Here is a 144,179-nt window from a genome sequence, read left to right as displayed (position 1 = left end):
ACCGATTACGCCACAGACGCCATTATCTAAACCACTGTATTAAAATATATATAAACCTAGTTTCAAATATTTTACACTTCAAGAAAAACAAGAGGCCCAGGGGCCACATCACTCACCTGAGCACTCTGGCTAGGAAAAAGCAGAAATCAGTTCAGTCTTGAAAAGTTTAAATATAAAACTGGTTCAGGGGGGGGGGGAGGGTCATGATTGGTACAAATTTCAATCTACATTACCTGATGATGCTTCCATTTAAATATGACTAATCATGGCTTTGCTGTTCTTGAAAAGAAGATTTTTAAAGATGTTCCCAATATATTCCTATGTAAAACTTTGATCACCCATTGTGGCCCCACCCTACCCCTGGGGGTCATGTCATGATTTGAACAAATTTGAATCTACACTACCTGAGGATGCTTCCATATAAATATGACCCATCATGGCTTTGCTGTTCTTGAGAAGAAGATTTTTTTAAAGATTTTTCCTACGTATTCCTATGTAAAACTTTGACCCCCCATTGTGGTCCCACCCTACCCCCGGGGGTCATGATTTGAACAAACTTGAATCTACACTACCTGAGGATGCTTCCATATAAGTTTCATATTTTCAAGCACAGTGGTTTTAGAAGATTTTTAAATGATGCCATTAATTTTTCATGAATTCATAATTATCTCCCCTTGGAAGAAGGAGTGGCCCTTCATTTGAACAAACTTGATTTCCCTTTACCCAAGGATACTTTGTGGCAAGTTTGGTTGAAATTGGCTCAGTGGTTCTTGAGAAGAAGATGAAAATGTGAAAAGTTTACAATGACAACATCGCCGACGATGACAACGACGACAGACAAGGGACAAATTTCAATCAGAAAAGACACTTGAGCCTTCGGCTCAGGTGAGCTAAATATAAACAAAATAATATTTCTAAAATAGTTTCTTGCAATTTTTTCCCCTTCACTCAACTAATATTCTCTGAAACTATCTGTACATGGAACATTCAAAATTAAAGAAAAAAGATTATGACGTACATATGTAGCACAACGTGGCGTCATAATAGGGGTGTACTAACATGAATGTAAGAGGTGATGAAACATTGGAAATGGAGAAAATATTGTCGTTTTTATACAACAGTCAACATAATAATAATAATAATAGTGTTGAACTTTGCATGCACTATGCCTAAATAGTAGTCAGGGTTTAATTGACACATAGTGCACTCGCCTCTGGCTCGTGCACCATGTGTCAAACCCTGACTTCTATTTAGGCATAGTGCATGCAAAGTACAACACTATTATATAAATGTTTGAGTGACATTTTTTTACCGTTATCAACAGGCACTTGCAGACCAAAAGCTCCCATCTCCTTTAATCCCTCCATAACAGGCTCTTCCACTTTCTCCAGGCTGTCATTTTTCTGAGGATCATTAACCTCCTATAAATAATGGAAGCATTTCTCTTTATCATCACAATTATAAGAAAACAAAACATTCGTTTCATTATCAAAATTTGAAACTTGAAATAGGATCTAAATCAGATGTTAATAGAGAGACTAATTCATCATGTAATACTTCAAAGAACTTGGCACATGGATCCACAAGCATCTTCAAGGTTTCACTTTGTTCATTATCCAACACTACAAACAATGGCAACTTTACATGTACATATATGTTTCACAACTAGAAAAGTACATACCACTTTTTGTTAGTTTTACATTAAAAAATTATCAATATGACATTGGAAATTGATAGATTTTATTTCAATACATTTTACTCATAACATGAACATACCTTCTGGGAAAGGAAAAACTTGGTCTGTTTTTACAATCCCTCTGAAAATGTTCATGGCAAATGACTTTGACTCCTAAAATAAAAAAAAACATAGTCTATAAAAAAGAGCTTAAAATATCTGAATACTTAGATCATATGGTCAACTTACATAAAGATAAATATGTATTTAACACACATGTCTATGTTTTCAATAATACAATTTTTCAGAGCAGCACTTTATATGGTAAAAAAAAAGATATGCCATATGAAGTAGCGAACAACAAGCATACATGTTAGGGTAGATCTATATCTATACTTGACACTAAATGTTTAAAAAAATTGTTTTTATATACTAATTAAGATAGACATATATCAAAGTAATGGATAGACATGAAAAATAAATGCTAACATGGTAATTCTTTCCAATTTCTTCTCAACAGTATACAACTCCTACCATCAATTACTGACATATGAAAATGTACAAGTCCTCATTTTTTTCTTTCAATAATCATTAATCTTTAAATGCTCAAACAGGACTTTCAAAAAGATTAGCACAGGTGGTATTTTTACAAAAAAATAATAGGAGGTACCTTGTGGAAGTGATTTTAATCAAATATGTTATCATTTTTCTCCAACAAATAATTTTGGAGGTAAATGTACAATCATGATTTCAGCCAGGTAAAAGTATCAGGTGCAATCAGATTTTGAAAGGCCTGCTCAAACTTTAATTCACAAAACAGAGTATAAACATTTTATTAAATCATATAATCATTCTTTTTGTGTGAATTACTATACATTTGTAAATATGTGCACTTATTTCCTCTTGACTATCATATTGAAATATAACACAAAACTTTGGTCCCCGTTTATGGTGTTTCATTGATTCATAAAGATGTATATAGAGAATAAACTTACAATCTAACTCTCAAATGGACAGTTAAACATAATATAAGACATCAATAATGTCACACTTTGCCTCTTTTTCAATTCGAAATTCCCAATTACAAGGGTAAAAGACCCTGTACCAAAAAGGGTCAATTAAGCTCTGTGGAGGCAAAAATTATAGCATATTTGGAAAGGTCACGGGTAATGTACAAAAGAAAAAATAACAATCTTTTCTTATTCAAAAAATATGACTAAGGTTAAAGTTTCTGTTATATGCACAGAGACTGACAGACAGACAGATAAGATTTAATCCCCCCCCCCTCCCTTCAAGAAAGTGGGAGACCAAAAAAAAAAAAAATCACCTTTTCCAAATTTTTCTATACATTTGTAGTTTGAGTGTATTTACAATGTTGAACATGTTAAAAATAATAATTAAACACCCAAAACCTATTGTCCCTAACATTTACATTGTTTTAGATCAAAAACATATCACCTGTTAATCTAACAAACTACAGAAAAGGAATTGGACCTTGATTGACAGATTCAACCTATCTTCATAAACTGGGTATCAAAAATTAGTTTATAATAACTAAGTGTATCAAACACTTTCATCTACCCTTTGAAAATATGATATAAAATATTTCAATGATTGAAATGCATGTAATTAAACCTTATTAAATTTGTCACTGTCAAATTGTATCCCCAAACCTCCTCTTGCAAGCTATAAGAAAATGACTTTCAAACTTTTGCATTGGAGTTGATAGCCATACTCTTTATACTTATTACACTCATCTACAACAATGTTGTTTGTATTATTTCTTTACCATCTCATCATGTCTCTGTTAACCTAAATTTTTTCTATCTTTCCCATTTTTACTAAATTTTCCTTTAAACTTATATCCTTCTCTGAGCCATAAGGCTCATAAAACCTCTGCTTATACCTAAATATTGTGCTAAGTAAATGAGAGTCATTGACTCCCTCAAGGTTGGGACACTAATCCATCACAGGTTAATCCCAAGCATAAGTTGGTACCCATTGCAGCTGAGTGTACCAATACAATGCAGATAAAGTGCCCTGTCTAAGGACATAACACACAACATCTAGTGCCCACACTTGGGCTTGAATCATTCAGCAACCTTTGGGTTACTGGCCAAACACCTATGACCAGCTATATTCTCCTTAATCGTTGATAAGGGATGGACAAAATCATTATCAAATATTTTACATGTCATGAAAACTCCAACAAATACGAAAAAATACCACATATTGGTTCTACAATTACTTTCAGTTGTGATGTCAGTATAGTACTTCTTTAACTGTTTAATGCCATTTTCAAATCTGCATGTGTACATACGTACTATACATAACAGACATAAAAACCCAAAGAAACTTTACCTGGGCTTTGCTTGGTGAAGCCTTTTGCTCATCTGTCTTCTTCTGAGCTGCTGCTGAACTTGCATATCTAATAAAACAAACATAACTTTCAGTAAAATATATGTTGCATAATTGGATATTTTTATTAGCTTTTGTCTATTATTAAAAATTGTATATTGAAAACCCATTTAGTATAAAAGTTTGATATCAAACTCTCCTAATCAAACAAGAAAAAATCTTATATTGCTTCAATCTTAATAGCTGTATAATGTAAATTTATGGTAATGTGCAATTTCGAGTCCAAAGTCCAGAAGATGTCAAACTACGTTTTTAGCCAAATCATTGTTAAATCAAATCAAATGGGTTTCCAAGAGTTACTCTTATTACCTGAAGTTTCCAACAATTGATCTTCTACCAAGAGAAGAAAAAAATGCAGAAGTTCTCAACATTTTCCCGTCTAGCGTTCACTTCAACAACACTTGGCTAGCAGTAGTCAATGTTTACGAAAGAGGTACATCAACGTCCGGTTCGTAGGACAATGAACGCGCATGCGTTATATTGAAAAGGGGGGGGGGGTAAATGAAAAATGAAAAAGCTATCCCTGCATCAAAAATGTAATAATAATAATAATAATAATAATAATAATAATAATAAAGAAATAAAAACAAACATAGTGAACAATTATTTTAATATTATAATCGGGATCGGTATACAAATCAAAATAAGTGCAAAAATGGCTGGAAGTTCATCGGCACCATCGTCGACTGTTGAAAGATTGAAGCAACTCGAGGCGGTTGAGGGTGATATAGTCAATGCTATTCAGAGTGCAGGTGCAATAAAAATTAATGTTTAATGCGAATTCGTGGAACCTTTTCAGAGAGAAAAATATTTCAGAGAAAATTCGGGAAAACAGTCACATTTCACTTTCAGTAGCTCTAGGTACTGCATATATACATACAGTTATAATTGTTACCATATTTTTATTTGTTATATTTCATCAATTTATATTCAGGATCTGCTCTTCAAGAATTATCGAAAGACAAACCAGTGATGAAAAATGTTGAATCCCACACCACCACCTTTATTAAAACTCTGGTAGATGTAGAAAAGAAGTTAACAGGACATATCAACTACCTTACACAAGTTTCTACGGGTAAATTTACTTCAATTTTAGTAAACAAATAGCAGAGAGAGGCTGATGGCACGGGAATGTGTGGGCAATCACATGAGGGAGCAAGAGCATGAGTGTAAACAAATTGTATGAAGGGAATTTTAAAAAAAATGCAAGCAAATGAAGTTGAGACTTGAGAGGGCATAGGATGGTATCAAGTCAACTCCTAACCTGACTGACTTGTAAACTCAAACCCAGCTGGTCAATTCATAACTAGACAGCAAAGTCAACTTGTAACTAAATGGCAAAGTCAACTCATAACCAAGACTTGGGTTACAAGTTTCACACTAGGTTTTTGAGGGGAGACCTGAGACCCCCTTTCAAAATATGTGTTCTGAGTTTTGATTTTTCATGTATTTTGAATTACCACATTTACACTGTATATTTCAGTGTAAAACCAATTTTTATACAAAATTATTGTGAGTCAATTTTTGCCCAATTTCAATGATTTTTTCACTTAATTATGGAGAGTTGTTCAAGTTTTCTTGTCTTAAGACCGCGGAACATTAACTGGCAAAATTGGAAATATGCAGCTTACGTCATTTCCATCTGTCGCAGTCAAACACTTGATGATATACAATGAAGTGGGCGGGTACAATTTGACACGGACGTCTGCGAAAACATTGGATTGAAATTGCAATTCGAAATTCATTTTCAATCCACCTGAGCTATTTTTCGCAAAGTTATAATGTATGATCGAAACGACAAATAATTTCAGTTCCCAAATGCGTATAGTTTCAAATTAATGTATAACAATTTCCTATTTTGAGGACAAACAAAAGTTATAGGAGATATAGCTATATGTATATTCTTTTAGGGGAAGACCATTTGATTCCAGAAGTTGGGGGGGGGGGGGGGGGCTGGCAAATTTTGTCGAATCAGATTATTTATGGTTATGTCTCACATGAAAGAATATATTAAATATTTGTAGGATGACAAAAGACATTATTTATTTTCTTCTTCACTGAAAAAAATTTGAAATTCAATTTCAATCCATCTGAGCTGTTTTCAAACCTTAAGTGTGAATGTATGATTCAAAAGACAAATAAATTCAATTCCCAAATACATATTGTTTGAAATTCATAATTATTTATTTGAGTTTTTTAGCCTATAATTTTAAGGACACGTCAAAGTCCTAGAATACAGAGATTATTTTTTCAAGGGATGGCCATTTGATTCTAGAAGGCGGGGGGGGGGGGGGGGGGGGGGGGGGGGGGAGTCAAAAATTGTCGAGTCGGATCATGCCTTTACATGAAGAATATATTAATTTCTAGGATGACAAGAGCTTTTATTTTTTAGTTTTTTCTTCTCTGAAAAATGTTTGACAAACAAAAACAGGGAGGGGTTGTCCAAACTAAAATAAAACATTCTTATTCATTTCAAAGATCGTTCAGCCCCCCCCCCTTCCAACCCCCCAACACACACATACCAAACAGAAATCAAATATTTGTCCCTTTATATTTCTTTAAAAACATGGGATAGAAAATTCTGATTTATATATATTTCAAATTATTTGTCTTCTGTGTCAATCAGTAACACCGTGCGTTCTAGCCTAGCTGAGGTGGATTGAAAATGAATTTCGAATTGCAATTTCAATCCAATGTTTTCGCAGACGTCCATGCCGAATTGTACCCGCCCATTTCATTGTCTATCATTAAATGTTTTGACTGTAACAGACGAAAATGACATAAGCTGCATATTTCCAATTTTGCCAGTTAATGTTCCGCGGTCTTAAGCTACTAAAATGATACACTAATCATTCAGGATAATTTATGAAATCATCAAGGCAAAGTTTTTAACCTCAAATTACAATGATTTATTAACAAATTTGAGTCCTTATATTTCAATATCACAATGACCTGTGATGTGACACCTACTGATGAAATTATTTTGCAATTTTGTATATTATGAAGAAACTAATAGAAATTTGGCATTTAATGTAGCAATGGTCATAATAAATGAGCCACCAATAATACAATATTTTTTTTTTCAAAGAAAAGTATAGTGAAAGAATAAAATTATGATTCATTTACTGCCAGGCACTGTATATCCCTGCAGAAATGTCACACCATGGTGAACAATGGGAGATGATTATAATTCTGCATTCTTCAAGTTTTTCTGTTATTCAGCATCTTCATACAAATACGAAATCTATATATCTGTGATAATGTCTACATATTATAAGTGAAATATTATCTAGTTAAATGAAGGAGTTAGCTCATAATTAGACTCTTGGTTACAAGTCAACTTTTTCCTTTAGGTTACAAGTTGATATATGGAGTTCAAGTTGACTTGGGTAGGGTAGGGTGGGGCCACTATGGGTGATCAAAGTTGGGAATATATAGGAAAAATATTTAGAATTCTTTTTCTCAAGAACAGCAAAGTCTTGATTAATCATATTTATATGGAAGCATCTACAGATAGTGTAGTTTCAAGGTTTTTTAAACCATGACTGCTTGTGGTCGGGTAAGGCCACTATGGACAATCAACTCACCTGAAATTTGGCCGAGGACTAGCCAAGTCAAAAAAATATATCCAGAAGAATCCATACTTTGCAAGTCCTGCTACATATGAGTGCGAATTTTGAGAGCATGCAGTTGATAATGATTGATGATAAAGTTTTGCTTAAGAATACATAGGAAAAATCTTTAAAATTCTTCTTCTCAAGAACAGCAAAGTCATGAATAGTCATATTTATATGGAAGCATTCTCAGGTATTGTAGATTCAAGTTTGCTCAAGTCACCCAGGGGGTAGGGTTGGTCCATGATGGGCACTCAGAGTTTTAAATAGGAATACATAGGAAAAAAATGTCTTCTAGGGAACAGCAAAGCCTTGATTAGTCACATTTATATGGAAGCATTCTCAGGTATTGTAGTTTCAAGTTTGTTCAAATCATGACCCATGGGGAGTAGGGTGGGGCCACTCTGGATGATCAAAGGTTAACCTAGGAAAAAATCTTTAAATTTTACTTCTCAAGAACAGCAAAGCCATGATTAGTCATATTTATATGGAAGCATTCTCAGATAGTATAGATTCAAGTTTGTTCAAATCATGACCCCTGGGGATAGGGTGGAGCCACTCTGAGCAATCAAAATAACCTTCAATCATCTTCACTAGCCAATGGTTTCTGATCCCCTACTCTCCAGAATAGTGAACCAGAAACCCTTGGCTAGCAAAGACGACTTTCAATTAATTTGCAAGCATCCTCATGTCGTGTTTCTGTTCATATTGTGACCTCACTGAAGGTGAACAGGTTAAAATGATCTTTTACAGGGATTTATAGAAAAAATATTTTCAAAAAAATCTTCAGCAGAACACAAAGTGATTAAATTGAATGAAATAAAAGTAGATCAATGTGATAAGTTTTATTGCTTCTATATTACAATAATTCTTGTTATAGCCAAAGAAAATATTTTGGTGTTATGTTTTGAAATTGATTCTGGGTTCTTTTATTCAAGTACCATGCATACATGTAATAATATTATTACAATTCATTAAACAGGACAGCCTCATGAAGGTTCTTCATACGCCCCACAAAAAGATCTATTACTGGCCTACCATCGCATTGACCACATCAGAAGTCGTCTTAACGATCTGGAGAGAGTGACAGCAGAACCTGTGGTTCATCGACAGCAACTCACACAGTCGGACTTGTTACAGATGAGTGAACAACACTGACAGGGTCTAGACTTTATAGTATTTGACCCTTTATGTTGTATTGCAGCAATGCAAGTTGCATCTGTAAATAAGTGCAATTTACTGTAATACAGAGTATCTAACATGTATTCATATGGCAGCTAAATCATTGTTAAAAAATTCAGAAGATGGAAAATTTTGAGAAATGGAAAGTAAATGCCTAGGTATAGGATGGACTCCTAGATCCCAAGTTGTAAAAGAATCATGTTTTGTGCATGGAATCCACTAATCTGTTTTTGCATGTGATTATGGATTTGTTAACAACATCTATAGGATAATGTGCATTATAGTAATAAACATTTTAGGTAATTAAATGTACTCTTTAGGATAGTGAAGCAGTGTTCAAGTGTACATAAATATTAATTATTATGATGTTAATTTTACATGTACGTTATTTTCATTAAAAGAAGAAAAAAATGGTTGTATGCACGTTTTTAAAGGCTCTTTGTATAATGACTTAAAAATGTAGATCAGAACAACGTGCTTCAGAAGCTACCCCTGATCTATAAAATCTGGACAAGTAACTGTGTTGAAATACACTAACAGTCAAACCTTGTTATCTCAAACTCCATGGGACCGAGAAAAACTTTGAGATATCCAAGGATTCAAGATATCAAGGGTAAAATACTAAAGGAATAAGTGGTAAGGACTTCCAAGTTACTTTGACATATCCATTATATTCGAGATACCGAAGTTCAACTGTATTTGGAGCAGGTTCATCCCCAAGTAACTCTAAGCCCTATAGTGAGTTAACTTCATTGATGATGATGTTATGGATTCACCTACATTTTACCTGACTTGCCTCATATGCTGGATCTGACCTACATATTTTGAATGAGTGACCAGATTAAAGTATTTGGAGCAGGTCCATTTCCAAGTAACTTTAAGTAACTTATGGTGACTTAACTTGCGTGGATGATGCATCTAGTGATGAATTAACCAGACTCGCTTCTAATGCTGGATCTGACATAAATTTTCTGGACAAGTGAATAGGTTTAAGTTTTTGGAGTAGGTCCATTCCCAAGTAACTACATGTATTAGCTCTATGGTGACTTAACTTGCATGGATGATATATATAGGGGTGTACACTAACAGGCATGCATGGAATTGAGTGTAATTAAGAAATAAGTGTATGGAGCACTCAATTACATAAGATAAACTTTCTTTGATGATTCAGGAAGGGTACGTGCATGCAAATGCATTCATCGTAATCCAACTCTGTCATTTTGACTTGAGTACTGATATTTGTTTACAAATGTATGTATTGTTTGTTTCAAAGCATTTCATACAAAACAATAAGGTTAACAATCGTACGCATGTGTGTGCAAAATTACTTTTGTTCTGCACATCTACACAACATGCCTCTTGTCCCTTAAAAGGTTTCGTCTCCATGGGTAGTTCCTGAAAACACTTGTGGGAAAAAAGTAGAGGAGAAGAAATAAGAAATGAAGTAAAAACAATATGCTTCCAAACCTTGATTTTAGGAACATAAACATCTGAGCAAGATGTTTGCACATGGGTACACAAGAATGAATATTTTTAAAAAAAATTTGGGTGGCCTAAAACTACCTAATTATTATTGTTGGAAAAACATTTTCATATGAAATCTTGGAGCTGGGGTTTGGGAGGTCATAAGTGTGAAGTAAGGAAGGAATAATTGGAGAATTCCATTAAGAAGGGTCCACCAAACTCCTGCATTATTAGGCCTTCTGTCAGAGCTAAAGGCGTAAAGAGCTAATACTATGGCCAATTGTGTGGCGTGTATCAACTTTTTGAATATGGGCCATATCTCAAGAATACCTTGTCCAATTTTTGTAAAATTTGTCAGAGTGTCCTTGGCCCAAGGGCTCTCATTTATACTAAAAGTAGGGATGTGACCCTCAAACAAAGGGAGATAAAAACAAAAGCAGTGGTTGCTAAACAACCTTCTAATCAAGAACCACCAAACTTACGCACAAGGATGAGGATATGTTGAAGATTAAAAATGTTCAATGCATCACCCTGGGGCATAGGGCATGGTCTCAAGGTCGCTTCAAAGTTGACCTAAAATTATGTTTTGTTAAACATTGATATTTTGATTACCATAAGGACTAGGATCATCAAATCTTGTCAGTTGATGCATCTTTAGATTTTTTGACGACTCAAAAGTAGGTCATGTTGACCTACTATTTGAAATTTGCAGGTATTCATTTTCAATTTAGTTTTGATGTATATCTCGGATACTTTGAAGCCTATGATCATCAAAACTTGTCCATTTATGCATCATGGGGCCTTAATAGTTGCATCTCAATATTTAGGGTGATAAGAGGCATAAAATATTAAACTTTATTAGTTGACTATTTTGGGTCCTTGTGTCATCCAAAAAATAGGTCACTGCATCCTATTTCTTGATTTCCATGGATATATCTGAATTTTCAAAATAATCTTAAATCAAACATTGTCAGTTGAGGCACCTTCGGTTCTCAGGGTGTGTTAACCAAAAAGTATGTCACAGTGTAAATGAAAAAGAAGGACACAGTGACCTACTTTCGGAATTTCACGGCTTTATCTAAATATATAAGATACTACGAGGCTTAGAAGTGATACCTGGGTTGTACAATTTATCAGAAGAGTGATTCTGGCCCTTGGACCACAGTTATGACCCCAAGATTCAAATTGTAAGACCAGTTGATGCTGCTTCATAAAACTGCATTTAGGGAATAACTGTCTTCTCATTTGTTATTTGTATCCAATAATGCCGATTTAACACTTGCAAACTGAGTTTTACCAGCCACACATAAGGGGAGCCAGTAAAAGGTATGTTTGCAACCCTTAAATCAACATTAACGGTCACAAATAACAAATGGAAAGATAGTTATTCCCATTCTAATGCAATTTATGCATCTTGTTTGATGTGTAAGTCTCATTTTGTTGAGTTTTGTTTCATGAAATATGTCGCGAAGCATTGTTTTTGTGTCGTTCTATTATGATGTCATAGTCAAAAGCTTTCACTCTCATTAAAGCTTATTTAACTGCATATTCCAATCATCGGCAAATTCAATAAACAAAATGCATTTTACAAAACAATTGCATTAGAACTGCAGTTTTATACTCTTAAAAAGCCAAACACAAATATTACAATCAAAGCTCCTTTAATATCCAACACCAAAACATTGGACCCTCCATTTAAAGCTCTCACGAGTGCTCAATATAATGACCTGTTTCAGATTAGAAACCCTTTTTTGATGTAAAATGTCTGAAACTCAAATGGCCATAATTATATTTTTTAGAAGCTCATTATACATGCACATGTTAAATGGCATTTAATTCATAATGTATATGTATTACAAAGCACTTACAATACACACTTTATACGTTAAAAAGACATATGTTTGCTTGACAAAATTGCTTGGTATTATTACAAATATTTTTTCTTGAAAAGTCAGTCATCAAAGTTTTAATGTGACCAATACATACTGTTTCATGAAAAAAACACACTATCGTGACAGTCACTGATGTAGAGTCATGTAAAAAAAAAACCCACTTAACAAAGAAAACAAAGCATTAATAAAAAAACAATGCTGGGTTTCTATAAGGTAGATATTATGTGACATCTTGTATAGCAGAACAGTTCAGATCGCTTCTTCATACAGTAAATGTAGACCTGGAACAGATACATGTAAGCATTCACAAACATACATATATTTTATATAAAAATTATGCTAACATTCTCAAATTATACATCTAACTAAAATGTACAGGGACCATGCAGAAGGTAAGATATATACACACCATAAAAATAATAATGAGTTTCACAAGAAATCATTTCATATTTATGATACAATGATGATATCGACAGATACTTTGCAATAATAATATAAAAAAAAATGGCACAATTTTATATAATAAAAAAAAAAACCCAAGCACTATTAATGCTAATGTTTATTGATGTGAAAGCATTTTTTTAATGCTTAATAGCATCTCTCCATGTTTCCATGGCATATATTATATACGTGGACATCAGTTTTAAATTTATTTCCTCATCACAAAAGTCATGGCACTAAATGTTTTAATGTATATGTATAAAAAATACATGTGTGTATATGCTTCACAAAGAAGATTAAATAATCAGTATAAACAAATTATCTTTTTTTAAGAAAACACAAACAAAAATACATGTATGTATTTGTCTAAATTAAAATAATTCAAAAGGTCAAACTATTTCCAAGTAAAGTTCATGTATTTTCATAACATATATGCAATTACATGTAGGTGATTTATTTACAAGACAAGTCCTACTCAATGTGGGATTACTTTATAATGATGGACTAGCATAGGTTGTGTTCCAAATTTGAACTCTTTCATTAAAATACAAAGTTTAATGAATTTTTGAAGAACTATACAATGTATAATAATTTCTTTACCATTGATATTTATTATGTGGCACCCCAAGTAAATGAGTGTTAATTGTCAACCCAGATTGATTCCCATCTTGTGTGTTTACTTATAATAATTATCTGGTACAAGTTCAGTAAAAAACCAAGTAAAAGAAAATGTCGAAAATTTATAAGCCTTATGGGTATTATTTATATTCTTCAATAGTGTGAATGTACAATAAAGAGCTTGGTGACTTTGCATTTTTTTAATCTGAGTTATGCTGGAACTTTTTAAAAACTGACAAAGCTATAAGAACAAAAAGTCTCAATGGAAATATTTCTAACAGATAAATCCATTAAAGCACCTTCTACAAAATGTTTACTAGAAATACCTTATGTCTACTCGGCAAGACATTTTAGAGTGTGTACCACAAGTCAGTTTATATGATATACAAAACATAATATACTTTGTACAACAATTTGTTTTTTATACTGTGAGTAAAAATAATTTTATGTATTGTACAAGTTAAGTTAACATCTACTGTACCAGGTAAATGCTAGTCAATCAGCTTAAAAATAAAATGAGAAAAGATAAATACAACAAGCATTCTGAGAGTATTGCATTAGCAATACTAGTCCCCTACCGGCAAGTGTAATCTGGTTCCGTTCCCGTTTAAAATTGAAAATGCCATAATTCCGTCAAAAATTAATGAAGCGGGACGAAATGCAAACTTGATCTTTAACTAATCAAGGTAAAGCCACATACCAAAAATCAGCTGAATATCTACAAGCGTTTAGAAGAAAATTGCGGAAAACCCGTAAAAATTGAAAAGGCCGTAATTCCGTCAAAAATCAATGAAGCGGAACGAAATGCAAACTTGATCTGTAACTCATCAAGATACACTCACATACCAAAAATCAGCTCAATATCTGCAAGCGTTTAGGAAAAAAGTGCGGAAAACCAAGTGGGACAGACTGACAGACAGACAGAGGGACAGACAGACAGACAGACGGACAGACAGACAGACGGACGGACAGACTCAGAGGAAACCTATAGTCCCCTCCGGTTTCACCGGTAGGGGACTAAAAAACCAAAAAAATAAAGCACATCATACCATGTTTCTCACAACAGCTACTAAAAAGCACTAAGCATGCATTTACAAATTTACTGACCTTTATGTACACTTCTAAATTCCCAAAAATTTATAACATTGAAAAAAACAAAAATGTGTCTAAATTCCTGAATTCATTTGAAAAACTTAATATAAAAGAGAGATTAACATAAGGAAAATAACTATCACTAAAAATTAAAAGAGGTAAAACTACAAGTGTATGAAAGTACAACACAGGGACTTTTTACTAACCTACATGTACAATAACGTATCCCAAATCCCATGTAAAGCACATGTAAATATTAACAGATATGACAGAATGCTTGTATCCAGAAGTGACAGATGGCACAAATTGATATAATTCTACTTTTTATACATTTCTTCAATATCTTCCTTAAAATGTTCTTCAAAACTTTTGCGTTTTACTTTGAAGGAATCGGTGACCAGTCCTGACTCGGGCGTCCAGGGCTCAGGGCAGATTTTCAATTTCTTAGGTAGGGCAAATCTCTCCAGGTCTCCTGTAATACAAATAATATAAATACAGTGAATCTTGTCTATTCTGGGTGTTGTGTAATCCAAAATCTTGTCTAAAATGGTGTAAACTTTAAGTCCCTTGCAGTAAATTCAATAGTATACACTTATTTCATGACTACAAGGGGAACAGTCAAACTGTTGTCCCGAGGTAATGAGGAAGACCTGGGAAACTGTTGCCTAATCCGGCCAATTTCTTTGGAAACAGTGGTGTGATGTCACTGTAGCTCAAGTTTCTCTGTGTATATTTCTAGGCATGAGTATGTACGAAAATGGCATTCAAATCAATTTCACAGTTAGCTTAGGAAAACACAGCAAATGTAAATACACCTTGTATATTGAAATAATCAATTTTAGCTTCATGACACGCATTTTACCTTTTAATCCACTCTTTGTAAGCTTTTTGATACTTTTGTATTTTACCTTTAATTCCACTCTCTGTAAGCTTTATGATACTTTTGTATTTACCTTTAATTCCACTCTCTGTAAGCTTTATGATACTTTGGTATTTTACCTTTAATTCCACTCTCTGTGAGCTTTATGATACTTTTGTATTTACCTTTAATTCCACTCTCTGTAAGCTTTATGATACTTGTGTATTTTACCTTTAATTCCACTCTCTGTAAGCTTTATGATACTTTTGTATTTACCTTTAATTCCACTCTCTGTAAGCTTTATGATACTTTTGTATTTACCTTTAATTCCACTCTCTGTAAGCTTTATGATACTTTTGTATTTACCTTTAATTCCACTCTCTGTAAGCTTTATGATACTTTGGTATTTTACCTTTAATTCCACTCTCTGTGAGCTTTATGATACTTTTGTATTTACCTTTAATTCCACTCTCTGTAAGCTTTATGATACTTGTGCATTTTACCTTTAATTCCACTCTCTGTAAGCTTTATGATACTTTTGTATTTTACCTTTAATTCCACTCTCTGTAAGCTTTATGATACTTTTGTATTTACCTTTAATTCCACTCTCTGTAAGCTTTATGATACTTTTGTATTTACCTTTAATTCCACTCTCTGTAAGCTTAATGATACTTGTGCATTTTACCTTTTATTCCACTCTCTGTAAGCTTTATGATACTTGTGTATTTTACCTTTAATTCCACTCTCTGTAAGCTTTATGATACTTTTGTATTTACCTTTAATTCCACTCTCTGTAAGCTTTATGATACTTTTGTATTTACCTTTAATTCCACTCTCTGTAAGCTTTATGATACTTTTGTATTTACCTTTAATTCCACTCTCTGTAAGCTTTATGATACTTTTGTATTTACCTTTAATTCCACTCTCTGTAAGCTTTATGATACTTTTGTATTTACCTTTAATTCCACTCTCTGTAAGCTTTATGATACTTTTGTATTTACCTTTAATTCCACTCTCTGTAAGCTTTATGATACTTTGGTATTTTACCTTTTATTCCACTCTCTGTAAGTTTTTTCAAAACTTCACTCTCCACCTTCTTATCCTTACAGATGTCTTCAAACTCTCCACTGACACCGAGTTTCTCCGCTAAATCCTCTAAATTCTTGTTATTGGGGACAATAAACACCAGTGTAAATTCGTGATTACTGTCAGCATGAACATAAATCTGTTCTACGCCTGGAACCATTTTCAGGACAGTTTCTACTTGACCAACAGCCACATATTCTCCCACCTGAAGTTTCACAAGGTCTTTCTTACGATCTGTCAGGGAAAATAAAAAAAAATATTGTAATGGTCAGATACTTCTCATTTCTCTAAAATTCATAAATTACATGTTTATACAATCTTTTTTGAGGTTTTTATAAAAAGTTTATTTTACATTTCTAAGATGAGGTCAATTTTATAGTCAAATAAATGTACAATACCTGTCATAAGATTTCAATGGGATGTAATTTGCAAAATTTAGACACAAATGAGTAATATGAATTCAAAACATTATTAAAATGTTTTTTTTCTTTTTAAATTTCTTCTTTAACAATATGATTTTACAAAGGATTCAAAGAAATATATACTTCCTGGTCTTATTGACCATCAAAATCCATGTACATGTAAGTCTTAGCCTATAGATCCAACTAAGAATGTAATATATAATAATTATTTTTATCTGATACATACCAATGACCCTAAGACAACCATCAGGGTCCATCTGTCCAATGTCCCCTGAACAGAAATACCAGGTTCCATTAATATCTGTGAAATCCTCCTTTGTCTTCTCTGGCATCTTGTGATAACCTTGAACTATATTACCCCCACCTACCAATATTTCTCCTCGGGGGTGAGGCTTGTCTTTTGAGGTATAGTTTCCTGGAAAATCAAGAATTTTGTTAATAACTGTGGACATACTTTTTCTGCTTGGGATTAATTTACACTCTGTATGCAGTCACAATTTTTCTGTGGAAATTTGTCAGAAACAGTGTACGTAAAAGTGCATTTAGGACATATGATGACAATTCAAGAAATCTGCTTAATTTTCTACCTGGGATTAAATCTCTAGCAAAAATATTGAAAGGAAATATATTCATGCATTACATAGTCAACCTGATGTTTTTCCAGTTCTAATTCTTCATAGGTACAGTATATAAAAATAATAAATAAATAATATATACTCTTAAATGATAAATGATATTGAAAATTAAAGTACTTTAATTAAATAATTAATCTGGTAATTAGCATAATAGTTGACAAAGTTACATTTTAGACAATATCTCTGACAATTAAAAGACTTTTTCCTTAGTTTGAATTTTATTTTTTTTTTTGTCTGTGTGGTGGTATTAAAAAAGAAATTGATGGCTAAATGAAGATTTGAGAGATTCATGTATCTTACAGTAAGTTTGCTGCAGCAAAATAATAAAAGCTTAAGTCAAAGAGATCCAGCAGGACTATTACCTTCAGGCCAATCTCGTAGACGAATTTCACAACATATCAGAGGAGCACCTACTCTTCCAGTGGACAAATCATCAACTTAAAATAAAAACATACATGTATTAATATCATAAGAAGTCATCAAACATTAATATGAAAAATTCACATGTACAATATTCAAAACATCATATACTTTTGAATCACTGATGGAAAACATGGAAATATTTGTTATCAAACTTTCTTGTTTTATTCAAATCTCAAAATAAGTGACTGGTTTGTGAGAACTGCATATTAAGTGAAGAATATTTTCACTCATAATAATTGGTTTACAATGCACCTGAAAACAAGTGCAGATCTTACATAGAATTTTGGCTTTCTTAAAATGAAAAACATAATTGTGTGCAGTAGTAAGATGTAGGCAAAGGAAAAAAAACATGTGCATACTGCTAAAAATAGCTTATCATTAAGTTTTACATACTGTAGTCAAAATTTTTCATTCATTTTTTGAGTAGTGCATTCCATCTTAATCATCGATTAATATTGCAAATTTTAAGGGGATGAAGGGCACATGGTCACATGACTTTGTTAAACTACGTCATAGTCTCCATTTATATAAGTGCAAAACGTGTAAAGCATCAGTTCTTGTAAAAAATTTTGACAATTTTTTTTCTTTAATTACCATTTATATTAAAAAATTAAAAAGTTTAACATTCTTGTAAATATTATTAAATTATGAAAAAAGATTGATCCACTCCTCTGTTTCTCTAAACTGCGCGTCCAACAAGTCGGTGACGTCATACACGATCTGCTAGTACAGCAAGATCATACTCGGTGAATACAAGGGCGGTATTATTATGTATAAACAGGTCATAATCAGTATACGATGAAGTATTTTGAGAAATGGGGAACACAAAAATTATTTTTGCATGGCTGATGACGGAAATCTTATGTAGGTATATCTTATTTCGCTTATTTAGCTTACGTGTGACGTCATAGTTGGTTTTTCCCGTACTCGAGAAATGTAAACATGACAAGTTTTTGTCCTGCTTATGTCGTCTTCAACGATGTCCTGTGCAATATTGAGGTCAGCTTCACCATTCGAAATTTTTACAGTTAATCAATAATTTGAAGGACTTGCATTTCAACGTAAATTTAAAGATATTGAATGATAGGATTTTTTGTAAATTACGTTTTCCGTTGTTTAAGTTGTCTTAAAAAGTTCGTAATTTTCCCCATCCAGATGCAGTGTGATAGATGAAACTTGCCTTTTCGAATTTTAAACCCAATTCATACTCTGAAATATTTTAAAAGATACATGTTCACTTACAAATTTTTATATATGCTTTAAAAATCCAATTATGGACAGAGTAATGAGCCCAGCAACATGGAGAATCAAAACTCCACTTAGATACTGTAGGGCATAATATTTGTCAATCAATATCTCTAAAATAAGGTAAGAAACCTAATGATATAACTGCTTTAAGATATATGGGACATACTTAATAAGAAATATACAAAATATAAAAAAAAATTGAATGACAAGTATTTTTTCAGCTAAAGGTCCTTCTTCCCCTTAAGTCCAAAGCTCAAATACTGGTAGTCCACAAGTTATGGCATGGATATTTCAAAGGATTCTCAAGCTATGACATGAAAATGTTTTCTGTAATTTGACCTTGATTAATGAACTGGGTCAAGGTCAAAAAGTTTGGTGCACTGCATCTCATCTTAATCTCATCTGTCCATGTTCAAAGTTTGAAGTCTGATATTAGAGGGTTCTCAAGTTAACGCCCACAGAAAATTTGGTTGAAGAAGAATATGTAGTAGAAAAGTAACAAAAAGAATAGTCTCCCCTTTGAAGGAGAGGCATAACTATCAACCAAGGGGCTTGTTGATAAAATCAACATGCAGTATATATACTTTCAATCCTGAATCCTTTTGCCATGACATTAAGCACTGTATGTGCTATTTAACTGAATTTACACTTCATCTTACCTTCTTGTATAGTCCCTGCCCCACAGGTTTCTGTCAGGCCGTAACCCTGAAGAACTGGGCAGCAAAAGCAGATGTTCATAAATCTCTGGGTTTTCTCTGACAGTGGGGCACCCCCACTCAGCATCATCCTTACTCTCCCTCCCAGGACTGAATATATCTTGGAGAAAACATATCTGTACAGAAAGCAATAGTAATTATACGTAATATTTAAATCGTGTAGCAAAACTCTAAACTTCATATACTGTATGTGTACTTAAAAAAGCGTGCTTTATATTTTAGCGGCTTTGGCGCAGACAACGATGCGCTAATTCATGAATACTGCAAAGAAATCATTTATAAATACAATATACGGCACAGACATGTATAGCGCTAATTCATTATTTTGCCAACAACTACATACCCAGTGATTGTGCTAAATTTTGAATACGCCATTTTATGTACACGTACAGTATATTTTTGAAAGTTGGTCTACACAGTTCTAAGACAATCGTATTTAATTGCACTTTTAACATCTTACAATATCTCCACATATTAAATCTATGAATAAGATGAAAATTTATCAAATCAGAAATTTGGTGAATTTTTTGTTTGTTTTAAAATTACACTGAATACAAAGTAAGGATATACTTGCTAAACTTCCATCCTCTCAAGGAAAAGTATCGAAATACATGGTACAGTGCATTTATACAGCTATTTATTTTTACAAGATGATATTTCCAAGCACTCCATCCACAAAAATGAAGAAGACAGAGGAGACTTACTTGTCCAGTATAGGTGTGGTGTAACATTAATGAAGAAGACAGAGGATGAGACTTAACTGTTCAGTATAGGTGTGGTGTAACAAAAATGAAGTAGACAGAGACGACTTACTTGTCCAGTATAGGTATGGTGTAACATTAATGAAGAACACAGAGGACACATACTTGTCCCGTATAGGTGTGGTGTAACATTAATGAAGAAGACAGAGGAGACTTACTTGTCCAGTATAGGTGTGGTGTAACATTAATGAAGAAGACAGAGGAGACATACTTGTCCAGTATAGGTGTGGTGTAACATAAATGAAGAAGACAGAGGAGACATACTTGTCCAGTATAGGTATGGTGTAACATTAATGAAGAAGACAAAGGAGACATACTTGTCCAGTATAGGTGTGATGTAACATAAATAAAGTAGACAGAGGAGACTTACTTGTCCAGTAGAGGTGTGGTGTATCCCTTCTCTATCCTCTTTTTCTTGTAGTCATAGCCCCACTCAAACAAAGCTTTACTAAAAGATCCTCCCATGTTCACCTTCTCCCACACCCCTTTGTACAATCTGTCCATTATCATCTGAAAGCATTTCCACTCAAAATGGTTTATGACTATAAATTTAACATTAAAAAAAATCTGTTTTATTAGAATTAATTGATATACAGGCAAACCTTGTTATCTCAAACTCTATGGGACCAAGAAAAAACTTCGAGATATCAGAGGATTTGAGATATGGAGGGTAAATTACTTAAAGAATAAGAGTTGGGACTTCCAAATCACTTCAACATATCCATGGTATTCAACATATCAGTGTTCGACAGTTCGAGATACAGAAGTTCTACTGTATTAGAAAAAATATGTCCTTGCAATACTGTTTTTTAAAATTTTTGTGTATAAATTACATCTTCTGTATTATTTTTTTTATCTTTAACCATATGAGAACTGTACATTCTATATATATACAACTGCTATATCAATATTTTTTATCTTTAACCATTTGACAAAATTGTACATTCTACTGTAAATCACCTTTATTTGCAAGAACTTTATTTTTTGCGTAATTAGGCAAGACCATGTGCTAGCAAAAATTTCATTCTCATGTATATTTTTATCATTAAGGATTATATTCAACAATAACCAGATTTCATGAAAATTTTCTCTCACTTATAAACACCATATGACTTTCTCACAAAAATAAGGTGTCACCAAAATTTGATGATCTATAGTTTATAAATACAATTACTGAATTCTTGGATCACTCACCGGGACAGCTGCCATTAGGGTAGGTTTCAGTACAGAAAGGTCACCCTTACTGCCTTTCTTTATTTTACTGGACTAGATATGAAAAGAAAATTCAAAGTCAAACATAAAGAAGTAAATAAAAGACTAAAATCATCTAATACATGTATTATTATTGGTGCTTAAAATTTAAATTTATGGATCAGTCTGCCAAAATGTTTAGTACTTACATTATCTGTTAGGGTCAAAGGTGAGGAAAACCCAATGCAGGCACCATGAGCCAGACAGCTTATCTCTACAAGAAATTTTAGTTTTATATGACACACTAGGCAATCTCAAGAAAATCTCATAAAAATTCTTCATTTTTTCATCCTTCAAAAGAAATAAGTTTCCAATGAAATACAGAATTCTTACCTGCACTTAGTTCTAAGACATGAGCCAAAGGGAGATAACCAACATATGTATCTTTAGGTCTGAAATGTTATTTTTGAACATATAGTCAGTACACATTTGAAAACAATTATTACCAGAATTATATATAATGATATCTAATATTTCATCTTTAAGTTATCAATTTAAGTATGCACCCTATTTAACATAATATATCCTGATACCTACCCAAGACCTACAATCTTCTGACACTGTCCTGCCATTCCAGACATGAGGTTTCTATGTGATATTAGCACACCTGAAAAAAACCTCAAAAACTTGACCCAGTTATAAACTACATAAAGGTATTGAAGTTTGTATTTGTCACTCTGGTACATACCATGGAAATAAATTTTTCTGAAGAGTAAAGTGCTTCTATTAGAGATTCAATCAAGTTATTGACATTCAGATTTCTTTTTTATATTCCTGCAATTTCTAGGGGGTACATTAGATACACTTGTTTGTTTGTCTGTGTGTCTGCCTAGGCTAGTTATCTATGCAATCGTATCTGGTCCATAACTTTGTAACTACATGAGAAACATATTGCCTATAACCTGAATGCAGGCCATAACTTCAACAAAGTGATATAGATAAGTTCAAGATCACTAGCAAAAATGTGTCTACTAGGTCACTCGTTCATCCTTGATTATTTTAAACTGGACAATAACTAGCATCGAATAATTGTGTCTTAACAAATACAAACAGACTAATGGTTAACATACATTCTACTACTCCAAATTAAAGCTCCTCTAATCCTTGACAGATAAAGCTAATAAATGAGCAGCAAAAATCAATATGTAGAATGTCATTCCAATATTCTCCACCAGAAATAGGCTCTTTTCCAGGTTACAGTTGCAAAGCCAATAATACATATCTTCTGTTGATTCTGTGCAGCTTCTGAATTCTGTATACATTTACCCATTCATTTAAATTGAATTTTCTATTTCTTTCTTTTTGTATATAGGACACTCCATTCTCATGCTTAAGACAATGAAAGTGATAGTGAGTTTGACAATGGACGCTTAATGTTTAGTACCTATACTTATTACAGTGGTTTTAACAATTAAATGCACATGAAAAACAACTCAGCTGCAAAGTACAATATTTATACATGTATGTTTATATGTATATGCTTAATATTTAGATGTGATGTACTGTATATACGTTTTGCATTTTTTTTTTCAAAACAGGAAGTTCTAAAAGTACAAATGTAATCTGCCCTATACCTTTGGGAACACCTGTAGATCCACTGGTGTACATAATTACAGCTAGATCATCTGGTTTGGGCTTTGTCACAGGAACACGTACTATAAAAATAATGAACATAACAAGACTTCATAACACAGTTGTGTCTTTTAGTTAACCAGAAACCAAGATTACATGGACATCTAATTATATCTCCTACAGTATCTCAAGCAATGTATAAATAATACACAGAAATTTGTTTTTCGTGAAAAGGACTGATGTTATAATCTGACATTAACTTTAATATCCATAGTGTTGCCCTTAATGGATTAGAGACATTTAGAGAGTATAAGTTTAGAAGAAGGAACTTCCTGTTATTCTGAAAATTATTCTAACAATAGAATTTCCTCGTACAGTTATCAATCTGAGCTCCTACGACTTCCACCTCCTCCATAGACTTCAGCTGTATAGACTCTGGGAAATCCGACTTTTTGGGGGATTTCCCATCACCTATATATATAATGTGGGTGACATTAGGCATCTTCTGTATGATATCCTACAAAATGAACCAAGAAGACTTTTAATAAAACCTTCATTGCAGACTGCATAAAAAACAATAAACAGTCATTAATATTCTACGGTGAATTTCCATTGATTGTTTAACATTTAGTGATCTTGTAGTCAGTTAAATGAGACTGAGGAGTTAAACATGAACTTAGATTAGAAATCATGGTCATGCCAATAAATCTAAAGAACAGTTTCATGTATTGGTGACTTTGAATTTTTTCTAAATGCCATGGAGACAGGTTTATGTATACCTATATAATGGGTTATTTTAGTGGGGTGCTAATTTTGGCTTATTTTAGCATTTTGGTAGTAGCCCGCTAAAATTTTAATCCCTAAAATAATCAATATTCTTCCTAGTTTTCTATTGTAACGTGTAAAACCATGTGTCGGCTAAAATAAATTACGCCAAAATTATTAGCATACCTTTGCTATACAATATATCATGAGTCATGGACATGTCAAAACTTCAAGGGTTCCCTTATTTCACTTAGATAAGTCAGACTTACACAATAACTTGACAAGTTTTATCCTAATCTTGTCCATATGGCTCCGAGTCAGATTCAGAGAACATTCACTTCTCATCAGTATGATCATAGATGTTTCTCCAGTAGGAAGATATGACACAGATATTAGAATCATACACTTTTCCTCAAAGTAACCTTGACATGATTTTAATGACCTTGACACCCTCTGGTAAAAAATTATTGTACAAATTATGAACTTCTGACATTTCTCTGTTATGAATTAAGATACAGTACCTGATTATTTCAAATTGAATTTGTATGTGTGTGTGTTTGTGTGTGTGCTAAGGAAGGGGATAAATGAAGAATTATTCCAGAAAAAAATGCTTTATTATTCATATGCATTAAATTTGTTATGCAAGATACAATACAAGCAGAAGACTTACTTTGAGTTTAGATGTTAGTGCTGTGCTGACGATGATATGGGAAACTTCAGATTCGTTTACGCCGTGTAGCACAGCTTCCTTCCCAAGTGTGGAATACAGCGTAACAACTGTAATATATAGATCCATAGTTTAACATGAACATTTTCTAACAGCTGTATATGTATGAAGTTTGCCTTCGCTAAGAAGGGCAAAGAAATGGATCTATGCTTTGTGTTTCAAAGCTTGTAACTCTATTTCTTTCTGCCTGCCAGAAAAATCTTTTTACACTTGCCATCAGTTATAGTCACATGATCTAATTAAACTCCTCGATCAGTCACAAATTTGAATACATTATTATGTTTTTAACTGAAAGGTTTTGCAATTGTAATTATTGACTTAATTTCTCAAATATTAATATGTTTTACAAACAATGCTTGTTTTACCTTATTTTATCAAATCTTAATCATGATTCTTACTTAAGAAAATAAAATTAGTGATGTAATATTTGTATTACCATGATTACAGACATTCTAATTCACATGTAAAATTAATTCACTTAATGAAATACATTCTTCACCACTCTCAGTACATGATATGTATTTACAATAATTTCAGACTAATTGCATGATTTATGTACAACAAACCTGGAAAATTAAACTTGAAGCAGGCCTGAGCTGCGATCATCCACTCTGCTTTTGTTTCACAGAATATCAAGATGTTTTTCTTTGGTTTCTGTCCCATGGCCAGCAAACCACTTCCAAAATGGGTCACTCTAGTGAACATTTCTTCAAAAGTGATCCATCTATACTCTCCCATTATTACCTGTAAAAAGGTATTACTGATTGTATTATCCACTACAAGCTAAAATCCTAACCTCATAAAAGGTACCCACAACAATCTAAAATCCTAACCCTATAAAATGTACCCCCTATATGCTAAAATCTTAAACCTACATTGATACATACAACATGCTAAAATCCTAATGCATATGTATTCACTGCAAGCAAAAATCCCAGCCCCTTGAAAATTAGCACCCCACTACAAGCTAAAATCCTAAACAATATCTTCTACATGCTAAAATCTTTAATGTGTAAAAGGTATCCACTACATGCTGAAATCCTAAACCTATACCCACTACATGCTAAAATCTTAAACCTATACCCACTATATGCTAAAATCATAATCCCATACCTTTTACACGCAAAAAGGTTATGACATACCCTCAGCTCACAAATAATCTTTGCTTGAAGTATCAACTCTCAATATTTATAAAACAATTACATGTGCTTTGCATGGACACAAATTTGGGAAAAAATGCCTATGTCCTTGAACTTATGGGATTGACCTTGGGTCAAGGTCATGCTATTTTCAGGACATACTAGCAATATTTTTGTGAAGTATAAATTCCCAAAGTTTCTCCATAAGAAACTTACGGACTGACATGAATTGTAGTTTTCTCCCAGTGACCCTGAACTTGCTCAAATGATCTTGGGTTAAGACTATGACACACCCTTAGGTCATAAATTTTTTTTGTGTGTCAAGTATCAACTTCCAATTTTTTTCCAGTGAGAGTTATATACAAGATTTTTTTTCTGTCAGTGACCTTGAACTTTCTCAGATGACCTTTAGTCAAGGTCATGACAGATCTACAGGTCATAAACAATCTTCATGCTAAGTATGAACTTTAAATATTTCTCCTTCACACATGGTCCAGACAGGAATTCTACATTTTTCTGAAAGTGACCTTGAACTTGACTAGATGACCTTGGATTAAGTTCTTGACAAACTTTTATTTGATAAACAATCTTTTAATACAGTATGGTTTTCAATGTTTCTCCATTAGAAAGTTATGGACTGGACACAAAGAGCAAAGTTCACCTTTTTTGGCCCTGTGAATTTCTTAACATTAGGACTGCTAAATTTTAGTTGACAATGAATTAAATATCACTTGGACCCTTGGTGACTACATATCTATTAAAATGAATGAAGTAATTTTCTCGCTAGTCAATGCATTATGACACCGTAAATTGCATCATTAAGCCCATATGCTGAAAATTTCCTCAAAAATGGGGAAAAATTTAGTTGTTTTTCAATATTTCATATAGAACACAAATTTTGATTCAAAATCTGCAATTATATAATGATTGAACTGTTTCTGCAGATTATGAAACACTTTATTTTTTTTTATCAAAGGATGTGCTCATATTTTAATTCTTTGTTGGTGATTCTCAAATATCGGTACATGTTTTCTACAAAATTCAAGAACAATGCAATTTCGAGTCCGTTTTCTAAGACCTAGACTCTCAAAGGAAACTTTGTTATAGGAATTAAAAGCATCAAGTCTCTACATTATACTCATGTTTGAAATGGGACATAGAGTATTAGTCTATAAATTGGTATATTGCAGGGCCATTTTATGCAAAAAGTATACCTTGCTCTTTGGTATTTTTTTCTACCCCTGACCTTGACTTTAGAATGACCCTGGGTCAAGCTCAGGACACCCTCATGTAATAAGCAACCTTTGTGTCAAGTAAAACTTCAAATGTATCTCCATTACAGAGCTCTGGACACAAATTTGACAGTTACAGCTATGTATAGTCCTAAACCTACCTGCATGTACCACAACCTATGAAAATACCTACTACATGTTAAAATCCTGTAAATCCAAACCTACTCATCCTAAATCTTAAGCCAGTAAAAGGCATCATGCATTTCATGCTAAAATCTTAAGTTGAACCTGTTTGATCATGCAAATTCAGAAACTCATTACAGTGTTATCAATCCCCCCCCCCCCCCCCCCCCCCACTTTTCCACATACACACCAACCACAATCCTGCAAACAGATTTCTTAGAGTAGCAAGACATGTTCTGTAGTAATTGTTAAATGTCTTGTATGTTCCCATTCTTAATAGAAACAGGAATGGGTAATATGACCATTCACTTCATCATCAACAAACTGTATAAAGACTTAAGTTACACATACATAGTAACAATGTACACACAGGAGTGAAAATCAAACAAAATTCATATGCAGCTCTTATGTTTTGTTATGATTATCTCGGGATTCAGACAAGTGTTTTAAAAACTTCCTCATTTACACTAAATATTTCATGTAAGAGCACTGTACCTTCTTAAATATCTTGCCATTGGACTGCATCTCGTCTTCCTCGCTGAGTAGATCCCTTGTTCCTAGACATCTGTAGGAGCTGTACATCTGTACGGAACGGATCAGGAGATCGTCCACTGTAATACAGTCCTCAAACAGCGTGGTGGCCAGTTTCTGGTTCCCTCCCACTTCTACAGCTCGGTATGGCCCCGCTGGGTCTCCCGATATTGACTTACTCTGAATAAAATTTTTATTCATTATTGGGGTACAGTGTCTGTATTGTTTAAACTGAGATTCCTGATCATTGAAACATAATTTGAATTTAAACTTGAATAACTGTAGGGAGAGGGCATAATAAGTTTTTAGAACTTGTGCCCGATCCCTTTGTAATTAGAAATAACAAACCATAATTTAAGTTTAAAGTTAAATCTCATCATAATAATTTTTTACCAAGATAATTAAAACTGGTATACCTCTCATTAATAATATTTACATGATGATGGTTAAAACACATATACTATCTTTTAGACTTGTAAATACACATATACCCCTAGCATGAAAAATGTGCATATTAGTGAGATACCAAAAAAAATTCTTGAAAGTATTCATGCTATTGAACATGTGGGTCTAAATATTTATCTGATTATATAGTGACACCATTTCAAAGCAGAATATAAAACATATTTTTATAAACACTCAAATAAGTGACACAATTACAAGTTTACATAATAAACAAACCTTTATGCGTTGAGAGTTTTCCATCTTCTTGTATGGTTTACAAAGGAAGTAGTATGGCACAAACACAACCAGCTCATACACACAGCCTATTAAGTCTAGTAAGCCAATCATCGACTTCTCCAGCAGATTAGCCATTGTATACTCCTTAAATAAGGGAAAGCGAAGGATGAAACAGTTTGTAAGTATGTTACTTTGTATTTTAAATGAAAATTCTGGAAAATAAATTATCTAACTCTTCTTCTTAAAAAAAAGTTGGAACCTCAGTGACAGGAACTTTACGAGATAAAAGATAAGTTATCTATTTTCCTTTAAAGAATTGTCATGAATATAACGAATATAAAATGTATTTCAGAGAAACAATGAAATGAATTAACAATTTCCTCAATTTACAATTTGTTCAATACTTATCACTAACTTTTTACTAGTTGATGGTTATTTAAGCTTTGATATTAATCATTAACTTCACACTAATCGACAGATTATAAGCTTTGATATTTACCACTAACTTTACTATAGTTGACAGACATAAGGATTCACAAGTAAGGTACAAAGCTTACTTTACACGAAAATAACTTCATATAGGACTTAATAATGAGGTCAAGGTCAAGAGCAGATACAGAAAACAGCATTGATAGCTATTGTGTACTTGGAAAGACACATTCCTTTATATCACAGCACGGAAACGAAACTTGACTTAATATAGAACAACCATCTTATATTTAGTTATTTGTTTACAACCTTATTATACAAACATCATAAAACAAAATTGTCCTAACAAGTCTTTATACCCCTAAAGAGAGGATTTACCTTAAAATAGCTTATAAAAGAACTCTGCCATTTTGCAACATAATTATCATGATTATAACTGTCAATTCCTGTGGCTTAAATCTTGTTGAAATGTAAAGGTTGAAAGTACTAAGTTACATTTCTGTTTATGAGCAACCCTTGTATTAAATATGAAAATATGATCTCTATCAGGCCTAGCGGCCATGTGACCTTGACCTTATGCATTCAACCATGGAATACAGACCTAAAGGCCATGATCAAACTCTTTCTTCAATATGACCTCCTGATGCTAATCCAACACAAAGTTTTGACATTTCAAATTTTACATTTCTGTGACTTTTAAAATTTGACACTACTGATCAGCCCTGTGACCTTGACCTAGTCTAAATGACTTTTGTTCAGGATCATAACATATAACCATAACCCATCCTCAGGCCAAATATGATCCATTACAAAAAACATGGTTGTTACATACTCTCTGTGTTACTAACACCTTTTGTGGGAAATATAATCTGATGTTTCCCTGCTTCAGTTATAGCAGCCAAGGGCAGAATTTTTACACTTCTGAAATCTTGACCTTGACTTTGTCTAGATTACCCAAAGTTAGGGTCAGGACATATCATAGAGATAAAAACAACATTTTTATCATGTATAAGCTCAATTTTAATCTTTATTTCAAAATTTGAGGCTTGAACAATAATTTAATATTTTTGAACCATGTGACCTTAATCTTGTCTTTGGTATAAGGTGAAAAAAAAACACCCTCATCACACGCTATTCCTTTTATCAAGTGAAAGTCTACTATCTACCAAAGTTTCTTTTATAGTTGTGTACAGACAAGATTTTGTAACAGAAGTTGCGTTCATTACAACGAAACATTACACATACAATTTCTTAAAAAAAAAAAATTGACAAATCAATCTGAAAATACTAGGTGCAAAAGATTCCCAAAAGATCCAATGATCTCCTATTATAGAGGCACAGTTGGAAGAGTATTCAAATTGCCTAATTTTTCCAAATCTGATCTAAAGTCCATACGGCACAACCTTTAGATTTAGTCATTCTTTTGTTTTCCAGATTAGTTTTGTTGCTGCTTACTGTAAACCAACTTTTATTCGCATGCGAAAAATATTTGTGAGTTTCAAGACCTACTTTAACTCGGGAATATTAATTGCGCGAACCAATTATTTTGCTTTGTATTTATAGAGAATGTTTCCTCAGTCGCAAAATTAATCGTCATGGATTGATTTCAAACTGACGAATCATAAATAAATGATGATGCGAATAATATTTGGTTTACATTATTTATAATAGAAATAAACAGACAAAACCTTGAAAGTAGTGACCTTGACCTGACCTTAAAAATTAGTATACATCCTCTAGCTCACTGATTGTCCATTGAATTACAATTAAAAAAGATTGGAGAAAAAAATCAGAGAGTCTTTTCTCCATATTAAAGTGCACAGGCTGACATACAGAATCAGTATTATTATTCCATATTTGACAAGTGGGAGATAAGAATAATCTACTACATGTAGTAACCTCAGACATCCAATCAAAATTGACAAAACACTCTTTTTTAAAGATTCATCACTTCCTATACATTGTAAACAAAGAACATTGCATGCAGAAGTAATAACTGCTAGGTAATATCAATAGAAGTTACCTTTCAGAAGATCAGCCTGAGTAAAGTTTTAAATATCACAACTATAAATCCCTCACTTCCTTCCAATGGTGCCGTCTTAGAAAACATTGAACACAACTATCAATTCCATGTAGCTTTGTTTATTCAATGCTCAGTGGTACAAAGTCCTGAAATTATAGGAATTAAAAACATGTCAAAATGTCATTTACCAGTCTTTCATAATAATTCCAATCCAATGTAGTCACTAAGTTCACTGACCTTGATAAGAACTGAAATTTAAGTCTGAAAGTGTTTGACCTGAAATACAGGTCAACAGATTTTACTGACAATGTTAACAACCTTATCAGTTATGTGTGGCAAATATATAGGTGAAATAACCTGAATGGTCGATAAACTTATGTAAGTTTTCAATAAACATTGTAAAATTCGGTTAAATACATGTATTGACATGTATGTGAGAGACAACTCGTATACTTCACCTCATTTTGTCTCTAAGAAACCATGAACAATTTTGGGGCATATGTTACTCTGACATATCAATTTAAACATATGTACTAATGTGCATGTAGTAATCATAATACTGTATAGCGGGTTTCTTTAGCGAGTGTAAAATTTGGCGTTTTGCTTGCTCAAAGGTATGCCATAATTTTGGTGGAACTGCAATGTTACCAGTGATGTTACATGCACATGTAAAGGTCTGGGCCATGGATTCGGGAACTTAGTTGTAGAGCACCTGACTAATGGTCCCTTACATTTTCCTCTTTCCTGTTACAGATTTGGTGCTGTTGACCACCCCTGAATTTGCAAGTGAAAGTCCTGCTATGGACAAATAAGAACTTATGTTGTGTCTCTCTGAGGGTGAAGACAACTTCCCTCCTTAAGTTGTCTTCTCTTTTCAGCATGGGGAAATATTTTGATAAGAAAAAGTTATCTATGCTAAATCATGCCATAAGAATTTATTTTCCTTTTTCTGATTTACTGGCAAACAATCTGAATCAAATAATATGGCACTTTATTGAATGGAAATTGATGAGTTTCTCCATCAAACTTTGGGCAATGTTCTTAACTTGAGCCTTAGAAAGGATGATCCAGTTAATAGGGTGAAAGTCCAGATCACTCTTATTTTTTAGGACAAGTACTTATTAGTCAAGAAATTACATTTTCTTTCCTCTCTGAATTTGAATCTTCTCTTCAATTGAAATGTCCAATGCCCAAAAATAGACTTTACACAGATGATTTTTATATGAACCTCTTAAGGTCAAATAGGGGAATATGGATATATTAAACTGCCATTTTCTAAATAGTACACTGTAGCTCATTTTTATTTATTTGGTGTACACTAAGCTTATATATAAGAACACTAGCATGTAGCTCCTAAGATACAGCTCTGACATTGATATAAAAGATCTGTGGTGACAAAGTGTTCATTTTTTAAAATCATTTTTATTATTCCCTGCTGGAAAAATAAAACACAATTAACAGTGATTAATGAAAGAACATATAGTTATAACACAGGAACCCATATTTTTATCAAAAACTTGCAAAAAAAAAACCTCTGGTTGCAAAATTCCACCCTCCTTGTATAAAGGCAGTGACCTCTATGCTATGTATGGAACGACTTTATTTTAACGGTCCCTAGAAAAATGTGCTAAAATATAGTGTCGCTGTAGGCAATTCAATATATATGAGATCATGTGAGCGATCGAAAAATAAAAATTATGAGGTTATTTTGCCTTTTGCTCCAAAATCGAATTCTACACTTAAAAAGATAGTTTAAAACTTCGTTTTTAAATGTATATACAGGTAACTCTTGATGGCTTGAACTTCGATCTCTCGAAGTTCTTGATCGCTCGAAGTGTGTCTCTGGTCCCGAATTTTTCCACTATATAACTAAGCAAATTTACTCTTGATTTCTCGAACTCTTGATCTCTCGAAACCCTTGATCCCTCGAAGTCAAAATGCAGTCCCGCTATGCATATTCTATTAGAATTTACTCTCGATACCTCGAAGTGGCTATGTGTATACAAGATTATATAATTAGCACCTTTACCTGGACATTTAAATGACCCCAGGCAGAAGACGCGGGTCTTCAGGAACGGGATGTTTATTCAGGTGACACTTATGTTGCAAGGTGATAATTGATTTATAATTAATCATATGTTGCCTATATGCTATTAAAATAATTATCATCGACTGTCTTACAATAATTTAGAGACGCGGTGTCATTGAAAAGTAGTTACTGATTAAAAGACAAAGCATTAATTTAATTTTTGTTTCAAGTCAGTATCAAAGTTAAACGAAATATGAAAAAAACCAGAAACAGCCTTAATGTCAATATGACGACTATTGTTGGACAAATACTTAGAGAACTGCATTCAATGATCATTTTTGGAATAGTCAAAGCTATGTACGACGCTGTAAAATGTCATTTTCATGTAACGAATGCGTAGTATGATGTCCGTGTTACAAAGAATCAATAAACATACATGAAATGATGATATACATTATTTGCTTTACTCATTTTAATGAAATATTCATCTGAATTACGATAAAATATCGTTGTTTTATAAAAACCATGTGTAAAAGGTTAGCACTGCATGAAAATAAGTACATCCAGTAAGACTAATTTTAAAACCTGTCAACAAACCCGAAAAATTCCGGACTCTTGAAAACTCGAACTCTTGATCTCTCGAAGTTTTTCCTCGGTCCCGCGGACTTCGAGGTATCGAGAGTTACCTGTAGTTTTTAGCCTTGTTCTCTGAAAAAATTAAAAAATATTGTTTCTTCAGTGAAAAATCAACGAACAGATTGCAAACAAAGTGCATGAGCGCATGCTTAGTGACATTTCTTTTGTACTAACTTAGTCATTTTTTCATGTAAATATAAACCAATGAGATGCCGTTGAAGCTGAACTAAGATTTTGCAAAAAATACAGATGCAATTGAATTTCTTTATTAAGACACTTATAACCCTAATCTCTCAGATGGTAAGCTAGGACTATAACCCAAAGTCGAGGACTAATCCTAATCTCTTGAATGGATGCAAGACTAACCCTTCAATCAGTTGAATACTTGAGCATTTAAGAACTAACCCTAATCTCTCAGGTGAGTGCATTAGTCTCTAACCCTACCCAATCGAGTAGTGTGCAAGACTTACCCTTATCAGTAACTGTTGAGTGACATAAATCTTACCTCATAGTGCAATGAGCATGTGGATCTGGGGACCGTTAAAGTCAAGTCTCCTAAGTATATAGGTCCCTGATAAAAGGTAGGGTAAGATTTTTTTCGATCAAGGGCTATATTCGCAACAGTAACAGGAAGGGAGAAATATTGTGACCAGAAATGAATTCAATCCCCCCTCCAAACTCTAGACAGGTATTTTACCAACTGAGCCATCTGGCCACTGGCTATCAAATCTATCAAACTGCCATACAACTTACTGATGAAATTCCACATGCCTGTGGTTCTAACCAGACCAGACATGAATTCAACCCCCCCCTCCCCCACCTCCAAACTCTACACAGGTATATATTTTACCAACTGAGCCATCTGGCCACTGGCTATCAAATCTATCCGACTGCCATATTACTGATGAAATTCCACATGCCTGTGGTTCTAACCATAAATTTATAGAGTAAGGTTGATCTCTTCAGTGGGATAAAATTTTATGAAACAATTTTTTATATGCAACTGTATAGAAAAAATAAACATTTATTTACATGTAAAAATACAAACTTTCAATTATGATGATCAATTACTGGAAATACGCAGTATTTCCATCGATTAACCTTCAACTCATGAATGCAATGGCAGTAGGCAAAAATAGCCAAAGTTTCAATAGCAGATCACGGGCGATACTGTGATGTCATATATAGAAATTTACTATCAATTCATGGTTAAAAATCATCTATGCCAAAACATACTAACCGGAAAGATAACTCAGTGAATGAATGACACACCGACACTCTGACTCTTGCTCGTGACTTGTGGTCGGGATCAATTCAGCTATTTCCATATTTATTGTATTTTGATCCCGACATAGAGCACAACAACTTTGATTATTCCAACCACAGACGTTTAGTTTTTTGTAACAAAATTTTTAACCCGATTCTGGGGAGGAGGTACTCCATGTTACTTGGAGTTATATACCTTGTTTTAATATCTTAATATGGGTTTAAAACAAGAGGCCTAAGAGCCGCATCGCTCACATGAGCACTGTGGCTAGGAAAAAACAAACAAAACTGAATATGTTCAGTATTGAAAAGCTTAAATGCATGAGTGGTTTCGACCTATCTCTAAAAGAGGGGGGAGGCGGTGATTTGAACAAAACTGAATCGACACTAAGGATGCTTACATATTTCTTTGACCAGTTGTGGGTTTATTTCGTACAAGTTGGAACTTTCATTGTGGCCCCACCTTATCCCCGGGGGGGGGGGGGGGGTCATGATTTGAACAAACTTGAGTCAACACTATCTGAGGATGCTTCCATTTAAATATGACCAATCATGACTTTGCTGTTCTTGAGAAGAAGATTTTTCCTACATATTCCTATGTAAAAATTTGATCGTCCATAGTGGCCCCACCTTACCCCCCGGGGTCATGATTTGAACAAACTTGAATCTACACCAACTAAGAATGTTTCCATATAAATTTGACCAATCATGGCTTTGCTGTTCTTGAGAAGAAGATTTTAAAAAAAAATTCCTATATACTCCTATGTAAAACCTTGATCGTCCATTGTGGCCCCACCCTACCCCCGTGGGTAATGATTTGAACAAACTTGAATCTACACCAACTAAGGATGCTTTCACAAAATATGACCAGTCATGGCCTTTCTGTTCTTGAGAAGAAGACTTTTGAAGATTTTTCCTATATACTCCTATGTAAAAATTTGATCGTCCATCGTGGCCCCATCCTATCCCCCATTGTCATGATTTGAACAAACTTGAATCTACACCACCTGAGGATGCTGCAATATAAATATGACCAATCATGGCTTTACTGTTCTTGAGGAGAAGATTTTTTAAAGATTTTTTCCTATATATTCCTATGTAAAACTTTGATCGTCCATTGAAGCCCCGCCGTACCCCCGGGGGTCATGATTTGAACAAACTTGAATCTAAACTACCTGAAAATGATTCAACATGATCGAGTTTCATCTTTCCTGGTCCATTGGTTCTTGAGAAGAAGATTTTTAAAAGATGCCATTAATTTTTCACTATTTTGTAATTAACTCCCCTAGGAAGAGAGCGTGGCCCTTCATTTGAACAAACCTGAATTCCCTTCACCTAAGGATACTCTGTGCCAAGTTTGGTTGAAATTGGCCCAGTGGTTCTTGAGAAGAAGATGAAATTGTGACTGAAAAGTTAACGACGACAGACAACGGACAAATTTCGATCAGAAAAGCTCACTTGAGCAGGTGAGCTAAAAATATTACAGAAACAAGTGTCTGTACGTGATTCCAACAAAAATTTACATATATTGTCAATAAATTTAGTTTCTGAAATGTAAAACATTGTTCTTTTTTGTGAATGCAAAGCCTTATAAAGCCGTCACACGTGTGAAAAAAAGATTAAGCCTTTAACTGTATTTTATAGGTATTAAATATTATAGATTAAATAATGTCGTTAACCATACTTTTACCCCAGTCCTTAAACTATGGCTTTCGATGCATAAACATATGGTTTACCATACACCTTAAACTTTAGGTCTAGAAGTCATCACATTTATTGTAAAGTTTTGTTATTTGGTTACCAATAACGTCTTTTTCTGGTAACATATCCAAATATGAGAAAGGTTGGTCAGATTTTGTGATATCTTTAATTTCAAGTTCAGTTGGATATATCGAGTCGACATGTAAATGTCGATATTTCTAAATGTCGAGTTGAAGGCCACAACAAGTGTTTTCTTCTCACCACAAACACCACAAAAACAAATATAAAACCGATCTGGCGTACTTACAGCTACAACCAATCTTAAATAATACATTTTGTTTGGAATTCAATCATGATCACACAGAAAAAAAGGGATTGAACTTTCGTCACTGGCCTCAAAATCAACAAGGATCAAGTTAAAGAAAGTTATTACCATAATATAAGATTAATTGCAAAATCTCAAAGAGAACTAAAAGTTCTGGCAAGGTCTTAGACCGTTTCTCTTCAAAATCAATGGGATACTTTTTTAGCCATAAGGAATTATGATATAAAATTTTATTACAAAAGCTATTTAAAGGACTCTGATATCAACCAGAATCTAAGTGTTTCACACAGACAGAAGGACGGACTGTCCAAGGTCAATATCCAACTTTTAGCAGAAGTAGGTGACCAAAAAAATCAGCTAATTCATGTGAGCTTGATGTAAACCGTTCCACAAAAAATAAATGATTGTAAATTTGTTTGTAAAAACTTTTTCGAAAATATTTCTTTGTATAAGGTGAAGGGTATTTATTTACAAACATTAATTACAATTCAGGTTTGACATGAGTAATTAAGGTTGTCGACTGGGGTTTTTATTGTGCTATATTTTGCGCATTATAGTGAAAGCTTATTTCCACTTTATAAGAAATTTTTTCAACGTCTTTTGATGCTTTATCAATTTAACAGAATTGTTGTGCCCCACACTACCCATCTCTTGAAGAGGAGGGCATATTGGTTTGAAATACTGTTGGTTGGATGGTATGTCGGGCGGTATAGACCAAGCGTTGGCTAATCAATAACTTAAGGTATTCCATCCCTAATAACCTCAAATTCAATGAATTTGAATACAGATGTGTACGGGTGGAATACTCAGACATTATTCCCATTTATTACTATTAGCTTGTAAGAATGGAACGTGTCCTAATTTATGACCTTGACCTTTGTTGAAGAGTTATCTCCTTCTTTTTTAAGTAATAAAAATCAATTTTAAAAAAAATCTATACGGTAAAAATTGTTTTCAATTGTCATTCTATTTCTAATGATTTAAAGAGGCTGGGGGGTTGTGGCCATTTTTAGACTATATTGATCTCCTTTAGAAGAAGAGCTCCATATGAAGATATAGAAAATGATCAAATTTTAAAACTAAAATTTTTGAAATTTTTCTTTGCCAAATGATAGTTGACAGCTTAAGATATCATATCTAAAAAATTAAGTTAAATCTGGTGGTTAATTTGTGGTTAATTTGTTGACCCCCCAGCCTCCTTAATGCATCTTTCCACCACAGTATTTATTGATATTCTTATTATTTGAATTTTATTTTTAAAAATCGCTTGTCTCCATAGACTTCAATGCAATTTCGGTTAATTACTGCTTAGTTAATTACATTTTTGAAACTTTCTCTTGGTAAATCCTTTTCTACTGTAAAATGCTTTGAATTAATATCAGAGTATTATATACGTGATGGATATTTAAGGATAGAGAATTAGGTCCTATTAGAGATGGAAAACCTTAAGAACCCTTTGCTTGCATGACAGACAATCTTGATACACTGGTTCCCCTTAAGGAGGAGATGACACTTATTATACCCCCTTTTGAAAAGCGGGGTTGGGGGGGGGGGGTATAGTGATGTGGGTGTTCGTCCGTCCGTTACGCTTTGGGGTACTCATCTCTTATCCGCAACGCCTCTTGTACCACTAAATGAAATTTAATGAGACTTTCACAGAATCTTTGTTACTTAGTGCCATTGTACATCTCTTATTTTATATTTTGATTGAACATATATTTCGGGTTTCTAATAACAAAACATAGACACTGCCATTTTTTCTATAATATTGGGGGTACCTATCTCTTATCAGCAACTCCTCCTATACCACTGAATAAAATTTAATGAGACTTTCACGAAATCTTTATTACACGGCGCCATTGTCGACCTCCTATTTTACTTTCTGATCAGACACATATTTAGGGTTTCCCATAGCAGAACATTGACACTGCCATTCTTTTTATAAAATCGGGGGTGCCCATCTTTTATCTGCAACTCCTCAAATACCACTGAATAAAATTTAATGAGACTTTTATAGAATCTTTATTACACGGTGTTTTCGCAAAACACGCCGTCGCGCTAACACACAACTCGCCGTCGCGCTATCACAAAGTTGTGTTAGCGAGTTGTGTGACAGCGCGATACGGCGTCGTGCGCCGTGCTTTAACATTTGAACATTTTTAGCTTCTTCTCTGAAACCGCCTAACCAATTTCAACCAAATTTGGCATAAAGCATCTATGGGTGAGGGGGAACAAAAAATGTGAATTTCATGGTCCCTGCCCCCCTGTGGCCTGAGGGGTGGGGGCTAAAACCACCAAAATTAATGCAATCTTTAAAAATCTTCTTCTTTACTCCTGGACATCAAGCAGTCAAACTGTTGGCATGATTGTAATAAGCATTGAGCCATCTACCAAAATTGTGAAATTCATGGCCCCAGGGTCAGGGGTTCTGGTGCTAGGGCGGGGCTATATAGATCATATGGTGAAAGTGCATTATTTCTTTGAAAATCTTCTCTGCTCCTGGGTATCAAATAAATTAATTAAGTACATAGTTCTGATGAGCAAGAGTGCCTCTTCCAAAATTGTGAATTTCATGGCCCCAGGGTCAGGGTTGCTGGCCATTGCCCCAGGGTCAGGGGTTCTGGTGTTAGGGCGAGGCTCTATTGATTATATAGTGAAAATGCATTAATTCTTTGAAAATCTTCTTATCTGCTCCTGGGTATTAGATAAACTAACTAAGTACATAGTTCTGATGAGCAAGAGTGCCTCTTCCAAAATTGTGAATTTCATGGCCCCAGGGTCAGGGGTTCTGGTGTTAGGGCGGGGCTCTGTTGATTATTTAGTGAAAATGTATTAATTCTTTGAAAATCTTCTTTTCTGTTCTTGGGTATTAAATAAACTACCCAAGTATATAGTTATAATAATCAAGAGCGCCTCTTCCAAAATTGTGAATTTCATGGCCCCAGGGTCAGGGGTTCTGGTGTTAGGGCGGGGCTCTATTGATTATATAGTGAAAATGCATTAATTCTTTGAAAATCTTCTTATCTGCTCCTGGGTATTAAATAAACTAACTAAGTACATAGTTCTGATGAGCAAGAGTGCCTCTTCCAAAATTGTGAATTTCATGGCCCCAGGCTCCGGGGTTCTTGTGATAGGGCGGGGCTCTATTGATTATATAGTGAAAATGCATTAATTCTTTGAAAATCTTCTCTGTTCTTGGGTATTAAACAAACTAAGAACATAGTTATGGTGAGCATGGCTGCCTTTTCAGAAATTGTGAAATTGATGGCCCCAGGGTCAGGGGTTCAGGTGTTAGGGTGGGGCTTTTTTGATTATATAGTAAAATTGCATTAATTCTTTGAAAATCTTCTTCTCTGCTCCTGGATAATAAATAAACTAAGTACATAGGTATGATGAGCATGGCTGCCTCATCACGAAATTATGAATTTCATGGCCCCAGGGTCAGGGCTTCTTGTGTTAGGGCGGGGCTCTATTGATTATATAGGGAAAATGCACAAATATTTTCAAAATCTTCTTCTCTGCTCCTCGGTATTTTTCAAATAAAGGAAGTTCATGGTTATGATAAGGAAGAATGCCTCTTCCGAAATTGTGAAACTTATGGCACCTGGGTCAGGGGTTCTGGTGAAGAGGGGGGGGGGCTCTATTGATTATATAGGGAAACATAATTTCTTTCAAAATATTTTTTCTACTACTGGTTATAAAGCAAAGAAACAAGCGTATATTTATGATGAGCAAGGGTGCTTCTTTCAGAATTGTGAGTTCATGGCCAATGGGTCAGATGTCTGGTGTAAGGATGGTGCTTTATTTATTTAATAATATAGTGAGAATGCATTTCTTTGAAAATCTTCTATGTTTCTGGGCACATTCGAGGCAAACAGAGTAAAGGTTTTAATATGCAAGGGTATTTTTACCAGAATTTTGAACACCTGGACCATTTAGTCAAGTGTTCTGGTCCTGGCCAGGGCTCTATTAACTATAAAGTTATTTCCCTTTGCCATTCACCTTTGATAATTAATCACTGTAAATAATGTATTTGAAAGGTTAATAGAATAAGAGAATTATGCAAGAATATTTATTGTATAATACAAAAAGTACTTTCATGGTTTTAATGATCAGGTAGACTTGGAAATAATAGATGAATAAAAATGAGACAATAATAACTTATCTTTATAAATGTTCTTCAAAGGACAAGAGAGGCCAATGTGAGAAGTAATGATATGGGGTTAAAAAATAAGCATTTTATTAATAGTTTGCATGGTAATAGTGATAAATGGGGGACAGATTATATACTAGACCAAATATTTTTATGATGCTAATCATACTATATTTCTTCTTTTTGGACAATAAAGCTTCATTTATCAGTTTATGGATCCTCTAAATTGTTGTATTATACTCAGGTGACCATTAAGGCCCTTGGGCCTCTTGTTAAACTAAGGCAGGCTACCAACAAAATAATTGATGTTACACGGTATTCTACAATCTCGTTTATAGTAAACGTTTCGTAAATTCCATGGTCGTTATCATGACATTATTTGTAAATACAATCTTTGGGTCATACTTGGCCGTCATTGTTAGTAATTATTTATTTCCTAAATTTGCTCCGTTTATCTAATGAATACAAAGGGCTCACGGCGGGTGTTACCGGTTACAGGGGATGTATACTCCTTCTAGGCACCCGACCCTATACCTCTAATGTTTACAGGGTTCAGTGCTTTTGCCCTGTTCATGTTTCGTATTATTTACAGGATTTATGAAATCAATCACAGATCGCACTTTTTATCCTTTTCATTTCTGTTAAGAAGTGATCCAAAACAAATTCAAATGTATATTCCAAAAAATTAAGAAGCAAACTATATACTACTCAAAATTTGATAAGGATCACTAGGTTATATGTGTGTAATTTACCACTAACATAACAACAGACATAAATTTGTTTACTCAGGTTATGAATAAAAAATCATGAACGGCATGAACTTTTATCAATACGGAATGCTTGAAATCTGATAACAACACTATTAAAGGTATTTCATTACAAGAAGTGAACAGCAAACCAGAGAAAGAATTACATAGTTTTTGGGGATAGTCCATCATACACCTAGTCAAAGAAGTGTCAATACCGGGTATGGCCTCCCCTTGCATCAATGACGGCTTGACAACGTCGAGCCATGCTGTCAATAAGCACCCGGATGTTTCCATTGGGAAGGTTGTTCCACTCTTCCACGAGGGCGTTTCCGAGCTCTGCCAAAGTCGTGGGTTGTGCTCTACGGCGTGAAAGGGCAACCTGCAGCATGTTCCATACATGTACATGCTCAATCGGGTTCAAGTCCGGCGAGCGTGCTGACCAGTCCATACGGACAATTGTCTCCTGCTGAAGGTACCTGCTCCACCACACTGGCGCGATGAGGACGGGCGTTATCATCCATCAGGATGAACTCAGGGCCAACAGCACCAGCGTAGGGTCTGACGTAAACATCGAGGATCTCATCCCGGTACCGCACCCCCGTCATTGTTCCTCTCTCCAGGACATGAAGATCTGTTCTTCCATCCCTGCTGATTCCACCCCAGACAATGATGGAACCATCACCATAACGGTCATGTTCACTGATGTTGGTATCATGGAAACGTTCACGTTGTCGTCGCCACACTCGGTGCCTCCTGTCTGTAAAGTCCAAACAATACCTGGACTCATCTGTAAACAGAACTGGAACCCAATCGTTCTGTGTCCAAGTGACATAATCTTCAGCCCAGTCCAGTCGCTCCCGCCTGTGTCGAACAGTCAGAGGGACTCGTACACATGCCCTTCTCGAGTTGAGACCTGCATTGTGAAGCCGATTCCGTATAGTCTGAGTGGACACATTCACCACCGAGGCGTTCAGGAGGTCGTTACGTAGGCTGGTTGCTGTCCAGAAGGGATGGCTTCGTGCCTGAAGAGCCACAAAATGGTCTTGGCGTTGGGTTGTCAACCTCTGACGACCACCCCCATGTCGGTGTGCTGCTGTACCAAAAGTTTGCTGTCGGTTCCAGGCCCTGTTTACAACGCTCTGGCTGACGTTTAGTGCATTTGCAACGTCACGTTGTGAATAGCCAGCGTCAAGCATTCCAATACATCTGCCCAGTCGTTCTGTCGTCAGGCGACGCCTTACACGTTGAGGGGTCATTGTGTTGCTAAACGTAGTGTAAACACTCAAGTGAGTTTGAAATTTTAGAAAGAATCAGACACCAATACCTGAGTGAAAATCGTGCAATGGTAGCAAAAGCATAAAATGTGATGAGAAACGCATTTCCCATGGCATGAAATGCACGTGCAAGTTTGTTGAAGACGTTTTTGATTTCACTGGGACACAGTATTGCCAGTTTTGCAGTTATCATTTTTTAAACAGAAAAATATCTATGATCCTTATCAAATTTTGAGTAGTATATATTAAACCGATATTAACCATATATCATCCATACATCTTCTCTAAACACAAACATCCTGTACATTGAACAAATAAATCTTTTAATTATATTAATCAAAAGTAATAAAACTTTCATACTGTATAAAATAAAGAATGGAGGCAAAAACAAGGAGGACATGGTGAGAATAGACATTTCTAATTTCTCAAAATTCATAAAAAGTTATAATTTTCATAAACTGTATTGTCAATATCATCTTATACACATTCGCTTCATTTATCGTACTGAATAACATTAATTAAAAAAATATATTTTCACTTACGTTTTTAAGGTATGTGAAAAGAAAATAAAAGAGCTTTGACACATGATTCGAGCTCTTCCAAAGGCTAACGGTTGGCCGTAAGACTGGGTCCATTTTTTTTGAAACAAAATAGATTTTGCATTTACTTTTCCGTCATTCAACGTTAATATAGAATGGAGACTTCACCCATTCCGTGTCAAAAATCATTTTTTTTTATGGCTCCAATATACATATTTTCGACAAAATATGCTTAAGAGAGAATGTCACGAATCATCAAGCTTACTCAGTGTATATTGATGGAAACTATAAAATTTAAAAATTTCGGGATTTTTGCGTTAATAAACTTCTTTAACAGTTTTATCATTTGTGGTAAAATTTTACAATGATTAGCCAACTCGTTTCCATAGTAACCATATATCAAAGTAAGTAAAATACACGCTTTAGAAAAATTTTGATTCAGTCAATTTGCAGTACTTTTGCATAGTAAAACAAATAAAAAATCAATAAATATTAATAAAACTAATTAAAACTATTTTTAAGAAACTAGTATTTTTATATTTTGTCTGCATGTGAACAAAAACTTTTAAATTTCTATTAGTTTTTATACATGCACTTAGCCTATTTTTGACCCTGTTTCGGTGACTGAATTCTCAAATCTACAATAAGAAAATAAATAACTGATGCTATTCTTAAAAAGGTGAACATTATTACTGTATATATCAAAATTAAAATTGAGAAGCATTCTTAAGTGGGCTTAAATTGAAAGGATTTTTTTATCATACTGATGGGTATTTTCCCATCTTTTATTCTCATGAATTACCTCCCTTGGAAGCTCTTCTGTGATAGAAACAAAAAATGTCGGCAACCTTTGGATGTTCTGGAGCACTGACACAAGGAAAATTCATGTTGTTTCAAGAGGGAAAAAGATTCATAATCTTGTCAACAACAAAACCCTTTCACAAATCAGGTAATACAATTAAAAAAAATTATTTCTAAAAGCAGAGACATATGTCTCTGCTAAAAGCGATCACTTTCTCCCTCATCCGAATTTTCTCCATTCATCTGTTCACAGAAAACTGGTAACTAAATGCATGTAAAATCCAAATGAATTAGTTTCCTTTGTTTATTATCCAAAAAACGCCTCTCACATTACTTCAATTTATAAATATTTTTCCTTTTTGCAGAAGTATGCAGAAACATTTATATTCTCTGAATATTTTAATAACATGAATAATGCACAGCTGATGCAGTGACAATCAAAACCGACACCTATCGAACTGGTACATGTATGTATTTTCTCTATATCTATTTGTTATTTAAATGCTTAATATATCTGTGTACATGTTATAATCAAAGATTTTTTAATCATGATTTAAATTTATTTAACAGTTTAAAATGTTCTTAAAGTGAAACATTAATTTGTATAAATGCATTTTAAAAAAAAACCAAACATTGAAATTCAGATTGCGGATCAAAGATTTCTCTCTTTTTTGCGGTGGATGGAGTGGGAGTTGGGTGTTTTACATTAACTTTAACAGATTCCAAACATAAAAAGTTTGACATGCAAGAAAAAAGAAATTTAAAAATCCCTGAAAAACCTTTTCAATTTCAGGAGGGGGGGGGGTATGAAAAAAACTTTCTTAAGTCAATTCCTTCAGATATATTACTATACTCGTACTTATCAATATAAGAGGGATCCTTATTTCCTCGGCAAAGGTCATTTTACTGTTACTTTTATTATGAAAGTCTGTAGATCAGATTTGCACATGGAAATTGCAAATTGTAATACATTAATTAATTTTGCAAGGTGACAGTGTCAAACTGATTTGTTTTCAGATAAAAGATAATGCATGAATGTATTATAAATCTATTTCTATTTTTCTTTCCTTTTTTACTCTACAAAAGCCAAGAAAAACTCTTGTTAGCAGCAGTACAGAATTTCATGTAAATTATACAGGGTAGCTCTACATGCAGATACATGTACTATACGCTTTACAGATTCAACAGAATATTTAAAAAATGCTGCTAGCATCTAGAAAAAAGACAATTAAGCCTTTTGCAGTAATTCACTGGTATTAGCAGTCATTTATGTTTAAATAGCAAGACTTATTGAATAAGAACAGAAATATAAATCACTATTTATTTATTTGTTGTTTACATGTATGTCTCTGATCAGAAGAAAAGAAATACTGTAAAATATATATTTTTTAATTTTGAGGGGTCAAATTTTCAAGATTTGAGAAAAAATATTTAATTTCATGGTTGAAGAAGTGTGGCATTGTTAAAATTTATAAAACTCCATAAAATTAATGTTTCCACAGTACAATACTGCATCATAATGTACATATCCATGCATGTAAAACCTTCCAATAGTGATCACTGACTTTTAATTCCCACCATCCATTAAAAAAAAAACGTTGCTTAAATGTATTTTATTTCCTCCAATATTTCTCAATTTTCAAGTTAAATGGATGTGTGTCATAACATTTTGACATTCACAGAAAAGTCGGTATAATAACAGGCATATTTTCAAGATCAATCCTATAATTATTATAATTTTTTTTTATACTTTCATAGAGAGAATGAAGAAATTATCTATTGAAACCAGTATCAGTTATATTAGGCAAAGATGGATCATAAGATAATGTAAGTATATTATTGTTTTTTTTTCATTTGCGCCTTTTAGCTCACCTGAGCTGTTAGCTTGAGTGGTCACATTTGTTCAGTGTTCGTCTGTCTGTCCAATTGTAAACTTTTTGACTTCCTCTCCAGAACCACTAGGCCAATTTCAACCAAAAGTGTTACATAGCATCCCTGGGTAAAGGAAATCCAAGTTTATTCATAGAAAGGCCACACAATCTTTCAAGAGGGAGAAAACCTAGTGAAAATTTAGTGGCATGTTTAAAAAAAAACAGAACCACTTGGCCAGATGAGTTGAAACTTATGTAAAACTTTCATTACATAGTGTAGATCCAGTTCTGTTCAAATCTTGACCTTTTTGGGATAGGATGGGGCCAAAATGGGCAATCAAAGTCTTACATAGGGATTTATAGGAAAAAATCTGCTTCTCTAAAACAGCAAGGCCTTGATCAGTCATATTGATATGGAATCATCCTCAGGTATGTATATTGATAATGCAAGAGTATAATAGCAAATATATATTAACAATTATCAATTTGGAAGAAATTGAAAGTTTTCCTTAAAATTTGCTGTGTATTTTTAACATTTTTTAAGAGGAAAAACATAAAATTTAACCGTTTTTTTCCACAAAAACAATAAAAATGCTTCTCAATTTTATATGCCCTTCTTGAAGATCAACCTGTATTGTCTAAGAATCAAATTCATTTTAATGTTCAGCTTGTTGTAGATTTTATATATATAAGTTTAAACTTGAGAGGTAATTTTCAATTTTTCAAACTGTAAAACTGTACAATATTTGTGTTGCCATGGCAACAGATGCCTAGGTATTTAGATTTGCTTTTAAACTTTTTTGTATACTATACATCTTTAATAATTAGCATAAAGTCTGTTGTAGGTGATATCTGTATTCTTTTTGTAAAAATATTCTTTTAAAAAAGTTAAAATTGAAGCTGTTTTTCTTAACTTACGATGGTTTCCATGGCAACACATAATAAGGGGAAAAAATAATAGTTTTGTTGGTCAAACATCATTTTCATATATGTAAAAGTTGTGTACTATAAACACTTTTTACAACCAATAAAAGAAAACAGGGGGTTAAAATTTTAAGTTTCCATCTGAAGCTTGATGATTCGTGACATTCTTGTCATCTTTAAAAAACAATTTAAATAAGCATTCAATGAAATAAATGAATAAAATGTGTTGTAAATGAAGGTGACATTACTGACAACATAATTGTAGCAAAAATATAGCTTTTCCATGGGCTTTGAAAATTGTGAAATATATTGTCTCAGAGCGGGCGATTGTCCTCGCCTTGTACGCCCTCTTTCTCGCATGATATATGTTACTCAAATTATATCAAAAGTAAATGATATAATTATTTATTTTCATATTTGGTACATAATTTATTATAGATTTTATTTTACTTAAACATGTCCGTCTGATATACATGTAATATTTTTTCTCCGTTTTGTTAGTTCTTTTTGTGGTTCCTTTTCTGTATTCTGATGTGGATTTTTCTCAGTTAATGACCGCGGCACCTAGAAATTAAAAAACTCGTTGTATACTTTTTAACCACGAGATTGCTACATGAAATATTTTAATCTATAACAACTGATATATATGATGATTAATAGAGAAGTTTAAGACTTACCCGATGCAATCCATCGGTTTTGTTTTCTGTCGTTCTAGAATAGCTGAGTCTCGAAGACAGGTTCTAATTATGAACAAGAAAACCATTGGACTCAACGCCCACTTGACTCATTTTGACATTCTTCACCAGAATGTTATATTTTTTCTGCTTTTCTCCCATGAAAAGTCTTCACCTTATATTGGATCATGACTTAATCAAACTTGAATCATAAATACATGGGAATACTGAATCTTAAAATGAGTAACATGGCCTTGTTGTTCAGAAGAGGATTCTTCTAAAGATTTTTCTCTATATACAATTTATTTTATAAAATTTGATCCTCGATTTTAGTCAAAGCTAAACCCAAGAGACCAAAATTTGAAATTAAAAAAAATGAATCCACATGACTGGGGAATTTTTGCATATCAATATATTTTAGTGTCTTAAAAAGATTTTTTTATTATCACTAAATCTCTATGAAAAACTAGACAATCCCAAATAACCTTAGGGGTCATGCTTTGCAGGGCACCGCTCTTCATTGGAAAAAATTTGAATCCCTTCTTCTCAGGAAGCGTTGTACATAGCAAGTTTGGTTAAAATTGGTCCTCTGGTTCTCGAAAATGTAAAAATTAAAATACGCTAGAATAGAGACGGACGCCGACGGGCAAGTTTATATCGATCAAAAAAGCTTAATGGAGCTTTGACATTCTTGTTAAGCTAAAAATCTTTAATACGTCAAATCAAAACAGAGATTATTAGCTATGTAACTCATTCTTAATTGGACAATACCGTTATTTGAGTCGTACCTGCTGTCCCCTGCGCCTTAGAATTGCTGAGAATGTGTAGATGATTGGATTCAGAGCCGAGTTTATAGGAAGAACTACGACAACAACCCAGGCGTACACCTTAGGCGTGACATCAATACCCATAAATGTTAGCAAACCTAAATACCATAGGTGTGACATAAATACCTATAAACCTCAGTAAGCCTAAATACAGTATCAAAGGCATGATATCAATATAAACTTAAATGTAACTATCATAAACGTAACTTGATTATGCAATTATTTGTTATTTGTCTTACATGCATTGCATGGTTTTCCAAAGTAATGTCAGTCCAGCAATGAGCATTGGAAAAAAAAATGTGTGTGTAATATATCAGTCCCGTATGATATTACAACTCAAGAATAAAAAAAAATTAAAATTAAATGCTCTAAAACGGAATGAATTTCATTGACTAGAACATTTGTCTTACCGATTACTCCGATGGGAATCCAGCAAAACATGTCTGTCATTGCAACCGCAATTAAAGTTTTGGCTAAATTGGTTTCTCTTCTTCTTTGCATATTGCGTTGAGAGCTCACTTCTTTTCCCATTCGAACCACATCGACGAAAATTACAATTTGTCCAAGTAAAATGGCAATGAAAATAAGAAAATTGGCGCCGACAAATATACTCATAGAGTATTCCCATCCCGATTTACGTACAGTAGATAATGGCAAAGTAATACATATACCAGAACTGGAATAATAATCGCTAAAGTATTCACTTTCGGTTAAAGGTAACAATGCCAACAGGAGAGAAAGAATCCAAACAAAAGAGGAAACTATTTTAGGAACCCAGTGGTTGTTTCTTAATCCTGAGAAAGGGAAACGAATGATAAGAATTCTGTCAATGGTGATCGAAAGGACGAACAAAGCTGACGCTTCACTGGAGAGAGTAGCCGCAACACCAGCGAATACACATAAAGGACTATGTCTCCAAAAGTCGTCCTCAAAACCATATCTACCACTAAACACTAAGTTAGCACCAGCAATGATATAAAGATACACTCCCATTAGGAAGTCAGCAATTCCAAGATTTATAGAATAAATGACAAAAGGTGAAATAGTCTTCTCCTTCAAGACCAAAAATCTATAAATCAGTCCCAATAAATTTCCAAACACAGCTAAAATGGCTATATACCATATTATGATTGTCAGAAGGGGGGTGTCGATTAAGTTATAACAAGAAGAGATCTCGTTGATCGGTGCTGAACAATTTATTTTGTTCACAGCCTTTGGTTGAGCACAGCAAAACGTAAAGGAATCTACCTGAAGTAACTGAATATTTATAAGACCATCAAACATTCCTTCTACAACCTTTATATTATTGTTTTTAAGGTAAAGATACTGTAAATTTGACAAATAAATGAAATGACTTCGTTTTAAATAACGGAGGTAATTACTTGACAGATCTAAATGTAAAAGTTTTGAAACGGTTTTAAAAGCGCTTTCATGAACATGAACTAACCGATTATTTTGAATTTTTAAATATAAAAGATTTGGCAGTTCGTCGAGATCTTTTTTGTTAATTTTTTCAATAATATTATAGGATAAATCTAGGTACATCAAACGAGCCTGAGAATGCCAAAGATCCCCTGTGAAATTTACGGTTTCAATCAAATTATGCTGAAGATGTAAAATTCTAACAAAAGGTGAAATTTCCCAGGTTTTCAGAAGATTGTGACTTAGATCAAGTGTGATGATATTTTGCCTTGAATAAGGTGGATCAAGCATATCACAAAACGATAAATTGACTACTTTATTAAAAAATCGATGGACCATGTACGGAAAACCAATGGCCTTCGACATGTGCACATGCACGCCAGTCAACTTGGGATATTGTGTCGAAACTATTTTTCTCAGCAAACTTTTGTGAACATAAAATTCGAATCCTAAAATTTTAAACCCGTGCAACAAATCAAATTTTAGTTCCCCAAAATCACTGTTAACTATATTTAAATATTGAAGGTAATTATTAGCATCTTCAATGTAAACTTCCTCGATTGTGCTGTTGCTAATAGTTAATATTTGTATCGGAACTAACCCAACAATTATTAAGTTTTGCAATTCACAATCAATTATCTTAAGTTCTATAAGATTCCGATAGATTTTGTCATAGTTATAGGTACTGAATTCCAGTTTCTCTTGTTTTAGACCCATTAGCGTAACAGAAGTGGCGAAGACTGGAGCGATGTTAGAGGTACAAATAAAAGATAAGCCAAAACAGGAGCAACCAGTGGGACACGATAGATAACAAGTATTAGAGAAGCCACCTGAACAAAGCTGTCCATTGTAACAGGGATTCAAACGGGTATCGAGGGCGTTTACGTCTGTTTCAATGCTGTCTTTCATGTTGTGTTGCAAAGATATATTGGGAGAAGGTGACGTTAAGCCCTGGCTGCAAAGGTCATTCAGAGTTTTGAAATCTGGAATAAAATCAGAGATCCATTAGAATGTGATACTTCGTATGGCTTTGCTTATTGCCAATCTTGATGGGGGGATATGCAATGAAAACATTTTCTATCTAAAATTACATGTATATATGTTTCAATATATACTGAGTTGTACTTACCACAGAGCTGTTCGTCCTCCTTGTAAAGACAGTCGGTTTTGAAATCACAAACTTTGGTTAAGGGTATACATTCATTTCGTGCACGACTACAACGAAATTCATCCGGACCACAATACTCTAATAAAATGAATGTCATAGACATTTCATATACATGTATTTCTTCTCTGTGGGATAATTTGCAGAAAAAAAGATTTGAGCACATACTTAATCATTTAACATATAATGTAAAAATTACAAATTAAGGAATAGCAGCTAACAAAAAATACAGATGCTCAAATAAAAAAAAATGAATCTTGATATTACAGTTTATTTGCAAACGAAGGATAAAATCTGAGATGAATACAGTATTTTCAGTTCTTTGAACAATATTAAGATGCATGTTTATGTACTCATACAGTGTAGTTGCAATGCACGTAATTTATGAATGAAAATAAAGGCCACTTTACCTTTAGTTAATTAATATGTATTGGAATATAAATTATATGTCATTCACTAATTCTTTAAAAAAAAATGAAAATAAAGTCATACTTACTACAAATTCCTTCACTGATGGTGACTTTTTCGACAAAAACTAGTCCATAAATTGAATCATCATACAATGATCGAAACACAAGCTTTAAAATGAAAACCATTTGTTAAAGAAAACGAAGGAAACGATGGAAAATTCTTTTAAAATTGACGCAAAATATATCCAATCAAAAAATACTTTCTATTAAAGCTATTATTTTGAAAAAAAATAGTAAGTGTTCGTAAATTTTCATTGTACAAATTAGGAATGTAAAATTCTAGTATTCTTTAATTATCCTACTTTTAACTCCAGGAAAACGATACCTTAAATTTGACTCCAACCGGAAGAATGACCGAGTGGCTGCTAAATCCGATCACGGGTGATGCTCCATGTGTCCAGAGTGTGTTCGTAAGATCGAATGGTTGAAAATAATCAGTGATATATGCCACAATTAAAGCTGCGTTACCTATAACAAGGTGATGGTATTGGAGACAGTGGTGATCGGTTGAAAGAGGAATTTCTACACTGACAATATCACTCATTTGTTGCCTTATTTCTGGTAGATTCAAATACATCGTGCCCAGTACAGACATGTTGCCAAGTTCTTGAACCATTTGAATAACGTTGTCTGGAAACCCTAAAATATGTAATAATACCTATATTAAGCATGAGGGTCGCAGCATGTTTAGATGAATTTTGAGGCATTCATTCCACAGGCAGAAATTATAATCAAAGATTCATACGGGGAGACAAAGAGTCATAACGACATTATACATTTACTGAGTTTGAAGTCAACATGCGCATTGTCAGACCCGAGAACTAAGCTGTCTGCCTGAGGTAGAGGACAATTTGAATCGAGGATTCTGCCATTGAGCTAAGTCAATGTATGGGTTTCTTATTTTTTTTAATGCAACTCTCAGAAAATCAGCTTTCTTTAAGCCTTAAATTATCATTTTGAATGATGTAGTCTTAAAGTGTGCGCAAACAAATTGAATAAAGCGCGTTAGCAACATTAATTCCCATATTAACAACTAAAGAAAGTTTGGTTATTTTATTGTTTAATTAACATGAATAAATCGAAATAAGCAATCTTTCTAATAAAACTTTAAACCAGTATTTATTAATAGCTTTTGTCTTATTCGGTCATAAGAAGTTTAATTTTTGATTCCTTGTATTTTTGCATTAATTCACAAAACAAAAAAAATCACAGGTTGCTGGCAATTGCATCGTCACCATAAAGGTGCCAGTGTGTTGTGCTGGAAGTTTAAAGTGACCGAAAAAGATGCTAACCTAAATCGTCAACAGTCAAGACGTCAAAAAAAACACTGCTTGTCAAGATCCTTACATGATGGTTTTCCATTTGAGAAGAGGCCGAAAAATTCTGCGTGGTCATTTGCAGAATAAGGCTCCTCTATTTATTCCATCAGTTATTCAATCAAAATTAATTAATCATGCTGATAATGAAATAAATAATAAAATATTGAACATTACATGTGAGTTGTGAGAAAACAATCATCAGATATTACTGCCCAGACCGCATAATGCAAGATCACAATGCTACATATTCAGTTCATTAGACTAGCGAGCTGTAAGTTTTGATTGGTATAAAAAAAAAACAAGCAATAATCATTAAAAAGTAAGCAATTGATATTGCGATTCTGAGTTTTCATACCAAAAAGAGGTGTCGATTGAATCTGTCTTCTGCTCCAAGGTTCTCCATCCTGGAGTTGATCAGTGAGAAAGCATGCATTCGAATTTCCATTCAAACCACAAACCAGAATGTCTTGGTCGCTGTATACCATATACCCAGGCGTTGTCCATCCACAGGTATCGTATTCAAAATTACAACTTACTAAAAAAAGATTATTTATCTATTTTTTTTTTTTTTAATTTTCCTGTTATATTTACTGTATCTGATGCATCACACGGTTTTAAATGTGAACACGTCACGTGAAAAAAAGCAAATCTATTAATAAATTCTTGAGTCTTTTTAAGCTAAGAAAATGTCTTTATTTTAAATAGAATGCATTTTTTCAATAAATGAAAAGAACCAAATTATTCGATTTTGTAAATGCTATTGTTAAAATTGCTCAAGGTTTAATATAAGAAAAATCAAACCGAAAAGATGATGTTCAGAGAATGAACCTGACGCAGTTAACTCAGTTCCTCATATATTGATAAAATCATCATTCTAGCAAATGTACAAAAAATTGTCGGAAAAATCAAAAAATTTATTAAATTCAAATTAGTCATTTCTTTATTCACTTTTAAATATGAAATTGCACTTTGTGATATGCGTAAAATCTGATTTTATCTGCTCCCTAGAGACAGTGTTTTAGGACAGATTTTTCCTTGTTCGTCTCAGAAACCCACGTGTACTCGGATCTCTTTCTTGGTAACAGGAAATCTTGACCACACATTTACTTTTAAGTGATATTATGAGAATTTGAAAAGATCAGAGAATATGATATTTGAGCGAATTATGCTTTAAGATCATAAAAAATGCAATATCTTTTGAACTCATCTTCCGCCACAATAATGAAGGAAAGAAAAACGAAACCAAAGTATTACAGTATAGCTCAGGGCTTTATCATGGAGAGGATCACAAAGATGGATTGCTTTAAAAAAAAGTCTCCAAATTATAGCTTCCTATACCTGTGAAATGATACTACACCAACACACAGATATCAAAGGGGGTGGGAGTTTGGGAAAGGAATTAAAAAAGAAAGGAAAAATCTAACATATTCGTAATACTTGTTCATACTTCTGTCAAGGTAATAATTACTAATATTATACTTTCATGTACATGTAAATTAGTCGAATATGATTCGCCGAGAAACATTTGTTAAAAAGCACTATTACCCGCTGAATGATGAAGCTACCCCATCCAGCGTAGCAACAGTCAACATTGCTTGACGACGGGTGATATCAAAAAAAAAAAAAATAGTGACTGCGCAGAATTTATGCGCGCATGGTTCACTGTTATATGTATTTGTATAAAACATTCAGTATAATATAATAAATATTGCGCCTCGGTTGACAATGGTTTTCTTGCATGGGGTGAAAATTTTCAATGTTACACTCAACTACATGCAATATTTATGTAGTATATAAGGAAGTAGACTATTCTTATAAAATGACACTAAAAAAGCTTCTTCGCTAACCTTTTACTTTTTTCAAATATAGAAGATTTTTTTTAAGTAAATACTTCGTTTTCGCCGAAATATAGCTGAAATATTGCCGACTCGACAATAATTAAACAATAATCAAACAATAATAATCAATCAATCAATCCAAATTCCTGTGCGACATTACCAGTGTCATCTAACAGAATATATTATCTATAAAATCCTATATATTCTTGAAGGGCAATAAGTATTGAGCATGTCATAAACTTGAAGTAGATACGAAAATCAGGAACTATCTTTGGTTTAAGTAATTTTCGCAAAAAAAAATTATATGAAAATAGCTCTCTTATTAATTCTACGAAAACCGTCTCTATAAAAAATAAACATGGAAAAAGCTCGTTTTATTGCTGTGGCCCATATTATATATAATGGGTCATCACAGTCAAGCGAGCCAGATACCTATATATTCGACAAAGACATTACCTCCTGACTCAGTTCGCTAATGGTGGTGTAGAGCGTATAGTTTATGGTTCCATATAATCCGAAAATCCATTTAGATCTCATTTTAAATCTTATTTGGTGATCTAAAGTCCTCTCTCTCTCTCTCTCTCTCTCTCTCTCTCTCTCTCTCTCTCTCTCTCTCTCTCTCTCTCTCTGAAACGAGGCAAGCTATTGACAAACAAGTTGATGAAACAAGGACATCAACAGTTTCGTTTGAACTCATCATTTTGCAAGTTTTATGGTCGATACAATGACCTTGTCAGCAAATACAACCTATCAATATGTCATATGCTGACTGACGTTTTTCATACCAATTGTTAGGCCATTATTTAACACTGAATTGTCTACGTTTTCCCCGATCATGACAAGGAACACACAGCGGATGTGACCGATCGGCAGAGGATGCTCACTCCTCCATGGAGTTTGTTCTGCTCCTGATTTGTATTGTTTAAATGGAGCTTGAATACTTTTCGTTATCTGCGTATGTCATTAGTATGCTTAGATTTTTCGTTTAAATATGATTGTACTTTAATCCTTAAAAAGACCTAAACTTCTTTTTTTATGTATATTATCATTCGTTATAGAAATATTAATGTACAATTTTCAGGAATACGCTTAGATATAAACAAACAATAAAACAATAGTTTATTTACAAAATAACTCACCCAAACTGTGATCACCTGCATCGTATACATCGTCAGCAAAACTCACAAAAAATAATGAACTTAAAATACATATGCTACGAAACATGTTACAATGCGTCAAGAACCGAACGTCTGTAACACAATACTGAATATTGGAACAATTTGAGAAAACACAGTTAGAATATACATATACTTATTACAAACGTCCAATAACGATTGACATTTTCTCATTATGTTAACAAACATTTGAGGGGGCTATAAAACACGAAAGAAAGAAGTGCTTGATTTTTTTTAAGGTTTGCAATGATTTTAAACAATTTATTTTTTATTTCTAATTTAGAATTCAAATTTTTGAAAATTGACGATCATTTGAAGATCATCTTCCATTTAATACAAATTATTTATACATGTATGTTTAACTCCATAACATTATATTATTTTAATAACAAGAATTCTAACAATAATTTTCGCTCAAATTGTGACTCACTTTTCAACGTGATTTTTTAAAAATAAATTCATAAAGTTAGAACGCTTTCAAATTGATTCATTAGAAGTTATTCTCTGTTGTGTTCATTTTTTAAACAAACCTTAATTCCGTATTAAACTGTAAACCCCATTCTAAGTTTACCTTCTGCCTTAAGGTCTACTGTCAAAGCTTCTTATACTTAGTTCTCTCTGTGACGAAAGCTTAAGGAGAACGATTTGTCAGTTGAGAACCCCCTCTCTCTCTCTCTCTCTCTCTCTCTCTGGGTTTAGATATTTATGGTTCCCTCATGGTTTATCCTCGTTTGTTTGCTTATCTGTCTGTCTTCAATCGTCCAACTAATTTTAAAACTCACGAGTGAAATGAATTCAAGGATGTAAAATTTGAATTGACCCGCCAGTGGCAGTAAATACAATATTAACAATATGACAATACTATCGCAAATTACCTGAAAGAGATGTTAAAAATGTTAAATTTTGAAGATGCAGAATCATTGTGACCCTTGATTAAAAGATCCATATTTACTGTGTGTTATAATCATTACAGTAGAAATGTAGTAGTGGTCCTGAGATGAGGCCAGGGTTATAAAGTAACGGTCAATGTACTGTTACATGTTTAGTTGTCAATGTCGTCAAACTTCATTTAACTTGATATCATTTTCTCCCTTCACATGATTTTTTTAATGCCAAAATCACCATGACCTTTTTGCTAAGAATAACAAAAACTGATGCCCCCGTATGAGGCTCATCGCCAAGGTTAAAGTTTTTCAAAAGTAAGCAAACTCCAAGGTCAAGGTCATGAGGTAAAAAAAAATTAAAGAAAGGCCTTGTCAAAAAGAATATAAATATGAAATTTGAAAACCCTAACACCAACCAGAAGTTGTGGCAAAAGTTAAAGTCTTTCAATAATAGGTCAAACTCTAAGGTCAACTTTATGAAGTCAAAAACGTGGAATCAAAAGCTAGGTCTTGTCACGAGAAAAACACACATGAAATATGATAGTCATGTCACTAACTATTAAAAATATTATGGCAAGTTTTTCAAAAGTAGGTCAAACACCAAGGTCAAGGTCAGGAGTAAAAAATTTGGTACCCAAAGATAGGTTGTCCTGTCAGAATGAATACACATGTCAAAAGTTGTTGAAGATAACGAACAGTGATCGATCTCATAAAAAATCTGTTAACAGGGCATAAAACATGCCCCATGGAATTTCCGGAGGTGGAAACACAGGTGCCTAGGAGGAGTAAGCATCCCCTGTCGACTGGTTACACCCGCCGTGAACCTTATGTATTGATTAGGTAGACGGAAAGTATTAAAACAAAGGCTTAACAATTGATATGATGTTTGTCAGTCAAAATACGACCCAAGATTAAAGTTTTTCAGTAAAATGTCAAACTCCAAAATCAAGGTCATGAGATCAAAAATTTGGTACTCAAAGATAGGTCTTGACACAGTGAATACACGTGTAAAAAGGTGAAGATAACGAACAGTGATCGAAATCAAAAAACCTACAAACAGTACAAATAATAAAAATAAACAAGAAACAAAATTTATAAACAAACGGGGGTTTTCTGCTTCGAGACTGAATTCCAAGGTAATTATTGTTACCTATCATATTTTTTGCAAGCAATCAGTCAGGGAGATGTTCTCCTATTAGTCTCTTAATTTAACTTATGAAATATGTCGGTCAAAATACCACCCAGTGATACGTTGTATTGCTAACAAGTTCATTATAATGACCATAGAGTTTACGTAATGCTGAATTTAAATGAGGTTGTTGAAATTCCTTTAATATAAACTTATTTGTCAGTAGTCTGGCTCGGTAAAAAAATTGATCGTACTCAGAGCATGCTCTTGAGTATCGAATAAGTTGAGAGACATAAACATCAAATGCAGGTATTGGTGAAATATCACTACATAAGGAAGGTATGCATCTGTTTGGCCCTTATCTTCTATAGTCAGTAAAACATTCAGATATGAATAGATGTGACAGATCTATGGTGTCTTTTTTCGAGTTCGCTGGGCTTAACCGAGTTGTCATATGAATGGAAGTATTTATTTTTAATTGATAAAACGTCGTCGAATATTTGAATGTCATATTGAATACCACAGAAAGTGTTTTCTTTTTCTCGTTTAGATGGAATGTAAAAACAGGTCGGCTAATAAAGGAGCAAATTAATGCTCATCGAAATTCCAACATTTAAAATTTTCTAAAAATTCTTTGGAGTTTTTGGAATATATGAAATAAGAAAGTCGTATCATTTAACCATTCAGAAAATATGGCAAACGTTAAAGTTTTTCAAACGTAGATAAAAACCTAAGATCAATATAATGAAGTTAAAATTAATGGTACCCAAAAACAGGTCTTGTCACAAGGAATACACATGTGAAATATGAAAGTCCTAGCACCAACCATGACCAAGGTTAAAGTTTTTCAAATGTAGGTCAAAATCCAAGGTAAAGAGGTAGAATAAATTTACTTAGCAAAATTTTACATAAATTTAACGAAAAAGGTCTTAATTGTCACAAGGAATAAATATGTGAAATATGAGAACCTTAACGCAAACCGTTCACGAGATATGGCAGAGGTTAATGTTTTCGCAGACAGACAGACGGACGGACAGATCAAAAACTACTCGTATATGCCGCCAAATATTTGATTGCAGAGGCATAAAAATAGCTTGATGTGAGAAGTATTTATCACCATTGAAATACACACAATAAAACGTGTCATCCCAATTTAACAACAATCCACTGGTTACACTGGAAGGAAGTGGATATGGTAATGACACACATAGCTTCTGACAGAAGTTTTAAATTGAATAATACTCATATTGAAATCTTTATCAGACATGAGGTGTTTTGAAGAAAGGAGGACAAATATATTTTAGATTTACGCCTGGTTCTACAATTTGCTACAATTAGTGTTCATAAAAATGTTAGTTCAAGTCCATTCAATTACAAGAATTCCAACTTTGTGTTTGTGTATAAAAAAAAAAGTACTTGCTTTACATACGCAAAAAAGAAAATACGATAAAAATACATGATAAGCCAAAAATATTAAAATTTCCTACGAATTTAAAATATGTTATTTTTTAAATCTTTGCATCTTGGCTTCTTATTTATAACACAAACTTAGACAAAGTCAAATATGTCGTATGAATATTCATAAATCGAAACGACGCGGACAAAAAAGAGCATGCTTAAACAATTGCAATAAATTAATTTCTTAAATTCATTAAATATTTGAAAAATAATTTCAGTTTATCTGTAAGAGGTTCATTCCTGGTGCTGGTCTTCACTGAGAATTTTGATTTACTTGGAAGCGGAAGATGATTCCAGTTTTGTCACAGAAATACTTGTGAACAATAGATTTCTCTACACACACCCACAATCCTTCTTTTTCATATTTTTTCATCAGAGGTTCTAGGCTGTTGCAGTACTCTGGTATATTTAAGTATTCTTCCCTCATCACGATAATTATCATTCCACCTGTACAATGAAAGGCAAAGTATGCATGTTAAATCTATATCGGCTTTACCTGTGTTTTGAATTGGAATCTGTGTTTGAATGGTAGATAGGCAATCTAAACATACACTTCTTTTTGTGAAACCATCCAAGCTAATTCACTTTATAAAATTGTTATTGAACTTATAAAAATAGTTATAATAGTGCTTAAAAGTTTCTGAAATTTTTGATATAATTGTTTATATTTGTATACTGACCTGGTTTTGTGATTCGGATCATTTCTAGTAACCCATCTGAAGGTATATGACCACTTCCAAACCCTCCAGAACAAACAACACATGGATATGTACCTTAAAGTGATTCACAGTCCGTAAGTTAAACATTTTTGATAATGTCATTTATATAAAATTTAAATTCTAGTATATGTTAGAATACATATTAAATTCTTTAAAATGTGAACTATCAAATAGTTTGTGGGAAGTTTTGGCTTAACGTATTTTACCGTTACTGATGTTTGGGGATGGCTCTACAGACAGAAACTCGCAGAAAAACTTCTCATATATATTTTTCATCCTTGCTTTTCGGAGCATGTTTTCACTTGGATCCAAAGCGTGGAATCTCTTGAAACCTTTCTTGACCAACTATAAATTTGATAAAAAGAGGTTTTTGATACACAGCTTGTGAAGTATCTTCTGACCCAATGCTGTAAACAAACATTTATTTTACTCCTGCAAAAGAAATTGAATAATTTAAACTTGAATCTACACTACCTGAAGATATGTCCATATCAATATGACTAATCATAGTTTGCTGCTCTTGAGAAGATTTTTATGTTTTTTCCCCTATATTGTATTTATATGAAGCAGAATTTATTCCAAAACATCTACATTTAAAGATGAAATCTCTTTCTTATGTCCCCCGTTTGATTCAATACGCAAGAGGCATGTTCTGTGTATGAAAAACGAGGCAAGCTATTGCTAAATAAGTTGATGGTACAAGGATAATAACAGTTTCGTTTAAAGTCAAAATTTTTGCAAATTCTAAGGTCGATACAATGGCCTTGCTAGCAAATACAATCTATCGTTAAGTCAAAGGTTGGCTGATGTTTTTCATACAAATTGTTCGGCCATTATGTTCACACTGAATTGTGTACGGATTTTTCCATACAGAATACCATGACAAGGAGCACACGGCCGGTGTGACGGGTCGACAGAGGATCCTTTCTCCTCTATGGTATCCGATCCCACCTCTGATGTTTTAGAGGTCCGTATTTACTCCGATCCCAATTTGAATTGTTTTAATGGACTTGTGAACCTTTTTACTGTTTGTTTATTGTTTAAAGTCCCTCTTGATAATTTTCCACTCAAATGGAGACGCCATCACTTGCCGGTGGAGAGTATCAAATTTTGACCTATACTCGACACTTAGGGCCATTAAGCATTGAGGGATCTTTTTCGTGCCAGCACCTACTGCGACACGGGACGTCGCTTTATACGGTCTCATCCGAAGTACCCGTCTCCACGTCCCACAGTGGGATTCGAACCCGCGACGAAAGGATCAACTCCTTACTCCACGACTCTACAGCGAACACTCTAACGACTGTGCCACTCGGGCGACCCTTTTTACTGTTCGTTATCTTCATAATCCATGGTATTTTTGCCCATTTTTCTGCCGATAAAAGATCGCAGTAGAAGTATAAACTCTGTCACAAAAAACGATCATTTTTAGCCCACTCCTAATGTCTTGAGTTATATAGATTTTTTTTTCTAATTTCGAGCCATTAACCCTTGAATGATCCAAGGAAGGCAAATTAAGAATCGAAATATTTTTTGTGAAAATGAGTACTTAGCAAACAAATCCATTTCAATCTAATGTCCGTGTTCAAAAGCTACCTTAACCTTATGATTGATGTGAAGATTTAGTTACTTTGAAAAAGGAAATGCTACAGAAATTAAGATCCTTGAAAAATGTAATCTCTTAAATTGTTACCTCCTCGCCTACCAAACCGGTGCCTGCTGCCACGTCTAAGATTTCAATCGTATCTTTGTTGCTTGGAAAGCTTCTGTCAACGGCTTCAGCAGCGTATGCTGGTCCATTGTACCTACCAGGCTGCAGGTGCTAAATAACATTTTTAAAAAATGAGAGAGAGAGAGAGAGAGAGAGAGAGCAAGCTGAAACTGGGTCATATATAAAGGTTAGAAGTTTGTGATGAGAATATTACAAGTTAAAAATTAAAAAAGTGATGAAATTTATCAATATTTTTATTGAAAATTACATCTTGATATAATCTTGTTTTGAGGAGGACAGGACTGTCCTATTTTTTAATTCAGAATAAGGCTCATGAAACTACTTCCTTTAACGAGGTTGGATCCTGATATTTAAAGTCTTAAACTTTTTTTGTCAAGTATATTAATTTTTTAGTTTCTACACACATAGCTTAATTAAAAATCAAAACAAAAAATGGGGGTCAACACGCTTCTTTTGGCGCTACAGTACATTTAATATGACCTTTTTGCACTGAAATTTGTGTCTTAATCAAAAATCACATCTTCGACGTTTTCCCTCCAATGTTTTTATCCAAATAAATCATGGGACAAATTAAACTATTAGTCTATTTAAAAAAAGACACTTCAAAATTATGATTAAGAAAAAGTTTCAAATTGCTTCACATAATCAATTATTTGACCTTTCTGCACTCAAAAAATGTGATTTTTCTGGCATTAAAAATTTAACAAGCAAGAAAATTATTTTAAAGTCTTAAACTTTTTCTGAATTTAGGCAGATTGATCAAAGTTATCTTATATATTCAGAAAATAAAAACAAAAGTGGGGGTCTATGATGTAATTTTTTAGATATTACTAAAAAGATGTTAATTTTATGTTAAAATTGGCAAATTTTTTTCCTGGAGTTTCAGAATATATTTACTATATTTGTCACAATATAATGAAAGAATTCATAAGAAATAATTTAATAGATATTTCAGAACCAGAATAAAACATTTCACTGCAAAAAACCGCACTGTGTGCAACCAGCGTGAAAAAATAGGAATCTAAACTTAACAGTACTGTATATATTTCAAAAGGGGACAAAATGATCATTTTCTACTAAAAAACCTTCCGCCACAAAATATAGTTCCTGGCTTAATCCTCTTTGAATGGTTTTTTCATTGGATATAGTTTAATTTGCATTGTAGAATTCAGATTTAATGTTTGAACTTAAAAATGATGCAGAATTTTATAAATAAAGGTCCAGATCAAAATCTGCTCAAAAACTCAGGATCAAACCTCCTTAATTAAAACCTTTACCAAATTACATCTGAATTGGGATCAAGACGTATACTGCATATGTCGTCAATAAGTGATGATATTCTGATACTATATTATAGTATATACATGTAGTAAATAGAATATATATACTATATTTCAGCCAATATTGGATAGACTTCTAACTTGAATGAAAACTTTCTTTGATTTTCTTTAAAGTCAATAAAAAGATGAACATGAGCCCTCATAGCTATTTTTTAGTGTCCAAAAAGTGATCAGAATTGAAATCCGATATGTTACACTGATTTTTCGTGTCACTCATTTTAGCATTTGTGGCACTGTTCTAGATTCTCATTCTCGAGTGCTAGTATCCTCGCCAATAATTTTCAGAAAGATGTATATGATCTTATTTATCCTGCCTAATGAGTATATTCAATAATCTGGTTTTGAGGAGGACAGGACTGTCCTATTTTTGAATTCAGAATAAGGCTCATGAAACTACTTCCTTTAATTAAAACCTTTACCAAATTACATCTGAATTGGGATCAAGACGTATACTGCATATGTCGATTTACAATTTAATTTAATCAATTTAATTCTAAGATATTTGTACGTATAAATTCCATGTATTAAATCCATACTTACTGCCTCGTAATCGTCCCATTTGTTGTAGTAATCGATAACCTGTTCTTTACTCAGACCACCAGAGAAAACTCGGGCATTGACTTCAAAAGCTTTTTTGTCTTCGGAATCCATATTCTGTAGTTTTACATATTAAATTTTTCAAATATTAAAGACAATGTTGCATTCATACTAAATCTAAATATATTCACATGCAATATGCTTCAAACCATGTATTATTGACTGCTTCTAACAAAATTTTTTTAAAAGTCATACTGATTTCCATAGAGTATTTAGGAGATAAAGTTTGGAGAAAATATGTAAAAACGGATTTCAACACACATATTGTCAATTTAACACCTTTATTTTTTACCTTTGAGCTAAAAGTTCTGCATTCAATCCTTAACAAATATCTTGTGAAATTCTGCTTTCGTAAGCTGAGATTGCGTGTAATGCAATGTACAAAAAGAAATACTTGTGTTCTGTTACAATGCTCAAAACAAAAACGCACAAACAAGCTTCCTACATCTACCCCTTTCCCTAATCGACTTCCTGACAAAAGCGATGCTATCATCCAAACACACGAATTTGTTAGAGCATTTACATATTTGTGTCCATATGCTTCCTTCCGATATACAACAGCATAGGGACTTCTTGTCATGTGCAGGTGTGGCGTTACAAATTAAACAGCACCCCTTTTTTATTAATTATTATTCTAAGTCTCATGAATCTTTTTCTGCAGTGCCTGCAATATTTGATTGATAAATTGTGCGTTGTTTTACGTCCCGTTAGAGATTTTTCACTCATATAGAGACGTCACCATATACCGGTGAAGGGCTTCAAATTTAGACCTTTACTCGGCACTCAGGGTCATTGAGCAGTGAGGGTTCTTTATCGTGCCAACGCCTACCGTGACGTGGGACCTCGATTTTTAAGGTCTCATCCGAAAGACCCGCAACTTTCACTCCAAAGTGCCGAGCACTTGGCGAAGGAACAGTTGCTGTGTATCTCTCAGTTGATTCGATAAGCAAGAGCATGCTCTACGTACGAACAATTTCTAAAACGAGATAAGTTATTGACAAACAAGTTGACGAAACAAGAATATGAACAGTCTCGTTTAAAGTCATCTTTTCGTAAGTTCTATGGTCGATACAATGACCTTGTCAGCAAATAAAATCTATAATTATGTCATATGCTGACTGACGTTTTTCATACTAATTGTTAGGCCATTATTTACACACTGAATTGTCGACGGATTTTTCCGTTTTTTAACTATCATGACAAATAGCACACGGCGGGTGTGACCGGTCGGCAGGGGATGCTCACTCCTCCATCGCACCTGATCCCACCTCTGTTTTTGAGGTCCGTCTTTGCTCTGCTCCCGATTTGTATTGCTTGAATGGAATTTGAGCTTGAATACTGTTCGTTATCTCTATATTTTTTGCTACCTATTTTTATCAACTTAGGTCAGTCGCGGCCGTGATTCGAACACACGACCTTGCGATCACGGAGCGAGCGCTCTACCGACTGAGCTACCGTGACGGTGCAATATTAGTTTGATAGTTAATTGATAAGTGTTTCTTGCGTCGTGGTGTGAAACATGTAAAACCAACTTCCCCAGTAGGCCCATAGTTCTAGCCCTCGACAGTCACATTTCCACAAATGCAATCCAAATCATAGTCTCAGTTGGTAATCTTTTTAAAGTAGTTTTACTTCAATAGTTTTAATAAATTTATAAAGTATGCTTTGAAGAGGGAGGGGAGGGGGAACTAATAAACAATTGCTCATATCAATCCTAGAAAAATTACAGTTCAGAGAATTTATATTAAAAGAACATTTTCAAAATGCTCTTCAAATTTTCATTGGTGTGATTGCAATCATCAAACTGCACTTTTCGCACTGTTTGATCGATTCAATCATTGATTATGAAAGAAAAAGCGAGCAAGCTCACATAATGAAAAAAGACAAAGAAAAAAAAAAGAACCGTGATCGATCTCAAAATACCTACGAACAATATACAAATCTGTGAAAAGGGCACAAAACACGGACCCTCGGAAATTCCAGAGGTGGGATCAGATGCCTAGAGGGAATAAGCATCCCCTGTTGACCGGTCACACCCGCTATGAGCCCTATGGATTGATCAGTTAGACGAAACAATACGTAGTCAAATTAAATGCAAAAACAAAGGTCTTACAAATTATATTAAACGCGTCAGCCAAATACCGACCCAATTATATGTCATATTTGCCAACAAGGTCATTATAACGACCATAGAATTTACGAAACGCTGACTTTAAACAAGGTTGTTAAAATCCCTGTAACATGAACTTTTCTGTCAGTTTCCTGCCTAGGTTTAAAAATAAATCATACTCAGAGCGTGCTCTTGAGTATCGAATATCTTGTCTACTAGACGTATACACGCTATTCAGGTGTTGGCAGAATATATCTAAATGTCGAGTTGAAGGCCTCAGCAAGTGATTTCTTCTCATGTAGAAGTTTTCAAATAAATTCTCTTTCATAGGAATATATAAAACATGTCGGCCAATAAAGGAGCACAATTATTGCCCATCGAAAATGTCAACAGTTTGTTGGAAGACCTGGGGCCCGTTTCACAAAGATTTCCTAAGATATTTCCTAAGATACAACTTATGATATGCCTAAGTTACAACTTAGGATGTTCCTAAGTTTTGTCATAGCTGTTTCACAAAACTTTCTTATCTTATTTTTTTTCCTAAGACATATCTTAAACCATTTATATAAAACCTTTACGACCAAACGGGATCCCCCCCCCCCTTTCAAAAAAAAACAAACAAACAAACAAACCAAAACAAAACAAAAAACTGCGAGGTAAAAATTAATTCGTATGCAGAAGTTAATAGGCAGTCTCTTTGAAATATGAGATTTATTTTTCTTAATTAGGTGTATTGTTACAACATGTATGTTAAATATACAGGTACGAGGGCTGTTCGGAAATTATTGAGACATTTTGTATATTTTTCTTTCTAATGAACGTCTTTCGGTGAAAATTTGCATATACGTTTGACAAACATTAAGAATTCATAAAAGCAAGAAATATTTTACAAATATTAATTTTTTTTTCTCTTCAATGGTATATAAATGTGTCAATGGTAGAGGTACCCGCCGCAGTCAGGAAATCACGGCCAGGAACACGTAAAGTTCCTTTACAGTACCGTTGTCAGAGACCTTTGAAGTTAAGTACTAAAATTGGTTCGTTGTCATGACCTCACAGGTGAGGTTAAGATGATATCCGTCCGGTGTCATAACTTCAGAGAACTAATAATTAGTTTAATTTCATTTTCCAAGTGAGTTAATTGATTATAATCCCTCAAATTGTAATGGGAAACAGAACTGACAATATATTTGTTGGTGCATCAATAACGTCAGATATTAACAGGTTATATTACAGTAGTTTGCGTTGGCGATACACCACCCTGCTTGAAACTTATTTTGATTTGTTTAAATTTTCTTTGAAATGAACATATTTTTCTTTTATACAATAAACAATATCCAACACTAGGTACAGTTAATATTATGAGGTATTGTTAGCCCCTGAAATAAAATTCAAAGCAAAGTAAAACTGGAAATTTTTGCTATAATTCAAATTATGTCCGTTGTCATGACAAGTTACGAAAATTCAGTCCGTTGTCATCGGTCCGTTGTCAGAATTGCACAGTATACAACATTGGTAAACTACTGTTTAACGCAATCTATTTATCACTTATAACTGAAAACAGAGGGAAAAGATGTTGGAAAGGAAAACCGGTCATACATGTATCATTTCGCCGAACGAATATGTAATTTGTCCGAACAAATTTCTAATTTGTCCGAACAAATATCTAATTTGTCCGAATGAATATCTAATTTGTCCAAACAAATATCTTATTCGTCCGAACAAATAAATATTTTTTTTATCTGGCCCTCGAACGGCGCCGTAGGTTTCGAACAAGTGCTGATAATAGAAAATTTAAAAGCATGTTTCATCGATAACATGGCACTTATTCTTCTATAATTGTTTCTATGAGAAAACCTTGATAATTCATATTAAATTCAAAGGATCAATCTCATTACAAAACAAAATAATTGAATATATTAATGGGTGGACGATTTAATGACAAAGTAATTTAAGATTTACAGAGCTTCAAAGTTAGACTTTTAAGGGTGAACACATTAGCAGCACGAAGCGCATGCAGTGCATTTCACTCTAGTGTGGAGGAGCAAGAGAATTGATCCTTACGTCACTGGTTCGAATCTCAACGCGGAAGTCAAGACCGGTATAAGTCCTATATCATATTAGTCAGATGTCGGTACGAAATAAATCTTTTTTTCTGTTCTATGTCCACAAGTGCCGAGTACAGATCTAAAGCATCCCATAATAGGCAGTCAGTTGTGTTCAAGGGACATGAAGCAAGCAAGCAGCCAAACAACAGACGTTGGCATCGTGTACAGCTGATCATATTTCACTTTTGTAACTCATAAAATTATCTTTAATTTTTACGAATAGTAAAATAAAAAGCATACTATTCAGTATGTCTATTATGATTTTTATTTGGTACTGCTGATATGCACACCAAAATACATGCACGTATCTAGTAGACTTGGAATTGAAATTACTTTATTGCATTTTTTTTTAATTTCAAATTGTTGAAATTTGAGCTGCTTTCGGACAACAAACAAAATTTGAATTTCTTACTACAATCATCATGATATTTGCTTAAATCTGTTCTCTCTACATGCATAAGGCATCGCTTTTGAAAGGTGGGGGAGGGGCTAGAACAGTAATTGGTAATTGACCTGAAATTTCTTTGACAAACTACACAGAGAGAAGAAAGTCCTATTTAGGGGTGGCTTAATTTCCAACTTCTTGGACGAGAGAATTGACTCTACTGAAATGAAAAGCGAGGGGAGGAGGGTTGGGGCAACTGACCTTTCAAAGAATACTTCCATACTAATTAAATAAACGGTATAAGTTTAAGTTGGGGACCATCCCCTCTCCCGATATTATGTGCCTAAAGAATAAATACATCTGATCATTTCCGCACCATTTCATAGACAGACTTACATGCTAAGACAAGTGCCACCGGACCATATCAACTTAACATATACTGACAACGGACAATTTGCTTATAATTGTTAAGTTCTCATATATTTTGCGTTCTGCAAAAGACTGTAATATGCCTTATGAAATGAAAATAGAGCTACTTTTCAATCTAAGAAATTAAAGTGCTTTTTACATAAATTGATGACGAAAAATATATTTTTTTCACCGCACATCCATGCTTTTACACCATGGTATGTATTCGGCAATCAAAACTACTCGGAATATATAAAGGGTAACAGAGACATGATTTTTTGTCATGAATACTGAATGCTCTATCTGTTTCCCAATACTTAAATGTATTTTTGAAATTGAACAAAAACATGATTTTTTTATGCATTCGGTAAAAATTCTTGTATACATGTATTTTGAATGACACCGGACGGACATTATCTTAACCTCACCTGTGAGGTCATGACAACGAACCAATTTTAGTGCTTAACTTTAAAGGTCTCTGACAACGGTACTGTAAAGGAACTTAACGTGTTCCTGGCCGTGGAAATCAGATATTGAAAATAAGTAACACCAATGTTCAACACCCCGGTGGACCCATAATAAGAGCGAAAATAATTCAATTTATGTATATAATTTTTTTATTTTATTTTGACTTCAAGTTGTGCAAGTTTGTTAGAATACTGATTAGAAATACGGAGATCATTAAAAAAATTAAACGCGGTAAAGAAATCTGATAACGACGACAAAATGGATTTTGACGTCAAGGCGGCGCAGCGAGAGATCTAAAATTTTGTGTAGCGCTGTGTAAAACTCCTTTCCAGACTGACCAACCTGCTAAAACAATAACAACTAGAAAAGAAAACATGTCTAAGGGTTTGTTACATGTATTTCATTGGTATATATTTTTTTCTAACCTATAATTCAACTACAGTAAAATCAAAAGCCCCGGACTACCATCAATTTTTACCGTAACGGAATTAATAACGTTGACCCGCGTTGTCATCCTGTATAAATGATGCATGAAAAATGTACAATAGTGAAGCAATAGCACACATTTTTTAAAGAATCCTTTAAGAAAAGAGACAGTTTGATTTTTGTATGGTATATAATTATGATAACAAAGAAAGAAGAGTAAACACTTCCCGATCGTTTCACATGCAAAATCATCTCCGACTGACGTGAAGTTAAAATGACGTAGCGATGCTGCTCCAGGACGATAGACATATGCATGTTTATTACATTTTCAACAGTGAAATACTGTGATTTATTTATTGAATAAAAGTGATATTCTCTCACAGTGTGAAAGAATACCAAAAATGATATTCTCTCACAGTGTGAAAGGATATCAAAGTAAGTAAAAAATAATTTCTGGCCTGTCATAAAATAGAGATAGTAACTTTAGAAGCATCTTGATAGAGCTAAAACTACAATTTTCTTCCTAAATATGTTGCTAAAATCCATGCTATGTAATGTTTTCAATCTGACACACAACTTCTAAGCTATGACGTCTCAACCGCTCAACTATGACGTCAAGCCTATGACACTGTGTTAAGAAAAGACAGAGGCAAAGAGAAAATGAAAGAAAATGTAATAAACAGAAAATTCAATGTTTTATAGATGAATATGGAATTTATTTCACTCGTGAGACAGGATTTTTTGATATTTTCACTCGTGCTTCGCACTCGTGAAAATATCAAAAAATCCTGTCCCACTCGTGAAATAAATTGCATATTCATCTACAAAACATTGAATATCCTCTATTTATTATTCCAACGGAACTTATCTAGTTATCCTTTAAATTAGAAATTTTGTATAATTGTTTTATTCGTTCTTTATAAAATGTTGACGAATTTTCCTGAAATTATCTCCGACCTTTATGGAGTTAAAGTAATTGTCTCAATAATTTTCGAACAGCCCTCGTATATATAATTCCTGATCATTTATCAACAGCAAAGAAACGTAAGGTAGACGTTAAAATGCCTTCGCTGGATTTAATTGATGTTGAAAAGGAAAGACTGTAGATAGAAAAGAAGAGACTTGATGTGGAAATGAAAAGACTAGAAGTCGAGGAACAAAGGCTTGCTATAGAAAGGACAAGATTACAGCTAGAACAGGAGAAACACAGCATAAAACTCTGTCAGCTGGGCATTATTTCCAATGCCACTATCACTTCTCAACAATAAATATTTATTTTTTATCTTTTTATTCTTATTGATAAAATTTGCACATTTTACACGCAATACTTGTCACAGGTTACTCTATATGAGTTGATGTACATATAAGAATAGAAGAAATTGTTGCTTAAAATCTTGCGTCAATCAATTGTCTTCTAACTTCTGTTCCGTCATTCAATGTCCCACGATACACATTGTCGTTTCCGTCATTAATAACGGCCCTTCCAACTGGGTCTGGGACTTTATTGTCAATGCATATATTATGCAGAACTGCTGTTGCAACTATAATATTGCAGGTTCTTTTAGGTGAAAACTGAAGTGCACCACCTGATGTGTCCACACAACGAAATCGCATTTTCCATACACCAAAACATCTTTCAATGACGTTTCTTGTTTTCATATGAGCATTATTGTAGGCATTTTCTTTAGCGGTGGTTGGGTTTAGAACAGGTGTGAGTAAATATGGTTTAAGTGGATACCACTGTCACCTAAAAGCCACCCTCTTGAAATTATCTTGTTTTCTAAAACTTGACAAAGTTTAGAATTGTTCCAAACAAATGAGTCATGTGATGACCCTGGCCATTTTGCTACTACATTGAGAAACTTTAAATTGGTATCACACACAGCCATGGTGTTAATTGAATGATAATTTTTCCTGTTCACGAAGACATTTTCTTCAAAACTCGGAGACTTAATTCCAACATGTGTTCCGTCTATCGCACCAATAACATTTGGAAATCCACGTATTCTTGAGAAATGGAACATAGTATTTGTAATTGCAGTCTCATCAGTAGGCATTTTTATATATCTTGGACTGATTTTTACTAAGGATTCAGACACATCCCTAACGATTCTTGATATGCTTGCTTTACTTATACCATGCAAGTCAGCAGTAACCGTTTGGAAACTCCCCGTGGCTAAAAACCGTAAAGCAGCCATGACTTGGAGGGATGGTGAAAGTGAGTGTGATCTTCTTGTAGACCTTCTGATATCGTTTTCGATCTCCCCACTGATATCCTGAATCAAATGGCAAGGGAGTCTAAACTTTGAGATAATCTCATGATCATTCATATAATCCATTGGATCATTTCTGTCTCGAAATATTCTTTCTCGTCGAAAGAGATTCCTATGATTTATAATAACATAAGTAGCCGCCATATTTAGTCTGTTCTTAAGACATCGATTTACCTCTCCTAAAGTTAAGACACAACTTAGGAATTTCATAAGATATGAATAGTTTAGTGAAACGGATAAGTAATGAACTTAGGAAAAAGTTCTTTCCTAAGATATAACTTAGTCCTAAGTAGGCTTTGTGAAACGGGCCCCTGGTCTCCAAGGACGACTTAATCAGGTCGGGTACACTACCTTATATGGAAGACAATTTTCAACACGTGACGATGTTTTCGTCACACCCGTTCTCCAATCAATTGAATGAGTCCCAAAGCATGACAGTCTACTACGTGTTTACGATATAATAGCGACACGTGGTTTTCATCGGTTTACTGCATAATATTTACTTCGTCACTGGAAAAACCGTAGAGCTTCTTTTTTACTTCATAATGCTGAAATTGAAAGATTATATTCCAAAGACACTGCTCCATGCTCACATTTAATATTGAAGTTGTTTTAGATGATTAATAGTTGCTTCAAATTCCTTACTAGTAAACGCTTTGACGTTTGCATGTACATAAAACATTTTGAAAATATTGAGGGGTTAAATAATAACTGCGCACCTTGTACTGCTGTTTAAAACTATGTACACGTATATCACATGAAAAAAAAAAACTCTCAATGCTTTATCGACACGATAGCACCTACGTCTCCTGAACAATGGTTTAGGCCGATGTATTTTAAGTTGATATAAGGCTTCATAAATCAAATTTTGTAAATGTGAGCATAGAAATGAAAGATTATACATCATTTTTAATATTTCTGTTCATAAATCTCAAAAAAGAATTGAAAATGAGTTTCCAAGGGACAATTCAAGTTGCCCTTTCTTTTCAACAAAACTAAGTACTTGTAGTAGCCCATAATGCATTGCGACTCATTCATCAGTGGGTAAAGTACAGTACCCGCATCGTTATTCTTTACAGGATACACGATACGATAGGATACACGCACGATACGATAGGATACACGCACGATAGGATAAACGCAAAACACGATAAACGCAAAATACGATAAACGCAAAACACGATAGACCTGATAAACGATCTTCACGATAGGATAAACGCAAAACCTGATAGGATTGATTCAAAATGCGAAACGTTTTTTGACAAGACGAAAAGTTTTCTTTTTCATATACTATAGTATGATAATTTTAATTACTTACAAAGCCGCAAATCGAAATGATAAAACATTTTAAATTTATCATGATAAAACATTTGAAGTAATTATGCTTTGTAAAAGATATGGTGTTTTTGTCAATAAAATTGATCGTCTTCAAATTCAAACTGTAATTATTTTAAGAATAATTCCACTCTATGATGGAAATTAGGCGATTTTTTTGTGTAATTATACAAATGTCGAAATTCCTTCGAATCGTTAAATTTGAGTTTTGAGTTCGTAGACAAGCGAAGTTTTACACCCAAGTGCAATAAATTCACGAAACGCTATAAATATATTCATTATTTTAACAAATAAAACCTTATGAAATTCATATAAACATTGATTATTTTTACGGAAAAACATGTAAAAAAAAAAATGAAATATTTGGATTCAATATCTTTTGCTAGAAGTCTGCGAAGTATCCAAAATCGCCTTTAATTGTTTGTATTTAATAATTCAAATCTTACAAAAAAAAAAAAAAAAAAAAAAAAAAAAAATACTAGTCATAATTTGGGGGGGGGGGATTGAAAAGTTATTGTTATAATTATTTTAAGGTTACTGCTTTCTCCTCCAAGTTTTTACGAATTTGATTTATATTTTATATAAATTAATTAATTTTTTACGTTTTAAAATTGCTGAAATTGCTAGTTGCATTGAGACAGACCGTGCACTGGACTGTGAATAATTAATCTCTCCTATATATAGATATACATGTATATGTCACACATATCCCGTGTACATAGAAATTATTTACATATTCCAAGTACATTCCAAGTACATATATTGTATATGTATATATGAGGAAGGAGACCTGCGAAAAAAATCGAATTTAATAAAATTAGTAAACGTCACTAGATCTGTCATTATCTATTATCCGAAAAAAAATATCGCATTTCCATTCTTTTGTATTTATTTTGGTATTTTTATAGGCCTGTAAGATTAAGCTAGAAGGGAGCATGCAGTTGTATAAATAAAAAAAATGTTACAGTGTACCAGCATGTGTAGTATACAGTAGTAATATAATGCTTATATAATATTGCCCATCGACAATAATTATGTCTTAAGCCATTTTTGTTTGCTTTTTAAAACATTTCTTTTTAGACCCCACCCCTCCCCCCGGCCGCCCCCGAAGAAATGATATTGCTTTCTTAGCGTGCTTGTGTTACATGTATAAGCATTTACAATAACAGAATTTGTATCTACTATAGATACGTGTAAACTAAGCTTACAATGTATATGAATATATTTATTGGGTACTTAATCTTTGTATTAAATAACATTGAATGGTTACGTACACTCGTTTACAACATATTAGAACACACACAAAAAATAAATAATAAATCGATTTCCACAATTTGACAAGTGGATTTTCGGATTGAATAATTGTCAATTATTGCTATTAGACTTTGTAATAATTGTTACAAAACTTATCTTATATAGGACGACATCGGCAAAAATTAGACAAAACTTTGTAAATTATGAAAGTCTTAACCCCATTTGAGGCATAGTCAGCGGGGAAGAGGGGGTCCATAACACCCCCCCCCCTAAAAAAAAATCCGATTCAAAAAGCCAAAAAATAAAATAAAATAAAATAAAATAAAAATATATTGAATTCTTCAATATAGTCACGTATTATTTGCAATCGATAAACACGAATAAATTAAATACAAGGTATTTACCAGTCTTGTGTATCACCGCAGAACCGGGCGATTTTTTTTCATGTATCTTTGAGACGCCTTTACATGTAACAACGACAGACAACACAGAAAACCCTAAGATCCAGAAGTACCGCAAGCGCATTTTTTTTTATTTGATCACACCAATCATGTTTATGACTGTTAACCTATAAAAATTACATAAAAATATACAAATGAACTAAATCAACGGAGTTTGGAGGACAAACCTCGCCTATATTTTATTTGATTCAATTATTCAATTTTTAATCTGTAACGGAAGTGTACATTTACCAATTTTCTTAGTATAAAATCTTTAATTGTTAATTAAGTGTTGTTCATAAAAATTATGAACAATATCCAGAAAATAAGTAGATGCATTTCACTGAAACCCAGTAGGGTTCAAGATAAATACTTGACACCAGGTGAGAGCTATAGTTCAGGTATGTCTACGTTGAATACACACGGGCCGGTCATGTAGGAGAAAGGGGGGGGGGTGTCTTGACTTGACAAGAAGACAGTGTACGGATTAGGCAGTTAGGTGTCAGTTCTATTGTCACGGGAGCGCTTCCACCTGTCACTAAGTTACGATATACAAATGTATATTACTTCATCTCCGCGCCGAAGTAGGTAAGATGTATAATAGAAATTTATTTGGTTTTGTATATTTATTTTTTACATCTTCTAAATGCAGTAGTTAAATATGAATGGCAAATTAAACATCTATGTTATAATATACACTTATCAGAGAAAAATAATAATACAAAGGAACAACAAAACTTGCGCGCAAAGACAAAATTTATGTTTCCGTTATTGATAAAATGATAGCCTTAATAAAGATACTGTTTTTTTTTTTTTTTGTTTATTAATAATTTATTTTTTGCACACATACCTAATGTTTTATTTTTCTATAATTGTCAAAACGAAGTTCATAAAGGTCTCGCTTTTGTGACTCTGAATGTGTAAAGGGATTATAATATTTTATCTTTAACAAAAATATTTCTTACATATTGACAAATTTAGAAAAAAAAAAAAACGAATGATTCAAATAGTAGATCGATTATTTCATGTACAAAATAGAATTTGACTTTCGATTTATGCTCTCTGCTTGGTGACGGTACTTGACGTTTATTTATTTATTTATTTATTTATTTATTTATTTATTTATTTATTTATTTATTTATTTATTTATTTATTTATTTATTTATTTATTTATTTATTTATTTTATTTTCTTTAAAAAATATACAAGAGTTAGAGTATTAATTTCTCTTTTTGTTCAACAGTTAGATTAATCCTAAATAAATTAACAAAACGAAAGATGAACTCGAAATATCTCGGGTGTTTCTTTTCAAGGTAAAGGTAAAAAGCGAGGGTTTCCGAATGCACACGATAAACGCAAAACACGATACACGATAGAACCTGATAAACGATCTTCACGATAAACGCAAAACCTGATAAACGGAAAACACGATAGAAAACGCAAAACCTGATAAACGGAAAACACGATACGATAGGATACACGCACGATACGACAGGATACACGCACGATACGATAGGATAAACGCACGATAGGACACGATAGAATTGTAAAGAATAACGATGCTACTGTAATTTACATGCAAATTTATGCTGACGTCAAAAAATCTAGTGGTCTTGACCTGTTAAGGTCAGACGACACGTTCCTCAAATATTTGCTTTTAGTCTCTCTGTAATTTACCAAAAATATTTATAATTATTGTTATCTTGCTATTTCTAAACTGTTTTTAAAATATCTTTTAAAAATGAAGACTAAAAAATTGTTATATAAGCAATTCAAGTCTTTTCCAAAAGGATTATATAGGAAACACCATCCTCCGTTACCTTCCACAAATGCCTGGTAAGGTGCCTCAATTTTTTGCGAGGAAACTTGTTAAAGTAGAAATACTTCAATGACAAATTATTAGGAAAAATTATATATTATTGAGGAACGTCAATGAGGAAGTGTTCTCCAAACCAGAATTGGGTAATGATGAAGTGCCTTGCGGAGCGTGAAATACAGAAATTATGCCATTGTTTGGAAAAAGTTCAGTAGATGTTTTTCTGCAGCTTTCTCACAAGTCTTAATAATACATTTCAAAAAATCAGAATAAAGGTAAATGATACTAAAAGAGAGATGAAGATGCACGTCTTTGTAAACAAAGTAACCTAAAAGCACTGACCGTCAGGTGACCTCGAAGCAATCTCATTGGTTCCCTCAGTACGGTTGATTTGGTAAAATTCTTTTCTAACTTTTAAGATTAAAAGGGGGCATAACCCGAAAAAATGAAATGGAGTCAGACAGTATGCTTTTATTAACTACAAAGTTACGGACGAAATGATGACTGACGGAAGGTCAGAAACATTATATCCTCCGCAACTAGTTGTGTGGGGTATAAAAACTTAAAGGATAAAAATAAAACAAAACAACATTCAGTTGCTTAATTCCTACAATTACCCCACGTACAAAAACGAAATAAATGAAAATTTTAACATTTATTGCAGACCAATGACCAATTATGAGTACATCGTAGAATTTATTGACAGATGAATTTTCACAAGGATTATCATCAAATTATTCCGAATACACAATATACAGCCCTAAAAAACCAAAAACAATTGGATAATACTAAAATAAATTATATATAAATTTAAACATAATTTGTGTTCTTTCTGAGTAACTCATTAGCAAAAATGCCAAAATACAATATATCGATTAATTTAAATTCAGAGAGTATATTACAATGTATACTCATCGACAAACTATAGCTTTTATTTTTGAGCGGCAAGAATTTGAAGCGCCCCGAAGATGTGTGTTTTCTCGTGATTGTTATAAAAGTCGCGCAGAGTTCCCTCCTCCTTCATTTTCTTCACTCTCTGTACCATGTCTTGAATTTCTGTCTCAGAGCACGTGTCCCAAAATGATATACCATTCCTCCATTCTTCTTGTAAGGGTCCCTCCAAATTGTCGTGTCCAGGGTGATAATCTGTTGTTAAGGTGTTGTAAGCCACCTTAAGTGTTAACCCAGCATTGGTCAACATCTCCTTCATCTGCTTATGATATGGGAATTTCTTTGCGTATTGTTTCAAGGGTCCTGGAACCAAATGGCCAAACCAGTGGGCCTCTACCTGCTCAGGGGTCAAAGTAATAACAGTCAACACACCTCTTGGTTTTAAAACACGATAAACTTCTTTCAATGTTTCAGCTGTGTTTGGATACGATTTTCCATCAGGATTTTTCTCTAAATGATGCAGTACCTGATATAACAGTAGAAAAAATACAAGCGTATTTTATAATAGTGAAGATCGTATCAATTATCAGGGCATTTGTATTAAATAAAGGACAAAGGTCTGAGAAAAAATTACCAGTTTTAAAGGGGGCATAACAAATCGCCAAGTACATAGTCGTTATCTCAAAGAATGATAAAAAAATAGCTTTTATTTCAAAAATAAATTTTAAGCAGTATATTAAGAAAATCGAATATTGATTAAGGCATCCTTTTGACGTACAATGGCGTGAATAAGAAAATAAAGACAAACAAAACAAAGTCCAAGTACCATATTCATCATAACACTATCAAAAGAATTATCTTCAAACGGGATATTCGGAAGCACTCCTGTTTTAAAGCAAAGCTCGGTCTTCTGAGATTTGGACAGCAGTTTCTCTCTTGCCACGTTAAGCATCCCTTCACTGGCGTCAACAAGAGATAAACTGTGGGGTTCGTAATCCAGAAAATAACGCGAGTAGTTTCCGGTCCCGCACCCAGCGTCCAGAATATCCATGTCCTGCCAATGTGAAAAATTAGAATTTAGAAATACATGTACATGTTGCATACAATCCCTGCCTTGTTCTAACTACTCCATATTCAGACTGTTATTTGCGTTTGTCCAATGTTCACATTTTGGCTCCTTGCGTTTGCTCAGCGTTCGCATGGGACAGTAAAACGTTTCGAAGACTGTTTCTGCCTTCGTCAAACTTGAAACAAAATAGGGTTGCTTGCACGTTTATAAATGCGAGTACATGCATACCAGTCTTATAGAGTGGGCTTTCCCATCTAACCCCCCCCCCCCCGGAAAAATGACTCTAAAGTAGGATCTCCCCTATGGAAACCCCAGACCACATTCAGAGAGAACTAGCATTTGCTCTCTGCTTTCAAATCCAGTATTAAATCGCTGGGATATAGGGGACATAGTTATGCTTCGGCTTGCCAAAGCAGTGTTTCTTGTATTGTTTAATTTATGGTTTTAGCATTTTCACTGTTTGAAGAAATACTCGATTTTTAATGCTAACAGAATGGCATGTGGAACCTATCAGTAACATAACTTTTAGAATTTTCTCACAAACTCTTTGTAAAAAGGATGGATCCATAGATGAAATACTGGGCCTTTAGAGGGCAAGCAAATTATCACATAAAGTAACCCGATATAAATCTAAAAGCAAACACGTACCGCTGCGCCGAGAGAGGGTCTTGAGACATCGAGTCTTACAATTTTTCGAGTGACTAATTTTACAATTTCCCATGAGTTAAAATTTTGGGTTGAGACTCAAAGATTTGAACTACATGTACATATTTTAAGATTTCATACTTAATTCGACAATTCTTGAGTCGAAACACTCATATTCCGATAAAAGAATCAGTTGACTTTCATATAAACCTTTAGCCAAACATTTCTGATATGATTTAAGCATTGATAAAACAGGGGGAAACCTACTCTGAGAAAGAATTTCAAAGAGGAGGGAATTTGACTCTAGTGTGAGATTTCCTCTCGGGGGAAATCCTATTCTAGAGATTTCGGGGGGAAAGCTGGCTATGGGGGAAAATCGTACTTTACAGCACCGGTACATATCTTCTTGTCTGCTTTTCCGAGTATGTTTGTGTGTCAATAAAATGAGTGCATGTCACGTGCACTCATGTCGCATGTGTCATTTATCCTGTGCATAAGCTTGAAAATGTAGTCGTAAAAGTTTCGTGTTGAATAGAAAAATTACATCATTTCTAGATGTAGGACTGATTTTTCCTTTTAAATGAGCGGAATAAGGTTTTTATTATCCTTACACTGTTGAAGGTCATATAAAAATTACATGATATCAACTTTTGAGATATATATATATATATATATATATATATATATATATATATATATATATATATATATATATATATATATATATATATATATATATATATATATATATATATGTGTGTGTGTGTGGGTGGGTGTGTGTAAACACTGAAAGGAAAATGAGACTTAGGGACATAATACATGTACATGTATGCGAAATATTTTTGACAGAGTGGCCCAAAATTACGAAAATTGGTCAGAGGTAAATTTTGGTTACTGTGCACTGAAGTCGGTGTTCAAAATTGGTAAAAAAAAAAAAAAAAAAAAAAAGCCAAAAACACGTGCAAATTGATGATGTCAGGTATGTTTACAGATTTTGTAGTACTACTACTGATGGACTGGAGGTATACATATCGTTTTTTTTCCACATTTACAGTCAATATGAATTTCTTGTAATCATGGTACGGCTGACGGAAGTTCCATTAGATCTAGAAGACAAAGGCAACAATCTGTTGCTTTGCAGTTTGTTATTAATTTTTCCACCATATAACATTTTATCCGCTGTCAAAGAGGAACAGAAATGGTTTCCAACCAACCGTAACGGTGACGTTGGCGCGTTACAACGTCATAGGAAAATGGGGCTTTTCATCTTACCACCTGTGTAATCGCCACGGTATTACCACTGAAACCGATTTTAATACAGCAAGCAATCGTAAGCATTACATTCACTCTAGACTGAAAGAAACCCATCGCCCTATTTTAATCTGTGAGCTTGTCAATTTTACGTTGATGATACTCACACTCGTGCACGTGTGTTCGTACGCCTGAGTTTGTCAAGACTTTCTCGTAAATTAATATTCACATTTACCAAATCAACTGGCGTCCGTAAATTCTATCTTTTTCTAATCGAAACTGGAGGCTAGGGATATAAGGCGTCGGTATAGCCCAGCTAATCTCGACCAACTAGGGGCTGCCCTGTTGGAAGGGTTGAATAAATATTCATATGCAAAAGATAAATGAACTCTATGCAGAGGAGAATCAAGATTGTGGCAGATGTACGCGCGAGGGAGATACTGAAAATTTTTATTTTCATTTTTGGTTCGTACGTTATACGAATTTCAGTAATTCATGAATTATCCGTCAAAATCAAATGAGATTCTGGTAACTTGTTGATTAAAGATGGGTTTAAATATTAGATAACAGTACTGGAAAATACCTCCAAAAAATAGCATATAATTTCCTTCAAAAGTTTTCCCTGCTTTCCATTTCTTTTCAGTATATATATATAGTGTCTTACATGAACGTTCTTTCCAGTAAAATCCTCCATCAGGGATTTGAGGACAAAGGCATCAGATGCTCGTCTTCTTGTGTCGTACGTCTTACAAACTTCGTTGTATTGTGTTATATAACTCATTGTCAAAGCTAATGACTGACTTGTGGACTAATTTCTAAAAAAAATCTTAAAAGAAAGATATAAAAAAAATTCCTCAACATCTTAAAATTGGAATGATTTACTTTTGAGGACTGGAAAATTTTTAACTACATAGGCCTAGAATGTACACAGAGAGCTATTTTTACGCTTACAGAAATTGTTTCCTAGATCACAGGGGCTTGCTAACGGAGAATACAAAAGTGGCTATTGGAAATATTCAATTTAATAACACATGCACGGATTTTCTCAGTTATCAAACAAAAGTAAAGTATTACCTTGGACCCCCCCCCCCCTTTAGAAAACACAGACCCCCGCATATAAATGAGAACCTATTATCATCATTATACATGTCTTTATGTGAAGGAAATCGACTGGTCCTGATATTTATTTTTCCGCGCTGGATTATGTGTCATTATTTTCATAGTTAAGACCAATTAAATCAAGAAACAAGAAATCCGCCTTTGAGAGAAAAAAGAAAAGAAATGTGTCTAATCACATTAAATTAAATATGATCACATTTAAAAACATATCTAAATCTTATTGCATTTAAGAAATTTATTTTAAAAATAGTTTAGTTTGGATAGGTTTACCTATTTTTCAACCTTCGCTACACAGAATTAACATATGGGAGGGTTTTTTTAAAAAGTACCATTAAAACTCTACTTTCACTTTCCAGCTCATGACACACCTGTACCGCCTAACCCAAGACTAAATTAACATCAAATGTTCCCCACCCCATCATTCTACATGCATGTATTTACTATTATATGTTCTTATAATTTTACCCTGGAATTTGAAACAAAATTCTTAAGAACGAGATACCACAGAAATCGATAAAGCTAGGATCCCAATTTGAACAATAGTTGACCAGTCCGAATTTGTACACTGCTAAACAACACATGGTCATCGAGTGTTCTCGACCTTAAACCCATTTGACCCTCTTGAGTTTTGACCCTCTTGAGTTTCGGCCCCCAGTAAATTCTATCAATTGATCACATATGTACACATGTATGTCAAAGAATGGTTGTCACTTTCCTCTGAAACAATCTGTTGCCTAGGTTCAATTGGATCAAAAAATAGTTATACCAGCTTAGTTTGTTCTCTCAACACGAAAAATATTTAAAGACACTAAGGGGGACGTCCATTTGATTCGGGGGGGGGGGGGGGTGTTCTTCCTTCGAAAATGTTGAAATTAAACGTCCACAGCTGGCATCCCCTCGCGAAATAGAGTTTTGGATTATTTTTCCTTGATCATTTTGGAAATATATAATCTGCCCTTAACTGACATGAAAATAAATAATACCCCCTTCCCCCTTCAGAATCAAATGGTCGTCCCCTATATATATATATATATATATATATATATATATATATATATATATATATATATATATATATATATATATATATATATATATATATATATATATATATTCTCTACTGTACAGCGGCTGCATCGTTATTGTTGACAACAAACACGAACGATTACGTTACATGTACACAAACGATTAACACAACAACGCAAAAATGTTTTTATAAAACCTGTTACACGAAGGATCCTTCAAGCACACGATTCTACACGATACACGAACGATCACGATTGTATAATGCAAATGCACGATTCTTCATAAAAAAAAAAACTGGAAAAATATTTAGGAATTGATATTTTCGAAACAGAGTTAGACTCGTAATTATTTTAGATTGCAAATAATTATTTGTGTAATGAACCGACTTAGGAAGACTGAAAAATATTTATTCATCTGTTCGATACGTAAAGATATAATTCATGATCGGTTGCCGCAAAATACATGTAATATATCAGATAATATAAGTTATCGTTTATATTCTATTTGATTTTATGATGCAGTAAGCAATGGTAAGGAGAGGATAAGATTTAAAATGATAATTGAGGTTTATTTTAGCATGATAAAAAAAATAAATTAAAAATATATCCTTTTTTTTCATTTTTGCATCTCAAAAATCAGCTTTTTTTATTAACACTTCCGACATTCATTTCCAGAATTTATAAAAAGAAAGTAAGTATCCAGGATAAAAGTAACTCCGGCAATTATGTCCTGTATATTTGCTGACTGAATTAAGAATTTAATAATTTTTTTGTAAAGATGTATTGATATAAATATATTTCCATTTTTATTTGTTTTCTCTGTGATAACTCTTTGAAAGTTAGTTGAGTTGATTTCTTGATCATTCTACCGGAATGCATATTTCGCCAAGCGAAAGGTCAGGAGCTAAGAAGGCCTAATTACCGTCTTCCTTGGAAGACGGTATACAGAGTTGAAGTATATTACAGTCTTCGGACTATGCACTTCCTCTCTTTTGTGATTGGTAGAAATTGCATGATGAGAAAATTTTCAATTATTTCATTGGTTGAAATGCTGTTCAAGGCATGGGAGATAATTTTCTGATGCTCTAATTTTCGTACGACTTAACAATTTTTCAAGATTTTCAATCGTAAAAAAAATATGACAAAACGAACAGTGGAAATTGGCAGTAATTAACATGCTAGTTTTTTTTTTTTTTTTTAAAGCAATTACCAAAAAAAGTTTCTATATTTTCATTGTTAACAGAAATGATCCTTATTGCATGCAAGCTTTACAGCTTGTACTTATTCTTTTCTCCTTTGTTTTGCATTGTCTTTCTATCTCGGCAGCACTCGGTAACACCTCGGCTGATTCGTACATGTACTTCATCTTACATATCACAAAGGTGACGGAATCAGCCGAGTTTTGCCGAATGATCTCGGCTGCAGAGTTGAAGTTTACAGAGACAGTCGAGCATCTGTTAACTTTTCACTTAATAGGACTTATGTCAGAAAAAAACTAATGAAGAAATACAAAGCCAAGAAATTTTCAACTCTCCTAACATTCAAAGAGTTATCACAGAGAAAACAAATAGAAATGGAAATATTAGTCTACATTTTTAAAATCTAAATTTACAATTTTATTTCACAATGAAATGGAAATATAAGGAATCACTGTCTAGTTAGTAGAGTATGCCAGGGACATCAACGACAGCTGGAAACGTGGGATAATTTATGCATAACGGGCTTCGCCCGTTATGCAAATTATCCCACGTTTCCAACTCCCTGGCACACTCTACTAACTAGTCAGTGATTCCTTAAATACTTAGACCACAAGTAAACTGTAAACATAATCAACATTAAACAAGAGGCCCAAGTGCCTTAATGATCACCTGAGTATGATACAACAATTTAAAGGATGCATAGAGTATAAAATGAACTGAAAGGTGAAGCTTTGTTGCCCAAAAGCAAGAAAGATAGGGTGATCATGATCAACAAAATAATTGGTCTTAATATTCATTAACAGTTCAGAAATTAGGTTCTAATCTGTTCCCCATTTAACACTATCACCATACAGTATTTTAACAAATTATCAATGCTTCTGTACTATTTTAATCCTTTGTTGAAATCTCTTACATTGGCCTCTCTTGGTCTTTGATGAATATTTAATAAGACAAGTTATTTTTGTCTCATTTTTATTTATCTACTACTTACAAGTCTATCTGATCATTAAAACTATGAAAGTACTTTTTGTATTATGCAATAAAAGTTTTTGCATAATTCTCTTATTCTATTTACCTTTCAAGTACATTATTTACAGTGATAAATTATCAAAAGTAAATGGAAAAGGGGAATAACTCCTCTCAGTAGAATACAAACTAATAGAGCCCTGGCCAGGACAAGAACACTTGACCAAATGGTCCAGATGTTCAAAAATCTGGTAAAAATTCCTTCCTTATAAAAACTTTTACTCTGTTTGCCTCAGATATGCCCAGGTGCGGAGAAGATTTTTAAATAAATAATGCATTTTTACTACAGATTCACTATATTATCAATAGAGCCCCCCCCCCCCCCGAAACACCAGAGCTTCTGACCCTGGGACCATATGTTTGCTCATCATAACTAATTACTTTGTTTATCTGCTTAACACTAAGGAGCAAACAGGATTATTTAATAGAATTAATGCATTTTCAGATTAACAAGAGCCCCACCCTCACACCAGCACATCTGACCCAGGGGTCATGAAATTCACTACTCTGGAAGAAGCACACTTGCTCATCATAACTATACACTTAGCTTCTTTGCTTTTTTAACCAGAAGAAGAAAAGAATATTTTCAAAGAAATTTTGCTTTTTCACTTTATAATCAATAGAAGCCCCCCCCCCCCCCGAACCCTTAAACCTGGGGTCATAAAATTCACAATTTTGGAAGAGGCATCCTTGCGTATCATAACAATGTACTTTAGTCTGTTTAAACAATACCCAGGGGCAGAGAAGAAGATTTTCAAAGAAATAATTCACCTTCACTATAGGATCTATATAGCCCCGCCCTAGCACCAGAACTCCTGTCCCTGGGGCCATGAATTTCACAATTTTGGAAGAGGCATCCTTGCTTATCATAACAATGTACTTAGTTTGTTTAAATAATACCCAGGTGCAGAGAAAAAGATTTTTTAAAAAATTAAAACATTTTCACTTTATAATCAATAGAGTCCCGCCCTAACACCAGAACCCCTGATCCAGGGGCCACGAATTTCACAATTTTGAAAGAGGCATCCTTGATTATCATAACTATGTATTTAATTTGTTTCAATAATACCCAGGAATAGAGAAGAAGATTTTCAAAGAACTAATGCATTATTACTTTTAGCTTAACAGCTTATCAGTATTTACAGTATAATACAGGTACGTTACAGAAGTAGGTAACAAACAGGAGAACAATGTTTACATACAATCAAAATTGAGGGGGGGGGGGGAGGGAAGAAAACAAGATTTATTTTGTGAAACACTGATGTCCCCGTATGACAGCTTATGGCGAAGGTTAAAGTTTCTCAAATTCAAATCAAATTCCAAGGTCAAGATCAAGAGATTAAAAATGTTGTTATCAAAAGAAAGGACTTGTGCCAATGGATAAACCAGGTAAATATGAAAGCCCAAGCACCAAACATTCAACAGTTATGGTCAAGGTTAATATTTTCTAAAAGTGGGTCAAACACCAAGGTCAAAGGGTCAAAATTAATGATACGCAGTGGAAGACCTTGTCATAAGAAATACACATGCAAAATATAAAAGCCCTAGCACCAACTGTTCAAAAGTTATGGCCAAGGTTAAAGTTTTTCAAAACTCCAAGGTCAAGGTCAAAATTGTTGGTATCCAAAGGAATATAGCTGTGAAATTTGAAAGCCCTAGTACTAACTGTTTAAAAGTTATGACCAAGGTTTTGCATGTATATTTCTTATTATAAAGTCTTCACCTGCATACTTAATTTTGACGATTACCTTGACCTTGGAGTTGACCCACTATCAAGAAAATATTTACCTTCACTATCACTTTTCAATGGTTGGTGCTTGGGCTTTCATATTTACTAGGTATATCCATTGACACAGGTCCCTTTCTTTTGGTAACAACATTTTTGATCTCTTGGAGTTTGACTTGCCTTTGAGCAACTTTAATCTTCCCCATAAGCTGCCATACGGGGGCATCAGTGTTTCACAAACACATGTTGTTTTTATATAAATTTGCTACAGTAATCTGGATATATCGGATATACTAATATAAAATGATATTTACTCTCAACACAATTTTGGCATGAAAAACATTTCCTGTGGGCTTTGATTGTTTTATTATAATTATCTCCCAGTTTCAATGGCTAAAAGGTGTGAGGATAATCTTAATTTAGATGCAAATTTTTTAAACTTAGCAGGTATTGATTTTCTTAAATAATACTGTAGGTAGAATCCATCAAGTAGATATTTATAAAGAGCATTTCTACGAACTTTCAATTTTAGCAAATATTTCTTGTTTAGCCTGATCCAAAATCCTTTGTTTAATAACTTTAAAAGTAGCTGTATTAATTTGTTGCTTACCCCAAACTTCACTAAAACCAAGTTCATTTCAGCATTTCTTCAGATGAAAAACCCATTTTTTTGTGCATGATATTAGCAATTCATAACAATTTCTAATAATACAATTATCACTGACTAATATATTTACTTCAAAATTTTGTGTTGGAAAACAACCATTTGTAAATGAGGTACCTTACGTAAAAAGCTACATTGAACGCCCTGTAAAATCAGCATACAAGTTTTTCACTACCTGCCTTGTTTAAACTTTGATAGTTCTCAGATCTGCCTCGTTTATAAATTGATAGTTCTCACAGTCTGCACTTGTGTACCGAATTTGCTTGAACAAATAAACACCATGTATAGGAAAGGTGACAGTGGAATGAGGGAAGTTGACAAAGGAACAGCTGAAGTAGTTAGTTGACTATTAACGTCTAAGTTAATGAGGAAAAAGATCAAATCTAGCGAAAAATGGTTTATTGGTATTGATGCTCTGGAAATTGTTGAACAATTTACATACTTGGGGATTATTTTTCATAATGATAAATTTGCAATGGCGGAAAACAACTGTCTGACCAGGGTAAAAAAAGCACTGTTTGCTTTTAAAAAAAAAAAAATTCAGGGATGTGCCACTAAGTTAACCATGTAACTTTATCATCACTTTTTAATTGCTATGTTGGAGGTATTGTTGATTATGCATCAGAAATCTGGGGAATCCATAAAGGTGAATATGTTGAAAAACTACATCTTGACTTTTGTATGCAAATTAATACAGTACTGGGAGTTCGTATAAAAGTTCTTTCAACAATCTCTTTTACAGTCAGCAATCCGTGGTTGCAAATACAGCCATTGTTAGGTCATATCGACTGACATGTTCCATATATGTACCAATTGTTAGGCCATTTATTTGATACCATTTTACTAGATCAGTACGGGGGGGGGGGGGAGGGGGGGGTGACGGTGTCCGGGTTGGCTGGTCGACAAGGGATGCTTACTACTCCTAGGCACTTGGTTCCACCTCAGGTGTCTAGGGTGGGGGGGGTACTGTTCTCAAATTATATATAGTGCTAACGAGATCAATCACTGGTCGTTATCATCACCTTTTTCATTATGATAAAATTATGTTTTATGGAATTCTTCCTTACAATGTCAGGAGTCCTGAATTCACTCGTGACCCTAGACCCTTGACTTTGTGAGGATGGTTGAACCTGCAAGAAACAAAATTAAAACCAGGTATTGAATTGAATTAAAAACTTTTAAAATGAGATCATTTTAATTTATCCCCCAAATAGGATTTTCGGATAATTTGCCTATCTCTTTTTTTTCTTTGGCGTGACATTTTTTCAGATAAGTTACCTCCCTACCCCCAATTTCAGATACGGTGATACATGTGCGTATGTGCCTGCTAGGATTAATGTGTATAAAGCTGGAATAAAGCAACATTAAAACGTTAAACGGTGATGGTTCCTAGATATCAGAAACATTGTTTTTATTGGTTTAACGCTGTTCTAATGAAATTGAAAATTTTAAATAGCTACTAGTATTTGGTGAAATTTGAAGACAGCGAACAGTAATCAAGCTCAAAAGTCCATTGAAACAATACAATTTGGAGCAGAGCAAACACGGACCTCTAAAAACATCAGAGCTAGGTGGGATCACGTGCCATGGAGGAGTAAGCATCCCCTGTCGATTGGTCACACCCGCCGTGTGCTCCTTGTCATGTTCGGGCAAACAGAAAAATCTGTACACAATTCAGTGAAAATAATGGCCTAACAATTTGAATAAAAAAAACGTCATTCAACATTCGACTTCATAATGATAAATTGTATTAAAAAGTTTGCTGACAAGGTCATCGTATCGATCATAGAATTTGCGAAATGTTGACTTTAAACGAGACTGTTAATATTCTTGTTTCATCAACTTATTTGTCAATTGAGAGCACGCGTAGAGCACGCTTTTGCGTATCGAATCAACTGGGAGACACATAAACTCCAAATGCAGGTGGTAGTGGTATATTGCTACGTAAATAAAGGAAATTGACGATAGAAAAGTCATCTTGTTTATCATCACTGGATTTGAAAACTAGGCACTTTCCATATGGTAGCAATGACAATGTCGATATTGTTGGGAATCTTTCAAGCCCACAGTGTAGCAGTGGCGGATTCAAGGGGGGGGGGGTCGGGAAAATAAGTTAGCTATTACCCGCTGAAACGGGAATCGTACTTTTTTCCCTTCGGGATTCATAATTTCAAATATTGTATGTAAAGCAAGACGTTATAATCCGAATAATTTCTCTTCTAAAACTGGTTATTATACCGTAACTTCGTCACCTTATCTCGAAGAAAAGCGACACGTAACACAATTGTCTTATATAGAATTTCACTTGAGCAATTTTACAATGTTGTCATACTTGTTTTAAAAAAATAATTTTATTTACTTTCATGATACTTCAAACGCAGCTCGGTATATGTTGTTATACTGATTGTTAGGCCATTATTTACACTCTGAAATGACTACGGATTTATCCGTTTTCCCGATCATGACAAGGAGCACACGGCGGGTGTGACCAGTCGGCAGGGGATGCTCACTCCTCCATGGCACCTGATCCAACCTCTAATGTTTTTGGAGGTCTGTGTTTGCTCTGCTCCCGATTTGTATTCTCTGAATGGACTTTGAGCTTGAATACTGTTCGTTGTCTCCATATTTCATGTGTCAGACTCTGATATCTTTTATTTCGAGTATGGATCTGTTACCTTAAAACATATTTCTCTCAAACAAAGAAAGATATAATAAGCAAGTTAGCTATAACATATATACTATGACACTTAGATTTAGTATAAAATTTACTTTTCAACTTATTTGGAATTTACAAGCAAAATTATCTTTAAAAAGCATAACAATGATACCAATGATAATAAATTAGCAAGTAATTTGTTGATAAGGATATGGTATTACCTTACAAAATCAAACAAATCGAAATTGAATTTGATTACATAAAATATTAAAAAAATAACAATTTGTAGAAATTATCATTAAGTCGAATGCTGACTGAGTTTTTCATACTAATTGTTAGGCCATTATTTAAACACTGAATTGCCTACAGATTTTTTCGTTTGCCCGATCATGACAATGAGTACCCAGCTGATGTGATTTTATCTCCTTTTGATTTTTCTCTTATGACAAAGGATGACTGCACTTAACGCCTGTATTGGGTCCTTTTCGGTTGCTTCTATTGCTTTTATATCTAAACCTTATTTCACTTTTGTATGTTTATGAAAGAATCCTGTCAATTTGGAACCAAATTTAAATCTTGAAATGATTTTAGACTGTGATACAATAAAATGATTCAATGTTTTTTGTCCTTACTGCTTTCCAAATATAATGAATTTACACTTACCTGCCCTTGATTGAACATTAGATATGTATGAGAGGTGGAGCTAACATTGTAAGAATAAGTCTAAAATTAGACTTGATAAATAACAATGACATGTTTGGAAAAAAAGAACGTGATCACTCTTTCCAATCTCTCTCTCCATTCTGTATGGCACAAATACACTTCTGACAAAGGTTTCAAAACGAAATTAACAATATGAGCACGTCGATGTAATTAAAGCAGATTTTATATCAATGCCAGATGACTTTACGTGTTCGAACACAATGTCCTAGTTAGCACAAAACATGCTACCTTAGTCACGTGACGGAATTAAGTATTCACAAGTTACCTGAAGTAAGAAATCACGTGGTGAATTATAATATTCAACATATCACAATCCTTGGTTACAGCACAGAGAGCGAATGTAAGTAGAAGCAGTTTTTTTCTCTTTTTAACCATGAGCGCATGTTTGTCTATTAATCTCCTTTTAACACATTCTTATTTATGCAAATATACAACTACTGTTAAACGTGGAACGATACACAAACATGCGCTGACTATGTATAAAGTCAGTAAAAAAGAGGGCGTCCTCATTATCGAACGGAGTTTCAAAAAATTGTGATGACCCCTGCCTTTGAAAACAGATTCGAATTTCGTAAATACACACTTTTATTAAACGTAATTACATAAAGTTGTAGATTGGATGTTGATCATTCTTGCAATGAAAAGAGAAATGCTTGTTTTGAAAGTTTATTTTGTCGCAAATTTCGCATGTCCTTAAGTGCAGTCATCCTTTCATATCCAATGAAACAAAGCCCTTTAGCTGTTTGTATGCCCTCTGTATTGACGAGGGACACTATGAAAATGTAGTTCAGAAATAAATTTTATTTTTGTGCAGCAAGAATCTGCAGTGCTCCGAAGATGTGTGTTTTCTCGTGATTGTTATAAAAGTCGCGCAGAGTTCCCTCCTCCTTCATTTTCTGCACTCTCTCTACCGTGTCTTGAATTTCGGTCTCGGAACACGTGGCCCAGAATGATACATCATTCCTCCATTCTTCTTGTAACGGTCCCTCCAAATTGTCGTGTCCAGGGTGATAATCTGTTGTTAAGGTGTTGTAAGCCACCTTAAGTGTTAACCCAGCTTTGGTCAACATCTCCTTCATCTGCTTATGATATGGGAATTTTAGTGCGTATTGTTTAAAGCGCCTTGGGACTAAATGAAGAAACCAACTGCTCTCTACCTGCTCAGGGGTCATAGTGGTTACAGCTAAGAAACCTCTTGGTTTTAAGACTCGATAGACTTCTTTTAATGTGTCAGCTATGTTTGGATACGATTTTCCATCAGCATTTTCCTCTAAGTGATGCAGTACCTAATAAAGAAAATTAGTATTTAAACAATAACTGCATTTTTATGAAAATTGTATCAATATATAAGAGTAAGTTTTAGTGGCACATATTATAAAATAATATTCAAGTTTGAGAAAAAACATTTCTTTAATGATTTTTTTGCATACAAATAATGTTAGATAGTTGACTCCTCTCTCCCTCCCTCTCTCTCTCTCCCTCCCTCCCTCTCTCTCTCTCTCTCTTTTCAGTTATGCAAATCATTCAAATTAACAGCAAAGCAAAATTAAAGTTCCAAAACTGCACAAAATACACCTATCAGCAATTACAGATGTTGCTCTCCATTACATCCTTATTTTCTACCAGAAGCCAATCAAATAACAAGGCAAAGACATGTATCTACGAAAAATTTCCAAAAACGGCTGTAACACGGGCACCACAAAGCGGAGCATCCCCTCGCAAAAAAGCATATCTATAAACAAGGCAGCATTCGACATCGATCCCAATGCAAATTACGTCACTTCCGTTACACACACAAGGACAAACCAGCCCAAACACCCATACACACACAAGTGCGTTACTTTATCCCCTCCAACTCCGCTGTATTAAAACTAGCACAAATTTCTCCTCTCCTTTTTTTTAAAGGGGGGGGGGTTAATTCAAATCGCATTTCTCGGCAAGTAAAAGGGTCGTAATCTCATGGGGAAAAAGGGAGCACTGATTTTTTCTGAAATATCTAATATTTTTGCAATAGCTGTAAGCAATGTTACATGTATGCGGAATCTTATTGATATTTTGTTTTAAAGCTCATCCTTTAAAGTAAAATGCCAGGGATAAAAAAGCTTAACACTAAAGTGTTTTGAAAGAACGGCAATGGGTAACAAATAGCAATAAACGGACTGCAGGACAATTGGGGGAATAGAGAGCCATATCATGTACTACAAATAAAAACTGGAATAGTTTTAAACTGCGGAGTCGGGGTAACAGATATATAGCGATATGATGTTCAACAAAATTTAGGGGGAAAGACTGTCGGACAGTTAGGGAACCGATAACGGACATCAATAATTTTTTTTTAAATTGAAAACTAGAATGAATGAATAAAGACAACCTTATATGGTAATTAAAGAAAACAATTTTCATATACCAAATTTATCATAACACTGTCAAAAGAATTATCTTCAAACGGGATATTCGGAAGCACTCCTGTTTTGAAGCAAAGCTCGGTCTTCTGAGATGTGGACAGCAGTTTCTCTCTAGCCACGTTAAGCATCCCTTCACTGGCGTCAACAAGAGATAAACTGTGGGGTTCGTGATCCAAAAAATAACTTGCGTAGTTTCCGGTCCCGCACCCAGCGTCCAGAATATCCATGTCCTGTAGATATGAAAAAATTAGAATTACATGTTGGTACTTTCTTTTACTCCTTAAAACATGATTGTGGCGTAGACCTTTGCTTTTGTTGTCCATTCTAAAACTTATTGTTGATCTAACTCCTCAAACAATCCATTAAGGTACCTTTAAGTGTCCATTCTTTTTGGAAAACTGTCCATTCTTTTTAAGAATGGACAGTTTTTTATCCCCAAAAGAATAGACAGTTAAAACAAACAGAAAGGAGAGTTACAATAAAAAGTAATATTTCCTTAGAAAATAATTAAAATTGAAACATATCCAGATTTGATTTGAAGTTGGTTACCAGTATTTCTTTGGAAATACATTTTTAGGTCGAGGTTTAGCTCATGGTCAATCCAATACTCAGAATACAATCTGCACCCCTGTAGTCCATATATATCCTCAAAATTGAATTCAGATGAAAACGTTTCAAGATTGGATTCGAATTTGATCTGTATTTTGTTGGAAAAGAAATCAATTTTCAGATCGGAGTTTGGCAAATATTGTCTTTTACTCTTACAAACTTACAAATACCGGAACAGGTCTTGTAGAGTAGGCTTTCCCCTCTAAAATCTTTCTCCCCGGAAAACTTGCTCTAGAGTAGGAACCCCCGGAAAATAGGCTCTAGAGTACGATTTCCCCCACGTAAAAATGACTCTAGAGTAGAACTTCTCCTACGGAAATCCCACACCAGATTCAATTTTCCGGGAGGAAATCTTACTCTGTGTAATAGAGTGTGATTTTCCCCAGAGCCAATTTTCCCCCATCAAATATCATGGTTGTACTTGTGTATGAGGGGAAAGGGGCGAAATATTGTTACAAGAGTCCCTTCTTCAAAATGTTTACCAGTTCCACTGAAACAAACGGAGTATGAAAAATGAAAATTTTAAATATCATTTTTCTCAGTAACAGCCCAGTCAAATTTTTTTTAGCATTCAAATCTTTATCTTTTCATCTAGTCAAAGGTTGTTTCTTTAAAAAAAAAAACGGTACCATGTAATCGGTTGGACAAATTTTAACTATATTGATAGAAACAACAAGAGGCCCATGGGCCACATCGCTCACCTGAGCACATTGGCTAGGAAAAAAACCAAAAATCAGTTCAGTTTGGGGGGGGGGGGGGTGAATTTCAAACTACCTGATGATGTTTTCATATCAATATAACAAATGGCTTTGCTGTTCTTGAGCAGAAGATTTTTATCCCATATATTCATCTGTAAAAATTTGATCCCCCATTGTGGCCCACCCTACCCCCGGGAACCCTCATTTGAGCAAATTTCATTCAACACTCCCCAAGGATGCCTCCATATCAATTTGACTAATCATGGCTTTTCTGTTCTTGAGAAAAAGATTTTTCCTATATATTACTCTGTAAACTTTGATCACTCATTGTGGCCCCACCCTACCTCCGGGGGTCATGATTTGAACAAACTTGAATCTACACTACCTGAGGATGCTTCCATATAAATATGACCAATCATGGCTTTGCTGATCTTGAGAAGAAGTTTTTAAAGGTTTTTCTATATACTCTTATGAAAAACTTTGATCCCCTATTGTGGCCCCATCCTATCCCCGGGGGGGGGGGGGGGGTGTCATGATTTGAACAAACTTGAATCTACACTACCTGAGGATGCTTCCATATAAATATGACTGATCATGGCTTTGCTGTTCTTAAGAAGAAGATTTTTAAAGATATTTTCCTATATATTTCTATGTACAACTTTAATCCCCTATTGTGGCCCCACCCTACCCCCAGGGGTCATGATTTGAACAAACTTGAATCTACACTACCTGAGGATGCTTCCATATAAATATGACCAACCTAGCTTCGCTGTTCTTAAGAAGAAAATTTTTAAAGATATTTTCCTATATATTTCTATTTAAAACTTTGATCCCCCATTGTGGCCCCACCCTACCCCCGGGGGTCATGATTTGAACAAACTGAATCTACACTACCTGAAGATGTTTCCACATAAGTTTCATCTTTCCTGGCCCAGTGGTTCTTGAGAAGAAGATTTTTAAACGATGCCATTATTTTTTCACTAATTCCTAATTATCTCCTCTTGAAAGAGGGCGTGGCCCTTCATTTGAACAAACTTGAATCCCCTTCACCCAAGGATACTTTGTGGCTCAGTGGTTTTTGAGAAGAAGTCGAAAATGTGAAAAGTTTACAGACGGACAGACAGCTAGACGGACGGACGGACAAAATGTGATCAGAAAAGCTCACTTGAGCCTTCGGGTCAGGTGAGCTAAAAACGAATTTTATATTATACCGATAAATGAATTTGTTTTCTCCAAATGTACTTCAATCTACATGTACATTATATTGATGTGGATATAAGTGTCTCCTCAAAATTCTGGTGTTCAATTTATGCCATGGATCTAAAAATGGGTCATTTATTTCTAAAACATTGATATGGACAAGGTATGGTAACGGCCGAATGTGGCCCCTTATCTGATGTAAAAATCAGAACAAAATTAAAATTATGATAGTTTGTAGTTAAGAACTTAAAATTATGCTTGTTTTAAAACCAGCACTAATTTGGATTCAAAGCTTACACGGAGGCCACAAGAGGGTCCAGAAGTAGGACATTTTCCCGAATTTCCTCAACTCCTGTGGAATTTCGTCAAATTTAAGATACATTTTACTTCGGGAAACATAGAGCACAAGTTTGCCTATCTGAGATTTTTATACATAAGATGCATTTGAAACTAGTGTATAAAATATATGAATTTGGTAGATAGGCAAGCTTGTGCTCTATGTTTTCTGAAACAAAATATGCTGTAAAATCGATGAAAATTTGCATAAAAATGAGAAAATTCGGAAATTGACATAATTTCTAACCTTCCTGTGACCTCTGTATTTCCCATAACTTAGAACTAATACTCATTTTGTGGCAGGGGTAACAACAGGTTTCTATTGATAAACTGTTGCATCATTCTGAAAGACGCCTAAAACCAGGGGCCAAAAAGGGGCCTTAGCCTATCTTGTCCTTTGCAAAACTTTTAGAGAGTGTATGCTCTCTGCTTTCAAATCCAATATTACATGTTCATCGCTGGGATCTAGGGGACATACTTATGCTTCGGCTTAAAGTAGAGTTTCTTGTATTGTTTTCTTTATGGTTTTGGCTTTTTTTCCTTTGAAGAACTATTCGATTTAAATACTCACAAAAATGGCCTGTAGAACCTATCAATAACATCAATTTTAGAATTTTCTTACACAGTCTTGGTAAAAAGGATGGATCCATAGATAAAATACTAGGCCTTCAGAGGGCAAACAAATCATTAAGTAACTAAAAGTGACCTGATATAATTTTGAATTGAGCAAACACGTACCGTTGCGCCAAGAGGGTGTTGATACATTGAGTCTAACGATATTTTGAGTGACTAATTTTACAATTTTCCAAGAGTTAAAATTTTGGGTTGAGACTCAATGATTTGAACTATATATTTTACATGTAAGATTTAATACTAAATTCGAAAATTCTTGAGTCGAAAACACTCATGTTACCATTAAAAAATCAGTTGACTTTCATGTAAACTTTTAGACAAATATTGTCATATGATTTATGATTTAAGCATTGATAAAAGAGGGGAAATCCAACTCTGAGAAAGAAAGAGGGGAAAATTTGGCTCTAGTGTGATATTTCCCTTGGGGGGGGGGAATCCTACTCTAGAGTGCATATTCCGGAGGGGGGATCCTACTCTACAACACCGGTATCACTGATTTTGTGCATCTTTTGGTCCATTAGATTTCGATTCTGTCATACTCTCTCCGTCGGATGAAAACGTGTATGCCTTTATAACGCAAACTATAAATTGATTTTGAAGCATCACATACTTGTATAAATACTGGTTTTTCCCAAAATCCACCTGTAACTGTCCATTCTTTAGACAAAACCTTTTGTTATTTTGCGTCTGGAAACACAATGGTTATTCAACAAATTGCTTTGCACTCCTAGCTTACCTATGACTGTCCATTCTGTAAACAATGAACTTGTCAATGTATGTGCACTACCTGACAAAATCAATTCTTAATACTATACCAGTTTATTGTTTAAAAACAGTTTTACCCTGGAGAGAACATTATGAAGACAATAGGTAATAGCAAACAACATGTAAGGGTCGGTGTAACGTAGAATTTTGACCCGGGTTGAAAGTCTGAATTCAACGCTGATGGTCTCAATATTCAACGTTGAAAAAAGACCCCCTGGGTCAGTTTTCAACCCAGGTCAAAATTCCACGTTACACCTGTACACACGGTAAGGCTTGCCTTATAAGTCACGAAACTTAAGTTCTAGTCTTACCTTGTGTACACCCTTAATACACAATTTTCGAGCCTTAGAAGTCGGACCTTCGAGTACAGCACTGCTCTATTTCTTAATACAAGACTTAAGTGACATTTTCTTCTCAACCTATTTTTTATCAAACCAAACACATGGGTAGATTGAAGTGAACATAAAGTATCTTTGAATAAGATAATGAATTTATCCACAAAATAATGCATCTGTTCAACCTCCTCCTCTTTTTTAAAAGAAGTATGCATACACTTGTCGGTAAAATTATTACAAAGCCCTAGTAATGTTTTCTTCTATGCTAATGACTGAATGCACGGTTTGTGGCTGAAAAGCTCGTGGAATTTATGGAAATGTTGTTTATAATCTTATAAGTCTTGCCTTAGCGTATTGACATGAGAGCCGTAGGGCCTGTGTATATGGCAAGCCATACCGTGTACCGGCTCTAAACAAGTTAACCTGATACTGTCCATTCTAAATGGTTTCATGTTTTAAGTAGGGTATATGCCTCAAACTGTACATTCTGTGAGAGAAAGAAATGATCTCGGCCCAACGGGTCTCGATCGCTTCTCTCTCTCTAACAGAATGCACAGTTTTTGGCTTATATCCTTTACTTTACATTATTATGTTTCCCTAATATAGTATAAGGTTATATAGTATGTTCGCATAGTTTTGCTTTCAATAACATATTGCGTTAATTGGAGATTTGAAAATTTACTTCGTGATAATTCCAGCAGACTTTAGAAATCCTCAAACTTACACATTATTTCAAATTATCTTTCTCTTTTTTTTTTTGCAATTTCTAAACTACACCAATACATATGTATACACTAACATATTATTATAGTACGTGTAACTATGCAAAATAGTTTACGAATCATAGGGAAATGATACATGCATATGGTATGCGTGTTGATGGTCATTTCCTTTCCTCATAAATGTATAGTATTCACTATCTTTCAAATAATTGTAGTCTTACATGAACATATTCTTTCCTGTGAAATTCTCCATCATGGATTTGAGGACAAATGCTTCAGCTGCCCGTCTCCTTCTGTCGTATGTCTTACAAACTTCATTGTAATCTGCTATGCTACCCATTGTCAAGTCCTGCTTCTTTAAAAAATATATATATTATATAAAACGTAAAGGAAAATACTTTTTTGAAGACAACAATTTTTGAATTTTTGAAGACAACAAAATTGTAACTGTATTAGGATAATAACTAACATGCTTAGCGAAATCGTCAATACATGTGCTGTCATAATTCAAAGCAATAAAGAAAAGCCATCTTTGCAAGACAGAAAAATAGACCCTAGTTTAGCAAACCTTGCAGAGCCCTTCATTTTGTTTCACTCTCTTGGTGACCTGTCTATTTCAGTCATATAAAATGAACACTAAAGGTATCCAGAGAAAGACTGTAAAAATATATATTTGTCCACTAAAACTTTAAAGTGAAAACTTACACGATCTGAAAAAGTCTTCTTTCAGTTTTTAGTTCATATCACTACTTGAGCCGTTATCAGTTGAGGTGATCTTTTTTACCTTTGCATGTATAACATACATTTTTAGCATATTTTATGCATTTACGGTTATATTTTAATAATATACCTCTGGAACTTTTAGTAACTATTAAATTACATCTAATATACCACAGCGACATGTAAATTGAGGAAGAGGATGTCCTTCAGCCGAAAATTACTGGCCTAATTTTTAAACACAGGCAATTCATGCGTAGCCGTTCAAGGCAACGCAAGTCAGAGGCACCTATGATAGTGGTGACCCATAGCTTGGTATATGTGTCACCACTATCAAGCTGTTCAGATCGGCCTCAAACCAATTCGCTCTGAAGTAGGTTTGGCCTCAGATGCCCAGTCCCCTCAGCTTCAGTCAAGGTTAAAATATTGATATATGCATTCTAGTATTATTATAAGTGTTTATTACATTTTTTTATGCCCTGGGATCGAAAGATCCCGGGGATATATTGTTTTTGTCCTATCTGTCTGTCTGTTGTCAACTTTAACCTAGCCCATAACTATTGCGATGTCAAGGGTAAGGCTTTAATATTTGACATGAGTGTTCATTATGGTAAGACCTTTCCATTGGTACAGAAATTTTTGATCATGTGACCTCAACTGTGACCTTTGACCTACATTCGAAAAACTTTAACATTGGCCATTACTATTACATTGTAGTCTACGTTCCACTCCAGAATTGTGTTACCATCGGGGGCATAGTGTTTCACAAACACATCTTGTTTTTTCATGTTGATGGCTGTCTAGCTATACGTGCAATTTCATTTCAATGTTCTGCAAAAAATAAAACAATTAAAATGTATAATTCAAAGATGATTGTTGTCTTGTTTGTATGATGTTTTATCCCATAAACTCTTATCTTTCTGGTACCTTTATTGATATATGCCATTCTATGATTTTTTTTAACAATCGGGCACATACTTACAGAGACTAAGAACGTAGGATTGGTCCAGAGTCAATATACATTATATAGGTACATGTATTTTGAACACGCCCTCTTGCTTTTTTTTCTTACCGTTATGTTGAATTGCTTTAGGACACGGAATAGGTATTCATCAAAAAGATATTTTGAAGAAAGTGTGAAAATAGTACTTTCTCGCTCAGAAGTATTAGTAAGTACTATTTGAGGTCGGGGTGCTTTGGTATCGATAGAATGAACTTGCTAAATGAAATATAAAGGTGCTTTGGTATCGATAGAATAAACTTGCCAAATGAAATATAAGGGTAACGAACATTAATCGTGCTCAAAAGCCTAATTAAACAATGAATATTTTTAGAATCAAAATTGCAGTAATTCAACTTTTCCTTATCATTTAATTCGTGATACCTGGCAAGGGTTATTTAGGAGAAGTAATCGGTTTCAAAATTTTAATTTCCGTTCCTCAAAATTGTCAAAAATTTGAAGACATAAGAAAATGCAAGGATTTGTCATCATCTATTGGGCGTATTTTGGGTAATATGTGTGCATCTGACGAGCGATTTTGTCGCAAGTGTACCAAAAAATTGATAAAATTTAAATGTTCATGTTTTATGAGGAGAAAAAATAGAATTCTTTTGTCCATTTTTATATATAATCAATAGATAATTTAAGATGGATGCGGCCCTCTAAGATTTGCACATTTTTTTTTTTTTTTTTTTTTTTGCTTCTTCATTTTTTTCCTCAAAATGTGTAATTCGGAGAAAATGCCTTTACCTTTTTAATTTCTACTTTTTCATTCATATATAGCATAGCAGCCCATCCAAACCCTGTGCATTTCATCCAAAAAAGGTGACATTGATCCCCTTCCATCCCCAATTACTCCCAAGTGAAAATCCTGGATCCGTCCCTGTTAATACGAGAAATTCGTAAATATTGAAACTGCATAGAGCATCTCTCATCCATCTATAGGATTTTTATTACCCCTACAGTAATTCGTCCAGATTAAGGGTTCGATAAAAAGTCATAAAATGATAATTACCCTAGACAACTGGACTGCTGACGAAAAAATGTGACCATAGCGAACATAAAACTCCAAAACCAATACCTCCTCACAAAAGCGCAGTCGTTAACCAAACAAGGGACGGTATTCATTATGGTGAGTTAATTAATCAAAACTTTGTGTTTAAATTCAAACAATGATAAGTATCTTCGTTTCAAAAACAAAATTACAAAAAAAAAAAAAAAAAATCGCTACGGTTCAGATTTGATTAAGGATAAGGAATTACAAGTATTATTTTGAATTATTTATTATATGTATTTTGTTAAATTTTCATTTAAGTACAAGAACAACGTGAATATCATTACTAACCAAAAATAATCGTCTTTGTCTTTCCTTTATTAGTATGGGCAGTTGAATGAAACTCTTAAGAAATTTATTATTGAAAGATTTGGTGAAAATAGATGGGCGGTCATTGCGTAAGTTCATTCACTTATTTCAGTTTATATTTCATAATCATCTCCACTCATAAAGAATACAGTAAACATGGACATTTCACAATGTGGACGAAATTGACAATGTATTCGTCAAATTTTCAACTCACCAATGTTTTCATCCTTGTTTTAAAGAGCAAAGTTAAATTATAGTAGAACGTCAATGATTCCACTCGCCATATTTTTGAAATAAAGAATTTTTTAAACCTTTCTTTTCAGTATTTCTCTTAAACACAGTCTACATCCTAAAATAAATATTCAACACTCATTTCCTACTCATTATTGTACCAGTAAGTTATTCATAGGCTTGTAGTGATTACAACATTGTTTGTGACGATGGTTTGATTGCAGAAAGCAAAATGACGTGAAGGAAACGTTCAGCTCAGACGACAAGTACAATGATAATCTCACTCAGAAAATCATCGAAGCCGCCATCAAAGAACTTGGTAGGAAAGCAAACTTTTGGGATAAGGGTATTACAAAAAGAAAATTGAAAAAAAAAATACATTCAATCATATAGGTCATATCCTCGTAAAGAGTACTCAAGTTGTATAGCAATATCGCATGCTCTACCTCTATTGTTTCATATCTCTACGGTGAAGGGAGAATATTGTGACAGCAGTGTGCAATTCTTAAAATACTGGACCAGTGATAAAAATATTATTATCAGCATTAACTTGTAACGAAGAAATATGTATATGCATTTAAATGTATAATTATGTAACTTTTAAAAACTGTGAAGGAATATATAAATCATTTAAATAAAATTGAAATCATTCAATCTTTTTTTCCGAACAGTGATACACATTGTAAAACAAATTTGTTCAACAATTGTTTAGTTATTCTATGTTCAAGCTACATGAACTTGCATGGCCATTTAAAGGAAGAATGATTGACAGTCTTTTTACGCAGGTAAGTTGTGTTCTCAATGATTGGTCCTTTTCTTTAAAGTATACATGAAGTTTTGTGTAACTCTAGATCTGCAGAAAGATCCGTTTCTGGAAATGTTTGGCGCTTTTCTGTTTGAACATCTTCGTCGCTATGGATACGAAGAACTTATCCGAAACCTCGCCAACAATGTCCTGGAATTCCTGCAGAATATGGATTACGTGCAGTCTTACCTCAAAGAAGAGTACCAAGATTACGTCATGCCTCATTTCCGGTGTGACGACGACTCGGTAGCAGATCGAATGATCCTCCATTACTTTTCATACAGACCAGGATATCGACAAATTGTAATTGGTATGAAATCTTGTCCCTTTCCCTATTTTAAAAACTTCTTTTTTGGAATAGAGGCGAGTGTAACCGGTCGACAAGGTTGCTTATTCCTCCATGGCACCTGATCCAATCATTGTTTTCAGAGGTCCGTGTTAACTTTCCTCATAATTTGCATTGTTTAAATGGACTCTTGAGATTGATTACCGTTCGTTATTATCTCATTTCATTCAGTCTTATTAATAACAAATCAAAAATTAATTCCTTTAATCAGGATTTATCAGAGAGGCTTCGAAGTCTTTGTTCAAAATGGAACTCCACATTGACATACTTTCTATAACTGAAGAAACCGTATCATCGAATCAGCACGGTGTCAGAGAGCACGTCACTTTCAGCATCGTTGCAAAGCAGATTCTGGATAAAGTGAATGACCCCCCGCCGACTTTCATCGCTCAAACTAAAAAGCATGGCGAGCAACAAATACTTCAGGGGGTAAACTTTTTTCAGTAAAGGCTATTCGCTTGCTTGAAAGATTGTGGCATCTTTATTCTATCCAATACATGTAAACTACAATAAAATATTTTGAGTTGTAGGATGTCGAAGCTGTTAAAAAGAAGTTAGAAGAAATAAAAAAGGAATTTGGAGAAGAGGCATTGCCCGTCGCAAAATACAAAAGTAGCAGAGCAAAATGGCGGGCAATAGCCAGAATCAGTTTACTCAGTCGTGGATTTGTGCCGAATTATCCAGAAGAAATCCCGATAAACCCGCGTATGTTTATTGAGGTTTTTCCGTACCACGTCATTTTTGATCCCAGTATGAAGGTTCATCAGTCCGGAATAAGTATTCAACAGTTGATGCCCTCTATCCGGAACCGCTCCTCTGAAATGAAGGACTACTTCTTCTTGCGATATCCGCGATGTACGGATCTGACCTACGATAACGTTCAGCGTTTCATCAGGTCGCCGTTCATTCTGGAAATGCGCCGAGAAAGGATGCAAAAGACTTGGACAAAGCGACCCCCTCTGTTAATCAAAGGTATATACAAATATATGAGGTGCCCTTTTGGTATTTTGTATGATTTTTTTTTATTTCACCAAATAGATTCAATGTAATATTGGAAATATCACTACATGTAATTAGGCTCTTAAATTAATGATATTCCTAATTCGCATTAGAAATGCCATTCGAAGAAGTTATATAAATTATATGAATAGGTGAAATCACGTTTAACTTTTGATTAGATGATAAGGACAATTGTAATTGATGATACCAAATCTTCAAAAAATCACGTATCACTTTTTAAATACTTTTAACATCCCAGTCTGTGGAAGCCAGTTGCCCTTCTAAATTTACTTTCAGTATAAATCTTACAGATACATTGCAGAGGCCAGAAATGTCTGTCAAATTCCTTTTTACTCCTCACAAAAAATATTAACTAGAGTGAAGGAGAAATTTCAGAGGTACTGGCTAGAACATATTCAAGAAGAGGTGTAAAGCAGATGTGGATTCTCTAAATCTTCAAAAAACTTTAGAAATTTTGAAATAATAACTTTTAAAAATATACTCCAGAATCAGTAGCATCCGAACGCGTTGCTTTATCAACACCTTATACAAAGACAAGACTTTTTGACATCATGGACATCAAAAATTCGTATGTCTTGTGATTGGTCATCTACAAAATTACTTTAATGAGAATCATTCTTATTCTACACATAAGTACTATGAATTCTGAAGGGTCTGTCACATCTCTTTTGTCTTTGGATGTTTTACTGACTATAGAAGTTTATGGGAAACTAAGACTACATGTAAATAATACAACAAACGGAATACATTTACACCTTCAATTTCTCCTATTTACTTAGCATGTAGTAACATTCCACTATCCGCCCAACAATCGTACGCAAGAATATGTTCAGAGTACTATTAAACTGACGTATTTAAACCGAGGTAGGCCACTGACAAATAAGATGATGTTACAGAGCTTTTAATAATCTTGTTTAAAGGCAGCATTAATTTCTGTGGTCGTCTGATGGACATAATGAACTTGTATGCTAATACATGTACAACCAATCTTGCGGTCGAATGTTGACTGAAAAGTTTCATACCAGTTTTTTTATAACAATTTTGACTTGGAATCATTCCATTTACCTGATCAATACAGAGGGCTCGCAGCCTGCAAGACCTGTCGACGAGGATGCTTACTCCTCCAAGGCACCTGATTTCACGTCTGGTGTTTCTATGGGGCAATGTTCTTACCCTGTTTATAATTTGATTTATGAAGTTGATCACTATTTATTATCTTCCTTTTTTTTCTTTTGTTCTTAAAGGTGATATCACCAGTGCTTATAAGTTCGATTAAAGGAGATGGATGAACTTAGCGTGCAGAAATCCTATAGCTTCAGATATTTTAAAAACCATGTTCAATTTGTGAATTTTGTATTTAGAGTAACGTTCTCATTATTGAAGTTTATGAAATTATGATAAACAAAACTTTTCCGAGGAAAATTTTCGAACCCTAGCAATAAAAATTCTGAGTATCATTTTCTTTCGAAACTAGCAATAACTACTAGACTACAAAAGTCCTGATAAATAGTGGCATTTAAATTATCTTTGTGATATGACCTTTGACTTAATGGACTCAAGTATTTCTCGAAAATATGCGAATGTTATGTCATAAAAGTATATTTTTAAAGTATAGTGGGTCTTTGCTCCATGTTTTTGGTAACCAAAAGATGTATATTTTTATGCAAACTTTCAAGATTAACTCTCAAATTTGAGTGAAGACCCACTCATATCAAAAAATAGTGTTATAGAATGAGAAAATGACTCATTTTGCCCTCTTTAGTGGGTGTATATTATTTCATAGGCAAATAATTTCAATCTTTGTGAGATTTTTGCAAACTGTAGAGATTTTTCATGAAGTATATTTTAATGTTAGATGAAATATTGTGGAAAATTTTGATATAATTGAGATTTAATTTTTCACCTTCATGTTTGTCACTCTGTAGGCTTTTCGCTCGTCATGTTCACCCATCTTCTTTATCACCTTTTCGAAAAGGTGATAATACCTCTATCTTATGATAATACAATTACTAAATAGTAAATTGCCATCTCATTTAAAATATGTCTATGAACACATCGTGTATCCATACATTGATTAATAGTAAGCTATATGTCAATATTTCCTTTTTTCTTTGATGTAGGACAGATGTTTCATTTACGGGATAAAGGATTTGTCTTTTTCGTGGCTTCGCCCTACATAAGGACCTGGGAGGACCTTGAAGCCAGAACGATGAGACTCGCCGACCTTCCAATGTGGGATGCCACCAGAGATTTCCTACTATCGGATATGGCTTTTCGGTATGTGATTTAGATTTGTCCCTTTCGAGACAATGCAATACTGACACAAGCATTTGAATGTCTGGTTATAATGTGTTTTCAGCGTTGGGTCAGGGCAGTATTATGGCCATTTCTTTCTTGACAACAACTCGCTCATTAACGCAGGTGAAATGATGAACAGAATGGGTGACGATGATAAAGACACTGGTAATGAGAAAGAAACTGGAAACGTCAGGACAAAATGGATCCGGGTACAGCGAGATTTGGACAACGAAAGGAACAGGAACGAACGTCTGTATCACGCTTTCCTACCTCGGTCTCTAGCCCTGGCAATCCGAAAAGGCGAACTTCCGGGAGCGGGTACACTTTCAATCGGATATTTAAATTCTTTCTTTTCTTTTTTTTTTTTTCATAGAGCAATTTTTGGGTTGCCTTTGCTCATTTCGTGTCCATTTTTAAAAATACAAAGATAAAGTCATGTTTGCAAAACATTTATCGGAAATGCGTCATGCATTTGGTCAAATTGGATCGATTAGTTCACGGTTTCTAACCAATACGTACCATTTTAACAAAATGTTTATTTTTCTTTCTCCAGACTTTTATCCTGATGTGACCGCGTTGTTTTGTGATGTCGTTGGGTTCATACAGCTCGTTGCTAACTGTAAGCCAAGCGATGTCCTAGAAGTTCTAAACGCTCTGTACAGGAAATTTGATAGACTCACACGTGTCCATGACACTTTTCGGGTAAAGGATTTTGATATTTTTAAAATTATCTTTCGTGCCATTCTGGATTTTCCACCATCATTAATTCTGTTATAGGTTGAATCTATCGGCGATGCATACTTTGTTGTTTCGGGAACACCAGAGTCGCAGACACACCATGCTGAAAGAATTGCCAATACTGCTTTGGGGATGCTCATTCTCGGAAATGAAGTCGCGTCTCCACTGTATGGGGAAAAGATCCAGGTTAATCTTCACATTACAATCACTGTCATTATTCTTTTATCGTTGATCTTTTACAAATTTAAAAGCAATATATTTTTTCCTCTCCAGCTTCGCATCGGTATCCATACTGGATCGCTTGTTTGTGGAGTTGTAAATTCTCGTTTGCCAAGGTTTGTAGTGATGGGGGAAACAGCGGTGGTGGCGTCCAAGATGGAAAGTCATGGAGAGCCGGGCAAGATCCACGTCAGCCCCACCACTTACAAGTAAAGTCTTAGACTAGTTACCTTTGGGATCTCGTTTGATTCTCTGGATGACTATATAAAATGCACATGATACAAGTCTTTTTTTACACAGTGCAATTTGCGAGAAAGGTTTTAAAATGGAGCCAAGAGGTCAGACTGAACTACGCGGTATAACGGCCATGGAGACTTACTTCCTGGTGGGAAACGAGAAAGCTACTAACGACGCCCTGGTGGGTAGACTAATTGGAGGAGAGGAAGTGACGTATATTGATGAGAAAAGTGACATCAAAACAAAAGATGGCACAGGTAAAATACTCAGTTTCTCATGTAGAAATTTGGGTTGAATATAGTCCGAAATATCTGACGTTTTCCATGCGTTTTTCACGATTTTATTTCTTTACGTGCCAGGAAAACGTCAGAATCGGCACCATTATGAAAAGTGGAAATATCGCCGGCCCAAACTGAACTTGCAAATCGAATTAAGTAAATGTCAAACTCAAAACTTATCAATTGCAAAATGCCTCTGGTTCTCACCAATGTCGCTTAAAAGAAAATATCACTCTACATTTCGATATAAATCTCACGATATTTCAAAATGCACAAAATCAAACCTCGACAGTTTGATAAAATGTTTTCACCGGATACTTTATATAACAAAGAAACAATTAAAAAGATTGGTAAGTACTAGAAGCATTGTACTGTTGATAAGATGTGAGTTAGCCTCCGGTTGGAGGTTTCAAATTTCCATTTTTCATAACGGCGCCGGTTCTGACGTTTTCCTGGTACGTAAAATATCAAAATCTTGAAAACGCTTGGAAACGTCAGACTTTTCAGACTAGGTTGAATGATATTCAGCGTAAAGTGTTTTTTTTTTTTGGGGGGGGGGGGGGATAGAAATCAAAGTTTGACATAGAAATGCATGGACTTCCTCAAGAACTTGATCAAGCATCAATTTACAGCAAATGAAGACATAAGCATTTTGTTTAGAGCATCAGTATGTCTGATTTCTATGTATATGCATATTATATATATAGGCAAGAAGAGAAATGACACTCTCTGAGTTTTGTACCTCATGGGCCCCTTGTTAAAAATGTCTCATCTAAACAATATGATTTTAGTCATGTAACATATCTATCTCTTATCTACCTTGGAAATGAACCCCAGATCAATCACTTCTTATATAAATACTCTAGTCCAAGCTCCCACAGTAATTATGACTACAATTTGATTTACTTTCTTGTCTTACAGGTTTGGATCACTCTGGAACAACTTGCAGTGATGTTGTTCCTTTCCCATACAAATAACTGATACAAGTTAAATCCTGTACTGTAAACTATGATAAAATGATGTAGTTCTCTTAATGTGCCTAGATTCTGTGATATATTGAAATTGTAAGACAAGATTTTGTTTTATTACAAAAGACACATACTAGCCTGTATACTGAGTATATATGTATATTTTTTTATTCTTCTGCAATGAGTGCTTCATAATATACAATACTACAAGAGAGATATTTAAATGTATTGTTTTGTTTTAAAACAATTTTATATTTGTTTTGCTACAGAAAGATATATAAAAATACAACTAATTTCTGTCCATATTCAACATACATTTTATCAAAGTAAAAGAACAATCTTGGTAGTAACTAGAGATCAAAAAGAATCAAATAACAAAACAAATACAGTCGAAACTTGTTATCTCAAACTCGATAACTTCGAGATAAGCAATGATTCGAGATATCCAGGGTAAAATACTAAGGAATAAGCGGTTGGGACTTCAAAATCACTTCAACATATCCATGGTATTCCAGATATCTGTGTTCGAGATACCAGAGTTTAACTGTAGCTAAAAGCCATTCCTACCAACAAGCGATTCATAATGAATACAAAAATAGACAGGTAATCATTAAGTATATTATATCTAAGATGATAAGTGATTTATCTGTAAGTATCTAAGATGATACGTGATTATCTGTAACTGTAAGAATCTAAGATGATATGTGATTATCTGTAAGTATCTAAGACGATATGTGATTATCTGTCTGTATGATATGATGAAGTAGAGCTGTGAGGATTTTATCTGAGGGTGACCAGTTCCTCGGCTGAGGTAGGATGAATTGCCACTGTGTCATCAAAGTGAGCTTTTGTTGCCCCCATTTTAATGGCTACAGCAAATCCCTGTAGTATTTCATCTACAGCCAGTCCCACCATGTGTAACCCTACAACCTGTGATACATACAAGGAAATTAACAGAAAGGGAACTCCATTATGTTTTATAAATAGAAAATTTGAGGTAAATCTTTTTAAATTGTTTAAAAATAATAAAGCCAGACAATATCACAAATACTATTTCTTCATCTCCTCTGTTATCTGATTGATACACAGTACTTCAGAATGCATCAATTACAATAATCATCTACATAAAGTGTTATACACTTATAAAATTGTATATTTAAATTGGTGACTTACTTTTTCTTCTGGGAGGACACAGATCAGCTTCATCATACACTTTTCCTTACGTGTGGTGACAGCATAATACATAGGGGTGAAGGTAGATGAGTAAATCTTTATGTTCTCTGCTCCATACTGGCTTTTAGCTTCCTCTGAAACCATAAACCAAGGCAATTGACATACTAAATATTTGAAAGCCCACATTGTAAGAAGACTTATGTTTACTGTAAGTAAGTTTCCCCTTTTTTTGGGAGTCTATTGAAAACAGTTATGTACACTGGTTTGGCTTCTATAGCTAAACTACAAATAAAATCTCCATGAAAATTGTCCCTTGAATTTATCAGGAACCTCACTTGTTATACTTCTCATAAGAGGTCTTACCACACTACATTGCTTTTCTTTATGTGTAGAAACTCCTTACACATTAAAGACCACTACTGTAATAGCTAGATACATATATTTTATCTAGTCTCACCTTCTGTTAGGCCCACAGTGCCTACTGGGGGATGGGAGAATACAACTGTGGCAATGTTGCTGTAGTCCAGTTTTAAGTCTGGTTTGTTGTCAAAGAGACGGTGGGCTAGTCTACGTCCTGCTGCTATGGCAACTGGAAAATGAAACTTAAAATTATTAATTTATCTTCCTTACTACATGTATATTCTTTAAATATTATGCCAGGTAAAACTGTTTTAAAGAAAAAAGAAAAAAATGGGGGTTTTTTTATGAACAAAGATTTTTTAAGCATCAAATGTTGTGCATGAAGAAGTAAAAACTATCTACCAGGTGTAAGAAGGGCCTTTCCACAAACATCTCCCAAAGCATAAAAATTTTTGGCAGTGGTGTTTTGGTATTCATCCACAACTATATGTCCTGCCTTATCCATCTTTACTCCCTGCAAAATTGTGAGGCATAAGATAGATGAAGCTGATTTAGAAGTAAAATTTGCTATTCAGGGTTTTTTTTCTCCAAAAGTTTAAATGCTCAGTTCATTGACAGTCCTTTCAGATACAAGTGGTTTCAAATTATTTAAGAGACAGCTTCTGTCTCTATTCTCTGCAAAATTGTGAGACATGAAATATAATACTGCATTTGAAGCTGATCTTCAAGTAAAATTATGCATTTCAGTGTATTGTACGGACAATCTTTTCAGTTGCTAAGCAATTTCAGTTATTTAAGAGACAGCTCCTCTACCAGTTTCTCCAGGTTGAGTCCAGCAGTATTTGGTTTTCTTCCTACGGCCCAGAGTAAGCAGTCCACCCCTGATATCTGACCAGTAGTCAGCTCTAATGTTAACGTACCGTCTCCTTCCTTTGTCACTTTTGTTATCTATAAATAAACATCTTCATTTAAGCAAATGAGCTTTTCAACTGGGGAGATGATTTGCTTTCAGAATACTGTTTAGCTGCTAATTTGAATATAAAGAATTACTTTCATTTAATAGCCATTCCTCCTAAATTTGTTCACTAGCTGACACCCCCTAATATGAGTACTTCTGACAATACAACTCCAGCTCAAACATCAATATCTTGAGTACCATGGATATGTTGAAAATGTCTGGAAGTCCAAACCACTTTTTTTTTTTATTTTAACCTCAATATCTCAAATCCTCAGATATTTGAAAGAACTTTTCTGTGTCCCAATCAATTCAAGATAACACAGTCACACTGTACTCCTACCTCTCATAGCCTTAAATCTCACCTGTGTTCTCCTCCTGATGTCCACCCCACCATGCTCTAGATTATCTGTCACTGCCTGGCTAACCATGGAGTCAAAGTTCCTAAGTACCTGATGAAATTTGGACCATATATAAAACTAAACAAGTGTGTATATATAATTAGTATAAACAAAGTTACCATCGATCCCTCGATATAAAAGAGAAATTTTCATAGTCTTAAATCTAAGTAATTTTCACAGAATTTCAGAGAATCTGCTACGACTTTGAATTAAGGACTCTCTATACACTGTAATGTTCTTATATCCTATAAACGTGAGAATATCGAGTTGATATATTTTATTTTCAACATAGATTACCTGTCATCTACCCCCCCCCCCCCCCCCCCCGAAAAATTGTTTAAAAACAAGAAAGTATTGATGTACTGAAATCACTGTTGCTTACTTGCTTACTTAATTGGGGAAATCACATGCAAATAAAGTATTCAGTACTTCATCTTGGTCTAATATGACGATAAGAATACAATGTACTTGAATTAACTAAAAACTGTATACCACATGTATGTACAAGGTGGTTTTTAGTTTATTCATTTTTATACGAGAAGGCAGAAAACTCGAACTGCATTGAAAGAAGAATGATGTTTATATTTGTTTACCTGATCATATCTAATTAGTAGAGATGTGTTTGCTCCTAGAGTTCCAAATATTCCTGCCAGTTCTACAGCAATGTAACCTGCTCCTACCACCACCACACGCCTACAAACAACACAATATGTGTTTCATATATGTTCACTATATTAGGGTTTTCAGTTTTCTAAAATGATTCATACGTGACATTCAATCTGGCCAACAATCAAAACTTCTGTATTAAACAATATTCTTTCTTTTATTTGTCATTATATGTCCAAAATCCACACACTATAATACCTAAAGTGAAAACAGAAGCTTTCTGACTTACTTTGGTAGGTCTTCAAGCTCAAAGAACCCATCACTTGTGATTCCATGCTCAGCTCCTGGTGTGTCTGGAATAACGGGGTGGCCTCCTGTTGCAACCAGAATCTTGTCAGCCTCGTAAAGATTGCCTCCTACCTCCACCTTCCCATCATCTGTGAATTTGGCATGACCATGAATGTGATCCACTTTGGACTTTATGTATAGAAAATTAAGTTAAAGCTTTAAAAAACCTTATCTGAGTTTACTTTTTAATATCAATTTAAAACTCAAGAATGTAGAAAGAATTTTTTTATAAGATGGAATTAACACTACTCATTAGAGAACATTCATGAGAATTAAAACTTAATTCATTTCATACTGATACAATGTTGAACTCTTTCAATTTTGTTTTAAAAATGATACATAATAATTAAACAAGGTTCAACCTTATCAAGGTTGGCTTCATAGATTCCATTCAGTCTTTTTATGTAGTTGTCCCGGGTTGCTTTTACTCTCCTACAATTACAGAATATCTGATAGCAAAAACATGATTATAAAAAATATCTTTTAATTTAGCTAGGTGTCTTTTGAACTGTTTGAGAGCATTTGTTTGCCAAATTATATATTAATTTATCTTTAAGTATGGATAAAAAATGAAAGCCAGATTTTCTTTACTTGATTAATTATAATTACAGATAATTATGACTGTAGTGTATACCCCCATGTAAATTGTTTAAAGTCTACATCAAATCCATAGTCTTTGTGATCCTTAATCATTTCTGCATGTACAGCAGTGTTGAACATAATTTTCTTTGGTACACATCCTACGTTGACCTGCAATAAATCACACACCATATTCTGCATTATCACTATTAGGCCATTGCAAGTTTTTCCTTTGTTTGTTGTCCACCCTTAATTCAAAAACCTATCTATCTATCCAGAAAAAACACACAAACCAAAAGGGAAAAAACACATTTTAAGCACAATTTGAGAATTTCTCATCATCATTTGAGAATTCTCCTCGCATCTGTAAACTACTAGGTTATTGAAATTAAAAAAATTTGCTACACCACTTAAAAAAGAAAGATGCTGATCCAAAAGCATAAATTGCTTTTCAAAGATTTGTATTTGTCGATTTTAATTTGTGTTTGTTTTTAATTTCATAACCTCAAAACCAATCCACCCATGGATGCTAAACATAGAAAAAACTTGGAATGGTCATATTCACTAGATACTGCTTGGTGACCGTGAAGTTGGATTAGGGTTACCATAACAGACACAAGTTTTGCAGGTTAAGAGTTTGTCATAATATATGAGAGGAAATCTTTATCAATTTATTAAATCCCATGCTTTTCACAGATACTGCATTTAGTTAATTCCTTTAATTTTGAATTTAACCCCACTCAATCTCTCCTTTTCATTCTTTAATGTCAGGGTGATACTTTTATAACTTAAACAGGTCCAGTCCAAAGACTATTTCTACCTAGGAAGCTATTAAAAGCTACCTAGGTTTTTAAAACCTAGTAAAATAGCAACTTCTACCTACTTTTATCTGACTTATATAAATAAAAATTAATTAAGGCACATCTTTAAAACAAGTCAAACTTGTTTCTCATGTTATGCACCTGCATCGCAAAATTCCTGTGTTTTGTAAATGTTAAAAGGGTAAAGAGACTCGAGAGGAAATGCATGAAGAACTGTCCTGAAACCTTTTATCTAGGATGCATATTAAGATAAGTTGTAAAACTGATACAGATTTGTAAACATTTTAGGCTTCTTAACACTTAGCTTTGATCCTTAACTTCTACGAAATGGAACTGGATGTAGTTATTGATGCACTATTGATAAGTTAGAGAGTAATCATTTTTGGCCAAAATTTTTGTTGTCTTCATTGTCGGTGTAACTGTATCAAGAACCATATTCCAACACTCCAGCGTTTGGCCATGGAATGCATGTTAAGCAAAAAGAAGGTAAAAATAGCTACCTGAAGTAGGTTTAAATACCTATGTAGCTATAAATATAAATAGCTACATATGCACAAAGTCTTTGGACTGGACCTGTTGAACAGTTTATAAATAAAAAAAAAAATAGAAGTGCATGTGAATAAGATTATAGACAGGCAAATAGCTTTTTTAGATAGACGTTATCAATCATTTGTTTTCCTTTATTACCCTCTTTTTTATATATATTGTTAAACTTGTCCCAGATATCGACACGACGCTTCAGTTGACTTACACATGTGCCTCCCATGCGAGCCTCTTCGATAATTCCCACTTTGACTCCGAACTCTGCTGCACGTCTAGCGCTGGCAATCCCTCCAGATCCCCCTCCAATGACCAGGTAATCAAACTTTTTCAACACTGGAGGCATCCTGCTCAATAACCGCAGCGACACTCTCATTTGTTATGATTCGTTCTGAGTCACTGCTCACACAAACTTACAGGAACTTCAAATGGGAAGCTAATTCAAAAGTTTTAAGATGGGACATGTCAATTCCGGATAATGTCAACAGACGCGACGCTTCATGGATGATATTGTCTGAAAATTAACTACAACATAGATTTTCTGTCTTTTGTATCTTATATAAGTTTCTCCATAGATTATTTATGTGCTCTTCAACTTTGTGAGCTGGATTTCTTCATACCATCGACTTGACTGACAGGAGTTACCAGGCCAAGGCAGGTGACAACTTCTCAACAAAAAATGGACAGCAGATCGCCAGGTACTTCAAGATTAAAATGGACCGAATCCAAGGTATTATTTATCATAGCTACATATATGATTTATAAGTAATACGAGTTTATATGAATAACATAGATTAAATAAAAACTACAGAAGGCCAATGACAAGGGCGTAGCTTCCATTGTGGCATTGAGGCAACTGCCTCACTAGATTTTTAACCACCAACACTCCCTCCCATAGTTTATGATACATTGCAGAAAATATCTTGTAAAAATTATAATTTAAGCAATTCTATAATGTACGTTCATACACTGTACCATCAAGGTTCGGGCTCTACCTCCATAAATGAAAACTCCAAGTAGGCAATGATTGGAAAAAATTAAAAACTGATAAATGTTTGACAATTATCACTGATTATAGTTTTGACGAAATAAAAACAAAATTTAAAAAAAGTGTATTCATCTTAAAATGTTTAGTTTTAGTAAACATATTTATTAACTCTTTTACCAACGTCGGAAACCTGTGGTCGGTCTAGCTTCTCTTACCTCGTGGGTTTCTGACGATGCCCTTTTAATTAAATACTTTAGTAATATGTGGTATCATATCCACGCTATGAAACCGGCAAAATTAACTAAACTTCTGTGCAGAAGTGTGATAAAACACCCAAATCCATATTCTGTCCGGAGGGGTGTATGGTGCTCCCCCTACCCCCGCCCCCCCCCCCCAACCACCACCATCATGGCGCTGCCCTGAACCTACTTGGGGCCTAAGGCGGCCCCATACCCCCTGCCCCTATGGTTTTGCCTCGCTAGAATTTTAAATCAAGCTACGCCCCTGAATGATAATCCTCAATATGTATATACTGTATCCAGACCAGAAAGCTGTGTAGAGCACAGATTCAGCAGCTACAGACTGTGCATTGTAAGCTGATTGTAGCATCCCAAAAGCTACCCCTCCATATCCTGTACAGATATACCCAGTATTTTCAAAATCCACAATATCAAATTGTAATCAAATCTTTCTTGAACATGCAGGATAAATCTTCTGTAATTTCACTAATACGGTATAGGCCCTTTTTTTTTTTTTTTTTTTTTTTTTTTTGATGTTAAAATAGCATTATTAATTCATTATAATTTGAGCATATAAAACACAATAAAATGTTATTTCAGTGCTTGATTTTTGGTTTGAACATATTTATTGTATAAATGATATACAAATGGTTTGAACACAAGTTCTAACAACTTACGAGGTTCTCATCATAGATGGCTACAACTGTCAAGGTCTATATATAGAAAAAAAATATATTGATATACAAACATGTTTGTTTTAAACATACATTCATTACATGATAAATATATAACTAACTAGAGTTTTGGTGTAAGGCTGTAATAATTAATTGAATCTGCCAGAGCTTGATTTTTATGTTCTACACGGCCGTAGGAACTGGGGAGGGGGGCGTCCCCCCCCCCCCAAGAATTTTGCCGATATATAGAATACTAAAGAAAACATACCTATTATATACTTATGTCCCCTCAATAATAAGGTCTTGTGACATTTTTTTTTTTTTAGCTTGTCAAGGAATTTTTTTATAGTTGATAGCCCACCACCTCAGCTGAAAATGTATGGTTGTGTGGTGCCCCCCCCCCCCCCCATGAAATTGCTTCCTACGGGCCTGTCTTAATTAAGAAACCTCTATACACTGCACACTAAAGAGTTCTGATTTTCTGACAGTATGGCGCCGAAATCCCATTGAAATATGCATATCGCCGTACTTCAATTTTAATTTTATATTTAATTTCGCTGGTATTTTTATTCAGTTTCAGTAATCTGCCCTTAGATCTAAAATAAAAGAATATGAAATCTATTCAAGCATTATCAACAGATGAATTAATAAAACTTTACTTGCATGTATTTCACTCTTAAGGACCCTCTATACACTAGAGGAAATTTTTTTTTGGACATTGAGAAAATTATAGTGAATAAATGTGTAATTATTGAGCTCATCTATCAATTCAATTCAATTCAATTTTTTCACTCAAAAACCATGTAAATGGTTACATGAGGTACATAAACATATAAAACATATATACATATAATACAGTGGGTCAAGCAAAAGGTGAGATTAATTCAGCTAGCTAGGGAGAACAGACCATACTATTAATCTTTTTTTTTTTTCTTTAATTTTTTATTGCCCCATCACATGTCCAAGTATATAATAGTGCCAGGGTTGGGGCCCTGGGTTCACTAAGTAACATACATAATACACATATATATTACACAATCATAATGTGACAGGACATTTTTTTCACATATCATTCACACACCATTCGCTACATAACATCCATATGATTATATTTATAATAATATTTAACAACTGAAATCTTAATATAATCAGTGAAAAGTTGATGTACATCTGTAACTGCATTGTCCATACTATTAATCTTAGTAATAAATGTACATAATTTTTTCAAAGAATCAACATCATTTTGGCACATAACTTCACAAAACTTCATAGTGTTTGGCTTAGAACAAAATTTTGGGTTCAAAAAAATTTTCCTCGCTTGGTTTAAAGCACTACATTCTAAAATATAATGATATTCATCTCCTATCTGATTACTATCACATAAGCTACAGAATCTTTCACTTCTTTGAGTACCATCTACCTGTTTCAATTGGAAGATGGTGGTTTGTGGTTCTAAATTTAACTAAAGTTTTTCTAAATTTACATGATAACAGTGTTAAATATTTTTCGCACTCAAAATTGGTTTTAAAAATTCTATAATTTAAACTTTTTGAAGATTCTTGAACTTCACTATTCCACTTTTGAATATATTGATCTTTTAATCTTTGTTTGACTGTAGCAGTTATCCATTCTACATTATAGATATATTGCTCATACCATATATTTGATAAACCACATCTGTCAAAAATATTTTGTACAAATGAAATCCAGGAGTTTATCATTTCTCCTTTATCATATTGTTTACGTAAATACATATATACAATTCTGCACAATTTGTTTTCTTTCCCATACACAAGTTTTGCCCAATATTTTGCCATTCTTGAGTAAATATTTATATATAATGGAAACCGTCCAGTTTCTCCATAAATCATATTACTTGGAGTGGTACTTTTTAAATTCAATATATGTTTCAGAAAACGTAAATGTACTCGTTCAATAATATCAATATTTTCATAACCCCATATTTCACAGCCATATAACAATACTGGTAAGACATTCGAAGGGTAGATTAAATTGTCTAATTTTACGTATCACACCATACATCATATTTTCAGCATAAGGTGCCTTGCATTTACTTACCCCCAGGAAAAATGTTCAAAGACAATGAAGTACTGATGAGCATAAATCACTGTTGTTTACTTAAGTGGGCAAAATACCTGCAAATGAAGTGTTCTATCTATTCATCTTGGCCTATTAAAGTGTTATGAATGCTTGATTTGATTACAAATTAAGTAATAAACTGTAAACGTATTCTTGATCAAAGGGCAGATCACTCTATCTGCATAAAAATACCACAAAATCAAATCTCTGGTGTGCAGTATATAGAGGGCTCTTAAATAAACAACAGTGATTTCTGTTCATCATTACTTTATTATCTTTAAACATTTTTTCTGGAGGTAAATGAGAGGTACCCTATGAAAATAAATGGATAAATTGAAAATTAAATAGACAAGCTTAGTATGTATACCTTTACACAATTCAATCTCAATGTCAAAAACATTTTTTTCTTTAGTGTACATATATAGAGGTCCTTAATGGATGGATAAATCACCCTATCTTTTCTTTTTCTTTCTATTTTTTTTAATAATTGAAGTTACCCCCCCCCCCTTTTCCTCATACTGAAAGTCCGTAAAGGCATATAAATATATATTCTTTCTTTATGAATATTTGTTTCCTTGTTGGCGATTTGAATGTGAACTTATTTCCTTTGATAGTGTATATCAGATTTTCGAAATATATTTACATGTAGCGCTTTAAATCAAATAATACGCAGTAATATGTACTAATATTACCGTTTTTCTTTTTTACAGACTGGAAACAAAATGGTAACATGTAGTTTACAATTTGATGAATCTAGTGATGATGACATAGAGAAACTGATGACCCCCAGCTCCAAGAGAAAATTAGAAACCACCCTCCCTCTCAATTCTCCAATGGAACAATATGTATCCCCTTGTTTTCAGGTACTTAAAACGACATCCAACATGAAAATTTTTTTGAGGATTTACCAGTTTACAAAGTGAATTTCCTTGACTTTTTATAGTATGAGCAAGTCTTTTTTTACTATTTATAACATTTTCACTAGTATTCAATGGTTATATTTACTTTAATTTGTCCTCAATTAAATTAAAATAAATAGTGTCAGACTGAAAAAAAAACTGCATAGTGTTTGTTTTCTTTTTCCAGGAACTATTTCAGAGCAATGGACCCCGACCAAAACGTTTCCGTTCATTTGAAGGTCGTAAAAATCTGTTTCAATCCACCATTCAGAACCAGGTCTGCGCATCGCCGTTTACAGTACGTCTTTTTTTAAAAAATATGTGAATCACGTAATTCCTTTAAATTAATATAATTATATACCATGATTGTAAATTTTGTTATCGTATGAATTCGAGACGGAATCATGGGTATAGATACAGAAATACATTGCATTGTTACTTCAAATTTGGATTGTCACAAATTTTCCTTCCAGAATGAAGACGAACAAATGGATTACAAGGAGAACACTCCTCATGAGCAAACTAACAAAACTGGAGACGGACACTATTTTCTGAGTCTTCCCACCATTTCAGGAAATGTTCATGATCTTCACAACATAACATCACAAACTCTGGTCGCTCTTATGCAGGACACGTTCAAAGACATCATCAAAACGTTCCGCATCATCGACTGCAGGTACCCTTACGAATATGCTGGTGGTCACATTAAGGTGATTATTTATATACATGTACATGTACAGAGCCTTCTATAAATGTTTAGGTCCTTTAATCCAACTGATCAACTTTAATCACTGTTTCTTTAATTTTTAATTATTTTTTAAAAATTGCTCAATCTTATTTTATTTTTTCTTTTCAAATATGAAGAAGTTAAGATGAAATTCGTTTTATGATCAGACCTATTATGGAGAATTTTTTGGTACTGTGTTATTTGCAGCCACTAATATTGCCTTTGTCAATGATGTCCACGGTATCAAACACAATGAATAAAGAGACATTAATCAAGAGAACAATCTTTAAAAAGAATTATTTAAAAAAAAATATATAAAAATTCCGACCCTGATCTTTTAAGGATATCAATAGGAAATGTTTATTTTTGTTTAATGACAAAGTAAATTTGAATACATGTAGTATTTTGGTCTAGCTCTTCTTTTGACGGTCCTGTCGTTAGATTAAGTAAGTGCCATAGCTCAACTTTGCTTGTCTAAATCCAATCGTTATTACTTTCAGGGCGCTGAGAATATTTTTACAGAAGAAGGCATACTCCAACTGCTTCATCAAAAGAGAAAAAACTGCGAGAACGAGCGACATATTCTCGTTTTTCACTGTGAATTTTCCTCTGAGAGGGGTCCCAAAAAGTAAGTCCTCACGTATTGCGTCACAGTGTTTGTTTTTGGTTAATTACTATAATGTAAGGAAATTTTTCTGAAATCATGTGTGACACTATTCTGAGAAACCTTTAACCTTCTCTCGATCCTATTGTTGTCGAGTGGAAAAAGGGGATGGGGGGGGGAGGGTTAATGAGACTGGTACTAACGCTGCCAGGTGGAGCAAAATTTTTAAGACACGTGTATTGTTGACAGTTTGTTGTATATGAAAAAAATATGATGGAGACACTGAGTTACTTCCCTCAGGAGAGGGTCATTCCTCCTTAACAACTGTTTCACTATTTACCACGTGACTGACTTGACCGTAATCCTGCTGATCACATATACAACAACCAAATTTGTTTACATGGGTAATGGGTAAACAACGTGTAAACAAAATGTCTTCTTCATTATTACTTGATGTTTATCTGTCTGGCTGTAAATTCCTTTCAGATGTCGCTTTTTACGGAACAAAGATCGTCAATTAAACAAAGATAAATATCCTAATCTAAACCATCCCGAAGTCTACCTGTTACAGGGCGGATATAAAGCCTTCTGGCAACGTTATAAGGTTAGATCTACAGGTGTAAATCTATCAGTACATGCTGATGATATTGTTTTCAAAATACTGATCTATACTTATTTGTTTTCTTGTGAAATCTTGCAGGAGCTTTGTGAACCCCCTTCCTATGTACCCATGTTACACGAGGACCACGCTAATGATATGAGGGTCTTCCGAAGGAAGTCAAAATCTTGGACGGCAGGAGAAAAGAAACAATATGCTCTCATGAATATTCAAATTTAGAGAGATAATATTATTGCTCATGGTTTGTAAATAGTGCTAATGAATTTACACCTGGGTTTTATCAGTAATATTCTGTCGGTAGGAATTTCTGTTTCTTCTGGACATCACCGAAGAGTTTATTTTTCAGTCACATCAGTTTTATAATTTTTAATTTTTTAATGAAGAAAGACTTGCTTTTGCATGTAGTGATTTGATGAATAAGTAGACATTGAAAATCAATGTCCTACTGCTCTACAAATTCGTTGTATTGATGATATCCGCTGGAAGGGATAAATCCTTTTACCAGTACATGTACCCAGCAAAATGTTCATCATAATTTTATTAAAAATATAAAGAAAGCATCATTTTTGTACAAATTCAAAAAAAAAAAAAAAAACTGTGACAGATTTTTACATCTTCACAGCAGTTGCTGCTCTGTAGTGCATACATGTAAAGACATTTGTCAAATCGACAATACACTCCGATGGTGTGCATAATTAACTAGGTGTTCAATATGGAACTGATTGTACGACAGAGTCGATAATTAATCTGTTACTGTGCTAATTAAAGGTTAGCTCTCGTCTGTATGATGATGTAAGTTCCGCCACATGATTCGTCTTTCTACTCTCTTTGAGAAAATTCTGGCGAATATTACTCCAAGAAACTGAAGAAAAGAAAACCAACCTCAACTTGACGTACCATTTGAATTCCATGACACATGTAACAGATACTTTGATCTTGAAGATTTTAACTGATACAAAGATTTCACTGATCATGACATCCAATGATTGGTTGATAGAGTTAATTTCAACGGTTACTTGATTCTCATTTTGTTTACTTACTTGCATAAACATGACGATACACGAAGTGAGTAGAATTATATACTCGTGTTTAGATAACCACTCTCCAAAACCCTTCACACAGCCGCGAGTGTAGATCCAGGACTGCACCTCGCTTAACTGTCAAATAGAAAGACAATATACTAGGCCATCTTTAAAATAACGTTTGTTTGCCATCTCCCGACTCAGGATAAAAAAAAATTTGGTAGATGGGTGGGAAATATCCTGGAGGTTTAAAGAAGTTTCGAGACGGACCATTTTTAGCTAGTAGGTCGGAGAGTGCAAACAAATATTTTTTTTTAAAGTTGGCCCTAGTATAAATTTTTTGCTTGACGATCTTAGGGAATATCTTTGTTTCGCTAACGAAGTTGTAAGGAGGGATTTTGCCATGTCTTTCTGTCTGTTTTTTTTCTGTCTCAAAAAAAGTCGACATCTTAAATAGATTTTATTGACATTTAAATTTTTTTCGCAAATAGAAGTGATTAGACTTGAAGTCAACACATATAAACTAAAGATATAAATATGTATACTTATACCCGAGATAAGTTCATATAAGACTAGTACACCATATACTTTTGGGGTTGGAGGACACATCTAGTACTAGTTTATACATGTACAAAGATTACAATTGAGGCATTCGATCGATATTGAAAAGTTTTGAAAATTGCATGTTTACGATGTTCCTTTTCGATGCTCGGGTTGGATCTGATTTTTCACATAATTCAAGTTCTCTTTATATTTTTTTTTTCGTTTAATGACTTTATGAATTATTTGTTTCGGTGTACAAACATTCGACATAACAGTTAGTAAGTTATATGTCAAAGAAAACACAGTTTGTAACTAGCAGTCCTATCAGATGAACTTACGTCTTTGTCTGTTTTCCCAAAACCACACATTGTGTTCATTCGTTCACCCTGAAACAACAAACAAAAATCTGAAACAAGACAACAAGGCGCCGACATACAATCAAGAGTAGCTAGGATCTTAAGATTCCACGTCCTGCCTTGTAAAAAGAGACTGAATTGATAATAAATTATAAACAATACGAAATGAAGAGTGCAAAATATGATACCAACTATTGTACTTTTTGAAATAAGTTGAATGTTTCACTGCAAACAGATAAGACGCAAACTAGAAGTATCGCCAATAAAATAAATGTTCCATTTTGCAAATTAAATTAATGAAGTCATGTACTAATAATCTGCCTTTGATTTGAAGTAAATGTTAGAGAATTTACCGGATAATAAATGCAGCAGGACTCCGGCACGGCGCATCGGAATATACTTTGGTTCTCTTCCGTGCAATTGTAGTACATATTGAGTCGCCAGTCCTTATATCCCTCATCTGTAGCACTGATACCACAACAGTTAAACTAAGAATGCAAAACAAACAAATGAGTAGATAAAATTAAATCGAATTAATTGAAAAACATCAATATTGGAACAGCTAAAACTTAATTAGGATTTGGAAAACATTGATGCTGCAACAGTTAAAATAAGATAGGAAAACATCAACACCCGAGCAATTAAAACTTAAACTTCAACAATCAAAATACCAACAGACCAGAAAGCGGCACACATGAGCCGTTAAATCTCAACAGTCAAAATACCAACAGACCGGAAACGGCTACACATGAGCAGTTAAACCTCAACAGTCAAAATACCAACAGACCGGAAACGGCTACACCTGAGCATTTAAACCTCAACAGTCAAAATACCAACAGACCGGAAACGGCTACACATGAGCAGTTAAACCTCAACAGTCAAAATACCAACAGACCGGAAAACAGCACACATGAGCAGTTAAACCTCAGCAGTCAAAATACCAACAGACCGGAAATGGCTACACTTGAGCATTTAAACCTCAACATGCAGTCAAAATACCAACAGACCGGAAACAATTACACATGAACATTTAAACCTCAACAGTCAAACGAACAACAGACCGGAAAACGGCAACACATGAGCAGTTATACTACAATAATAAAGATAACAAAAAAAAAAAAAAAAAAAAAAAAATGAAAAATATCAACATATGAGCAGTTAAACTTCTATTGGATTGGAAAACATTGACATAAACTTAATAAGCTAGCAAGAGAATGAAACTACATCAACACACGAGCAATTTAAACTTAAATCAGATTGGTCAACATCGGTACTACATGTATGTACACCATTAGAACTAACATCAGAATGGAGAATATGAACACATGTAACATGAACAGTTTAAACTAATTCAGATAGGAAGACATCGATACAAGAACAGCCTAACTAACAAGAAAATGCGGAAAAGTAAAATATGAAATAAATTTAAATCCGATTAGAAAGCATTGATTCTGCAACAGTTAAATACCAACAAAAATGGAAATCATCAATACATGAGAAGTTAAAACTTTGCATCAGTTAGAAAATATCAAAACTGACACAGTTAAACTTGTATGATCAGATTTGGGAAATGATACCATGACAGCTAAACTACCGTAACTAGAGAATAGAAAACATTAAAAGAAAATAAAAAAAACGTGAGCAATAAAAACCGGACATCCATATCATATGCCATAAACAAACTTTTCAAAAATCATGAAAATCACAACTAAATATTATATGTATATGTTTATATAAGTAAAATAAATAGAGAATACTACATACTAAAATCCATATCATATGTCATACCAGCCCGAGTGGCCCCATATAAGCCCGAGGGCTGATATGATACGGATTTCAGTATGTAGTATTCTATTTATCATATATTTAAAATACTTAATATGCGGGTTCACAGAAAGTCATTTAAGAACGTTTCGTGCATGTTTATGACTGTTTTCTTTAAAATCTAATAGAGCCAATTTTAGGTCTTTGAAAACAAATTAAGTCAACAAATTTAAGTAAAGAATTATATTACATGTTTATTTAAATAAAATCAAGTTATTTATACAAACGTTACTTCCGGTTTGATACGGATTTTTACACACCGGTCCGATACGTGATACGGATTACTTTTTCGGACCGCTACTTGATATGTGGTATTGTGTCGTCACCCGTATCACACAGTGCGGAATTGGTGTATTTAGATTTTACTTCATAAGTCTTTGACAAATAAATTTTGTCAAATGAAAGTTTCATTTAAAAGTTTCTCAATTTTCAATTTAAGTTTCTCAATAATGTCCTAAAAGTGTTGAAAAATGTAAAAATTTATGAGGGTGATGACAAACAAGAAAGACATTTACACATCATAGTAAGTCTACAATTTCTGTTTTAAAGATTTGATATATACATCATTAACAACCAAATTTAGTGCAAAAATCTATACCAATCCATGCTTTATTTATTTATTTTGGTGTGTTTGTAGTACATTTAGCAAGCGTTCTTAAATCGGATCAGAAAGCGTAGTTATTACAATAATTTAATTAATCTCGGAATAATTAACATCAACTCATAAGCAGCAGAATTAACAAGAAAATTGACATTAACACATGAGCAGTAAGAACTTCCGGGTTGGAAAACACTGATTCCAACGACAGTTAAAACTTAATTCGGAATGAAAAGCATTTAGGGCTCAGTCGCACTTTACCGGATAGCGCGAACGAACGTCACACGGATGAAGGACAGCATAATCATGTAATGCATGAGAAGTGTGATTTAAACAATAAAATACTTCCTTTGTTTGTAATTGCAAGAATTAAAGGTTGCAGCCATTGCAGAAAAAATAAATATTAAAATTATTAGTCAGCCCCCGGGCTGACTAGTTATCTTACGAAAAACTTCAAATGCGCTTGCGTGTTCTGGAATTCTGGGAGGTAGACTGGTACCCTGACATTGGTTGACCTAAGGAGCGCAAGAAATTCTGGGAGGTTGAGGTAGAGTAAGTAACTCCTGTTGATTTCGTTTCAGTAAAATCAATATTGTTTAAAGAATGAAATCCCTCTTTTAACACCATATACAGTAAAGTATAAATACAGGTTAAAACAGTAAGGATTTGGTGCTGATTTCTTTGGAAAAACTGCCTATATTGAGGTTTTGTAGTTTGCATTTTCAACAGTTTTATAATCTGGTTTGCAGTAATTTAACTGCTTCGCATCTATTCACAAAACGTGTGTTCTACGCAATGAAACATAAACTTGTGTCTTTTATTAATTTTCAATCTAAAGTTGAAAATGATTACATGACAAAGAACAAGGTACGGTTTCAATACAAATCTTGCCCTGTGTTTTTCTTAAAAATAAAAGTGATGTAAAAAATTAAAACTCATGCTTTTTGAATTATTGAAATTCCATGCAGAAAGATCATACAAATCTTTTTTCTCACATGACCTTCCAAATGCTAATTGTGACGCCATAAACTTGTGCATTTTCCCGTACTTTCTTAAAAAGTTGCAGAAGACATCAATTTTCAATGGAATTTTCTTTCAGATAATATTGTCCACAGGCATCGCCCACAAAGATTTTGAGATATGTGATTTTTCAAAGAGTTTTACACAACATATCTAAATATTAACGTGGACGACGGCTGTGGACACTATTTTCTTAAGGAAAATAACCCTTGAAATGGGTCATTTTGAGGCTTTTTCTGTTTAAAATAGAGAAATGCATCAAATTAATGACGTCATATATCCAGAATGGTACTCCATCATGCTATATTCTTTCCTGATTTATTACAGTCATATACTCAACTAATATTTAAGCCAGTTTCAAAACTTTTTGAAAACATTAAATTTTTAGGGCACAATAAAGCTAAAACCATACCTTCTTCTTTGTCATGTAATCATTTTCAACTTTAGATTGAAAATTGATAAAAGACACCTGTATAAATTCATTTTACTTAGTGTTTGGCGCGTCAGTTGAAACTCTTTTGAAAAAGTATCTTAAATGTATTTTACACGTGTATCCAATTCTGCAGCATAAATATTGGATTATTTTCAGATTTTATTTGATTTACTTTCGTTTTCATGATGATGATGATGACGAATGGATGATTTAAAACTAACCGTCACGGTAGCTCGGTCGGTTGAGCGCTCGCTCCGTAATCGGAAGGCCATGAGTTTGAATCTCGGCCGCGACTGACCTAAGTCGATAAAAAAAAAAGGTTGCAACTGTTCCTTCGCCAGGCGCTCGGCACTTTGAAGTGAGAGTTGCGGGTCCTTCGGATGAGACCTTAAAAACCGAGGCCCCGTGTTACGGCAGCCGTTGGCACGATAAAGATCCCTCACTGCTCAATGACCCTGAGTGCCGAGTAAAGGACCAAATTTGAAGCCCTTCACCGGTATATGGTGACGTCTCTGTATGAGTGAAAAATTCTCGAATGGGACGTAAAAGAATATACAATCAATCATATCATTTAAAGCATTTCGATTCCGATGTTAATTATCAAATTGATTTGTAAAGGTATGCAATGGATAGATCGGAAGAGACATAGATACAGGTGGTTAAAAAATATGTTTAGAATTAGGGAGTGAAAGGTAGTTGATTGACCAATGCTGGAAAGTGGAGAAATTTTTCCCAATCATGCACAGAAAATCTTGCACCGTAAATCGTATTATATTTGCATTACGGGAAATGTAGCTTTATGGTTAAGGACTATTCTCTTTACAGAAGTGGACAGGCTTTCGCCTGTGGATGTAGGCGAAAGCCTGTCCACTGCTCTAAAGAGAATAGGTCAAAGACTAATATATGTATATAAAACCATAATGCTACAGTTCTGCAGCTAGGATCAACTGGCCAAATCGGCTAAAGATAATGCTGAAATCATTTTTCCTTATACAAAATCTCGGTTTCCTAATGCTTTTAAATATTATCACGAAAAAAGAAAAATCCACTGGCTGACTCTCTAAGCTTTTTTTTTTAAAGCTGAATTTGTGTACATAGCTTAGTTTAGAGTTTATACTTTGATGAAAGTCGTCAAACGCCGCGATCGGTATAAAACGGCCAAACATGTATCGTACGAGCAGCAGTCAATTAACGAAATTCATCGTTCCAGTAACGAATGAGAAAACGAATGCGCAACGCATGAGAACAGACAGAACATTTTTTCAAACATTAAAATAACGGTCATATGGTCAGTGTCCAGAGAATGTCCTGTCTATCCATTGCAAGACTGGTAGTGGTCCAGTTGTGACTCATGCCCTACACACATTGATCAATGTTAGAAGAACGCTTAAGAATTAAGGACATACGCAACATAGTTTGAACTTTATTGTCTTTTTCCCTGGAGTTGAAGAGTTCCAATAGTTAAAGAAACTGTGTGCTACATTTTTATGTCTATATATGCTGTTGTACACTTCTTCTAAAACAAGTTTGGATAAACAAAACATCTAGAATATATGTTTAGTAATTTTTGTGTATTTTTCTTTGAATTATACAAGAATTTTCATCAATTGATATCTTTTCAAAACCCCTGGTAATGCATGCTGATTTTTTGTCTACGAACATCTGACGGCACTATAATCTTACATTAAGAATATCTTGAAAAATGATCAGTAGGTAAGGTACCTTGCGTATGTCCTTAAAGAAGAGCATGGGTTCCGTACAAAACGCACACCTGGGCCGTTTGACGTCTGTTAGCGCTTTCCAGTAAGTTTCGACTAAGCCCGTGAACCTTAAACTTTTTCTAAACCATTCAAAGGAAGCGAAGACTGTGTTTGCTTTTATATTATGGTTGAACACTGAATCTTATTTGCGATCTATATAAGGTACAATGACCTCTTAGAGCTTGTGTAAGTGCATTTTATTTTGCTTGACATTTCATCTATAAAATAGAATTATGCTACTGAAAACGCTAAAACCCATTTCCTGTCAGTGAGCAGTGTTAGCGATTTATTGTTTTATAGTTTTACTGGATCAAGCAATGCAGATCTGGTTCCAATATTGCACGCTTATGGCTTGTAATTAACCAATAATTGAGAAGAATTGAATTTTTGTCTTCGGTTTACTGTGCAACAAGTCGATAGAAGTTGTGCACACAATTTAGTTGATGTTAAATTTTCTGTAGACATTTCGTTTCATTGATAACAAATATTCATTTGACGCTTAAATTTATATGCTTAAAATACATTTGAAATAAATCATGGACATGTTTTAGCAGTTAAGGTTGTTTGTGCATGATGGAAGGAGAGTCATTGGTAACAATTTAACTCCCAGCTTGTGGTGACCTACAGTTACTATGTTTCCATAGGATGATTCTTAGAAATATCCACTACCATGACTACATGTATACATTGTACCTGTCGCTGAATGGTATCCATCAGTTTTTTAATGCTTTTATCCTCCATGTACTGCAGTATGGCGCGTTTCAGTAGCGTTTCTGGGGTGAGGCGTAAAAAGTCTCTGGCAGCAGGCTCGGTATAACACACAATGACCAAGACCCCACAGACTAACTCTATCACCAGTACGATCGAAAGACAAATATAAAACTGCAACAACAAAAAAATGTTTGTAAACACAGACTAATTCTATCAACCAGTACCATTCAAAGACAAATATACAGCTATAATAAATAGAAATGCTAGGAAACACAAAGTGTACGTTTCATGGTATCTTTATATATCAGTGCTGCTTTAAATATTTTTTTTACCCTAGACCGATATTAAAGTGCATCTGTTTGAAATGTTTTTTTTTTTCTATTTATTTTCTTTTCAAATATTTTTTTTCAGGAAAAAAAAACGCATCACGTACAGATTTTAGCATCAGAATATGTTCCCTTATAGCACCGACACAACCAAGAAAGGCAATTGTGAATGTGATAGCACCAATAATGCAGAGGATGATAAATGGGTCAAGGACAAAGTCAACTGCGTCCGTGATAACCTTCTGGTCGTCTGTTAGCTGCCATGTGCCGACTCCCACTGCCCCAAGTCCACCTAACTTAAGAACAACAATAAAGTTTAAAAATTAATACAATTAAAGAGAACAAATATGTATTGACGGTTTGACCCCAGGCCCAGTCTCAATTTACACCATTATCCAGATGTGAAATATGAAAGCCCTAGCACCAACAGTTCAAAACATGGCCAAGGTTAAGGGCATATGCAACGTACCTTACCTACTGTTAATTTTTCAAGATATTCTTAATTTAAGATAGTGTTATCAGATGTTTGTATACAAAAAATCAGCATGCATTACCAGGGGTTTTGAAAAGATATCAATTGATGAAAATTCTTGTATTATTCAAAGAAAAATGTACGAAAATTACTAAACATATATTCTAGATGTTTTGTTTATCCAAACTTGTTTGAGAAGAAGTGTACAACAGCATATATAGACATTAAAATGTAGCACACAGTTCCTTTAAGTATTGGAACTCTTCAGCTCTTGGGAAAAAGACAATAAAGTTCAAACTACGTTGCTTATATCCTTAAAGTCTGGTAAAATTTAACAAAGGTGAGCGAATCTCCAAGGACAAGGTCAAATAAGTTGGTACCCAAAGAAAGGTCTTGTCACAGGAACACACATGTGAAATATGAAAGCCTTAACTCCAACCCATTAAAAGTAATGGGCAAGGTTAAAGTTTTAAAGTTAAAGTTTTTGCGGGCAAGCAGCCGAGCAAACCAAGAACTATACGCCCCCAATTTTCAATTACGGGGGCATATAAAAAGAGATACCAATCAAATAATCTAAATAAACTCATATATGAACAATGTATAATTGTTCGAAAATTAGCAAATCAACCGGTATATGCCTTTAGTGCTTTGATCATATTGGGTTTCTTTGATATTCAGCTCACTCCTGAAATGTTATTATTAAACAAACGGTCCTGATTTCAAGGAGTTGAAAGCAAACATTTAATTAGCAATATTTATCTTTCATGGGAAGCATTTGCAATGCATGCAATTTTAATAGCATGTCAAATCATTACTATTGATTACTAGTCCCATTCAAGATTCATAATTATCTAGCAATAAAACATCTGATAAAGGGATTCTGGTAGACGGTTCGCCGTGATCAATTAGATTGGATAATTAATGGACGCAGACAGATGTTTACCAAATGAGAATTAAACGATTTTTCTTAAACAAAATATGCATTTTCAAATTCAAATAAATATCTACTTACCCATGATAAAAAATTAAAGAAAAATAGAGTATATTTTAGGAGGAAGTTTTGAATTTTGACGGGAATCTGTTCGTGAAAGCTGCTGAGGCGGCGGCGAACCAGGTTTCTGACACTCTTCCGGTGGGTGGAATCTCCCGCAGATTTGTCACATTTTTTGGGTCTTCGTTTCACATGACGTAAATCCTGTGGTTCTGGATCTGTTTCAGAAGTTATTGACGTTATAAACACAATATCACCATCATCCGTGATTGAATTGGCGTTTCGAGATGACGTCATTTTTGTTCTAAGGGCAGGTGAAGCCTCCGGTGACTCAATGTCGGTCAGGGCTGAGTTATCGGAGATCGCCAGAGGGGCTGAAAACGGAAAAAGAAACAAATTACGTTAATTAATAAAGAAACATGCAATATTTGTATTTCTGTAAAAAGAAGTTCTACAGAAACCTTTTGCAAACACTAAGGTTGATTAGTATCACTGGTCCTGGTCAAAATTGAAGAAGCAAAGGTCATGAACTTTCGTATATTTGATATGAATTATTTTATCTATAGATAAAATCAATTACACCCAGAATGGTTATACAAATATGTGGCAGAAATTTGGTAGAGACATCGTATTGGGAAATTAACGGACTTAATGGGTCTGCATTCAGCTGATACTTAAATCATTCTAAGACATATCACTACAGATTAGTTCAAGATACAAAAAAATCATATAAATATATATATTATAATTAAATTAAATTTATACATACTATTTATGACAGTACGGATGTAGGGAGTTCCATTCAGCTATTTTGATTACCTAAATTTTTTTCCGAGGAAAAATGAAATACAACCTAAGCAGAAAATGTCATGTTACTAAACTATTATTTCTCTTCATTGTTTCTTAGACTTATACGGATTGGCAGTGTGTTAAATCTGTTCAATGTTTTTTTTTTATTACTTTGTTTTTTAAGAAAGCAAATAGTTTGGTTTTTTTTTTTCATTTTTCATTATTATAAAAATCTAAAGTTAACAAATAGGAGAATGTATTTTAAATAAGAACTAGAAATATGTCCATAGGACATGAATGCCCCGCCGTGGGGTATATTAGTAATGCAGCATGAACATTTGTATTAGTGTATGAAATTTGATCAGAATATCTTGAATACTTTCTTTAAAATTGAAATTGAAATCTAAAAAGTTGGATATAGATGATAAATTCTCACCAAATTATGTATAAGTGCATAAGCTTACATAAAAATATCTTAAATGGTTTCTTTAAAACTAAGCAAAATGCAAATTTAAGAAAAGTGAGGTCAAGGTCACAGGAAAGGTCAAGGTAAAAATGTTGATGCAGTTGAATAGCCCTCATCAGTATGTATCAGCAAATGAAGTTTAATAAAAATATCTTGAATGGTGTCTTTAAAACTCAGCTAAACAATAATTTAAGAAAAATGAAGTCAAGGGAAATTTCAAAAAAATGTTGATGCAGTTGAATAGATTACTTATGTGTCAACATATGAAGTTTTATTATACTATCTTGAATGGTTTCTTTAAAACTGAGCTGAACAGTATTTAAGAAAAGTGAGGTTAAGGTCAAAGGAAAGGTCAGGGTCAAAAAATTTTGATGCAGTTGAATAGCTCTCATTAATATGTATTAGCATATGAAGTTTGATAAAGATATCCTGAATAGTTTCTTTGAAAGCTTTGAACTGAGCTAAACGCAAAGCGGAACGAAAGGACAGACGGAAGACGGACATTACAAACTCTATATGCCTCGGCCATATTCATGGCGGGGCATAAAAATAGTTAATTGTTATAAAACATTTTTTTAATTAATATCTGTCCATGCAGGGTTTAGGGTTTGACTTCATGGGGCGTTGATTTTTCCCTCAATAGTATCGTTAACGACAAGAGGGAAGAAAACAACGTTATTTTATAAACCTCTCTACTGAGATGAATATCAATCATGTGATCTCTGGTTCTACAACAAACCCTTTAATCCTACAAAACATCCAATACAATTATTGTTATAGACAATAAAAAAACTAACAAGGGAACGTAAAATTAACAAGTTTATGATTAAGCCTCTGATTTTTGGAGAATAATTCCAACACCACTATTATAAATGATCAATTATGTACATTGGGGGAATATATGCAAATCACTCAATCTTAATGGGGTCGAAAAGAGTGTAGCTTAAGGAATATACTGTATACTGATAGTGATGGGAAATTCATAGACAGATCTGTACAATATATTATAATGACTTGAGCACTGCTTCTCTTAAAGTTTCCTTTAAAATAAATTTAACGATCATTTTCTCGTAAAGAAACACTGGTGGTTGAAGAGAAATATTAATTCAGGGGCCGTGTACTTCTTTGGACTTATTTGGTTTTTGAAACATGGCTTGACAGTTTTGTATTAACTGTAGACTCTTGTTTTAAATATAGTATGGACAGAATTTAAAAAGAGATTCCAAGCTTTGAAATAGATGGGTTTTTTCACAAATGTTCAGATATATCAAAAGTGTTTCATTTTATAATTTTTTAAGTGAGTAGTACCAACGAATGCAATACATATATATTTATTTTTAATTATTTCTTTACACTGTATGTTCCTATGCAGTTGAGGAATTATGAAATAAACTGTTGTCACTTTTATACTAAATCCCTTTCAGTTTTAGAATTTAAGAAATAAGAGGACTTGGTCTAAGGGCCTTCTTAGTAGAGATTTTAAACCTTTTATTATTAAAAAATAAATGAATAATAGTGAAATAAGTGATCCGGAAAGTGGGGTCTTACACTATAGCAAAAAAATTTGGAATAAAGCGACATTTTAGGTAAGTCTGGCAGTCAACACTCACTGTACATTGATCACAAGTGTTGTGAAGTTCGCTATTCTTTCTAGATATTTAGATTCTAGAGGGAGTTTCACTGTATGCTACATGCTTCATTATCCAAACATACAGCAGCCGTTTGAGCTTAATTTAAATTCAATAGTTATCGAGTTTTTACGATGACGAAAATATTGTCTCAATATTTTTTGTCTCAAGAAGAGGGAAGACTGATACTTGATAAGTATGTATCTGCTTGTGTGTACACTGTGTGTATAACTGGGAAATGGGGGGGGGGTTGTATTGGCAAAGGAGAGGGGGTTAGTTTGAGCTTTTAGATGATGGATAATGGTATACAAACACTACTATGGTTATCGATCGTCGTTTTTTTTTTCATATGAAGAATTTTAAGAATTTTTTGATTGTGGGTTTACTCTCCAAAATTGCTGTAATTTTACAAACTGATAGTATTAAACCTACTCTGTGCGTGTTCGTTATCATACAAAATATATCTTTTCATCATACAAAACAGTCAAAACCGTCACCCGTGTTAGTTGGCCCACCAGTTTAAGGTTCCATTTTGCTGCTATTTAGATTAATATATAATAAATATTCGAACTAATGCATGTCAAGTTAAACAAAAATTCGTGACTTCATGAAAACCAAGGTCAAGATATTTTTACAGATTAATAAAAAAATATTATATTTTTGAAAATTCAAATGTTATTTTCCTTTAGCCACACCAAAATACTTTCATAGAAAAAGGGGGAAGTCATGCGTTCATAGTAAAAACAATCCCAATCTTACCTTTCATTGTGAGGAATCAAGGAACCTAAACAACACACACTACATAACACTTGTAATCGATTCGATTGAATGTCATCAAAAGCAGATCTCGGGGGAACCCCTATCTGTCATCACTGTCAGACCAGATATTAATTTCTGGGGTGTTGTACTTTGAATATAATAGACGGAATGAACTACAATTGACATGATGACCAAACGATTTTACTTTCGTCACAGGGTGTTGAAGATAATCACAATATTGCAAGAACATGTGTTTAACGGCAAAACCAACAAAGCAGTTAGATCTCTGTCAATTACAATATGGTACATTGTATTACAATATGGCTACGCAACATTACTTGGAAGCAAGAATATATCAATAAAATTTGTATTTTGTGATATTTCAAAACTATTCTTAACTAGGATTGTATATAAAATGTCGAAGTTTTTGTATCATATTTATATGGAAAGATTTTAAATACATTTAGATGTACACATGTACTTCTTTCCATACACAAAGCATCATGCAAGTACATGTAATTAAAGGAACATTATACATGTTCATTGAGTAGAGCAACTGCTAACGTACACATCATAAGAAAAGATAAAAATACAGATACTTTTTTACAAGAAAAATGATATGAACCATATCATTCTCTTTAGCTTGGTGTACATTTCGGGAAAAAATATCTTGGCAAAAGTAGTTGATATAAAACGTCTTTGTTAAGCGTAAGGTTAATGAATAGGTGTCAATCTCTGAACTCCTAGTCTAGCTTTTAAATGATTTGTCGCATAGCCCACCTACAAGAAGTGCTAGTCCCCCATCACAAAAATTCCCAAGACATTAATGAGAGACGTTTGTAAATAAAAGACCCTTCTCTTTCCTGCAAAGACTAGTGGTAATAAGGCTTAACTAGCAGACTTGATCAATAGACGAGGCAGAAAGATTCTATAGAATTACGTGTCACTGTACATTTGAATAAGTAAACACAAAGCGTCTCTCTGTCATCTTATGTTACAGATGAAATTGATAAGATCTTTTGAAAAATTCTTTTTAAATAGTAGAATCTGGAAGATTGTTAGCAGGATCAAAAAAGCTTCCGAAAATTCATAAAATTGCTATGTACTATTGAAATGAATAGTTATTACGTAGAAAGCAGAATCCTGTATTGATGTATACATGCAATCTCATTTCAGTATTATCCAAAGAGTGCATCACAAAGCCCAAGTGATCGTATTATAAGGAATTGTACATATGATTAATATGGTATAAGAATTTCTGAATAAACAAGATCATTTTGAAACACTGATACCCCCGTTTGGCATATCATAGCCAAAGAGGAATTTTTTTTTCAAATGTATACACTGGCGGATTAAGAGGGTGGGGCAGCCCCCCCCCCCTTGTGACCAAAATACACATAAGATTTATTAAATCATTTTTTTTATGTGGCAGTGGGCCCCTACCCCGACCCCAAACTAGTCGCCCCCCCCCCCCTTTTCAAGATTCCTGGATCCGCCACTGGTATAGGTTAAATTCCAAGGTTTAGATTATGAGGCAAAAACGTTGATATTCTAAGGAAGGTCTGTTCACATAGAATGTACAATTAAAATATAAAAGTCCTAGCACCAACCGTTCAGGAGCTATGACCAACGCTTAAGATTTTCCAAAAAAAGTCAAACTCCAAGTTTATTAACTCAAACTCATAAATGTTGAAACCCAGGAAAGATCTTGTGTCAAAAATACACCCCTAGCACTGATTCTCAAAAGATATTACCAAGGTTAAATTTTATGCGGACAAACAAACAGATAGACAGACCAAAAACATATATAATATTTGATTATGGGGGCATTAAAATATTGTTTTTCTTTAATTGTATATATATATATATATATATATATATATATATATATATATATATATATATATATATATATATATATATATATATATATATATATATATATATATATATATATATATATATACAATTAAAGAAAAACAATATTTTAATGCCCCCATAATCAAATATTATATATGTTTCATATATATATATATATATATATATATATATATATATATATATATATATATATATATATATATATATATATATATATATATATATATATATATATATATATATTGAGAATCATGAAAAAATACATTTATGTACAATTTTAATTTTGTTTGTTGAATGTAATATATTCCATCCTTTTTCATTTTATAAATAATCATATGAAGTTTAAAGCAAAACAATCAAAACGTACCAAATGTTTAATTTCTGCAGCAAAGAAAATTTCCGGAAGAAATTTCCAAACAAAATCGTATAATAAAAATGTCAGTGTTAAAACTACGCAAATTACCGTTTTCCTTGAAAGTAAAAATCTTCAACTATTTCATTGGTCAAAATGCTGTTCAACGCAAGGGAGATAATTTTCTTGTGCGACTCAACAATTTAAAAAAAAACAATCAAGATTTTCAATTCTTAAAAAGATTGACAAAACGAACAAAAGAAAATTGCAATAAATGAAACAGACTCTTTAATTTTTTTTAAAGGATATTCAAAAGTATTTCTATACTTTCATGGTATACAGAAATGTTTTTGCGTGCAAACATTAAAAATTGTGGTTATTCTTTTTTCTTTGTATTGCATATGGTAGGGCTACTGTCTGTAAAATGTTGATGAAGAAAACTAAACAAGAATAATACAGCCTGATAGGTGTATATCATTTATATGTGTAAGGTCGTTGCTAAAGACGGCAAAGCTTTTTCAAAAAAAGCTCTACTTGTCAAAACTACTATAATTGAACAATAAAACAGGTGGTTGTTGAGGAATTTGCAAATAAACTACATTTTATTGCGTCTCCGAATAACAATAATCACAAAAAGGCAGACACACACTGTAAAGATACATACTTGTTAGAAAATCTCTTCCTTCATGAAGTCTTCATTGAATACTAAACCTGACAAGGAAATGTTAAAGAAAAATACTAAGTACAAACAAAGGCACAACATGAAATTACCTCTCGACACTACAAGAACACAAACACCAGATTGTTTTACCTTACGAAACTAACCAAGTAAAATACCAGGTTGCATTGATCTAAATCTCTCCTCTCTTCCGAGATGTTTCAATTATTTTATAACAATCAGACAATGACAGCTTGACTAATGGCTAGTCATGTATTCCTAAGTCGTAAAATTGTGAAGTGCCCATCATGTGGCTCTCATGACAATACGACATTTAAGTATTTTGTGACGACCTGATCAATAAAATGGCTGCAAATCACTTAAGTGCTTGCTGCATGAAATTTTATAAAATCTTGCATGTTACAACAGAAAAAGACAAAAAAACGTAACATTTCTTCAAAAGTTCATTGGAAAAAGGAAGTCAAAGTTTACTTGCACGTGTAAAAAGTGTTCGAATAATTTTGATTTTACGGAATTTTAAGCAGTTAAATTCAGTTTTGGAGATGTCAGGTATCTCCCCTTCTTAAAAGTATGGCCCACAATTGAACAAAAATATCACATGGTCGTCCAATACGTTCTTCAACGTACGTTTAAAATTTAAAATGTGGTTTGATTTCACGTACATGTATATGTTTAGAACAGATTTTAATATTTTTTCCAGGGATACTCTGTATTAAATTTGAATTAAATTGGTCAAGGGATTCTGTAGCCGAAATGTTAAAAATAACACAGAAGATACATCTGTACAAACGTTTACTTATATATACCGAATCTTCGATCAGTAATTAATTCACTTGAAATTGAGGCACAGATGTAGAGTACCATGTGCCATAACGCTCACCCGGGTCAATTGGTGCTATTTTTCTATAGATTTTTAAAAGATTATTTTCCTTCTTTATTCCTATGAAAAATTTGACCCCATATTCTGACCACAACTTAGCCTAAATCGATCATGACCTAATTACCCGAATTTGAGTCCACAAAAAACGTTGGTCTTTCAATATGACTAACATGGTCTTGCTGTTCTGGAGAAAATTTTACAAAAGATTTTTTTCCCTGTATACATGTATATATGCATGATAAAATTGATCCCTGACTTTAGCAGCAATCTAACCCCAGGGTTCATAATTTGAAATGACTAGAGTCCAAACAGTTTGAAAATGTTTGCATATTTTTTAAAATATATTTTAGTGTGTGAAATGACTCTGATCCCCTTTTGTGGCCCCATGCACCCTAATTCAGGGAAGATGAGTTGAATTATCTTGAATTAGGACGACGTACGTTGCACTATGCTTACATATTGATAAAATTAATCGTAGCCATAATTTGAGAATAAGAACTAAAGATTTTTTCCATACATTTCTATGCAAAAATATGGTCCCTATATTGTGGGCCACCCTACTCCGGGAACCACAATTTATACAAACTGGAACCCACACAACCTGAGGATGCTTGCTTCTTTAAATTATTAATCAGAGCCCTAACAGATTTTTTAATTTACATCTACGCAAAACTCTGAACCCGAAGATGCTTGCATATTAATATGGTTTATTATAGACGGACTTGCTGTTCTTGAAAGAAATTTTTTTAAAAAGATTTCTTTATATTCTCATGTGAAACTTTGATCCCTATTTCGGCCCATCCATCCCTATAAAGCCAGGAAGCTTTCACATAAATTTTATATATTCAGATCAAGTGGTTCTTAGAATTTTTTTTTAGACTTTTCTAGTTAAATAACATCACCCTGTTTTTGCCTTTTTAGCTTACCTGAGCTGAATTTATCCAGCGTCTGTCTGTCCATGATTAGTCATATCAACACATGTGTACAAGCTTACCGTAGATTCAAATTTGTTCAAAGCATCCCCCAAGGTAGAGGATGGAGTAGGGCCACAACAAGAAATCCAAAGGATAAAGGAAAAAAAATAAAATAAAAATATCGGGACAATTATTTGAAAAATCATTTTTTCCGAAAAAACAGACCATGATTAGTTAGTTCGATATGCAAGAATATCCTCAGGTAGTGTACATTGTAATTTGTTCAAATCATTGCCTCTTAGGGTATGTTGGGGCAACAGCAGGCGACATTAAAGTTTAACATGGTAATATATATGAAAAAATAATCTTTGAAAATCTTCTGAAGAACAACATGGCTATGATTAGTCATATTAATATGGAAGCATCCTCAGATAGGGTAGATTCAGTTTTGTTCATATCATTGCAACGGGGTTGGATAATGCAACAACAGGAGACAAAAGTTTTAAATGGGAATTTTGGGAATGTGTGAATTTTTTTTTAAAATCTTCTAAGGAAGAACAACAAGGCCATTATTAGTCATATTCTATATAACAGTATAGTTTCAGTTTGATCAAATCATGCTTCCAGGGGATAGGATGAGGCTACAGTAGGGGATCGGAGTTATACATTTTAAGGGAATATTCATGGACAAATCTTTGCAAATATTCTTAAATTATGTGGATTCACTATTTTTTGACATGGATCACGGGTTGGGGCACCATTGGATATAAAATTTACATATGTCTGTGTCCATGAAAAAAAAAACCTTCTTTTCCAGAACAGCAGGGCTTTGCTACAGTGTATTTGTATTGATAATAATGCATCTCATTGTTATGTGGAGTCAAGTTCAGTTGTGGGGTCAAAATTTTTTTTGAAAATAATGAAGAAAAAAATCGCTGAAAATCTTTTGAGGAACAACAGCCAAAGTAAGTAAGGTCAGCTTCGAGGTCCATGGGCTTCTTGTTTGAATTATTTCCCCTTGGAAATATGGCCTTTTTAAAAAACAAACTTGAATCTCCTTTACCCAAGGATGTTTTGTGGCAGTTTATTTCCCTGGTTCTGGAGAAGAAGTAGAAAATATGGCAGACAGACGGGCAGACAAACGACGGATGATCAGCACAGCTCACTTGAACATTTGGTTCTGGTGAGCTAAACACACACACACACACACGAATGTGGATTACGAACCACCAATAATTTTGAAGAATTTTAACCATTAAGAAACAAAAAAGGCACTCTTGTCTTTTGAAATGAATTTTCGATCTCTAATTAGCTCCAAAATCCAATATCACAAAGAGAATTGACGTGATGGGGGTTTAAAGAGAAGCATTCTTTTTATATTCCAATCACAGAGCGCCCTACAACAGAGCCTTAATTTGCTTATTTTCCATACACTGTTTTGCCAGATATAACGATTTATTTCATTAAAACCATTCTTTTCATTCTCCGTGGATTTGGAAACTAATAATTGATACAGACTTGTTTCCGTGATTTTTTTTTTACAATCGGCAATGCAATCAGCAATGCTGGTAATTTCATTTCTTCTTTTCATTTTTTTTCAATTGTCTATTTTTTACTAAGTTTTAGATTGTAAGCTGAATTGTACTGAAATCTTGTAAGATAACAGAAATTGTGAAATAGAGATGTTGTGAACATTTTGAGCTTAAAAACATCGTAGGACTAAAAGTGTCCCTGAATCTTATATTTATTTTTTTTTAGCCCCCCACCCCCACCCCACCTCCAATCCACTTGTTTCGATTAATTTTGTTTCATTTGAAAAAAAAAATAATTGATTGACGCAAGACAGCGTCATTTAATGAGAAACATATATGGTAACTTGGATGTATACAATTTTACATAGAAATAGTTTATTTTGCTCTAAATGTAATGCCGTTATCAATCAGTGATGCATGTATTTGAGCCATATGTAATGGGGATAGGCTACAACGACTGAACACAATGACCAGAGAAGCAAGTGACAAACCTTGTTGTGGTTGCAGTAATGCACAGATGGGAGGATTAAGTAAGCATAATTAACAATGATGTATTGTTCATTAGCTGCAATGGCAATACATTGGTATACTATTTGCCGTGCGAAATAACCAGTTGTCCACAGCTTTAAATAATAAATACTTACAATTACATGCTATCCCTGGAGATATTTCGAGAAACTTACCTCTATAACCTCTATCAAAACCTCTGTGTGTATGTGTGTGAGTGAGGGGGGAGGGGGGACTGTTGGCCTTCTTTCAATGAAATTCACATAAAGCATAAAAGACACTGTATTGCAGAACACATGAACGTTTCATATGGCTTTGTTAACGAATGTAATTTTAGTTTTATCAGGAAAAGAGACAACCAGGGAATTAAAAATATGATTCGGGAAGTTGATCGAACCTACAGATATTTTCCACACAAATAATGATGAATTCTCTAGAGATTTCTGACATGTAATGAACAACCAAATGATACGGATAAGCTTTTAACTATTGATTCTAAGTTGATGAAAAGCAACGTAGAGTCAACGTTCGAAATAGGAACAGTATATAATACGCTAAAACGAAATATAATCCACCCAAATGCATGGGAATCTCACGGTCGATTCGATTACCCATAGTCACTAATATTGCGGAAAACGACTACAGAATTATTTACGGAAATCTTTGAATTGTGGCATCGATTCCATCCTTTGTCACGAGTCGTTTTCTTCGGGAAGTGAAAAATATTGGCACAAAATTTGCCTGGAAATCTCGACTACTCAAGCCAAAAAGCTCTCTGTAACTTCATCAATGATCCTCTAGCACGATAAGAAGATCGGGATCGGCAAATCAAATAAATTACGTAATATTGTTTAAGAGTTGTTATCTCTTCGTTATTTAAATTTTTTAATAATAAATCACTTGTTTATTTAATGAAACATGCTGTGTTTTCTTCCTTTGCCAACTTAATTTATACACACATATTGTTTCATTCCATTTGCCTTCTCTCTTGTATAGTTATCTGTATAAAGCGAGATGGATTCAAGATGGTTAATATACATATAAGAGCAGTGTCCGCCAACATTTAATATTACAATATATATATTTTTGCATTGTACTCACTTTTGAAGACATATGAAATTGTTACAATACAAAAATTATCAGCGAGAAGGAACAATATGAAACCAACAGTGTCTAAAGATCTTTTTTAATTTACTTCGCAGACAATTATTAGTTTATACTGAGAAAAATTGACTTTAACTTTCTTTTTCAATATTGCACAAAACGTTTCCAGTAATCTGATAATATTCATTTACAAAGCCAGAGGCACAGAGGGACAAGGGAGATGGTTGCTACAAAGCTTGCGTTTACTTTCAGCAAATAACATAATACAAGTATTTTTTCTTTAATTATAAAATTATTTTTAAACAAAATACTAGTACTCACAGTATTCTCCCCTGTTAAGCAATTCAATGTTCCCCGCCATTTTCAACTACTGCTCTGATACGTAATGTGTATATTTCTGGGAAAGCAGACGAGATTTGACATTTTAATCCAACATTATCCAGGTACATTGGCCGGAACTCCTTTCATTATATCCTCATAAAATGTTAAAAATGACAATCTGACCAGCTTATCGCTCATAAATAACATGGGAATCCTGACAACCAAGTTTTTTCCCCACAATTTTACAGAGCCTAACGATTTGCTGTAAAGATTTGACAAAACAGTGTAATCTTCCTTAATTTACACAGCAGAAAGATGAACAGATGTTTCATACACAGAGTGAAAGTTTACATTTTTCTGATGTTTTCATGTTCACAAATCACTGTACCAGTATTCACAGTACAGCAATATTTAGCGCACATATGTCTGCCTGTTATATCGGAGGATTTCGTACTCCTGTGTTTGCCCTCAGTCTCTATTCACGGCTACTAATCAATGATCACAGATCAGATGTAATATATCAATCACTAAACGCTTTTTGTTTGAATCCGCTCTGATTTCCAGCAATGTAATCGTTTAATCTTATCAGTAAAAAGTATTTTCATTTTTTTTAGGGGAGGAGTGGGGACAACAGAACAGAAAA

General features: G+C 33.8%; 11 protein-coding genes across 14 annotated transcripts in view; 4 read left to right on the top strand and 7 right to left on the bottom strand.

The window, feature by feature from the left end:
* Nucleotides 1-1,197, top strand: part of LOC133180914 (uncharacterized) — a 157,397-nt gene extending 156,200 nt beyond the window's left edge. Inside the window, exon 4 of the transcript XR_009720414.1 lies at nt 1,185-1,197. The gene's annotated coding sequence lies outside the window, so the exon portion shown is untranslated. The remainder of the gene's footprint in view (nt 1-1,184) is intronic.
* The window catches only part of LOC133180913 (very long-chain specific acyl-CoA dehydrogenase, mitochondrial-like), a 9,962-nt gene extending 5,434 nt beyond the window's left edge, over nt 1-4,528 (bottom strand). Inside the window, exons 1-5 of the mRNA XM_061315365.1 lie at nt 4,403-4,528; nt 4,037-4,103; nt 1,777-1,849; nt 1,558-1,622; nt 1,313-1,421 (exon numbers count right to left, since the gene is read on the bottom strand). Coding sequence (XP_061171349.1) covers nt 1,313-1,421; nt 1,558-1,622; nt 1,777-1,849; nt 4,037-4,103; nt 4,403-4,464 — 376 coding nt within the window. The 5' untranslated portion in view covers nt 4,465-4,528. The remainder of the gene's footprint in view (nt 1-1,312; nt 1,422-1,557; nt 1,623-1,776; nt 1,850-4,036; nt 4,104-4,402) is intronic.
* Nucleotides 4,529-4,746: 218 nt separating this feature from the next.
* Nucleotides 4,747-9,279, top strand: LOC133181224 (mediator of RNA polymerase II transcription subunit 11-like). Its single transcript, XM_061315761.1, has 3 exons — nt 4,747-4,845; nt 5,028-5,168; nt 8,690-9,279. The coding sequence occupies exons 1-3, from the start codon at nt 4,749-4,751 to the stop codon at nt 8,863-8,865; spliced, it is 414 nt and encodes a 137-aa protein (XP_061171745.1). The 5' UTR covers nt 4,747-4,748; the 3' UTR covers nt 8,866-9,279.
* A 4,911-nt stretch (nt 9,280-14,190) lies between these two features.
* On the bottom strand, nt 14,191-35,004 carry LOC133180912 (long-chain-fatty-acid--CoA ligase 4-like). 2 transcript variants are annotated; one of them, XM_061315364.1, is made up of 18 exons: nt 34,985-35,004; nt 31,080-31,225; nt 28,628-28,771; nt 27,911-28,126; nt 25,428-25,605; nt 24,805-24,911; nt 23,745-23,886; nt 23,372-23,452; nt 22,335-22,404; nt 22,131-22,189; nt 21,947-22,011; nt 21,741-21,812; nt 20,917-21,056; nt 19,729-19,901; nt 17,761-17,835; nt 16,990-17,178; nt 16,303-16,575; nt 14,191-14,868 (listed from the first exon to the last, which is right to left on the bottom strand). In XM_061315364.1, exons 3-18 carry the CDS (start codon nt 28,760-28,762, stop codon nt 14,714-14,716), a joined length of 2,130 nt encoding a protein of 709 aa, XP_061171348.1. In that variant the 5' UTR covers nt 28,763-28,771; nt 31,080-31,225; nt 34,985-35,004; the 3' UTR covers nt 14,191-14,713. The 2 variants fall into 2 exon arrangements, with proteins under 2 accessions (XP_061171348.1, XP_061171347.1); XM_061315363.1 differs by lacking the exon at nt 34,985-35,004 and adding an exon at nt 33,706-33,723.
* Nucleotides 35,005-48,794: 13,790 nt separating this feature from the next.
* On the bottom strand, nt 48,795-51,541 carry LOC133181129 (G-protein coupled receptor GRL101-like). Its single transcript, XM_061315671.1, has 3 exons — nt 51,400-51,541; nt 49,259-51,253; nt 48,795-48,946 (listed from the first exon to the last, which is right to left on the bottom strand). The coding sequence occupies exons 1-3, from the start codon at nt 51,539-51,541 to the stop codon at nt 48,795-48,797; spliced, it is 2,289 nt and encodes a 762-aa protein (XP_061171655.1).
* Nucleotides 51,542-59,918: 8,377 nt separating this feature from the next.
* Nucleotides 59,919-71,615, bottom strand: LOC133181128 (methyltransferase-like protein 27). Its single transcript, XM_061315669.1, has 6 exons — nt 71,421-71,615; nt 64,040-64,153; nt 62,121-62,249; nt 60,634-60,772; nt 60,389-60,481; nt 59,919-60,155 (listed from the first exon to the last, which is right to left on the bottom strand). Exons 1-6 carry the CDS (start codon nt 71,613-71,615, stop codon nt 59,962-59,964), a joined length of 864 nt encoding a protein of 287 aa, XP_061171653.1. The 3' UTR covers nt 59,919-59,961.
* Nucleotides 71,616-78,044: 6,429 nt separating this feature from the next.
* Nucleotides 78,045-93,746, bottom strand: LOC133181222 (demethylmenaquinone methyltransferase-like). 2 transcript variants are annotated; one of them, XM_061315758.1, is made up of 3 exons: nt 81,639-81,771; nt 78,836-79,063; nt 78,045-78,535 (listed from the first exon to the last, which is right to left on the bottom strand). In XM_061315758.1, exons 1-3 carry the CDS (start codon nt 81,753-81,755, stop codon nt 78,050-78,052), a joined length of 831 nt encoding a protein of 276 aa, XP_061171742.1. In that variant the 5' UTR covers nt 81,756-81,771; the 3' UTR covers nt 78,045-78,049. The 2 variants fall into 2 exon arrangements, with proteins under 2 accessions (XP_061171742.1, XP_061171743.1); XM_061315759.1 differs by lacking the exons at nt 78,836-79,063; nt 81,639-81,771 and adding an exon at nt 93,520-93,746.
* Nucleotides 93,747-102,988: 9,242 nt separating this feature from the next.
* Nucleotides 102,989-109,244, top strand: LOC133180911 (guanylate cyclase soluble subunit beta-2-like). The gene is made up of 10 exons (XM_061315362.1): nt 102,989-103,241; nt 103,489-103,706; nt 103,808-104,249; nt 106,418-106,574; nt 106,657-106,913; nt 107,149-107,297; nt 107,373-107,519; nt 107,607-107,761; nt 107,853-108,046; nt 108,989-109,244. Exons 1-10 carry the CDS (start codon nt 103,004-103,006, stop codon nt 109,042-109,044), a joined length of 2,013 nt encoding a protein of 670 aa, XP_061171346.1. The 5' UTR covers nt 102,989-103,003; the 3' UTR covers nt 109,045-109,244.
* LOC133180909 (glutathione reductase, mitochondrial-like) lies at nt 109,228-115,240 on the bottom strand. Its single transcript, XM_061315361.1, has 11 exons — nt 115,030-115,240; nt 113,513-113,628; nt 113,241-113,310; nt 112,820-113,007; nt 112,518-112,617; nt 111,889-111,975; nt 111,382-111,516; nt 110,971-111,082; nt 110,666-110,797; nt 110,209-110,342; nt 109,228-109,965 (listed from the first exon to the last, which is right to left on the bottom strand). Exons 1-11 carry the CDS (start codon nt 115,192-115,194, stop codon nt 109,816-109,818), a joined length of 1,389 nt encoding a protein of 462 aa, XP_061171345.1. The 5' UTR covers nt 115,195-115,240; the 3' UTR covers nt 109,228-109,815.
* A 257-nt stretch (nt 115,241-115,497) lies between these two features.
* On the top strand, nt 115,498-122,245 carry LOC133181221 (M-phase inducer phosphatase 1-A-like). The gene is made up of 7 exons (XM_061315757.1): nt 115,498-115,548; nt 119,530-119,682; nt 119,906-120,016; nt 120,192-120,428; nt 120,946-121,073; nt 121,536-121,653; nt 121,750-122,245. The coding sequence occupies exons 1-7, from the start codon at nt 115,498-115,500 to the stop codon at nt 121,885-121,887; spliced, it is 936 nt and encodes a 311-aa protein (XP_061171741.1). The 3' UTR covers nt 121,888-122,245.
* A 109-nt stretch (nt 122,246-122,354) lies between these two features.
* LOC133181220 (tetraspanin-33-like) lies at nt 122,355-143,692 on the bottom strand. Of its 2 annotated transcripts, none has more exons than XM_061315755.1 (8): nt 143,537-143,692; nt 131,746-132,098; nt 130,369-130,557; nt 129,918-130,106; nt 123,943-124,077; nt 123,572-123,619; nt 122,709-122,825; nt 122,355-122,530 (listed from the first exon to the last, which is right to left on the bottom strand). In XM_061315755.1, the coding sequence occupies exons 1-8, from the start codon at nt 143,574-143,576 to the stop codon at nt 122,438-122,440; spliced, it is 1,164 nt and encodes a 387-aa protein (XP_061171739.1). In that variant the 5' UTR covers nt 143,577-143,692; the 3' UTR covers nt 122,355-122,437. The 2 variants fall into 2 exon arrangements, with proteins under 2 accessions (XP_061171739.1, XP_061171740.1); XM_061315756.1 differs by lacking the exon at nt 143,537-143,692 and adding an exon at nt 135,367-135,435.
* Nucleotides 143,693-144,179: the final 487 nt, after the last annotated feature.

Source organism: Saccostrea echinata, unplaced genomic scaffold, assembly GCF_033153115.1.
Source record: "Saccostrea echinata isolate AGI-Se365-2 ecotype Australia unplaced genomic scaffold, CSIRO_AGI_Sech_v1 ptg000008l, whole genome shotgun sequence".
Lineage (NCBI taxonomy): Eukaryota > Metazoa > Mollusca > Bivalvia > Ostreida > Ostreidae > Saccostrea > Saccostrea echinata.
This window is presented reverse-complemented; position numbering and strand designations above follow the sequence as displayed.

Bases quoted from the DNA above. Each gene is read 5' to 3' on its own strand.
- LOC133181224 (XM_061315761.1), top strand. From the start codon at position 4,749: ATGGCTGGAAGTTCATCGGCACCATCGTCGACTGTTGAAAGATTGAAG. The intron at 4,846-5,027 runs GTGCAATAAAAA...ATTTATATTCAG, and splicing joins CAATGCTATTCAGAGTGCAG to GATCTGCTCTTCAAGAATTA. The intron at 5,169-8,689 runs GTAAATTTACTT...TTCATTAAACAG, and splicing joins CCTTACACAAGTTTCTACGG to GACAGCCTCATGAAGGTTCT.
- LOC133180912 (XM_061315364.1), bottom strand. From the start codon at position 28,762: ATGGCTAATCTGCTGGAGAAGTCGATGATTGGCTTACTAGACTTAATA. The intron at 22,190-22,334 runs GTAGGTATCAGG...ATAACATTTCAG, and splicing joins CAGAAGATTGTAGGTCTTGG to ACCTAAAGATACATATGTTG. The intron at 21,813-21,946 runs GTAAGTACTAAA...TTTCATATCTAG, and splicing joins CTTTGACCCTAACAGATAAT to TCCAGTAAAATAAAGAAAGG.
- LOC133181129 (XM_061315671.1), bottom strand. From the start codon at position 51,541: ATGTCTATGACATTCATTTTATTAGAGTATTGTGGTCCGGATGAATTT. The intron at 51,254-51,399 runs GTAAGTACAACT...ATTTTATTCCAG, and splicing joins GGAGGACGAACAGCTCTGTG to ATTTCAAAACTCTGAATGAC. The intron at 48,947-49,258 runs GTAAGACAAATG...TATGGTATTTAG, and splicing joins GATTCCCATCGGAGTAATCG to GTTTGCTAACATTTATGGGT.
- LOC133181128 (XM_061315669.1), bottom strand. From the start codon at position 71,615: ATGCGATTTCGTTGTGTGGACACATCAGGTGGTGCACTTCAGTTTTCA. The intron at 62,250-64,039 runs GTAAGTATGGAT...AATGTTATTTAG, and splicing joins AATGGGACGATTACGAGGCA to CACCTGCAGCCTGGTAGGTA. The intron at 60,482-60,633 runs GTAAAATACGTT...AATCACTTTAAG, and splicing joins ATCCCCAAACATCAGTAACG to GTACATATCCATGTGTTGTT.
- LOC133181222 (XM_061315758.1), bottom strand. From the start codon at position 81,755: ATGAGTTATATAACACAATACAACGAAGTTTGTAAGACGTACGACACA. The intron at 79,064-81,638 runs GTAAGACACTAT...TCACATTGGCAG, and splicing joins TTACTGGAAAGAACGTTCAT to GACATGGATATTCTGGACGC. The intron at 78,536-78,835 runs GTACTTGGACTT...CTGTTATATCAG, and splicing joins ATAGTGTTATGATGAATATG to GTACTGCATCATTTAGAGAA.
- LOC133180911 (XM_061315362.1), top strand. From the start codon at position 103,004: ATGTTTGGCGCTTTTCTGTTTGAACATCTTCGTCGCTATGGATACGAA. The intron at 104,250-106,417 runs GTATATACAAAT...TCTTTGATGTAG, and splicing joins ACCCCCTCTGTTAATCAAAG to GACAGATGTTTCATTTACGG. The intron at 106,914-107,148 runs GTACACTTTCAA...TTCTTTCTCCAG, and splicing joins AGGCGAACTTCCGGGAGCGG to ACTTTTATCCTGATGTGACC.
- LOC133180909 (XM_061315361.1), bottom strand. From the start codon at position 115,194: ATGAGAGTGTCGCTGCGGTTATTGAGCAGGATGCCTCCAGTGTTGAAA. The intron at 113,311-113,512 runs GTATACACTACA...CTGTAATTGTAG, and splicing joins TTTAAACAATTTACATGGGG to GAGAGTAAAAGCAACCCGGG. The intron at 112,618-112,819 runs GTAAGTCAGAAA...TGTTGTTTGTAG, and splicing joins GAGCTTGAAGACCTACCAAA to GCGTGTGGTGGTGGTAGGAG.
- LOC133181221 (XM_061315757.1), top strand. From the start codon at position 115,498: ATGGACAGCAGATCGCCAGGTACTTCAAGATTAAAATGGACCGAATCC. The intron at 119,683-119,905 runs GTACTTAAAACG...TTCTTTTTCCAG, and splicing joins ATGTATCCCCTTGTTTTCAG to GAACTATTTCAGAGCAATGG. The intron at 121,654-121,749 runs GTTAGATCTACA...GAAATCTTGCAG, and splicing joins CCTTCTGGCAACGTTATAAG to GAGCTTTGTGAACCCCCTTC.
- LOC133181220 (XM_061315755.1), bottom strand. From the start codon at position 143,576: ATGGCGGGGAACATTGAATTGCTTAACAGGGGAGAATACT. The intron at 130,558-131,745 runs GTAAGTAGATAT...GTTGTTCTTAAG, and splicing joins TCTTTAATTTTTTATCATGG to TTAGGTGGACTTGGGGCAGT. The intron at 124,078-129,917 runs GTACAATGTATA...TTGCATTCTTAG, and splicing joins TGGATACCATTCAGCGACAG to TTTAACTGTTGTGGTATCAG.